The sequence below is a fragment of the Phaseolus vulgaris genome, chromosome 11, assembly GCF_000499845.2.
Source record: "Phaseolus vulgaris cultivar G19833 chromosome 11, P. vulgaris v2.0, whole genome shotgun sequence".
NCBI lineage: Eukaryota > Viridiplantae > Streptophyta > Magnoliopsida > Fabales > Fabaceae > Phaseolus > Phaseolus vulgaris.
Window position 1 is genome coordinate 14,715,889 of NC_023749.2, and position 144,179 is coordinate 14,860,067.

Consider the following 144,179-nt stretch of genomic DNA (forward strand, 5'->3'; position numbering starts at 1 on the left):
AGTTTTTGTTTATTTTTATTTATTTTACTTAATGTGAATTGTTGATTTTATGTTTTAAATGGTGGTTTACTTATGAGTTAGTCATTGCTTACTACATATAATTATTTTTGCTTTAAAATATATTTTAGTTTGACTTTGGCAAAAATATTTTAATGTCTTATGCCCTTCAAACAATGTTTTATGCTAACATTTTTATCACATATATATGAAATGTATGAGATCAATTAAAAATGATGTAAAATAAAAATTAAAGAATCAAGATTAAAAAATTATTAAGGAGCTATAAGTTAATTTAGTAAAAAGGTTATAACATTTTCATGAATGTTTATTATTTAAAAAAAAAATTAGTCATTATTAAAGATAAGATTCATAATTTAACAAGATTATAATTATCATATATATGTAATATACTGTCATACCACACATCCTTAGATACTTATCATTAATAGGTAACTTCTTGCTTTAATTATAGCTTATAAGAGTAATTATTTTTGCAAGAAATTCTTGGAAAAAGTTAAGAAGAAAATAGGTACATGAGAGTTCTAATCATAATGAGTTGAAAAGAAATAATACCTTTTATAGATGCATAGATGATTGATCCTTATAATCACTCACCCAAAGTTTCAATATTTTAACTATTCATTCAAAAGTTTAAGCTTTAAAGGATATCTTCAAATCTCTCATAGTTACATGTTTCAAGTTTATTGTTTAATAGTTATAACACTAAACTCTATTATAGAAAAAGTTTTAAAAGGGAAACATGAATTCAATTTCAAAACTAATGAGCAATAAATAGTTTCTTACATTCAATAACATTTAGCTTCTTACAAATATTTTACATAATGATTTTTTAGAGTGTTCCCATCTAATTTGAGTATAGTTTTCTAGACAAGCAATCCAATTTAAGGTGCACAATAAAATACAAAATAGAAACGAAGCTTGAAATGTTAAATTTGGTGAGTTTTGAATTGTGACAAACATGTAATGATTCTCTAGGTGATCATTAAGATGTATTTGGTCAAAATCCAAATGCAACTAAGTGAAAATATAAGAAAATGGATATTGGAGATTTGACTAAGAGCTGATGACATTAGTGAAAATATACAAAATAATGTTAGAATTTAACATGTAGTATCAATAAGTTAAAGTCATTTATCTTCTTTGAGAAATAATAGGAAGATACTTAACATAAACGAATAGGTGTACACAAAATGTTAACTTCTACACAATTAACATGAAATTATTCTAATCAATGGTTTCTATTATAAAGGCACTTGTATTATTATTTAGTGAAATTTCATCGAAAAGTTAGACATTTATTGATTTTAATTGTTGATTAAGCTATGATTCAATCTTAATTTGAAAAATTAGAATTCAATAATATATTTTGGAGTTATGATTAATATAACTATTTAAAACTATTTTTGTGTTATTTTCTGGAATTTAAGGAGAGATGAAGCAAAAGGGTAGATTATGAATAAAGATATCACTTAGCTCAAGCCCAACTAGGTTAAAAAGGGGCGTAAGGAAGAAAGAAAAGACCGAAAGGAAGCCGTCGTCAAGGAGAAACATTTTAGATCTTCTTCTCTTGATTCCCATCATCTTTTGGTACATGTAATGGCTACCATAGGTGATTAATTCCTTTCCTTTGGTATTGAATGTAATCGTTTCAACTCTTATGTATTAAGGTGATATTTATCTATAACATTATCTTCTTGTTTGATATTGTTATTTTTATTTTATGCTTAAAGCTTGAACTTTTATTCTTAATTTAGATCTTTGGAATTGACTGAGAAGTATTTATGATGATATTCCCTAAATAAAAATACTTGATGTGTTTTAATACTATGAATATATTATAATATATCATATGCTTTATAACATCTTCTCTTAATGATAAGAAGTTTTCTAAATAATTGAGGGATCAATGTTTAGGAGATAATCTTAATAATTTCATATTTGAGGAATCAATGTGGATGACTCTTTGTTTTGCATCAATATCAAATAAATAAAAATGTTGTATGATTTTATTTACTAAAATACAGACAAGTGAGAAAGATTAATTTCAATCCCAATTCTATCAATCAAGTTCTCATAATCATTTACTCTTTACTTTGTTTTATATTTAAACTACAAGCACATTTTATTCAAACAATGTTCATATCTCTTGAATGAATTCATTGCACATATTTCAATATCTAGTGAATTTTACACATTAAAATTTTAAGAAAATTGTTCCTCATTGGTTCGATATCTATCTTGTAAAATTACTTCTAACTCGATATACTTGCCGAATTAGGTCAACAAGATTTTGACGTCGTTGCTAAAGACAATTTTTATTTAAGATTTTAAAGTTTAACTCACCAAGTATTGAAGATTTTTGTTTTTCTTTTACTTTTAAAAAGTATTTATTTTTTCTTTATTTTAAATTTTGTTTTGTCTATTTTTGAAAAAATAGTTATTTTTTTCTTTATTTTAAATATTTTTTGTTTTCCATTTATTTTTTAAAAAAAATATTTTTTCTTTTCAAATTTGTTGTTTTTCTTTTATTTTTAAAAACTAATTAGTTTTTCTATATTTTAAATTATTATTTTTTGTGTTAATCCTTGGATGAGCTAGCCTATGAGATTTGATATTAAGAGTGTTTCTAAAGATCAACTACACTTGGATTTAGAAATTAAAAAGACAACTTAGATGAACAAGGTTAAGAAAAGAAAAGCGAGGAGAAGTTATTGAAGAATCTTCAACCACGTCTACTCGTCACATTGAACCAATTCAAGAAGAAAGCAACATGGCTGAGGAAAGACAACCACCACCTAGAAGAACACTTGGTGATTATGCTTGCAACTAGGACTATGATACTTTTCCAACATTACAATACCTCGTGTTACTAATGACATTAAAGATAAAACCAACATCCCTTAGTTTGATCAGTATTCATCAATTCACTGGCATGAACCATGAAGATCCATATACATATTTGTCTACGTTTTATGAGATGGTTGGAACAATGGGCTTCCAAGAAGATGATATTGAATCTATTTATTTGCGTTTATTTCTTTTTTCATTGGCAGGTAAATCAAAAGAATGGCTCAAGTCACATCCAAATTAGAGCTTTACTAGTTGAAAAGATGTAGAGGAGAAGTTATTACAAATAATTTTTCCACTATCCTGTTACATCAAAACAAAGTCTAACATCTCTATGTTTAGACAAAGACCAGATGAACCTTTTTGTGAAGCTTGGGAGAGATTTAAAGTAATGTTGAGAATATGCCTAAATCACAGATTTGAAGATATTTCTCAATTGAACATCTTCCACAATGGCCTCAAACCTAATACAAAGATGATTTTGGATGCAGTAACTGGGGTACAATGATGGCTAACAATGTTGAACAACCAACAAAAATTATTGAAGCATTAGTTTCAACGGATTATCAAGCTCAACATGATTGACATATTGTACATAAAAAAAAAAGGTGTTTGAGCTTAATATTTCAGATGCAATTCTAGCTCAAAATAAAATTTTAACTCAGAGGATTGAAGCATTGACCAAACAAGTGTCAAAATTGCCTCAACAAATACTAGTCATACAATCTTCTCAGAGCCAAAATCAATCCATGAGATGTGATTTATGTGGAGGCGATCATCCAAATGGTCATTGTTCGTATCAAAACAACCCATCTGAAGAGGAAGTCCACTACATGGGTAATCAGGGAACACAAGGTGGTTTCTCCAACAATAATAATTATCAAAATAATATGTCTCAAGGATGGAGAAGCAATCAAAATCAAGGTTTTGGGTGAAAGCAAGACGTTGGTCCATCGAACAGTCAAGCTCCTTTTCAACAACAACCACTTTATCCTTTAATTCAAGAGAGAACGAGCAAATTGGAGGATAACTTGGAGAAATTTATGCAAGCATTATTGTCCAATCAGAAGAAAATTGAAGCTTCGATAAAAAAATTTAGAAACATGGGTGGCACAAATTACTAAATTATTGGCAGATCAACAGAGTGATCCATTTCAGCAAACACTCAGACTAATCCCAATGAGCATTGCAATTTAATCACCACTAGAAGCGGTAAAGTTGTAGGAGAAGAGATTGATGAAGAAAGAAAAGAGGAAGAAGAAAAAAAGTAAGTTTAAGAGAAAAGAAGAAGAAGAAGAAAAAAAAAGGTAAGTGTGAGAGAGAAGAAAAGAAGAATAAAAAAGTTAAAGAAAAAAAAGAGAAAAAGAAAAGAATGGAAAATAAAGAGAGAAATGCTCCCATGGTGAATCTACCCTACCCTCATGCTCCTTCAAGAAAAAGATAAGGAAAGATAATTTGCTATATTTCAAGATATTTTTAAAAGGCTCAGATTATTATTCCATTTACAGAGGCTTCAGATCAAATGATGACATATGCAAAATTAATAAAGAAATTGCTGACAAAGAAAAGGAGATTCATAGAGTAAGAGACTATAGAGTTGGAGGTTGGTTGCAGTGCTATTATTCATAAATCATTGCCCTTAAAATCCAAGGATCCAGGAAGTTTTACTATCCTAGTAACCATAGGTGTTTTACCTGTGGACAAGGGTTTACTGGATTTGGGGCTAGCATCAACTTAATGCCTTTGTCCTTGATGAAAAGGATAGGTGAGTTGGGGGTTAAACCCACCAGGATGACAGTACATTTAGTTGATAGATCAATTAAGTATCTATATGATGTGGTTGAAGATGTCCTTGTTTAGACAAATTAATGTTTCCTGTGGATATTGTTATAATGGACATAGAAGAAGACAAGGAGGTTCCCTTGATACTTGACAAACCTTTCATGAAAAATGAAAGAGTTATTACTAATGTTGACGATGAAAAGCTTAAAGTGAGAGTTAAAGATGATGAGGTAACTTTCAATATTTTTGAGGTTTTGAAACCTTCTAGTAAAGGGAAAGATTGTTTAAAGATAGATGAATAAAATGAAACCTTTTTTTGTAGCCAAAAGAGAGTTGCACACTTAGAATATGTTAGAGAAAGCTCTAAATTGTTTTATTCCACAAGGACTTAAAAAAGAGAAAAAATTATGTGCCTGAATCTGTGGAAAAGAAACTCACTGCCAATAAGTTATATGCATCATGCTTGAAGGAGAAAGACCAGGGTAACTAGGACGCAATTATAATAAAAAACGAGTTTAAACCTGGTCAACCAATCATGTTTAATAGCTCTAAGATAAAACTCCTACCTAGAAGGTTAAAGACAAATTGGTCAAGTTTGTGAGTTTCAAGGAAATAAGGACTGATGGAAGTATTGAAATTGAAAGTCTATACTCCAGAAGAATTAAAGTTGTAACCAAGAAAATGTTGCAATAAAGGACTTATCCACCGTGATTGAAACATGCATTAAGTTATATGACGTTAAACAAGTAATTTTTGGGAGGCAACCCAATGTTTTTATATTTTTTATGTTATGTTTTGTTTTTTTTATGTTTTTTGTTTTGTTTCATTACATGATAAAATCATGTCTGAGATTGAACACAAAAAAACACTTCTTTTTTATGCACCTCCACCAAGGGCTTTATAATAGTATCCCTCAAGGGAAACAAAACCATGGATGACTACAAACAGTTTGGAGCATATGTTGCATGGATTGGGGACAAATATTCTTTTTCTAAGGGGCAGGTGCAACAGATGATGCTGATAATTATTTCCCTATTTAAGCAAATGGAGGTGGAGCAGGGCCATCCACAACTGGAGATGATGAATATGATACAAATCTGGATGAACTGTAAGAGGAGATTGATTCGAGCTTGAAAATAAATGGTTTTATCATTCTATTTTATTTTATTTTTCTAGTTTTTTTTTTCTTATTGTGTTAGTTTTCTATTTGCTCTATTTGTCTGGTTTTTAGGGTTAGTTTTCTAGTATTTGGCTTCTATTTTTGTTTTTTTTTATGTATTTGGTTTGGTAGTATTTTCAAAAAATGGAATAATAATTGTGGAATTTTGGTAAATTAGACATTGTATTTTAATTTTTAAAACAATTAAGTGATGTGGAAAATGGTTAAAAAGAAATTATGTTGAGTTTATACGTGAATTGAGCTGAGATTTTGGGTATGAAAATCAAGCAGGAGGATTAGTTGGAATAATGAATGACAAGAAAGTGAGGAATTAGACCAAATAATCAAAGTGAGTGTGTGAATTTTAAATAGTTTGATAGTTTCACCGATGAATTGACAATTGTGGTTGCCTAATTTTTTATATTTGTGTTGCATCATAAAAGAATATGGAAATGATTAAGGCATTTGAATGAAATGATTAAGGCATTTGAATAAATTAGAATTAGAAAACTTAGAGCCAAATAGCTAACCTTTGTTCAAATTGATAACATTTTATTGTGATGCCCCTTTAAGCCAAGAATTTTTATTTCTTCTGAATCCTAAATGTTATATTTTTCTACCTGTTAACATACTTAGGGGAGGAGAACATAGATGCAATCTATATATGAGAGTGGTTGGTTATGATAAATGAAAAGAAAAAAAATTAAGAGATTTCTTTTAGAAGATTTTTGTTTTTGTTCTTAATTATTTTATAATAGTCTATTTTTATTTTCGTATTAGTTAAAAAAAAACAAAAGGGTGAAGATGGGTGTATTATTAATTGGGGATTAGATAACATAAATTGTATTTAAATTGTAGGTATGTTCTTCATCTTTTAATTATGCATTTTGTTATCTGAAAAACTAATATTTTTTGGAAACCCAACCTCATTACAACCTTGCAAATGACCTTAACATTTATTTTTCTAATTTGATTGTGATATGAAGAAAAAATTAATGAAAACTACGATTTGTTAAGATTTAGAGAAAATTGAGAAAAAAAAACACTTACATGTGAGAATATGAGAAGAGATTCTTTACTAATTGTCATTTCATTGTTACAGTTATTTATCTTGGAAATTGATCGCATTTATATCTTACTACATTTGGAGTTGGAAGCATCATAGGTTTGTCATTTAATCTATTGTCCAGTGAATGAGGCTATTTTGATAATTGAACCATGGTCTGGTTTATTTAGATTTATTTACTTTGCTTGAGGACAAACTAGATTCTAGGTTGGGGGAGTTGATAAGTGTCATTATTTAGTGAAATTTCATGCAAAAAGTTAGACATTGTTGATTACGCTACGACTCAACCCTAATTTGAAAATAATTAGAACTCAATAATATATTTTGGAGTTATGAGATTAATGGAACTATTTAATCCCAATTTTGTGTTATTTTTAGAAATTCAAGGAGATGTGAAGAAAATAGATATTTTATGAATAGAGATTTCACTTAGCCCAAACCCAATTGGATTAAAAAGGGGCGTATGGCAGAGAGAAAGGGACTGGAAGGAAGCAGTCGTCAAGGAGAAACATTATGAGTTTTTTTTTTTTTTTTTTTTCCATCATATTTTGGTGCATGCAATGGCTACCATGAGTTTCTAATTCCTTTCCTTTGGGATTGAATGTAATCATTTCCAACTCTTATGTATTAATGTGATATTTTTCTATAACATTTTGTTCTTGTTTGATATTGTTATTTTCATGTTATGCTCAAAACTTGAATTTTATTTCTTGATTTAGATCTTTGGAATTGACTGAGAAGTATTTTTGATGATCTAACCTAAATGAAAATACTTAATGTGTTTTAATACTAGAAATATATATATTATAACATCTTCTCTTAAAGATAAGAAGTTTTCTAAATAATTGAGGGATGAATGACTCTTTGTGTTGCATCAATATCAAATAAATAAGAATGTTGTGTGTTTTTATTTACTACAATAGAGATGAATGAGAAAGATTAACTCAATCCCAATTCTATCAACCAAATTCTCATAATCATTTATTCTGCTTTTATTTAAATTACAAACACATTTTATTCAAACAAATTTCATATCTCTTAATCAATTCATTGCACATATTTCAAAGTCTTGTGAGTTTCACATATTAAAATTTTAAGAGAATTGTTCCTTGGGGTTCGATATTCGTCTTTTAAGAAAAATTATTACTTTTGACTCGGTACACTTACCGAATTAGGTCAACAACTTTAACCATTTTTTTTCATAATTATGGAGAAGATTATTGGAATTGAGTTGAATTCAAATGAGAATTTGACAATTTACATGATAATTATGAAGAAAATGCAAACTACTACCACAATGGTTATAAAATTGAATGTTTGAATAGTCAAAATAAAGATAAGTTAAGTGACAAGAAATATGAGAAAGGAAGTAAGACTAGAAGAGTCTACATTGCATGGAATGATATAATGATGAAACCTCTTCAAGTACTTTTCAAAAGAAGATGAGAAAGTTAACACATTCTTGATGATTGGTTATGATTCTTCAAGTAATATAAATACAAAAGACTTTAAAACTGAAACTAATTATAGTCAAGTTTTGATGTTTTTAGTAAGATACACGAAGAAACTAATAAATTGACATTTTTAACAATAGAATGATGGGAATGTAGATCACTTATATTCCACAATTGTAGTGAGGAGTTTGTTAGATCCAACTACAAGATAAATTGTTAAGTTTAATTTAATTTATTGAATGTGATGATAGTCTCTTATGAATGATACAACACACGTAAGAACTAATGTCTTAATACTTACTAGCTTGCATCCAAATGAAGACATATTCATCACAAGTTTGGTATCATGGTATTTTATATTTTGCATGTTAAATAAAATTATATTGTTAAATATTTGAATAGAATTTAATATCTTATGTGTATATTTTTTAATTATGTTATTATGATATCATTTTAATTTCATAGAAGGAAGTGAGTGGGATGTGTAAACATCAAGTGGATAATCTTCCCTTACTAGTAATTTTTTATGGAGTTTTACATATATGTTATAGTATTTCTATACTTACTAAATTGATTCGACATATATGCTGTGATATTTTTTAACTTAATAAACCGATTGAATATTATTTTGTTAGGAATATTTTCTTAGAATGAGTGGTGATTTATCACATATTTAACTAAATATAAGTTGATTGTCAAGAGATTATTAATTCAACCAAATTTAAAAGAAATTTAAACTCATAATTTGTATACTTTTACATTAGATGCATAAGAGTTGTTATCTTAAAATAACTACTTGTTATATCATACCATTAGACTATCAATTTCTTTAATATGATAAATTTATTACTACTACTATTATATATTTTAAAATAATTTTAGATAAAAATAAATAATTTAATTATTGATTATAAGACTATTGGAAAGTAATAATTAGTTTTGGAATTTAAAACATTTAATAGAAAAATTATTTAAGCAATTTTTAAAGATTTTAAACATTAAATAAGTGATAAAATAATAAAATATAATATATTTTGTGATGGTTTTTATATTTTTATGGTACAATTTATTGAAATTAACTTTTATAAAAATATTAATTTCATTTGTACTATTTTTAATATAATTTTATTTTATTTGAGTTTATATTTTAAATAATTTGATTTAAAATTTGCAAAAAGAATTACAAATATAAATAAAATCTGCAACTAATTTTCAAGTAAGCATCCAACAATTTAACAACATTCTTTAGACGGACGACTATACCTATGCTCGACCGTTGTAATCCTGTTTTAAATCGCAACTAAATCTGGTGAAAATATGTTTTTGAGTTTTTAAAATTACAAATAGATTTTTCAATTTTCAAATTAAAATATTTTTTCAAATTTAAAAATATAATTTTAATCTCTTAAATTTCATAAAAATTATTTGTAATTAATGTAATGAAAGTGAGAAAAAGTGGAATTTCATTACCAACATTTGACATGTGTCCACTCTTTAACATGACGTTCACATCTCCGTTAAATTTTGACTCTAAACATACATTTTTTGTTTTTTAAATTGAGAGAATAAAATAATTTGTTTTTCATTATTGACTATCAGAAATAGATTTACACCAAATTTTAAGAACTAATGACATAAATTAAGCCTGAATAAATTAGATGGTAAAAATTGATGAAACTAAGACACTAAATAAGATATAAATATATTTTTCAACATCAAGTCTATAGATAGTATTATTAATGTTAATCTTCGCATCGCATTCAAAATATTGTTAATTTTGGATTTCAAAGTCACCTCAAAAGATTAATAGATGAAATTGTATTTAAATTATATTTGACCTCAACTCTTAAATGATGTGAAATTTAGTTACATATGAATAAATTCCAGAGTATTAAGGAAACAAGAGTTTGTCTACATATTTATACTTTTATTTTCCCGTCTAGTACCCTTTTTGTTTTTATTTTTCTATCTAGCACCCTTTTGTTTTTATTTTCTTATCTAACACCCTTTTGTTTTTATTTCCATATCTAACAATGTTTCAAAAGTAAAAAAACAAATAATAAATTAAAAATAAATGAGAATTTTTATTTATTTATGTTTTTGTTTTTATATTTTATTGTTGCTGTTTTTTATTTTCTATATTTATTTATTTTTACATTTTTTTCTTCTCATTTTTAAGCATCAAGTGTAGTATTTGCATTAGTTTTTTTAGTGAATTTAAATATTTATAAAATTGAAATAGAAGAAAATTTGAAAATTGAAAATTAAAAATTAAAAAATAAAAATTAAAAATGAAATATATAAAAAATTATGAAGAAATAAAATATTTTATTGGTATTTTGATGTAAGTAAATATTATGGGTAAAATAAATGTAAAATTGTAACATTATTTTGTTTTTTTTTTGTATTTTTATAGTAAATTTTAATTTTGGAGAATAAATTATAATACATTTGTAAATATATTTTTATAATAAAATTTGGATGAAAAAATTATAATAAATTATAATATTGGTATTTTTTGTTTGTTAAAAATATATTAAAATAAGTAATAGTAAAAATTAAATAAAATTGTTTGGATATTTTATAAAAAAATATTAACTAAATAGTTTAAAAAATTATAAATTAAAATTAAGTTATTCATGATATGTGTGTAATAATAAAATAAATTAAGTAAATAAATTCATTATTAGGTTTAATAAAAAAATAAATGCATAAATTATAATTTTAAAATAAAAATTAAGAAAATAATTATATTTAAATTGAAATATTATGTAAATAATGAGTTATTTATAAATATATGTCATAATTTATAATAATAAATATTATATAATCATATTTAATTATAAATAAATATAAAAAGTTATAAAGAGAAATGAAATATGTGATTAACACTAAAATAAAATAATTTTTAAAATTAAATTAATAAATTAAAAATAATTGATAAATTTAAATTTTGGATGCATTAAAAAAAATAAATGTATTAGTTGTAAAAAAAAATATTTTCAATGTTTAAAATAGTTAGAAATATAATTATTGAAGAAAGAAAAGATTTTTTACAAAAAAAAAAAAGTAATAAGGATGTTCCCACTTCTTGTCATTAATTATGTTTTATTTTGGACAAATTATTTAATGTACCATTGAAGAAAATATTAAATGAATGACCATCTTTAATTTATTTTCCTTTTTATGTTCAAGATATACTACATCATTTCTATAATTAACAACAATTCACAACTAATAAACATGAAAACATTTAAAAACAATTCTCATTTATATTATTTAAATCTTATGTATTGTCTTTTTTTTCACCATTAACTAATATATAAATTGTATTTTAATTAATGTTCACGCATATTTCATTTCTTTTATAATTTTTTATATTTATTTATAATTAAATATGATTATATAATATTTATTATTATAATTTATGACATATATTTATATATAACTCATTATTTACATAATTTTCAATTTAAATATAATTTTTTCTTAATTTTTATTTTAAAATTATAATTTATACATTTATTTTTTATTAAACCTAATAATTAACTTATTCACTTATGTTTTTTATTATTATATACATATCATCAATAAATAACTTAATTTTTATTTATAATTTTTTTAACCATTTAGTTTATATTTTTTTATAAAATATCCAAACAATTTTATTTATTTTTTACCATTATTTATTTTAATATTTTTTTAACAAAAAAAATACCAACATTATAATTTATTATAATTTTCAAAACAAAATCATGACAAAATTTCAAACTCTAGAAGAGATAATAACTCGATAATTGACTATCTTAATGAAATAGATGTCGAAAAATTATATCAAATTTAGGGAAAAAAGAAATTCAAAGATTTTTATTAGTTTAAAGGTTATAATAAAATAGTTTTTCTAGTCATTAGAATGTTTCGGTAGAAAAATAGTCTTAAAGTAGATATGATACAATTAAAATGACACATGAATATTTTATTATTAAAAGGGAAAAACTATATAAATAGAAATTTAGTTATTCAGATTTCATTTTAAAAGAATCGCCACCTCTCTAGCAGTTTCTTTTTCCTTTCCGCTCCCTTCTCTCTAAGATTCTGACCTCCTCGCTTATCAGTTTGACGATCAAAGTCTGCCATTGGACTCCTGGAAGTGAACTCTACGCCCAATCAAAATCCCAGATAGAGTAAGTTCATTCTTGACTCATTTTCCTTTGAGTTAGTTTTGATCGGGTTAGGATTACCTTTTAGTTTAAGTTTGCATGTGAGGTTTTTATCTTCAGAATTAGTCTTTGTTAGATCAGGGTTCTAGTGATATAGTTAGATTTATGATCAGGACTTTGTGGTGTAGGTTAGGTTATCTTTAAGCTTTTGGTGGGTTGAAGCTCTTTGAGAGAAGATAGTTTTATTTTTAAAATAGAACCCTATGTTAGAATATCTGGATGTGGGGTGACGTGGTCACCCATTCCAAATTTTGCTTGTAGGATTGTCTCTTTTGAAAAGTAAAATAATATATTGACTGGAATGATTGATTTTGAATATTTTATATTGATTTTAAGGTGAATAATTTGTTGAAAGTGTTTTTGATTAGAAGTGAAAGTGTTTGAATGAGATATAATGAGTTGAACTATTTTTGAATATTTTGTTGAATTACTTAAATGAGATGTTTGATTTAGAGAGCATATGTTTGGAACTTAGTTATGTGTTTAAGTGAATTTTGAGATATATTTGGATTGTTTAGAAAGTTTAAAATATGATGTGATTGAATGATGCATGTTAAATTATGTATGTAATGAGGTGAAAGTGTGATCAAGACATAGTATTTTTAGAAAAGGAAATACTGTGTTGGGATTGTTATTAGGGTGTATTGATTTGTGAGTAATGAGACGATTCTGACTCTACTGATACAATTGAATCACATAGATGAAGTTATTCAGTGTGTGAGAGTCGAAGGAGGTTCATTTGGTTGAGTCTGAGGTTTGAAAGAATGGATAAGAGCATATCAAATGGATTTATCTTGTCATATGAGATGATGAGATATTGAGATTGATTATGCGCATGCATGACTCTGTGGATTCATAATGAGTAGTATGACAGGTGCATGTCTCTAAATGCTAATTTCAATACACGAGTATTCCGGAAGTAGAGTCAATTGTTTATATGTTGTGAGTCAATAGAAATCTGACATGAGAAAGATGAGTTGTGAATTTCTTGGATAGACACTTGATGATTATGTGAAATGTTTGAGAAATTGTATGAAAATTTATGAATTTTGTGTATCAATTTGAAATTTAAATTATTTAGAAAAATTTGTTATAGCTAACTTATCCTGTTATTTGTTTGTTTGTGTTTATTTCTTTATTTGTGATGATGGTATTGTATAGGGGAGTATATGAGATTGCAGGTAATTCCTAAGTGAGCAGCTCGAGGATGTGATAATTTTAATTTGAATGCTTTGTTTGTTTTTAAAACTTTTGATGTATATATTAAAATCCCTATGAAGAGGAGTGATATTTTTTTTAGATACAATTATGAGATAATTATATATATTCATATGTTAAGTAGATAGTGTTTATTTTATTTTTATTTTATTATATATAGATAAAAATTAGGAAGGTTAATAATTATGTTGGTTCTTAATCAAAGTGAAAAGATAAATTATTAGTTGGGTTAGAACACATTCACGGGAAAAATTGAACCACTTAAATTAAATTAATTAAATTTGTATAGTTTCGAAGTAAAAATTGTTAGATTGATTCATATCAATCCAATGAATCACAAAAATTAAAATATAATAAATAATTTTTTTATTTTTTATTTGTTTTGGTAAAATATAGTTTTTCATAGTTAAAATTTTAATTTTTAGGAAAATTAGGTTTTAATCGATTCTCTTAAACAGATAGTTAACTGCTATATTGTGTGTGGATAGTTAAACTGACGTGATAATTATTTATTTGACACGTTTTTTAAATACATAAAGTTTTGAGCATATTTTATTTTAGTAATAAAACTTGTTATGATTTTCGTTTTCCGTATATTATCTAACATTTAAATGGTTTTTATGTTTCGATTCTTCTATGATTGAATGCGTTCTGTCATCAAGTGATGATGTAATATTAAATTTAATAACATTTTATTATGTTTGTTGACAATTAATTGTTTAATGATTTTTATCTTTTAGAAGTTACTTGGTACAATTTTTTTTAATTAAAATTTAAAATAACTGTAACGATAAAAACCGCAAAAGGCATTAATTATTAAGAACATAATTAACTATTTATTTTTATTCTTGTTTTTAAAAATAATAGGAATGTGAAGCGAAGGCAAGCATTTCACGAGCTAGATTCAAATTCTTCTTTTTCTTTCTTTCTTTCTTTTTTACTATTTTTCAAATTCAAATTACTAAACCAATGAATTTTCTAATAGAAAAAAAATAATTTAATCATTAAAGTAACTACCTAAATTATCCCACAAATAATATATGTTAACCAATCTAAGAGTACTGTCAATTTTTTTTGTTGGTGAAACCTCCTTAACTCATTGTGCCATTGTGAATTTGATGTAATATTATGCTATCTTTTTTGGTATGAAAAACTAACCGATTGAATATCAAAATATATATTAATTTAGATACTATTTTATAAATTATATAATTATTAATATTTAAAGTAATTTTTATTATTAATAAAAAATAAAATTAATTTTTAAATTTATATATAATAATAGTTACCTACTCTATTTTAGATTTTAAATTAATTTTAAAAACTAAAATAATTATTAGCTAAAATCTCTAACTAATTAAAAATCTTTGATAGTTACTAACTAAAATATCTTCATGCTAATGTTAGATATTTAAAAATTAATTTATAAATTTTTATTAATAATAAAATTACTTTAAATACTAATAATTTTTAATTTATAAAATAACATATAATATAGTAGTTATATTAATTAATTATTTTTTATCTTTAAAATTATTTTTTATTTAATAATTAATTTTAATGAAAAAAATGTCATAAACTTCTTATACGACAAAGATACTTTACCCTCTCTGTTTTTTCTATCCCTCTATATGTATACATTATTTAAGGGAATGTCAAATAATAATATCAACCAGTAATTATAATTTAGAAGGTAAATCAATATAATTATCTATCACACCAATATTTGGTTAAAACTATATTTATCATCATCATCATATTCTTTCAAATAAAAATTAACAAAATTTTGTTATCTCAAATCAGCTAGTTCAATGGATTTATACCAACTTTTTTGCATTATTGAGTTTTAGGATTGAATAACATTGTTGATGATGGATTCCTAATTTAATTCATGGCAAGTTCGGTTCAATATTTCACAACAAATGTAGAAAAATTATATTTAAGAAATGCATGTAAGGTATTAATTATTATATATATTTGAATGATTTTCACCACATGTCCATGCAGTATATTTGAAAGAAATTATAAATGCAAGACTAAAGTATTTTAACCTAGATGGTATTGCATGAGAAGAAGAAAAAAAAAACTTTTTGAAAGTGGGTGAAGTAGGTGAAGAAATGCATGCACAAAACATAATCATTTGAAACATCAACCTAAGATTACATATGATGATTCAATTTGTGAAAGGGGAAGACAAGGTCATGGATTTTGGATCCTAATTTTTGGCCTTATATACTAGCTTGTGTGTGCATGGCCATTATATGAAGACACAATCACTCCCCACTAAAATGATTTCATGAGGAAGTGAAAATTTTGAAATGCTATGAAAAAATATCTTAGTGAGTATAGAACCCTAGGAAATTGATGGTGATGCATATTGTAGGACCAGCTATTTAGGGTGTCCTTTCGGCAGGAGGTAGTTGCCATAGGTCACGGCCCTTAGGTAGGTAACGACCATACGTGGCGTCTAACCACAGTAGTGGTCACATCATAGTATTTGATTTGAACTCCTTTTCTGCAATTTTTCTTAATCAATTTTTTATATTTTTAACGTTGTTGGGTTAAGAAAATAATTTGGGTTTACATAGGAATTTATAGTAAATTGAGTGCTAACGTGTTTTATTTATATATAAAAAAAAGAATTAACAGTGCCTAACGCCGTTGCTAGCAGTAAATGCATCGATCTGATAAAATGTTTGAGATGCAGAATTTTTCATTGGATTCCGTGTGAGGGTTAAAAAAGTATGAAGTGAATAATAATATACTAGATTGGTTAATGGTGTCGATCTTAACAGTTTTTGTTAGGAAAACGTTAAATGTTTTGTTGACGTGTTAAAGTAGCACCATTCAAAAATGTTTTCTTTTTATATTTTCAACCATAATCTCCGCATCATATTTACATCTACTCATTTCACACTATAAATATAACAATCATTTATTTAAATCCAGATATTTATATTATTTCAGAAATTTTATAGCCTAGAATCGTTATGTATCCATAGTTTATGTGAGATGTGCTTTACAATATTTGGTGCAAACAAAATAGTGTACACGAGAAAGAAAGCGAGTGAAAGTGAATCACAATGTGAGTTGTTTGCAACGTCACAAATATATGTAGGATTTTTTTGAAATGATAGTGTCGTATTTGTGTTACAGGATGAAAACAAATGAGGTTAAATGTTATATATTTTTTTTCTTTCTTTCTCATTGAAATAGTAGTAAACATTTATTTTTATTTATTTATTTATTTTATTAATATTTTCTCATCCAAATTCAGGTTTCATTTTAAAATAAATGTAAAAATATTTTTCTTTCTCCGTTACGTTTTTTTTAAAAAATTGACATCATCCTTCATCAGATTTAGACTCCTAACACTAAATAAAGTAAAATTGTTTGATCAAATCTTTTATTTGAATATGTTTAATTTTTTATTTATTTTTTGTTATGTCACATGTTGAAATCCGTAGATAAATTTCTCACTATCATAAATCTGTGGATCCGTTGATAATATTACCCATGGATACATCATATATACCTACAAACCAAATTCTATGGGTAAATTCGTAGACAAATCCTACAAACATCAAATATATAATTATTTTTATTCTTTTACACATGTACAATGAAACATTCAAACATAATCCAAATCCAGGATATGTAAATTAATTTTAAATAATTTATCACTAAATTTATTGCACCTATAATATTTAGTACAACAATAAAATATCATCCAATACAATACCTAATTATAAAATAAAACTTAAATTTAATTTTAAATTCAAACATAACATAATTCAAAAGTTAAGTCAAGCTGAAATATAATTCACAATCCAAACAAACTTGAAATAATTTCTATATTTAGGAAGTATAATTTACATTAACATTATTGACGAATATTATCAATCTTTGATATTGAAAAAATTCACCCTCAAATAAAACATTGATTCCTAGGTGTAAGATTAACTTAGATCCATAGTGGTATAAATGAATCCTTAGAAAATATTCAATAATATTACATTTATTAGTGCGACCAACCTAAACTCAACTTTCAACAAGGTTCTAATAGCCTTTTTTCTTGGAATTGAATCAATGTCAACCAACCAAGTCAATTGAAATGGTTAGTTAATAGGGGAATAACCGTGTAGATGGTACTTTTCCTCTAACCAAAGTTTATGGGAATATTTACCAAATATTGTTATCAATACACCCTAAACCCTTGGTCAGGTTTTTATGAAAGACTACTTCTAATTCTATCCATTGCTTCACCTACAATATTACTAATAAGATACAACAAAAAGCTATCAGTTAACATTGAACTATGAGTTTCCAACTCATTGTAAAATGTTTGAATGAATGCTAAGAAGGAAAATTCAAAGGAGAGGTGATTTAGAGAGAACAACCACTAGAAGGTCTAACGTCAAGTCCATAAGAAGTTTATTCACTCTTTCAAAAGAGCTAATATATTTGATCCATCAACCCTCTTAAATTGTTTATTTTTAAAAGATAAATGGAAAGTTTGACAATCCTTTCTTTTAAAGGGAAAATACATTTTCAAATAACTATTCCAAGCCAATATAACACTTACATATTCAAGCCTTTCATTGATACACACACCCTTTCTAATCCAAGATTCTTTCTATAGCCAGAAAATTTTACATTGCACCTCTTACATATTTTTAAAGTTTACTGGTATATAAGGAGAAACACTAATTTGGAAAAAATAGTGACAATGCTGCTAGCCACTTTGCAAATATAAGTAATACTTTAATTGCAAAGAAATATACAAAACAATACCACTAAATACTTATAATCATATAATCAATGGACACTTCATATCAAAAGTCAGTGGTCTCAAAGAGTTTAGAGTGCAATAAGATAGGGGCATTTTAGGGTTCTTTGACTACTGCTGGAGAGCACACAAATCACTGTGGTACTCGAGAAAAAGAGTAAGCCGCTTAGAGGAGAGGTTGTTAATGTCCCCACCTTCACCCGCTTTTAGAAGTGGATTCGAACCACTAGACTTTATTTTTTGAGGATACATTGATTATGTTCAACTGTTACCATTCTATATATGCCTTTTTCGCCTTAAACCCCTTATCCCAGATAAGAAATGTATGCAAACGATGTAGGAATCGAAGTTGAGTGATTCAGTAAGCTAGAAGAGCAATTGAGACAGATAGGGAGCATGCCATTCAAGGGCTGGTTTTCCTATTTATTTGAAATATTATCCCGTCGTCACCTTGTAAAAAGCTAATGCGACACCAAATTATTATTTCTATTAATAAATTTAGGACCAACCGGCACACAAAGGGGTGAACCCACCTTGTGGAAACTCCTGCACTGAATATTCTTTGTGTGTCTTGAATGTGTGTGAAATTCGAATACTTTCTAAATTTGTATAAATTTGAATGTTGATGCTTTTAATCCACTTAACTCAAATATTTGTTCAAATCTATATTGTTGCACCTTATTCTTATTAGTAGACTCTCTATAAGGTATCTTCTCCTTTGATGATATCTTGCATCTCTTGAGCATTTATATGATATTGTCCCTCTTCAAAATACTTCTATATTTTTATGATATTGGACTTTGAAGCTTGAAACTTCTCCACTTGATCTTTCCATAAATATTGTATTGTTCTTTCATCTTTTTCTCTGTTAGACGCTTTAAGAGGAAACTTTTTTTTATTTGAAGGTTTCAATGTATCTTAATCATTTGTTGAACCTTGAAGTCTTTCTATATTTGTATATTTTTAATCATTTAAGCTTGATTTTTCTTTTCTCAGTGTTTGCACAAATCTCATTTTGTAACACCTTTGTTTTCCCATTAAGTGCTCTATATATAAACTTTCAATTTGATATAACTTTGTATCTTCATGCTGTAAATAATTTTTTGAAATAATTTAAACATTATAATCAATAATAATTTAATCAAATGAGTATCACTGAATCATATACTTTTAATTCCAAAATATAATTTATAAAAAATTTCTATTCAAAAACCTTATAAGTCTGTATAAGTTTTAAATGTGGAAGGAAAACTAAGATTTATTTCTCAAAAACTTAATTTCAAAATCAAATATGTAATAAATCATATCTCTGTTTTTTTGAAAATATTCTAGTTTAACACTGTATTTTTGAAAAATTTTCAATCCTTGTTTCATTTTGATCATTGAGGCGTATCAATACATAGTATAGTTTATAATCATCATATAATATATATATATATATATATATATTATTCAATAATCATTAAAAAAATTAAGATATATATTTTTCGAATTGTTTTGTTTCACGTTCCCATAAATAATTTATCATTCATTTGAATAAAAAATTTGATTTGTATAAGTTAATATTATCAAACGAGGTTAGAAAATAATCTAGAAATGTTAGAAAACATTTTTATAACACAAATATTAAGTTTAAACACTCCTTGATACGTTAGACTGTTTAACATGTAGAAAATGAAGAGAGTGTTTAACATGTAGAAAATGAAGAGAGCGTTTAACATGTAGAAAATGAAGTGATTGTCTAACAAGTTCATTGTAACTGTTTCTTCTAACTCGTTGTTTCCTTTGGAACCGTATAGTATGTTGAGCATCTAGAGAATATCTAGTGAGACCGTCTAACACGTCTTTGTACTATGAAATAATCTATCAGGTCTTTGCACAGTGAGACTATCTAGCGTTTTATGTAGATTTTGACTTTACTTACTTGAACAAGAGACTGTCTAATGAGCTTAATTCTAAGAAACCGTTTAACAATTTTAATATTGTAGGACCATCTAACAAGTTTAATCTTGATAGACCATCTAATGTGTATTTGTCATACAATAACTTTTTTAAAAACCTTAACATATCTTATAGTGTTTATTATCATCAAAACTCATAGACTCTCTTATTATAAGACTATCTAATGGGTATTAGATTGTTTATCTGGTACTGGACCGTGTAACGTCTTAACAAGTGTCTAGCATTGTAGCTTAGGTTCTAGTACATTAACTAACTTCCGTGGTCAACTATTTCATTCAGAACCAAATCCAACCTAGATGAAAGTAGAAACTTGATTATTGATTTGGTTACCTTTAACATCTTAAGCTAAATCTTTGTTATTTCACGACCATTCATGTAGATTATAGAATTCCCATTACTCACATCCATCTCAGGCTTCCCTCTAATACTAAGCTTCAAACTTATTATCTCATTAGGCTTCTCTCCCTCCTGATATCAATCTGCTACATCCAAATTCAACAAAACAATAAACCAATATAATAAAAGTAGTCTTCATATAAAACCAAAGACAAACACTAATACAAACATAAAACACTAGATATTGGGGCATTAAATGGCCATGGGGATCGAGACTAACGTGTTGTGATAAACCACTAATTCACTTCCTCATTCAATGCTCTTGATTATAGATTTCAATTTCATATTTGGGAACGAGGGTTTGGTTTCATATTGGGCATGGATGCAACTTGGAAATAAACTTTTCGGTTACATTTGGGAACAAGGTTTCAATTTCGAATTTGGGATTCAGTTTCATTTTCAATTTCAATTTTAGGACTGAATCAATGAAGATGTTGGAGATTTGGAACCAACATGCATTGTTGGGAATTTGGGAACCAATCGTACGTTTTGGATGTTGGACAATTGAGTACCAAAATATGATGTGAGTTCTTGGGGATTGGAATGCAATTTTTTAATTGTATTTAATTTTACCCATGGATTTCAAAATATTACCCATGCTAATTGTTTTTCCACCATAAAACATTTGTAGGTAAATGGTTGATGATTAACACACTTTTCCATATTTTCTTATTTTGGTCAATAATGATATTACATACAGATAGATGAGTGGTTACAATAAAATTTTCCACTATAATAAATTAATGGGTAATTTATCTGTGGGAAATTGATATTTTGAATGAAACTAATGTTTGAAGTAAATTGAGTATGATTTGATTTATTTGCTGTGAAAGTTTGTGTTGAATTGAATCAATCTAGAAAACTAAGATTTTTGTTGATTAAAATGTAATTTGCTCTGATCTTTGGTTAAAGATATCTTTTCTTTTTGAACTATTTAAAACGAGTTTAAGTTTACTTGAGTACTTTTAGAACTCTGAATAAGATTAAGATAATTGACTCTTGGAATTGATAGTTTTCAAAACTAATAAGAAAGGGTATGAAGAACCCAACTTGATGTAGTTCAACTAGTTTTAGAATTCTACAAATAATGCAAACTCGTTTGGTGTCCCATATACTCGTTGGAAAATTTTGAAATTAGAAAACCTAAGAGCATTGGTTATTGGAAAGCCACTTTTGTTGGGTGAATTTGGTCTTGGTGGTTTGCTCGATGGACAAGTAATGTTTTTCCATAGGAGAAATTTAGGAAATTAAAAACAGAGAGCATTGATTGTTGGGAGAAATGATTTATTCGTTGTGTGAGCAATGTTCTCGTTGGGTGAAATTGGTCCTAGGGCTCGGTTGCTAAGCAATTTAGTGACTCGCTAGGCAAGGATGTATGTTGTGCATAGGTGAATCATGATTGTGAGATGTTCTAGTATTTTTAAAAGTTAAATTTCTGTATGATTATATGATTTATTGGGATGTTGAATGAATTATTAATCATGCAGAAGTATGATTGAGACATAGTATTTTTGGGAAAGGAAATACTGTGTTGAGATTATTTATGATATGCATTGAATTAGAGATTCATCTAGAATCATATAGATAAAATTATTAGGTGGTGAGACTCGATGGAGGTTCATATAAATGAATGTGGTTTGAAAGATAGTTGGTCTAACTGGTCATATTGATTATTGATTTACTCTGTCATATGAGAGAATTTAGTTCCTATATTCATGAAGTTCTATGGAGAGATAGTACAAGGAAGGTAATATAACATGTACATATCTCCGAGTCAAATTCAACGCATGTGTTTTCCAGAAGAAGAGTTGAACATCTGTGTATGTATGTTAGTAGATTTCCGACCTGAGTGACAAAATATGAATTATTTTGTAAAAACTTAATTGTTTAGTATAATGTAAGGGATGAAGTTTGAAAGTTTGAGATGTTTGTAACTTGTTTGAATTGAATTTTAAATTCATGTTAATATCTTTTAAAAATCTTTAGCTTACCTTTTTTTGTTGTATTTATTTAAAATTTGATGATCGTGTGTTATGCAAGAACATGAGATAAAACTTTATAATCAGCAGATGAGATTTTTTTTTTCTTTTGATGTTCTGTTTTAACATATATGTATATTTAAAAATCCAAGAGATATCATTTTGTAAATATTTAATAATAATGTAAATGATATACATTTTCGCACATCCACATATATATATATTCACGTGTATCATATAATTTTGTAGATAATGAAACTAAGAATGTTATGTTAAAAGTCAAGTTAATTTTTTAAATTTACTAGAAAATTAATAGTAATAAATTACTATTTTGATGAAAAATTAACTAGGCACAAGACAATTGGATCACCTAGTAATTTTGAAGACACTAGTCCCACATTTTGTGAGGGAATAATAGTGATGGGTAAAATTGATGAATTGTCCTAAAAAAAGATTGTTAAAAGGAAAAGATGAAAGGGTTTGTGGTTAGTTGGGAAGGACCATGGGAGAAGAGTTACACGTGGATATGTGCTAGAAAGTGGCACACCAAGGTGTGTGAAGCTTATGTTATGAAGGTGGAGAATCCTAGGTGTTTATAAAAATCCACACTGGTTCCATTTTATACCAAGTACTAAAAATTTAACTGGATCGCCACCACCGCCGGTGTCCAATGGAATCTCTCATGTGATGTTGCAAAAGTACTCCTCATAGAGCCACTCTCATACACAGTCCAAGTACTGTGTGATCATTAAAGTGGGAAAGTCTACCATCATTATAATCAGTACTTTGTCGTTGAAATACACACCACACATAATAACAATAATAATAGTTTTGGATTCTCATAACTTGTAAAAGTCATCTAGTAGATTATCTACTTCACTCACACTGCACTTGTTGGAATAGTAGTTGGCTTTGTGGACTCAACTGTTTCAAACCAAAAGAGCAACATTTTCGTGCCTTCACAAATACCCTCGCCACGATTGCATGCCACAGTGAAATATACCTATTTTACCTTTTCTTTCCCAATATGGTCATTTTACATGTCCTGATAAAAAAAATGTGTCACTGTAAAAAATATACCTTTTGCATTTTCTTTCCTAATATGGGCTATTCCACATCCCATGATAAAAGATGAGACCATGGAATCAATACATATCTTGTGCACTTTGGTAAATTCATGATGGTATTATAGCAGCTTCCGCCACCACCAACACAAGTTTATCTGAGGGCCCCAATCAACTGACTAAGTTGTGTAATTGAGACTAAAAATCAAGATGCACAAGTTCCTTTCCAAGATAAAGATGTCCCTTTGTAATCTCAACTTGATCAATCACTTTATGGATGGGGACACTAATTAACATAGTAAAAATTGTGGAGATTTTCCTCCACACAAGCCAAAAAAACTTCACAAAAACAGTCTTTAAAGTAAAGACTTTGTTAAAGTATTATGTTAGATGAATCACGAAACTAATAGTTCTAATTAATCTACAATATAACATCCCAGTAATTGTGGCGACCTATGTGGGACTTTTAAGACTTTAACTCAGACAGTGCAAAATGTGATGATCTTACTGAAGTTGGAAGTACATACATATAAAGATACAGTAGGAGGAGCAAAAATCTTTTGTGGTTGAGTTGAGGCAAGACATGAAGAGTGAAATAATAACTGCTGGACCAGACATAGATTTCTTAATCAACGGCTTCTCTAATTGCTAAATATTCTCCAGAATCAAATCTATTGAATGTCACACTTTGCCTGCACTTTTAGTTGCAGAACAGACATGTATTGGATTAGCTAGTAGAGTGATAGGAGACCGGATCAGCCACCTAGTATTTGCAATTTGTCTGCCTATGTTGCTCCGTCCAAGTTGTGGTGGGGTTGTTGCTTCTCTTAAACGGCCAATATTAGGATGTCATGTATGACTATTAATTGGTTTTTTGGTACTTCAGGCATCATGATGTACATTGGCTTTGTGTGCATTTGAGCAAATTAAAAATGGTAACATGCTTAAGTCTATAAAAATGCAACCAAGAGTTTAGAACCACATGTGTAAGTTAACAGATTTTAAATCACAGTTTTGTTGCTGTCTTTGATGATACTGGAAATGATAGACAAATATAGTTTATACTACCTCAAATGTAATAGTATTATTGTGTCATGGAAACTCAAAATCTTGATGTTGTGGCTAAAATGACAGACATTTTTTAAAACCTTTCTAACTACTAAAATCTAAGTAATAATAGAACAAAAGCTTGTTATTGGACTCCTACAAGAGTTTAGGTACACGAAGGCTGCCACACCATAAGAAATGGCAATTAGAAACAAATTCAGAGCTTTAAAAGCATTAGTCCTGACAGTTTACAGCAACTAAGCTGTGTGTGTATTTTATATATATAAAATTTTGTATTGTAGTGAATAATAATCAACAAAATATTATTGTTTTTTTTTTCTGGGGGAGATTTTTCATGTCGTACCTGATTAAGGGAAAGGTATATTCCTTTGATAAACTATCACGCCATTTTGATCGAGTCCCGGTAAAGAGATGAGAACTTTATTCAGTGTGTCTGTATCAAGTTCTCTAATAAAGACTTTACCAATTTTGTTGAATGAGTTTTTGACACATTAACTGTGGTGTTGGGATTCAGAAAGTCTTCTGCCATATATGGAGACAGATAAAGAATCAATTCTCCTCTCATCACCTTATGTTGTTACAAGTCTTAACGTATATACCATATATCACCACCGTGGTGGTTGCGGCTGGAGTAACGTCTGATGTAATTGTAGTAATCAAAACAAAATGGAAAAAAATTACAATATTGCTTTCGTGTTGAATGCATGAGTTAATGTAGTCACCGTCTTTGGTCGTCCCTTCAATTATTCATGGCCGTTGTATACATGATCACTAAGTAATGCTATTAATTATATAGAGTATGACAAAACAACACATGGAGGATTTAAATTCTGAATAAGGCATGTAATATAATGTTTTGGAACGTAAAATCTCCTTAGTCCAAGTAATAGTATCTGCAGTTTAACATTGGTTCTGTACTTCTGTGTTGCATTACCTTAAAAGTAAAAACTTTGAACCAAACCCTTTGGCTTGTTGTAGTTACCATTTGACAACCTACTAAAATTGACTCAGATCCATGATGTCGTAAAATGAATTGCAGCTTATGCAGAAGAGAATCCAATTCTCATTCCATGACGGCAAAACACCACTTTATTTTTTTTATCTCCCCTTTTTTTCAAAAAAAAGGCCTCTTTCTCTCTAAATTCGTTCCATTATTTATGCAAAATCATAATATTTAGAAACTATCCCCTAAAAATGGTTTCAGTTAAAGTAAAAAATAAAATAAAAAACAAAAACACAGACTATCACACGAATATCAAAAACCTAGTCTGGTTTCATGAGATGATTTCCCTATAAACTTTTGTTTTCTCTCTCTATATCTCTCTTTATATATCAATATCCTCCCTCATCTCATGACATATCATATCATGCATAGCAAGTAGCACCCTAAGCCTTTTAACCCCTTCACCTCACTCACAACATTTGTTTGGCTACGCCAGCTCATTCATTTATTCATTCAACCCCATCACCAACCCCTCAGTATCTCTCTCTTTTCTTCTCTCTCTCTCTCTCTCTCTCTCTCTCTCTCTTCTCAAACATTTCAACGTTTCTGTGTCAGATCTCAAGGCTTAACGTTGTGTTGGGTCGTCTTCGGCATCGCGTTGCCCTTGGTATTCGATTTTACACCCACATCGTTTTCTGGTAAAAAACAGAGTCTTTTGAAGGGAAAATGGCGAACGGGTTAGAGAGAGAAAGTGGGTCGACGATATTCAGTGAGGAGGAGCTGAGAGAGGTGAGTGGGGTGAAGCGTGTCGGGGACTATGTCGAAGTCACGTGCGGGTGCACGAGCCATAGATATGGTGACGCTGTTGGAAGACTTAGGGTTTTCGTTAATGGGTACCTTGAAATCACTTGTGAATGCACCCCTGGTTGTCAAGAAGGTCTCTTTCTCTCTCCAAAGATGAGGGTTTTTGTTTTTGTTTCGTTTTGTTTCGTTTTGTTTTGTGTGAGTGTTTTTGTGTTGTGCATGTCTTTGGTTTGTGTTGAGATGAGTTTTTTTGACGTTGATGGGTGTCATTATGGGGTTGTTTTGATCTGCTTCGGGTTTTGAGTTTGTGATGGTGCGTTCATACAGTTGAACTGTATGTTGATTTGTCTCACTGAACTTATTGGTTTGGTATACTACACGATCGGGCTTGGAGGGTGTTTGTTTTTGTTGTGTGCAATTGTGGAAGATTTTCAAACAACACCTGTCCTTTTTTCTGTTTAAACGTGTCTTTCTTCTTTATGAAGGAGACCTTTTTGTTGTTTGTATATAATAACGTGGCGTAACCATTATGTTATATCGTTACTCCATGTTTGTTGAAAGTGATCGAAGTCTGTTTGGCAGAGTAGACTGTTTGTGTGATCCTATGGTATTATTATTAGTTTATAATATGTAATGAGTTTTGCTCATGAGTTTGGTTCTTGTCCCTGATGGCATATTCTCTTATGTTAGGAATGAATGTGATTGATTGCTGTTTGTATTTGTCATGAACCATCCGTTCCACTTGAGTAGTTTTTAATTGTTGGGTACTGAGTTGAACGAGTACCTTCGGCAGAGACTGAAAATAGAATCTAATTCTTTCAATCACTATGCATATGCTTTGTCTAGTTGTATTTGTTCCACTTATTAGATGTCTGCGTTATTTTTGATTCCACAAGAATGTATAGAAGGATTAATACCTTGATGCATGCGAATTAAAGAAAAACAAAAATTAATGACTATTACTTAGCAAATCTTGTTCGCCTCGCAGCATGTGATATTTTTAAGTAATCGTTTCTACAAAATATACATGAAATACCGACTTAAGAAAATGATTTCATAGAGTAATGTAAAACCATGCCAATATGATTTGAACTTGAAAGCTCATACAGATCAACAATTAAGGAAGAGATCACATGATCAAGTGTGGATAAGAATCCTGAAAATTCACTCATAAATAAATAAAAGAAAGGATTTCATGGGCCCTCTGGTGAAGTTGAGAGGGGAAAGTAAGCTCTAATAGCCTAGTTCTTGAAAAAGAAAAACCTTTTTTCTGATATTTGATTCTAGACTTTGTTTGCTATGCATTGTTGCACCTTTTTCTTTTGTGATAGTGTTTTTCTTCCAAATGACCCTTTTTATTTGCATGAACGTTGCTTTATTGATAGCCAAGTTGACTCCTTCTGCATTTGAGAAACACTCTGGAAGAGAGACTGCTAGGAAATGGAAGAATAATGTCTGGGTAATTGTTAATGGTGAGAAGGTTCCACTGTGTAAAACAGTACTGCTCAAATACTATAATCAGGTGTCAAAAGCTGCAAATGGCTCCCATAGATCCCAAAATGGCCGTGCTTGTCACCGTGATGAGTTTGTTCGCTGCTCTAGGTGCAATAAAGAGCGTAGGTTTCGTCTGAGAACTAAAGAGGAATGCCGCATTCACCATGATGCTTTGGCAGATGCAAATTGGAAATGTTCTGATCTTCCATATGACAAGTATGTTTTTTTCGCTTATATATGGTACACTTTTACTGAGAATTAAAATATAAATGAGCAACTCATATTTTAATTGTCGGTGGCTTGTTTTGTTATAAAGTCCATCTATTAGATTGATGTTAATAAATTCACCATGCTTTGAACGCTTTCATTGATGCCAATAGCACTGTCTATTTAAAATGTTATATTGTTGGAAGTGATATGGCCACTTTCCAAGTTGAACCAATAGCTTTTGTCTTTTCTTAATCTTGAGTAAGATTTGAAGCTGTAGTAGCCAATACTTGCAAATTTGCAGAGTGCTATGCAAGCTATAGCATACAGTCTTTGTGATAGTATCATGAAGTCTCAAGCTGGGAGTGTTTAAGCACGCCTGGTTGTAAGGAATGTTTGGTAGCATCTTTAGTGATAAAATTAGATATTTTTTAAGCAATTTTTTCAGATTTTTATGTGTTTGGTTGTATCTGTTCATGAGTTAGTTGAATTATTATTATACAGACTTAAAGTGTGTCATCTGTTGTTGTTACAAGTACATAAGTACCAGTATTTCAATTTGGCCAGAAGCTGTGCATTCTAGATTTAATGATTTATACAGGAATTCAAAAATGGAAGAGGGGCAAAAATATGCTGAAGCTAGCATTTTACAAGGTCTTATCAAGGAAATGATGAGTGCAATTGCAGTGTACGACAGAAGATATTGAAATAGACTGACTACTGATTATTTCAAATTTTCGAAATTGTGAAGTGATGTGTTTGCAGTAGATTGAATATCTTTTTTCAGCAAAAAATCACAATTGGCAATTATTTAAAGACCATCTCCTGAGACAATATGGGCATAATTCAGTTACAGGAATGTAGTTGAAAAACAGTATGGGTCTTACTGTTCCCATGATTTTATTTTCTCCTGAATTTAAAATGGAAACTATTCGTAACCGTAGGAGCTTATGGTTTGAGATAATATTTTTTTATTTACATTTTTAAGTACAAAAATAATGCCTTGTTTCTACATTGTTTTCTGTTTTAAGATGTTTCTACAAGAAACAGTGATAAAAAAAAAGTTTCATTATTTCCCATTTGAATTTCTGAAAACAGAAGACAAAGTACAAAGGAGGTGACACTTTTGTAATTAAAAGTAAAAACAGAAAAGGAAAACAAAAATTGTTTTCTAGATAGCCCAAAATTTATAAAATAGTTTTTTTATAAGTGTTTTGGCAACATGTTCATCTTCCATCCACTACTGGCAAATGCTTCTTACTGCTTAGACTGTTATTGCTATAGCTCCACTGTCTGCTGTTTATGCTATTATTATATTCGAACTAGATAGCTTCTAGAACTTCATTATTGTTGACTTTAAATGTATACCATCACTTTGATCAGCTATTACCCGTTATTTCCAGTTATCTGTGCACTATGTCCATTTTCTCCTTTCAGTGACTGATCACCACCCTTTTATTTTAATAATAAAATACTCTTTGCTTGAGATTTGCAACCAATGACAATGGATAGATTGTTACCCCCACTTTGGAGGCGAAGGACAAGCTGCTGATGGGTATCTTGTATTCTTATCCATTACAAAGAGTTATCTAAAAGCATTTTGGTAGAAGTACTCAAGTAGATACATGGTTTTATTTTATATCCAGCATACATCAAATTGGTCTATTTAGACAGTATTGGCTTGTTTATGTTATTGCACATTTGTCATTACTGAAAGTATCTCGTTATATACATTTTTGGAGCAATTAATAATGGTAATTATGTTTCAGAATTACATGTGAAGATGAAGAGGAAAGGGCAAGTCGTAGAGTTTACAGGGGATGCACTCGTTCACCAACATGCAAAGGTTGCACTTCTTGTGTCTGCTTTGGCTGTGATATCTGCCGCTTTTCAGATTGCAGCTGCCAGACTTGTGCTGACTTTACAAACAATGCCAAAGCTTGACTGCTTCATATTCAGCTATTTTCTCACTCGTTAATGTGACCTATTTATGCCTCCCTATAAGAAGAATATGTTTAATTTAATTTCCTAATTTCTCATTACCAGTCTGACTGAGTTCACCATTCCTTGTTCTCACTGTGACTGGATCATAAATTTCAATCTCAGCAATTTATTTTCACTCTTTCTAATCCCTCTCTCTCTCTATCTATCTATCTCCTTTTATGTTTGTTCATATATTATTATCATGAAGGAAAAATTGTTAAAAAAAGGGGTGGCAGGGTGGTGATTTGATATGCAATGGATGGTGACATAGCCATAATAATGCAGTAGCCGACCAGCTCCGTGTTTTGGACAATTATTGCCTCCTCGTCGATGCTTTGTTATTCAGTCCTCAATATTGGCTTTGGAGATGAGTGTGCTTTCTTTATATATGAGCCACATGTTATTTGTTCAAGTATAAATGATTCCAAAGGAAACTGAGTGGTTGCTTATTATGTTCTCTTTTTTAAAAATATACTTTTTCATCTTTTTTTAGCTCAGACAACCAAGGCCACGTTTATGTCTTTTTGCCTCTGAATGGTATGCAAACATTAAACATTTCTGTTCGATTTCATCTGAAAATGGTTTACTTGGTCTATTAATAGGTATTCAAGTTTAAAATTAGTTCTTAATTATTAAATTTTAAAAAATGAAAATAGCTTTTATCATAAAAAATGTTATCATCTATATGGATTATATTGTGATAACATAGTTAGATTTATTTTACTGATAATATATTATATTTGAAAAAAAAAAGATAAAATGTGAGGAGGTAAAAGCTCATTTCAAAAATATCATTTTAAATTTTTAAATTAAAGACTTCAAATTATCAAACAAACAAACTTTTATGCCTTTTGATTTCGTAGGTGCATAACTCAAACTCATTCCAGCTCCCTCTGAGGTATGTAAAATGGTTTAGGCCTGAAAAAGCTTCAAGGTTTGTTTGTAAAAGGAGGAAGATGACATTTTAGATTACAATGACAAAAAATTTGCCCTGAGCTTAGAAGAGTAGGTTTCAGAAATTGTTAGAAAAAAATTTAATATAAATATTTCCAATTATTCTTCTGATCATTGGCTCATTTTTCTTATTATCTAAATTTTTTTGCATAAAAAGATTCTTAGCAATATATATTAACTTGATTGTTTCTAAATACACATTCTACTTAGTTTAAGAAATCATAAAATCAAAAGAAAGTCGTTAGGGACTCTAATTACAGAGTTTAAAGAAGTACATTAGGGATGCTAAAAGTCATTTCTCTTGAGACATACAGGAATTGTTTGTAATTATTACGATAGATCCTTAAAAAGGGAGCTTCTAACAGTGGGAGGAATAAATTGGGCTTTCTAGGATGAGGTTACATGAACATACATTGGCATGATTCAGGCATTGGAAGTAAACAAACAAAACAATCAGCACCCATCTATTCAAATCCATATAACTTTCAACCACAAATGATGCCTTTAATTTGATATTAGAAACTTAACTACTTCAAAAACTTGCCTAATTCGTTTCAAAATTCAATAGGCTTACAAGAAATTTACATTTGTAATACATTCCTTGCAAAATGGCCGAACTCGAGAAATCAGTTCAGTGTGCAATAGACCACAATGAACTTCACTTGGCTGGTCGCCACCCTTTCCTTCCTGCACCATGAAATGTTTTTCTACCACGATTACCAGATGGACGTGGATGAAACTGAGGGGGGGCACCAGAATTGGATGGAAATCCCTGTTGTGCAGGTGGCTGAATCTGTTGGAAGGGTGATCCCATCCCAAATGCCATTTGGTTTTGACCAACAAGCCCTGTTGCATATATGGATTGAGCAAACATATTGGGCTGCATCCCAGGTAGCATAGTTGTGGAAAGAGATCCCTGATTGCCATGTAATTGCTGTTGAAATGGAATTCCTGGCATTGGCAGCTGGGGAGGAATTTGAGTGTTTTGTGGGAACCATGATAGGCCATTTGCAGGAAAACCATTAGGAAACATGGCATTCTGTGGGTGCTGTGGAAATGCTCCGTTTGTCCAAACTCCATTTGTAGCAAAGTTGGGGGGCGCTGCGTTTAAGTGGGGAAATGATGGAACTGTGGCAGTTCCCCCCAAAAGAGTTTGTCCAATACTTGGAAAAGGAGGACAATTTCCGTGAGTAAGCAAAGGTGCAGCAGGTGCGTCAGGGATGGTTGGTGCCACATGCTCTTTAGGTGAAAATTTCTTTCTGTTGTTTTTTTTCTTGGCATGATTTTGATCATTTACACCTCTTTTTGTCGTTCTATGCATTCTCTTGTGTTCAGCCTCTTTTTCATCATCTGAAAACTCCATTTCGTCAGATAACTCTTCATCATTCGCACCAGATGCATCGTACCCTTTCCTATAAAGATCCTGGTTATTAAGCACATGATCAGCAAATTCTGGAACAAACGAGATCAAGGTTCCCTCATTGATCCCTGTAGGAACTTCACTTTCAGAATTGTATCTCACAACATAATAAGGGTTCTTGACTGGTCCAAAGATTTCATCAATTAAACCTAGTGGTTTTCGGCTTTCAGTCAACCAAAGAATAGAACCCTCATTAAGAGGGTCATGCTTCTCCACTCCTTCCACAACGACTTGAGCACCAAGAGTCTGAAAAATGAGAAACTTCATTATGATGATCCCAACACTATTCAACACCCTTTCTATTCTATTCCTATTGCCATTTTAACATACACGCACACTTAATTAAGCAACTAAAGAAGCTAAATTTGAAATCAATGATGGAATGCCTATTTTCATTAGAGACAGGGATACTGTAGACTTACAGAAGTAATGATTCCCACTGGCAACATTTGATGGTGTGGTTCTAAAGCAGCATTGACAGGAGGAACAGCGGGCAGATTCTGCATAAGTTGACAACACCATTCAAAAGAATACACAAAAACACAATAAAATTGCATATAGCAATGATCCGAGTCATCATCAAGTTACTCAGACTACTTCCACTAATTGACTTTCTTCACCTGTGTGTGTATTGTCTTAAACATCACGAGATTTTCAAATTTCTTGTATTCTAATTCAAAATTCCTAATAAAACTCCAATGTAAAGGGTCAAACTTTGTCGTATTTGGTTTGAAAAATGTTTTCACTTAGTTTCTTAGTTTTAGAAGTTCATACAGAAGGAAATAGAGAAAAACAACTTTTTCTTATTTCCCATTTTCAATATTTACTGTGTAAACACCCGGAAAACAGGAAACATTGCAAAAATAGAAAAAATAAATCCCAAACAAAACTATCTTTGAGACAAAAACTGGAACAAAAATATTCTCGCAGAAAAACCAAACTAAAATATACATCTTAGGAATGAAATGAAAGGATCCAAACCCATCACACCTATCTCAATTACCATAAACAACAGCATAACACAAAACACTTTACACCCTCACAGTAGACAACATGTTCTTTAAATGTTAATTCCAATGAAGAATGAAATTAGCAATATGACTAAAATAAATAAAACAACACCTGAAGCTCGTTCTTTGACCTGATGGGTCCAACTCCAGCATCACCATCTTCCTCATCATGATCACCATCAGCATCAACCATGCTCCAACTAGCCATCTTTTCTTCATCGGAGCTACTTATCTCGCCTTCTTCAACTTCTACCTCTTTGTCATCATCACTCTCCTCTTCGCTATCACTACTGCTACTGCTGCTACTACTACTGCTGCTACTGCTGCTGCTACTACTACTTTCACTACCAGAATCAGGACTTTCAGACCCAGAATTTTCACTTCCGCTTTCACTATCACTATCACTTCCTGTATCATCCTTATCACCGTTCTCCTCAATAGAAAGAGAAGAACCCAACAAATTGATCTTCTCCACAGCTTCCTCAATAGGAGCAACACAACCCAAAGTCGCCAACTTTTCCGTCTCCGCTTCCTGGGTCTCCACCCCAATTGGATTCGGGTCAATATCCAACCGATTCTCGTGTTGAGAAGCCGTTGTTGTATCTACCCCAATAAGAATCGGGTCGACATTGAACCCGTCTTCGTGTTGGGAAGCCATTATAACCTACTTTCAGCACGAAATCGAAACCAAAAGCGGGTATTTTCGAATTCAAAGGGAGGAATTTGGGTAGTTTAGTGTCGTCGCTTAAACCCTAGGCGCTAGGGGTTTTTGTATTGTATGCAACCTTTATATGGGAAGAAAAACGATATGTTATATATAGAATTTAATTTCCCAAATAAACCTTTTTTCAAAAAAATTACACAAATATTTTTATAAACCCTTTTTTTAATTACACAAAGAAATGAGAAACACTATGAAAATAACAGGTTTTTATGTTAAGAGAAAAATAATAGAAAAAAAATGGAAGAGGGAAGTAGGTTAATTTAAATAGATAAAAACAGATGGGAAATAACGAGTGGTTTAAATTTCTTTCTTTCTTTCTTTTTTTTCTTTTATTTTATTTTCTTCATCAAACACACTCATTTTGTTTTCTTCTTTTCACAATTTTCTTTTCTATTCTAACACGTAAAAGATAAATGATATTTTACAATCAAAAGAAGTCATTTTGTTATCATCAGGTAAGTATGTGTTTGAATAGGGTTGATAAAATTGTTTACGAATAAAATTATTTTTTATTAAATTAGTTTCGAAATGGTGTGATTTTTGTTTGAATCTTCTTATTGTAAAAGTAAGTTAACTGTAAAATTGAGTATACTTTTTTTAACGTGAAAATTACTTAAAGTTGCCTCAACTCAATTAAATATAGATCAAAATACATTCTTAAAATAAATGAAATATTTGTAAATTTTCAAAAATTATATTTATTAAATTTGCAATGTGATTTACCATAATCTAAGATGAAATTTGAACACAGTAAAAATCCTACCAGCAATAATTCTAAATATATAATGTAATTGAATATGTGATCTATGAATTAGAGACTATTTGAGATAATTTACTTGTATATTCCCTTAATCTACAGTTTTTTAATGTGTTTCATATTTTAAAATGTACATAGTAAATAGTAAAAAAATTATTTTCTTTGCAACTTAAAAAATATTTGAAAAGATAATTATCCATAATAAGTGTACAGTCGAGTGATGCGATAGGATTTGGATCGTAATAAAATAAAATTGTTTTTTTGTTCATATTGGATTTTTTTTACCCTTTTTTAAGCAGTTTCTTCCTGTACTCCTACATTTTTCTTTCTGCACCCCCACAATGTTATATGTAAAGACTAAACTGTCCTTATTATTTTTTAAAAACCCTAAAATGCACTTGAATTGTATTTATTTTTTTTTGCATTCTGGATTATGAAATCTGAAAAAATTTTGGATTGACACTTTTGGTAAAATTTCGGATCCACCAATTTGTAATTCAAAATATGCATTTCACATTCAAAAATCCATCATTCAAAAAAAACATTCTGAATCCACTAATCCGTAACAGAAATATGTATTCCGGATTCAGAAATCCATAATTAAAAAAAAAAACATTCTGGATCCACCAATCCGTAACAGAATTAGGCTTCCGAATTCAGCAATTCAAAAATCAATAATTTATGCAAAATTTGTTTCCATAACACCCCCTTATCTAGAAAAAAAAATGATTTAGTTTCGGATTGATGAATCCGTAGCACACTCCTAGATCCCAATTTTCGGTAACTACGGTGTCCTTTTTCAAATAAAAGGTCAAGATCAGTTTTGGGATTTAGAAAATTGTGAGGGTGCAGGAAGAAGAAGCCCCTTTTTTATTTTAGTTTTTTGGGCTAGTTTGCTTTAGGCTCATTACCTTTTTTGTTTTCAGCTTGATATATTTTTATATTTTTTTCTCTGTAAGATATATAATATAGATTGTTTCTTCCTATTCTTGCATTTCCTATATTCTTTTCTCACCTCCATAAATTTTCGTATTTCCAAAAATATCTCTCTGTAATATTTCAGATTATATAATCCGAAAGTCTTTTTTCAAATTCGTAATTAGCTTCCGGATTACATAATCCGAAAGCCTTTTTTTAGATGCATAATTAGTTTTCGGATTACATAATCTAGAAGCTAAAAAAGGCTTCCAAATTATGTAATCCGAAAGTCTTTTTCAAATGTGTGTCCGAATTACATAATTCAGAAGCTACTCTATGGGGTGACACAAGAAGGATAAAAAGGTATTTTTATGTTTTGTATGGGGGTGGCAGAACAACATATGAAGGTGCAGGAAGAAACAATCTATAATATATTTAGAAGTTTATTTTGTGCATCTCTTTGCCCCTTTTCTTCTAGTTTCTTTTAGGATTTTCTTCCTTCGCTTCTTACTTTTCTCTGCGAGTGTTTTTATTCATTTTTGGTTTTGTAGTGGTCTTACGCTTCTTGGATGGATTGAACATCTTTCGTATTATGATATCAGATCTCTTCATTTAAAGAGTTCTGATGTGCACAATGGTGTGTTTTTCTTTTTTGAGTTCTTTGTTTCTTGTTTCCAAATCAAATCTTTCTTCTCTTTTTTTAGATATAGTTGAAGAACGATCGGCTAAATTGGATTAGTCGATCTAATCGACAAACAATTATATTTATTACATCCTAATGAAAACCCCACTGCTTTGATGGTTTCGTTGGTGTTTGATTATGCAAACTATCATTCTTGGAGCATATCGATAATTATCATGTTGAGTGTGCAAGACCTAGAAAATAAATTTAGAGTAGAAAAGGTATATTTTAAATGATACATGAATATTTTATTACTAAAGTGAAAAAGTATATAAATAGAAAAACAGATATTCAAGTTTCATTTTAAAAGAACTACCATCTCTCTAAACTTTTCCTTTTTCTTTCTCCTGCCTTCTCTCTAACTTCTTGAACATCTCTATCATTAGAATGACGATTGAAGTCTGTCATGGATTCCTGGTAGTGAATACTACAAGACTGTCCGATCAATGTTTTAGACCAAGTAAGTTTCTTTTTGCACATTCTTCCTTTGAGTAAGTTTTGAACCTGTTAGATTTTCTTTGGTATAGACTTTGCATGTGATGTTTAAAGCTTCATGATTAGTTCATTTTAGTTAAGAGTCCAAGTGATATGTTTTGATCATTGATCAAGACTCAGTGGTGTAGGTTAAGCTACCTTTGGGTTGTGTAGCATTAGAGCTCTTTGCGAGCAACTGCTCAAAGTCAGGTAAGGGAAGCTAATTTTATTTTCAAATAGAACCCTAGGATGGAAGATATGGATGTGGGGTTGGCGCGATTACCAGTCTCAAATTTTCTTGCAAGGATGTTTGTTTCTGAGAAAATTAGAATGTTCATTGAGATTGAATTGTTTATAATTTATGTTGATTGTGATGTGAATGAGTTAGTAAGTATGTTTTGTTTAAGATTGAAAGTGTTGAATGGTATTATAAAGTGTAAGAGTTGTATGTATTTGTTTTATAAATCTAGATAATTGGATTTGGTTTAGAAATAATGAATATATATGTTGACAAAGTAGCTCATTGAGAGTACCTCTACCTTTTGAATAAATAAATGAAAATTTTAATGTTGTAGGTTTATGAAAAATACAATTTTAAATGTAATTTTTTGTGAAAATATTAATGAGATCAGTTTTGAGAAACTTTTTTCTTCATCTTGTTCAGACGAGAAAATTTTTGCTTAAGTGAGAAGGAATTTTGTTCAAGCGAGGTTCATTTTTCCTCAAGCGAGATTATTTTTGCTCGATCTAAAAAATAAAAAATTAATTAATTAATTAATTAAATTAAAACTTAAATTTTAAGATTTCCTTATGTGTTTTTGTTTTATATTTCTTTATTGTTTTTAACTATCATTTATGAGAATTTTAATAATAATATATTTGAAAATTCTTTACTTTTTATGTGTTTATGTAATTTTTGGTTTGTTTGCTTTCTAAGTTTTGGTATTGATTAAATGGTGTGACTTTGTATAATGTGAGATGTGAATTATGAAATTGAAATCGAGACATAGTATTTTCAAGAAAGGAAATATCGTGTTGAGATTGTTAAAAGATACATTGACTAGTGATGTGTCTAAAATAAGGTATCCTGACTCTACTAATATAATGGAATCATATAGATAGAGTTATTTGGGTGGTGAGAGTGGAAAGAGGTTCATATGATTTTGTCTAGGGTGTGAAAAAGAACATTGTATTCCAAATTCATATGTATTAACCTTGTCATATGAGGTGATTTGAGATATTGAGATTTTTATGCACATAGTTGTGTAGATTCACAGTGAGGTAGTATGACATGTGAAAATCTCTGCCTCTAAGCATGCACGAGTCTTCCAGTAGTAGAGTCAAGTGTCTGAGTATGTGGGTCAGTAGAAATCTGGAATGAGAGATAATGATTATGAAATTTTATAGACACTTGATTTCTTTGTGTATATTGTACTGGCCAAACCTCGGACCTCGGCGGAATAAGAGGTCGACATCGGACCTTGGTGATCCTACAGTAATAATGGGCCACGTAAGCTAGGCCCCACAAATAGTATAAGTTAACATGAGTTAACACCTAGATATGAGAAAGACCTAAATCACGAGAGGATCATGCATGGGGTGTGTATAGTACATTCGGGTACAGAACAAACAAGTGTTTCCTGGAGGCGCTACGGCCCGTAGGGGTTAGGGTTTCCAGGGAAAGATTGCGTGCATGACACGTGAATAATTAGGGCACCCACAAAGCAGATGACGTCGCAGCGCTGGTACATGAGTTGGTACCTTGGCGGTCATACTGTTAGAGATATTGCACTCCAGAAGAGACAAGTCTTGTGCCGCGGCTACGCTAAGCTTGTGCAACGCGTCACAAGATGTCTCACCAGTAACCCTAATTCCACTTAAGGAAAGATCCTTGTGGGACAGAGAAGTTGACCTAATCACAACCTATATAAAGGGTGGTAAAAACCCTAGAAAGGTACGCCGTTTCTAAGACTGAAACTGCTTTACATACTTATAGTTTCTAGCCCAGTACTGACTTGATCGTCGGACTGCAATCAACAGGTAGGGCCCATCTGTTTCAATGGAGCCACTCTCAGCTACCCAAAGAGAGAGCGAAACCACTAGGAGATAGGAGAAGTCACCGTCTGCCTTTGAAGTCAACGACGACTGAGATAACCGACGATAACATATATCTATGAGCATTGATGAACTTATGAGTGTTAATTGAAGTTCTATTTATATTAGAAGTTGTAAAAATAACTAGCTTACCCTTTTGTTTGCATTGTTTATGTTTTATTTATCTATAATAATCGTGCATCTACATGGGAGCAGATGATTTTACAGGTGATAGAGTTCCACTCTGTGTTGTTAGAGAAAATTGTTTTTTTAATAATTGTTTTAAGTCATTGTAAATATTTAAATCCTTAATAAAAGAAATATATTTTGAAATGTTGTATAAATGGGATGTATATATTTGTAAATACTTAATTAGATATTAGATGTGTATTATATAGTATTCATAGGTGGTAAATAGGGATGTTACAGAATGCGAAAAGTAAATGGAGTTCATTCTGGGTTCACATCCTTGTCCAGCCAAAATGGTTGTCTCATGGTTAGTTCATTTCATTATGTTTCCATTCCTATTAGGAAGAGCATTATATGGATGGATATGGCCAGAGATATTTGGAATGGTTTAAAAATAGGGTATTCTCAGGGAGATTTGTCTAGAATTTTTTATTTGCAAATGGAAGTTGCTTCTTTGAATCAAGGAGATTTATCTGTCACTGAATATTTTACCGAGCTTAGAATAATTTATGACGAGTTAGAAAACTTTATTTCCTAACCATGTATGCATTTGCAAAACAAAATGCTCTTGTTCTATTGCATCTATCAATCAAAGAAAGTGTGAAGATCAGGCTATGCAGTTCCTTTGTGGATTAAATGATCAATATAAACAACATAAGGTCACATGTGCTTCTTATGGAACCCATATCACCTATAACTAAAATCTTCTCTATTGTGGCACAACAAGAACGCCAATTGGCTAATAATTTTTTAGTCACAAAATGTTAATAGTGTCAATTCTAATCACAATTATGCTTCGTCGATTTGTACCTTTTGTGGGAAAATGGGCATACTGAGAATGTTTGTTTTAGAAAAATTGGGTTTCCTAGTCCAAAAATAAGACTTATAAAACCAACAGTAATAGAAAATTATGCACTTATTGTGGTAGAAATGGTCACACCATACATACTTGTTACAAGAAACATTAGTACCCATCAGGTTACAAGTTTTATAATGGTAATTTCAATCAGGTTAATAATGTTGTTATTTTTTATGATGTTTTTTTTATAAGAAATGTCAAAAGAGACAGGAAAATGGAGATATTCATCTTTCAGCACAACAATATCAAGTCTTATCTGATTTGTTTAGGCAAAGTACCAACAACAATTCTACCAATCAAGTTCAAGTGAACCAGATGGGATCTTTCACTGCTAATTCTTATCACAAAGTGTCAGAATAGTCTCCAACTGGTAATATCTTTCATTTAAACAATTTAAAGGATGCTAGAAATTACTGGATATTAGACTCAAGAGCAACTTATCTGAATTTGCTTCATATAAAAACATTAAACCTATTCTTATAACTTTACCAAATGGTCATCATGTGTTTGCTAACTATTTTGAAACAATTGTTTTTAATCATAAATTGTATCTCACTGATGTCTTATATGTTCCCCAATTTTCCTTTAATCTTATTTCCACCTCAAAACTTTCTTTTGTATGATCGTCCTTTAGATGACTTACATACCAAGTTTAGCATTGCTTCACAGTCATTATGTTTCCATTCTAAATGAACGATGGGTGAATTAAGTAAATCGGCCTCTGGGAGACTTGGTAATTGATCATTCATTGGGAGATTAGGGGATTGATCGACCATTGAGAGACTCAGTGATTGATCAACCCCTGGAAGACCCAGTGATTGGTGTGAATCGATCTTGGGAGACCTCACTCAATCTTAGGTATATTCAAAGAATAACAACTCATTAATACCAAGATTCACAAATTGTACTGTTTGTGATTCTAACCATCAATTATTAGACTTGATTTGAGTCGTAAATAATCATTTCATGAGTAATTTATTTGTTAAACAGTTGAATCAACCTCTAGACAATCACATGATTGACTCTTGGATGACTAGGTCGTTAGGTAAGAATCGACCTTTAGGAAACATCTCTCAATCTCGACTATATTTGTAACGTAATGACTTACTTTCAGGATCCTAGAAAAAACCCGCAACTAACCTTCATAATATAACCATTCATTTTTATTATTATGTGCCACATTTTATTGAAAGTCTAGAACATCTATAAAACAACAATATTGAGAGAAAAAAATGGAAATTTTTTCTAAAATCACATACTCTTATTGATATGGAAAGAGACAATTCCTCCAATGACTCTCTACCATTTCTACGCAAAACAAATGGAAACAATCATATTTCAATTGATTCACATTATTATTAATGGTTTTTATGTTTTAGTGCTCTCAACACTTTTTTTTTCAACATTTTTTTTAATTTCTATCTTTATGATTGATAAAAGTAAAAAAAAAATCTCAATTCCTATATGCTATGGTGTCAATGACATTTTTCTAACATATGAAATATTATAATTGGATACATATATATTCTAGACCAAAATTTAAGAAATATAACATATATAATGATATTTTTGTATTTTATATAGAATTGAAATACTTAAACAATGATGATCTTTTGAGTAAAATTTTGTTTGAAAAAAAAATTATTATAAAAAAAGGTTTTTATTTTTATTTTTTTATCAGCAAAGAATAAATAAAATAAAATGAGACACTTTAGGAGTGTCCTAACCCTTATACAAAACACCCAAAACAAGTTTCCTAACATCCTACCAAATAAGGATCCAACAAACATTACACTACAAACCAAAAATAATAAACCAGTTCAAGATATAGGAACCCAACAAATATAATTATATCAACCCACCAAGAGATCACACTCTCAATATAGGACATGCATCCAACAACTAAACAGGATATTTGCCAGCAGGCAGAGGTGCCATAACCAAGTTCCAAACTCGACAAACCGATCCTACAAGAAGGAAATGTAAACCAAAAATAGTCCACCAAAGAGATCACACCCTTAGTATAGGACACAACATCCAACAACTAAACAAAATCTTTGCAGCAGGCTGAAGTACGCCAAATACCCAAGTGCCAACACCAACAAACCCATACATAAACCAGAGATATCCTGTAAAAAGCACACAACAACTTCCCAAGTTGGACAGATCAGTAACCAAAAGCACCACATATCAATCTCCCAAGACTCAAACAACATAAGATTCCAACACCAGACCGATAAAAATACATCAAAAACACTTCCTTTACCGCAGTCCAGGACTAAAATCAATAACCCGACCCTGCCAATTAGAAAAGACCAAAAAAAAAAAACCTGCACCAACACACTATACCTTCCAAACATGCAAGAAGAAATCATAAGCCAGATAGACCTGCACACAACACAAACACCTTCCAAGCGCAACCCAAGGGCACACACCTCAATCCAACCTTGCCAGGTAGGAGGATCCGATGAAACCTGCACAAAACACACCACTACTACCAAGTCTGGGCAAAAGCGTTAGTTAAATAACCCAAAAAATCAGTCTTTCAAATACCTCATACAACAATGAGGTTCCAAACACCAGTCTAAGTAGGAGAAAGCAGCCAATTTTTTTTTTATTGTGACCCAAGACCAAGTCTTCCTTTGTACCATAGTAAAAACCTCCACTAGATCTACCCGCCCATTCTCAAACAAAACCATATTCATGTGATTCCAAATTTCACTTACAATACCTACCCAAAGGCCCCCTCAGCACCTGATAATAGCATGTTTCAAGCCTATAGGTTTAAACATCCTAAAATGCATTTGTGCATCACGATGTAGAACCGAAGAATACCCCAACCACTCGAGACACATACACCAAATTCTCCAAGAGATCCTACATTCAAAAAATAAATGTCTTACCGACTCTTCTTCCACACCACATAGGGGGCACCGATCACTCATCAAAGGTATACCACGTCTCGAAAGATTGTCCTTAGTGGGAATGACATTACATAGCACCCTTCAAGCCGTAAATTGTGCCGAAGGTAAAGTCTTTAGAGTCCAGAATTTCACGAATAGTTCCTCAACCACTACAGACTCCTCCCCCATGAGAATATTATAGGCTTCCTTCACAGAGAAGTCCGTAGAATCCACATCCCTCCAGAGCCATTTATCGGGCTTAAATCCACCCTCTCTTGTTAACCTTTTGTTATCCAACATCTGCATCAAAAGATCAGCCAAACTGGATTCCCACACAAAAAGATTCCTTCTCCACCTCAGCTTCCATGACCAATTATTATTATTCCAAACCCCAACTTGTGAGAGAGTACGATTAGTATCTAAGGAAATCGAAAAAAGCCTAGGGAATTTATGCAGTAAAGGATCGTTGTCCAACAATTTATCCTCCCATAACCTGATTTCTTTCCTGTCCCCTACTTCCCACCGACCTCTGTCTTCAAAATCATTACCCCACTCCTCTAAATTCCACACCTTCCTAAGGTCCCTCCACCACAACGACTCCTTACAAATCTGACCTTGAGATCTTAATCCCCTCCACCCACCATACTTAGAATCTAGAATATCCTTCCATAAACTTCTCTTTTCAGACTTAAGTCTCCAAATCCATTTCCCTAGAAGAGCCAAGTTAAACTTTCCTATGTCAATGACCCCTAATCCGCCTTTATCTTTCAAATGACAAATCTTATCCCACGCCACCCAAGAAATTTTCATGTTCTCTGACCCCCAATCCCACAAAAAGTTTTTTTGTATCCTTTCATTTCCCTCACCATAGTTGTCGGCATACAAAATATGGAAACATAGAAGAGCGGTAAGGACGTAAGCACCGATTTGATAAGACATAATCTGCCTGCCAAAGAGAGGGATTTCCCTTTCCACGCGCTCAACCTACTCCGTAACTTAATGAGCATACCTTCCCAAAAGACACATATCTTATGATTCCCGCCTACCATCACCCCCAAGTAACTAAAAGGTGCCTTCATAATGTCACAATTAAGAATAGAGGCGAAAATCATCGTCTGATTCATATTCACACCCACTCCACCAACCTTACTCTTGGAATAATTAACCTTAAGACCAAGGGCAAGTTCAAAGCACTTCATAATAGCCTTTAAAGTAAAAACACTTTGGATTAAGGCTTTATAGAAAAATAGAGTGTCGTTTGCATATTGCACCATACTCACCTTTACTCGCTTTTCTCCGACCTCTATACTTTCTACTAACATCTTTTCTTCCGCCTGTCTAACTACCCCTACAAGTCCTTCAGCTGCAATTAGGAAAAGGAAATGTGCTAAAGGATCCCATTGTCTTAGGCCCTTCAAAGGTTTAAACTCGGTTGTTGAACTTCCATTTACCAACACAGATATTGAAGATGATTCTAAGCAGTTTTTTATCCATTCAATCCACTTTCCACAAAAACCTAATCTTCCTAGCAAGTAGTAAATAAACTCCCAGCTTACTGAATCATATACCTTTTCATAATCCACCTTAAACACCACACATTCTTTCTTTTTCCTTTTTACCTTCTCAATGGTCTCATTAGCCACTAACACGCTATCCAACAAACCCCTTCCTTCCAAGAAAGCAGACTGCCTGGGGTCAATAACTTTGTTTAGCACCCTTTTCAACCTTGAATTGAGGATTTTAGAAATAATTTTATACACACAACCAACCAAAGAAATCGGTCTTAAATCATTTAGTTGTTGTGGATTTGCAACCTTTGGGACAAGGGTAATAAAGGAAGCATTAGTACCTTTCGGCCAACTTCCACCCTCTGCAAACCTTTGTACCACACTCACAACATCTCCTTTTAAAATGTCCCAACAAAATTTTATAAAGCCAAAATTAAATCCGTCTGGTCCAGGACTATTGGAGCTGTCACAATTCCAAACTGCCCCCTTAACTTCATCTTCAGATATAATTCCAAGCAACATTTCATTATCCTCCCTAGATATGCCCTTACATCGAACATTATCCAATCTAACAAGTTGACTTCCCCCCACTGAATCTGCCCTCAAAAAATTCCCTCACTCTAGCTTTTACTTTAGTTGGATCTTCACACCACTGATCTTCGACCTTGAGACCATTAATCCCATTTTGCATCCTCCTCCACTTAATACTTGAATGGTAAAACTTTGTATTCAAATCACCCTGACTTTTCCAACTCAACCTTGATTTTTGCAGTAAGATCGCCTCTTGTTTATCTCTGACTTGCCCCAAATCAGCTAACAATTGTCTCCTTTCCTCTTTGTCTTCCACACTCAACACCGCCTCATCATCTTTTCCATCTAGATCTTGGACTCTCTTTTTCCAATTCCACTCTTTGTTTATTAACATCTCCAAAGACATATTTGTTCCAATTCCTTATGTCGAACTTTAACCTTTTCAATTTCTCCTTTAAAACGTACAAACCGTTTCCCCTAATATCATAGCTTTCCCACTTATTCTTTACGAGCTCCTTAAACCGGGCATCTTTTTGCCATACATCGATACATCTAAACGGTTTTGGACCCCAGTCGATGTTTATCTCCTTTAAAATTAAAGCACAGTGGTCCGAAATCGATTTCCCTTCTACATAAAGTTTGCTTCCCGGCCACTTCTCTAACCATTCAAGGGAGACTAAAATTCTATTTATTATGCTCTTCACTATCCCATTAGGTTTATACCAAGTAAACTTTCTAGCCACCAATGGAATATCAACCAGACTAGAATCTTCAATAAACTTATTAAAACTTCGTATTTCACTACTATAATTGACATTATAATTTTGACCTTTTCTCTCCCCAACACTTCTAATAGAATTAAAATCTCCAGCTACACACCACAGTTTTATTGGGTGACTTTTCCTTATCTCACTTATCTCATCCCAAATAATTCTCTTTTCTCTTAAAGTACCGCCACAGTAAACATTAGCTATTGTTATTTCTATTGGCATTCCTACCTTCCATACTCCTTCAATAATTGAAAAGTTGTTCTCATTTCTCTACCTTTTCTTTTCAAAGCAATCTTTCTTCCACATCGTGATTATCCCTCCACCATTATTAACTGCTCCAATCTCAATCCATTCGATTTCATTTGACCCCCAAATTTGATAACACCTTTCCTTACTAATATGTTCACATTTTGTTTCTTGCAGACAGATAAATCCAATTTGTTGTTTTTTTAATGAGATCACTAATATACTTCCTTTTTATCCTTCCTCCCAAACCCCTAATATTCATACTAATCAGTTTCATCATTAACAACATTTTTCCCACCCCTACCTAATCCTTCCTTCCCATAGTCCCTTTCTTCCAGACTTTTTAACCTGTTTAATATATCATCCTCGTTTCCAAAACGAGACTATCCTACTTCCTTTCCTGAATTCCATATCCTGTCTACTTCCAAATTCTCATTATTTAACCAGACCAAACAGTTTTTAGTACCGTTATTAGTAAAAGTAGTAGAACTAGAATACTAACCTTACATTCATTTTGTGAGATAGTTCTTTGAGTTTGTCAATACGTGTAAACCCCACCTCTTGTGACTTGCTATTGCTACACTCCCCAACTTCCATCAACGTCTGTCCAACACCGGGTATCGCTGCAACTTAACGGTGAATATGCATGTTCCCCACAGGGCTCACAGATAGGCCCCAAGAAATTGTTGCAACAATGCACAACAGCCAACGGACCACCAAAGAATACGTAGGGTTGCTTCCAGATTCCGAGGAGGTTTCCGCCACCACCAAGTCGCCATCTCCGACAAGCGAAGCAGGTGCGACTAGGTAGGACGGAGAAGTCATCAACGCAGCTTCGCGTGCGACAATCGTTCGAGCATCACACCTGGTGCCATAGGCGGAAGGTGGTGACGCAGCAGCACATACGACAGAGATACCGTCCATTTCAGCATCGCGACTAGGCTCGCATGCGGAGAACGACGACGCAGCGTCGTGGGCGGCGGAGGTGACCTCTGTTCGTGCAATTGTGCCTCTCAACGCAGTCACCATCACCGCAGAGGTGACCTCCATTCGTGCAAACATGCCTCTCCGCACAAACGTCGCCGCCGCAAAAGCCCCCTCGTCACCGGCGAACGCTAACAGCAGTGTATGACCTAGGGCCACGTTAGCCCTACTTCCAACTCCAGAGAATTCAATTTCACTGAGAATTGGACCCAATCACACTCAAGAGGCCCAATATCAACAAATAAGCTTTTTATCTCTGTTAGGGTTTGCCTCTGACACCTACCTCATTAAGTGCAACCTTATATTCTTTAGTCAGCCCCTCTAATTCGTCAATTGTCTCATTAATGCACCCTTCTTGGCCAACTAAATCATCAATTGCCTCATTAAGACGCCTAGCGTTTTGTATCCCACTAATTTGCTGACCTTCCACGTCATCACTCTTGTCTTCTATAATCGCATATGGCTTCCGTGCCTCCCTGCGGAGAAGCCCTTCTGCCTCCTCCACCGTCGTGTCCTCCCCAACACCTCCATGAAAATTTAAATTACTTCCAAACTCTTACTCTTCTGATGCACCACACTCCCTCCCTACGAAACTCCCGAGTTCACCGTCATCAGAATTGCTTTCCCATTCACCAAAATGACATCTTTTAACTTTATTGATAGGTTCTTCTTCAATAGCTATTTGACACATAGTCACATTAACCTTCATACAATTTGTCCAACGAACCTTCCTTGCTACAGTCAATTTAATTAAGACTCTTGCATATTCTAGTTCTTCCATCTCCAAAGTATCCTTGTCAATTTCTACACGTGTTCCGACCATAGACACGATACTTTCCAAACTATGTCTACTCCACAGATTCAGGGGCAACCCTCTAATGCAAGTCCAAACAATTTTTTTTCGACACCATAAAATCTTTCTCCCAAGGGTTAATCGATTCAAAGATTGATTCAAACCACTCTTTATTTTCTTCTATGGTCTTTTTAATCAAACTCACATCTTCTCATAAACTCTTAAATTTCGTAAAAAACTCATAACTTTATAAAATCAATTAAAACCTTTATAGAGTTATGATTTTTTTACGAAATTTATATGTAAATTTGTGAGTTTTATTTTTTAAATTAATTATTGATTATTAGAATGTTTTTAATTACTATTTATTTTTTTCCTCTACACATCCTAAGAAAAAAGTACTAAGTACCGTTTAAATTAAAAAAAAAGACAGTCAAATTTACGATGTGAGAGGAAATTTTGAAAAATAATATTCAAATAAATAAATAAAATAAAATATATGCAGATGAAATAAAAACAAATGGATGGAAAAAAATTTATGGAAAATTATAGATAAACAAAGAAAAAAAAATCTTACAATGTTACTTCAAAAGTTATTAAACTTCCTTGTAGTGATCATGATGATTTTATGGTATCTAAAGAATTAAAATTCATTCTCATGTGAGGAATGTTTAATAATAATAATCATTAGACAATAAATGTAAACAAACACTAATATAGACATAATAAATATTCTCAAAGCTTATTTGTCGGATGCAATAAATGTCTTCATCATTTGTTCGTTAAGATGATACGTGTCAAAGACAAGTCTATATTCCAATTCTTTTTATAATTGAGTTAAAGTTGCATTGTATACGAAGTACAATATGCATAAAGTTGTATTAAGTGTTTTTCTACAATTGAGCTCATGAGATGATATAAGAAAGATGTCAAAATGAGTTAAAGCTACTCAATGTCCATAAAGCAAATTGCAACAACTACTTTCTTCAAGACCTAGAAGTTGTTTATTGATTTAATTGCATGTAAGGGTTTAATTGGGCTTTTGTTTATATTTGTAGGCCCAAATCAAGAGGACAACTCTAGGTTGAAGAAATGTGCAACTATATTCAAGAAGACCTCCAATTCATCAAGCATAAACAACTACTAGAAGAGGCCCAAGTCCAAGCCCAAATACAAGTTCAAGCTTCAACTCAAGCCCAACACATAGAAGATCCGGGCCAACTACAAGAGCTATGGCTAGAAGAATTCAAGAGGATTGGAACACTGCTACTGAGGGCAGAGAAATGTTCCTTTATATGTTCAAAATGCCATAAGCTTAGTGTAGAGTAGAATTTATTTTCTGTCAAAATTAGAATAGGAAATTACTGTAAATTTTCTTAGAATTTAATTTTGGCACATAAAATCAACCTAAGTTAATTTATAGTTTCTAAAACCTCTAAATTCACCTATGTCGATTTAAGCAAGGTAAAAGAGTACACAATTAACACATGCTCCATGTGTTAAATGTGTTGCATGGCTACCTCCACATGATCCATATGAAACATGTGCTAAAGAGTTTTTCAACACATTTTAAATATGTTTCATGTTCTCCATGTGCCAAGATGCATTAGGTGGACATTCCAAAGCTATTTCACTTGCATTTGAATTTCATTTTGACCGGTCCTCCATTGCTATAAAAGGAGGAGCCTACCTCATGTAAAACCAAGATTAATCATAGAGTGAAATTGTTGCCAAATTTTTGTGTCAATTTGTCACTCCTGTCTACTTCCTTTCTAGGATAGGCAAGTTTAGTCTTCAACCTTCATCTTTCAAGTGAGGTGGCTGAACCTCTCACCTCCATACTTGTCCTGCACCTCCAAGGCAACCGTGATCTGCATGAGAGAGCCTTGTCCATGAGCAATCCATGAACGCTTTTGCAACTCCACCAAAGTTAGTCAATCGGATGAAAGCATGCACCTATCAAGTGGTATCAGAGTCATGGTCTTCAAGAGATAAGTGTTTTCATCTTGTTTCTCTTTTTGATTATGTTCTTCATATTGTTTTGTGTTGTTCTCCCATTATTCTTGCTTGTCTTGCTGTATTGAACCTTGTTCTTGATTTTGAGTGTTGTTTGGATCAATCCAATCGGTGCTACACATGTTCAAATTGATCTTGAGCTTCTATGTTGCAATTTTATGTAGGATTCTTTTGTATTTTGGTATACTGTTTTGATTTTTTTAGGTTTTGAGTATTTCTTGATGATTCAATCGGTGCAATCTGTTTAGTTCTTGAGTATTTTGATTTTATGAATCTATAAGTGTTATGTCAAAGTCATGTGCTTCCAAGAATTGTATCAAATCCTAGTAGTACTTTTCTTGATTGATTTGGTTTCTTGATTTGATCTTGAGTCCAGTTTATAATCTGAATTGTTTGATCCTTTGGTGCATTTTTCTTTTAGATTTGAGTTCATATTTGTGTGATAGATCCACACAAATTCTTATACATCAATTCTATTGTATTTTTGAAGTTTCTTAAAACTGTTTTTAATTCTAGAATTAGGCTTCCTCTGTTTTTGTTGAATTTTGCTGACTGTTTTGATCAAAGAATTTGATTTTGATGTTCAAAAATTGTGAAATTCTGGATTTGGAAAGATTGATGTGTTAGGAAAAAAAGAAAAAAAGAAGTGACTCAAAATTCGTAGTAGAAAGAAAATGATAAATGAAATGCTATCACTGTTCAAAACTGATGCTGGAAAAACGGTGTTTTGGCAATAGATTCGTAAATTTTATTGCAATTAATTGGCACATGTTTTTAATATGATTTCAGTGCCAAAATTCAGTTAAGATCTTGAACTGACTGTGGTTGAAATTTCAAAGTTAGATTTGCATTCTACAGTTCAACATAATTGTTTTAAGTCATCTTTTGACACTTAAAAATTCTGTAGTCTAGTTTTGGTTTTTCTAATCCAATTCTAGTACCTTTCCCTAGGTTCACTTTGTGTGCTAGCTTTGTTGATTACCTTATTTTTCTTGATTGTCAATTTGTTCAATTACTCTTTCAAGTTGTCACATAATTACTCTCTTTGTTGTAGTCCAATTCCAAATTAAAATCTTTTGTTGCTTTGAAATTTGTTGACCTTTATCTTTGGTGGAAGTTTTCAAAAGTGGTGTTTGGTTAAGTTTGGAGCTAACGTTTGTGGTGAGTCCATTATTACTTAGTAGGTGTTGTTTTAAAAACTTAACTTGAATATACTTGAGAGGTTGAACAAGAGTGCAGCAGCAAGCGAGTTTACAAAATACACAAAGAATGGGTGCCAATAGAAAGAGTAACAACAAGAAGGAGTACCAACAAGCAAAAGGAGTGCATAGAATAGGATTTCTAAATTTTCTTTTGTAATCCAATTTCCATTGTATTTCTTTTGAGTTGTAAGTGGTTAAACATTCAATAATTAATGGAATTAATCACGCCAATTATACGGTGAGTGTGTCTTCAAGGTTCAAAGTGGCAAGAAGCCTAACCTTAGGAAACGCCTAGTTTACAAGCTTTTCTAGATAGCAATTTTCTAGTTAGTGTTTTATTGCTTTGCATTGTTTTTCTTGCATAAAAATTGTGTATTCATTCTTGATTGTGCTCTAAGTGAATTACTTAGAGAAAGGTTTGTGAAAGTCTTGAAGGATAGAATCTGGCTAGGAAAGGTTTGGTACTTAAGTGATCCAAGTGATTCACCTCCCTTTCCTGGGAATCTACCTACATTAGTACACTTATCTTTCTTGTGGTAAATTACTTTTAACACAAAACTTTAATCATGTCAGCTCATTCTTCTAATTTAGTGAAAGTGATAGAAAGTTAATTAAAGCTCTTTTAAAACAACTATCAAGAGACTTTTAATCACTCTCACATAGACAATTGGAACATGAGGCCCAACACAAAGAGAGGGATGCTCATTTTGCATTGATGGAAAAAAAGCTGAAAATGGTTAAAGAAAGGGATGAATAGTCTCATAAATCTAAAAAAAGTTCACATGCATCTAGTTCGAGGGGTAATGATTCTTTTTGGGAAGAAAGTCTTAGGATAAATGAATACTATCAACCACCCCCTAGGAAAACTAGAAGAGAAAGAAAAGAAAAAGAAAGTGTTAAAGAGGTTAGGGTAGATCTACCTTATTTCCATAGGAAAGAGAATGTAGAAGCTTATCTAGATTGGGAAATGAAGGTAGAACAATTGTTTGCTTGCCATAGGGTAAGTGAGGAAAGAAAGGTACCCTTAGCCACCCTAAGCTTTCAAGGAAATGCTATGTATTGGTGGACTACCTTAGAAAGAGATAAGCGCCTTCATAAGGACCCTCCCATGGAGTATTGGAATGATCTTAGGGGAACCTTAAGACGCCGTCATATTCTCTCTTATTATAATAGGGAGTTAATGGACAAGCTCCAAAGACTCCAAAGACTCCAACAAAAGACTATGAGCGTAGAGGAATATAGGCAGAAAATGGAATTATACATGATGAGAGCCTCAATTAGGAAGTCTGAGACCACTACCATAACAAGGTTTTAGAGTGGACTCAATCTTGAGATTAGAGATAGGGCTGAACTTTTACCCTATAGAGACTTGAATGATTTAATTCAACTTTGTATCAAAGTTGAACAACAAAATTTGAGAAAAACTTCAAGTCGTAGGGAAGGTTCATATTCTAAGTCTTATCCCAAAAGAGAGCATAAAAGGGAGGAAACCATACAGGAAAAACCAAAAGAAACTCCCACAAATATAGTTAAATATGTGATAACCCCACAACCCCGTAGGAGAGACACCAAATGTTTTAAATGCTTTGGAAGAGGTCATATAGCTTCGCAGTGCCCAAATAGGATAACCATATTCTTAAGAGGGAGGGATTAATATAGTAGCCTAAGTGAAGAAGTTAGTGGAGGAGAAGAAAAAGAAAATAGTGAGGGGGTATATCCATGTGAGGGCGAGTTAATGATGATTCGTAGAACCCTCAACAACCAACCTAATATGGACCAAGAGACACAAAGGGAGAACATTTTCCACACAAGATGTAAAGTTTTTGAAAATGTGTGTTATCTCATTGTGGATAATGGTTCTTGCTGCAATTGTTATAGCATTAGGATGGTTGACAAGCTGAATATACAATTAATACCTCATCCTAAACCTTATAAACTTTAGTGGATAAATGAAGATGGAGAATTAACTATAGATAGATAGGCAAGTGAAAGTCGAGCTCTCTGTGGGAAACTATAAAGATAAAGTTTTATGTGATGTAGTTCCCATGGAAGCTTGTCATATTTTGTTGGGTAGACCTTGGCAATTTGACAAGAAAACTATGCACAATGGTTTTACCAATGAGATTACTTTCATTCATAAAGAAACTCTATCCCTTACCACCCTCCCAAGTTGTAAAGGACCAAGAGCAAATGAGAAAAAAAAAAGGAAGAAAAATTAATAAAAATAGAAAACCAAGAAAAAGACCTTAAGGAAAAAGAGGCGTAGGAAAATAGTGTTCATTCCCACAAGATCATTCAGAAAGAAGAGAAATTTAAAAACAAAGTTAAAAGGATACTTCTTTCTGAACAACCCACAAGCCTTCTACCTAGTAAAGGAACACATAGAAAACTTTTTAAAAAGACTAATAACAAAAATTTAGAACAAGAGAGGAAAAACTTATAAAAGAAAATTATGTACTCCTCTCTAAAGAAATCTTGTGAAAAGTTGCCAAAAAACAAAAGATAAACAAAAGAAATGGCAACTTAATAAGACTAATTTTTATACAACTGTTGAAACTAACTCATTTGATTTGTTTGATGACTCCTATAAATGGACATTTGATCCTGGAGGATGAGCATAGTTGTCAAAGCAGGAATAAGGCTGCTTTTCGAGATCAACCTTGTAGATCTGAGGACATATCCTCTCAAGAAGGAGGGGATGATGGAAAATCTCCAGCCTCATACAACCATATAATAAGGAGGATTAAGACCTAGAGGTTTTTTATTGATTTAATTGCAAGTAGGGGTTTAATTGGGCTTTTGTTTATATTTGTAGGCCCAAATCAAGAGGACAACTCTAGGTTGAAGAAATGTGCAAACATATTCAAGAAGACCTCCAATTCATCAAATCATAAACAACTACTAGAAGAGGCCCAAGCCCAAGCCCAAATACAAGTGCAAGCTTCAGCTCAAGCCCAACACATAGAAGATCCGGGCCAACTACAAGAGCTATGGCCAGAAGAATTCAAGAGGATTGAAACACTGCTACTGAGGGCAAAGAAATGTTCCTCTATATGTTCAAAATGTCATAAGCTTAGTGTAGAGTAGAATTTATTTTCTGTCAAAATTAGAATAGGAAATTACTGTAAATTTTCTTAGAACTTAATTTTGGCACATAAAATCAACCTAGGTTAATTTAGAGTTTCTAAAACCTCTAAATTCACCTAGGCCGGTTTAAGCAAGGTAAAAGAGTACACAATTAACACATGTTTCATGTGTTAAATGTGTTACATGGTTACCTCCACATGATCCATATGAAACATGTAAAAAGCTTTCCAACACATGTTAAATATGTTTCATGTGCTCCATGTGCCAAGATGCATTAGGTGGACATTCCAAAGCTATTTCACTTGCATTTGAATTTCATTTTGATCGGTCCTCCATTGCTATAAAAGGAGGAGCCTACCTCATGTAAAACCAAGATTAATCATAGAGTGAAATTGCTGTCAAATTTTGGTGCCAATTTGTCACTCTTGTCTACTTCCTCTCTAGGATAGGCAAGTTTAGTCTTCAACCTTCATCTTCCAAGTGAGCTGGCCGAACCTCTCACCTCCATATGTCCTGCACCTCCAAGGAAACCGTGATCTCCATGTGAGAGCCTTGTCCGTGAGCAATCAATGAACGCTTCTGCAACTCCACCAAAGTTAGTCAATCGGATGAAAGCATGCACCTGTCACTTTGTAAGAACATTATTTGTTTCAACCTTTAGCAAACTAGTAGAAAGTGTTTAACCTTGTATACGTCTATCTCTCTAGTGGCAAAACATGTGATATGTTGATCACAAAGACAAATTTATCTTAGTCAAGAGTGATTGTTTGTTAAACAATATTTTTAGGAATTAGTAAAGAGTGATTATATTCTTGAAATAATACTCAAATTCTTAGTTAAGAGTGTCTATTGGGCGGGTTAGTCAGGAGTGACTAAATTTCAAAATAATAATTCATATGAATAAGTCAAGAATGACTACAACTTGAAATAATGACACTTTATACTTTTGTAAGAATAGTTTGCCTATGAAATTTAAGTAATTATTCAAGAACTTAATATACTATCTATTATCAAACAAACCAATAGAAAGATAGTAAATAATGTTTCTTTCTTTAATTTATTACATTATCTTATTTGTGCTAATTAAAGAAATAGAGCATTTGTGGAATTTTAAAAAAAAAATTATTGTAAGATCCTTTGTCGTACAAATTAACATTTGACTATTTAGGTTCACCCAATACTTTACGGAAAATTTTAATTTTTTTAAAACAAAGTTTAACCATCTTGCTTCTTATATTTCTCGTATTTTCTTCGAAGAGATATAATTCAAATAAATTTGTATATTAAATAAAATTAATCTACTTTGTAAGAATCAAAATCTTATAAGGATAAGACTTTGAATTTTAATGTATTTTTAAAATTTTATAAGTAGATTGTCCGTAAGTAAATAAAGTTTTGCATCATATTTTAGTTGTAATGATGGTCACATATTTAACTTTTATATGAAAAAGAAAAAAAAATGAGAATTTTTTTAAGTGGAAGATAGAAAGATAAGTTTGATTTGGCTTGATGAGTCGTCTTATTTAATTAGAAAGGATGGAGTAAAAAAAATCATATAATCTTATATTACAAGAAAAAAAAATAATGGATTAGAAACCAATTTTAAAAATCTAAAATAATTAGTTGCTATAGTGATTAAATGAGAGACCATTTTGGAGACTAAATTTTTTTTTTATTTTTAAATTAATTTCTATTATTTTAAATAGTTTCTAAACTAGTATCTAATTAGCTACTAAGGTTTTTCTACCAAATTTAGAATCTAATTAATTGGTTGTTAAAACCTTGGTAGCTAATTAGATACCAATTTAGAAACCATTTAACAATAATAGAAACTAATTTAGAAATCAAATTTTTTTTAGTCTCAAAAATGGTCTATAATTTGGTCACTAAAACAACTAATTATTTTTTGTCTCTAAAGTTAGTTTCTATTTAATGATTGTCTTGTAGTGAAGTAATAATAAAAGTAAAAATATGTAAAACAATTTTTTTTAAATAAATATAAAAGGACGATGTTTTAAAAACTATTTTTCAATGAAAGTATTTCTAGGAGTTATTGTTTAATGACAGCGTTTTAGAAATTTTTCTTAACATTTTACTTTTATCTTTTTTAAAAAAAAAATTGTTTCAAATTTTTTTGAAAATTTATCAATTATTAAAAACAATATTATATCATAAATAAAATATCTATAATAATACAAAAATATAATTTACATGTTTCTAATATTTTCTTGATACAAAATTTAAACATAATTTAATTTCTTTAAAACTGACGAATATTAATTGTATAAATTTATAATTCATTTTAATAAATATAAATACATATTAAAAGATACATAAATTTTTTGAATGCACCTAGTGATATATTGTGATCGAAACATAGTTAAATATTAGTTATTTATGATAAATTTACAAATGTCATGCAAAATTATAACATATATTTCTATATACATATGTTCTAAAGAAGAAAACAATAATTTGCAATGTCTTGATTTTGCTATAATAAACTCTTCTTTAAAAGAGACACCAAATAAAAATTGGTATTCAAAATGTCTTTTAGTTTTCATAACATTCAAAAGAAGAAATTTTTTTGCATATCTTCTTAAGCTTGTTTGGAATTTTGCTTATAGCAATAGGCCTTGGTATTTGCTCTTGAAAGTTAGGGTTCTTAAATCAAAATACGAGTTTCGAATGGTTTATAGATCTTCATCTCTTTGGCCTGAAATTAAGCAGTTTTATTCTACTATACTTGATCATAGTTCTTGGACTGTTGGTATAGGTACATGTTCTCTTATTAATTTTTGGAATGATAAATGGTGTGGTACTTCTTCTTTAGCATATATTGTAGGATTATCTGATGGTGCTAGCATTTCGGATACAGTCTCTCAATTTTGGGTAGGTAGTGATTGGATGGAATATTACATTGTCTTTACAACAAATGCCTCATCTTTTTAGTCATATCATGGTTAGGTCGAAACAGGATATTCCTAATCGGATTCTAAATGAGTCTGGTCGTTTTGCTCTTAAATCAGCTGGGACTTTTTTCTTGGATCCAAGAGTTCCATGTGGTTGGGAAAAATTTATTTGGTCTTCATATCTTACGCCTTCCAAAACTCTGGTCCTTTGGAAAGTTTTTCATAGACAACTTCCTACGGATCATCATACTAAAAATAAAGGTTTGCATCTTTGTTCTATGTGTACCCTTTGTGAAGAGCACGAGGAATCTATTCAACATTTATTTTTTGAATGTTCTGATGTTTTGCGTATTTGGAGTTGGGTTCGACAGATTTTTCCTACTTCTTATTTCTCTAATAAGGATGATCTTCTCTTTTTTATTAAGAGTGATGGTAGTCCTTTGATTAAATTGACTAAGCTTGTTGTGATAAATTTTTCTATTTGGATGATATGGCGTATGAGGAATTATTCTCGTTTTCAGGATAAGATTGAGGTTTCTACGACAATTTCAGTTATTAAAGATTTAACTCGTCTAGTGGGTAATTCGTCTAAAGCATCAATGAAGAATGATATGTTGGATTTCTATGTGATCAAGTTTTTTTTGTATTAATACTCGTACGGGTAAAGTTCTTCGTCCTCTTCCTGTTAGATGGGAGTTTCCTTCACCAGGCTGGGTTAAAATTAACATTGATGGAGCTGCTAGGGTATATCCTGGTCTTGCTACTTGTGGAGGTATTTTTCGTGGGAGTATAGGGAAATTTATTAGAGCTTTCTCTGCGTTTCTTGAAGTTCAAATTGCTCTAGTTGCTGAGTTTTATGGGGTTGTACATGTTATGGAGGAGGCTCAAAAGATGGGGCTTTCTAATGTCTGACTAAAGTGTGATTCTGCTTTGGTTTGTGTTGCGTTTACTACTAGGATAAATGTTCCTTGGATGCTTCGTAATCGATGGAATACTTGTCTTAATTACTGTGGGAAAATCAAGTTTAGGGTTACTCATATTTTTCGTGAAGGGAATGCGTGTGTTGATAAGTTGGCTAATTCGTAGAGAATCTTTTCATTGGTATAATAGGCTATCATCTAGCACATTCTTAGAATTCTTTATGAATAGATATAGTCTACTTATGTATTGTTTTTGTTAATATATGGGTTTAGGTCTAGTCCCCCAATAATTTTGTATTTTACTTTTCTTTTTCTTTTTTAATAATACTTTTTTCATGCGATGACAAATGATTGTTGTTACTTGAGATGTCAGCATAGCTAAGATGTCAAGTTGCATAGTGATACTTAACATGAAAGCTTTTATTTAAAAAAGTTTTTGTTAATGAATATAGTTATTATTAAATTATAAAAATAATTGAGTAAATGTATATTAAAGTAGTCTTTGTGCATAAATCACATCATCCATAAATGTTATAAAGATAATTGCTAGAGAGATTAAAGAGGGTGACTCGGTTATAATGGATGTCATTGTGCTCAACGGTGGTAGTGGTGCAAATAAATAGAGATTGTCACCACTTTCTTTAAATGTAGACATTGCAATGCTTCTGTTTTTCATAATAAGTTCAATATTTGACTGGTTGATTGAGCTTGACACGTCTAAACCCTAAATCCTAAACCGTAAACCTTAATATTTACATATCTTTTAATTTAGTAACTTAAATTTATGCTTTTAAAGACAAAATTGACAAAGGTATAATTTAGCTAAAATATGTTCAAAATGTGTTGCCATTTATTTAAAGTTATAAAATAACAGTAAATAAAAAATTTAATAAAAATTATTTAAATAAATATGTATTTATTATAATTTTAACTCTTTTATATTTTATTTATTTAATAAATAAATGCAGAAGAAAATAAAATATGTTGGAAATATTTATTCCAGAATTATTTTGTTGTTGAATAATTTTCTAAATATTTGAATTGAATTGAAAACCATGAAAGAAAGTGATAAATTGATTAACTTTCAAATTAAAAATATTAAATATCGTACATATTTGATTTGAAAATATGTATTTTAATTAGAGAAAATATTTAAATAAATATTTATTTGAATGATTTAGATTCAAGAAAAGAAAACAAACTTGAAAAATTAGGGATGGAAAAAATTAAAAGTACCGTTGTTCACTAAGAAGTTGTAAAATATTAACAAAAATTATTTATTTATTATTATTATTATTTAATAAATAAAAGATCACCACATTTAGGTACTAATTGAAATATCTAATGAAAATAAAAAAGAAAAAAAAGGAGGAGCACAAACATTTCGAATTTAAAATAAACTTGCAACATTAATTGATTAGAACAACAAACTAATTATCACTATTCTTCTATATAAGCCACTTTCGACATTTTTGAGGTCGTTTCATTCGCTTCCTTGTCAGATAAGGTCATAAACCATCTTCGAGATTCATACATACACGTGCAACATAACGAAGCAAACATAAACTACTTTGATAACAATTTATTACATGAAAAACACATTAGCTTTGGCATCGACGAAAGTATAGGGAAGAAAGAAACATGGGAACGAAATGAGGTGGAATTTATTTGTCGCCAACAAAAACCACCGGATTGATGGCGACCACTTTCTCGAACCTCCGCTGTCTGGATAAGCTTTGGACATGCACGTTGTTGCAATGAGACAAGAGGGAGGAAAACAAAAGGTGGATAGGTTTATAATTGTAGTGTCTTATGGAAAAAAAAATTGAGAACTTACTCGCTTGAGAGTGGAGGAAACATTGCGAGGAGAATTGGAGATGAGACTGCGTTGGATAAAGAGTCATTCATCCTAATTCATCTAAGATATCAAACTTCATGCGTTTGATGACGACAACTATTTTCCTCTAGATTAATCAATACAATTATGATTTTATATCGAACTATTAATAAAGAAATAAATTAATTGAAGATTGGTAAAAAAAGAAAAGAAAAGAATAGAATGAAGTGTTTTGCAATACATTTTTTGCTTTTACTCTATAATTTTAGGTTTCATTTTTTTTCTTACTCTACAATTTTAGGTTTCTGAATACACAGTTACTGTATACATTCATACACACTTATTGGATACGAATTTATGCACCACTGCAAGTATTTTATATGATCTTGCAATGCGATGAGTTTTGAATTCTGCTCTTGTTGTCATAGTCGTGAGTCAATTTTAATATTGTAACTGATAAGTTAAAAAGAACCACAATTAAAAAAGAGAGAAGTGAAAAGTTTTGATAGAGGAGAAAATGAAAAGTTTTTACGAAGTTACTTTGATTTTCAAATAATATTAAAAATAAAAATAAATACAAAAAAAATGACAGAAATATAAAAATAAAATAACAAAAAATCTCTCATTATATTTTTAAATTAATAAAATAAAATATTAATATAAAAATAAAATAAAAATAAATAAATACATACACTAAAATAACGATAAAAAATATAGGTGTTGATAATCAAACCACTAAATATTTTAACTAGTTGTAAAACAAGACAAACATGTTTTTATTCTACGTCTTTATTCTACAAAGTAAGAGTATAGTAATTTTAATCTATGTAAAATATTTTCTTTTTAGTATTTCTAAAATTAAAAATTAGTTTCTTTAAATATCTAATTTATGTAACACTTATCGATTACTTATAATCTTTTTAAACAGTGTTTATTAGCACCGCAATATAATATCATTATGTACTATGATAAAACTGAAAAAAAATATTTATCAAAGATTAAAATAAAAAAAACATCCATTTTACAAAGACTAAAAATAATTATTTCAAATTTTACAAAATAAAAAAATTATAGATAACATAATTAAAAATGTTCACTTTATAGAAAATAAAAAAAATTAAATCCATAAAATAATTATTAATTATTCATTGAAAGTATTGAAAAAACAGAATCCAACACAAACATGAACCATTTCCATAAAAACACAGTTGGTTTTACGAAAAGCTATTCAAAACATCTTATTTTAATTTAGTATTAATTTTAGCTTCTGATTATTTGGATGGGTTAAAAGAATCGAATAAAAAACTAAATGGCAATCTGTTAACTTGATTAAATTATTTTTGGTTAGTTTGATCGGGGTAGTGAAGCGAAGAAAAGAAGAAAGAGAGAGGAATAGATGGAGTATTTTGTTAATAAAAATGTAAGAAATGGTGAAATAAAAAACATGTAAAGTAAAGGTGCTTATCTCAAACAATGTTTTCTATATATGCACAACTAAGCTTCTTCTATCTTAATGATCTGGTTTGAATCAAACCTAGCCCAAAGCCTAGAAAAACAAATCCAGTAATAAACAAAGCGCAAAAAGTGTGTAATGATCTGGTAACTTATGAAATAATTTTTTCTGCAAACCATGGGGAAAACATTTGTGCAAGTGCCATGTTATAGAGCTGCCATCATTGTCCCTCTCGCAGCATCACGCTTCAAAACTGCAGCCTTGCCACTGCCGCGGAAGTACATGTATACTTGCTGCAGTGCAAATATCAAATCAAATAGTCAACAAAAAGGCACAAGTAACTTTCAACACAGTACCAAGTTGGAGTAACTCATAATATGATCAAAACCTGTATAACCCAGATGCTCAGCACTGACTCAAGACAGAAAAATCCAAACCCAATAAAGTAGAATATCTGCAATTCACCACCACAAGTAAATATCACTTCCATGTAAATCTATCATTCTCGTGCGGAGACAAACTTCTTCATAAACACTTTTAGAATAGAAAAATAAGAAAATAAAAAATGAATTTCTCCACAAACTAAAATTAATTTATACATGAGTTAATTTGTAGAACCTCTCAATTTTTCTAAATTCTTATTTAAATTTATGCATAAACTAATTTTAGTTTATTAAGAAGTTCATTTCATCTTTTTCTTCTTTTTTCTTGTAGAAATATTTCTGAAAAAGTTTGTCTAAATAGACTCTAATTATATCCCAACTATTGCATTATCCAAGAAGCTAGGACATTATTATAGAAGCCACCAATATATACAAATGAAACGTACCCCAACCAGTGCATTATCGCCCAACACGTCAATCGCAGCCAAAATACCTCTGTCCACATCAGAAAATGTGACAATTAGTTTGAGTAGAAGTGGAATAAGAATAATAGATGTATTTGTCATGGAGAATATATTGATGATTAAGAGATAGTATATGGATGAAACACCAGACGAGAAATCAATAAGCTAAATAATGAGACGATTAAATCATCCTCAGTGATTTCCTTGCTCCGACGATCAAATCACTAAAAGACTAGTTACAAGAGAATATCAGATAGAAAATATAACCCGTAGATTAAAAATTAGGACACTAACGTCAGAGATTTTCCTTTGAAGATAATTGGTGGAGCAACTGCAGCGAAAATGCAGAAGGCAATGTGAATCTGTTTGAGGAAAAGGGAAAAAATGAGCACCTAACAAAATTAGTATACAACTAGTGACTAAAGAAGGAAAATACATAAAACTTACCACGTAAACCAAGAAAAACCAGCCAAATTTCAGAGCACTGTCAGTCCTGTAACAGAAGATGGCACACAATTATACAACAGCAACAATTTGGAACAAAAAAAATCAATAATTAACAAACAGAAATTAGAAATAGAGTGATTCCAATTCATAATATAAATACTGCTATAAAAGCATTTGCATATCCATAGACTCCACCCGCCTCCTCCATCCATCTCAGCATTTCCCCTCTTCTTTTGGGGTCCCCTCCCCCCGCCTTCCAAATAAGATAAGATGAATGTATTTCTGAAAGTAAACTTTGGGTGCATGGATACCAAAGGCCCGCATTCTTCCCACACATTATCCAGGTAAAAATTTAATGCTCGTAATTGACCTCTAGTTTAGCTCATATATAACTTCTGCATCTTTTTTCAGTTTAGCTAATAGGCTAAAAAATTTCTTGAACAAATATCCCTATTTTAAACAACAGAAATTGCATTAAATAAAATTGAACACTACCTCATAGCTCGATAGAGAGGGCGATACCACAACACATAGGATCCTGGAGCACCAGAAATAAAATAGATAATCGCAAGAAACCAGATGGTTGGACCTACATGGAGAGACAAGTCTGTAAATTAAGCATGACCAAACAAGATTGATGCATCAATATCCAGTTGCGGTACAAACCTTCTCCTTTGATCCAAGCAGTAGTAACCGCCACAATATTCCATACAAGACACAGAACCAAACCTGCAGATATTACAAAGTTCAAAAAACTAAACCTCGTGAAGTAAATAATACATATAGATAATTAAAAAAGCAGAAATATAATTGTAATGCAAAAATAATGGAAGGGAACCATAAAATTAATTACAATAGCAAATCTAGAAATTCAAATAACAATAAAATCAAATCAAAACACCACCAAGTTCAGTTCAAGAAATTAAATAATGACAACATATGGCTTAAAATAACAGTTGATATTAGGATTGCTGGAAAATAGGTATGAAAAGAAAAGAAGAAATAAAGAAAACGGAGAAGGTTGATGGCACTAAATAAAGAGGAAACAGAAGAAAGAAAAAACAGAAGACCTTGCAGCGGATGGCAGCAGTGTGACTGTAGCATGGGGTGTCATAAGGGTAGGTTATGTTTCTACTTTTTCATTTGGCAACCCAACCCTTTTCAAAGAAAAAAATACTACTGGGTGGACTAATGGATTGGGTCAGGTGTATAACCCAGAATAGAAACCAAAAGAGAAGAGAAAATCAGGGTTTACACACCCTGAGACGGGTCGTGCTGACCCGAGGCTCACGGAATTGCCATGGCCTCTCCAAACCCAACTTGGGGGCTAAGTGCCGTCTCACAGAAAACACAATTCACCACTGCCATGTTGTGACAGCCTATGAAAAGTCTGCCCCTGAAATCTGTCATTGGCCGTTTTTCAATAAAACTGATTATAATTATATAATAAACAAACTACGAAGCCTATGGAAAACCAATCCTGAGATTATCCAAAATACACTAAAATGTCATAATGATATACATTTCAAGTGAAATAGTGGAGGGACACTTTTGAGGTTTTGTAGGTTGAACAGGGGAAAATGGAAGAGTACTGCTCCTCACCCAAAGAAAAAGAAAGAAATGAAAAGTGCCACTGGACATAAAACCATATGTTGTACTTTATTTATATGTTATTGCAAAATTATTCATGAGTTTTCGGAAGGTCTTTAATTTTGTTGTGAATCACAGGAACAAATTAATAATAGAGTTTAGAAAACGACAAATTTAACAGAATGAAAAGAAACAAAATATACACACAAGACAATAGTATTTTGAGCGGCCAAAATCTTTGAAACTGAAACTCCTTTCAGCATGAAATATGTAGGAATTTTAAACCATACAGATCTCTTGAAATGTCCAGTCCATCAGTACGGCAGACAAGGAATGCTTAACAATTTCAATAATTTCTGTGATTGTTTAATGCAAATGATTGCATTAGATATATGGCTATGCCTATTTTACCTAAAAGTAAATTACATATCATCAAGTGAGTAGCTATATGACTTAACATATTCTAGAAGACAGTTCTGGAATTCAACATACCCAACCATGTGGAAAATGCAATGTATTGGATCCTTTGAAGATGTATTGGTATTTCTTTTCCAATGTCATGATGAATGATGGGGAAAAAAGGTGGCCAATTTTTTTCCTCTATGACTATTCCAGCTGCAAATGAAAAAAAAAAAGTTAAAACATCAAAATATAGACATCGTTCTAACTGATTTCTACAGGAATAGATGAACCAAAGTACCTCGTGATATGGCATCTTCCCTTCGTTTTAGTTCCTACAGAACATTACAACATAATCAATTTCCAGATTATAGCAAATAATATTATAGCAGAATAGCCAAGTCAAATTCATAGCAAGGTTAATTTATGTAGTGAACAAGATTCTCGACAGAAGGTTGACTGACTTACAAATACTAACATTAAAAATAAGAAAAAATGGCCACAGATAACATAATTGACATAAGTTGCCCTTGCTACATATTAAGTCCCTGATACTAATATAGATTCATCATAATTTTTTTGCATGAATATAATATAACTATAAATATTGAATCTGGCAAACCAAGTTTCTAACTCATAAAAGTAAGTTGTGTACTTGGTTCTAAAGATATCAGATGAGATAACAAAATGAATCACCTGCTCCCTTCTTTTCAAGTCAGCTTCTCTAGCTTGAAGTTCCTTCTCCTTTGCTTTGACGTCCTAAAGTTAAGAAGTGCAAATTAAATCTTTGGTCAAAAACATTGAGGCACATAAATTTGAGATATACACACATATGCACAAGGTTATCAGACTCGAGAGTCTACTCAGACTCGTGGGAGGGCCTGTAAAACCAACTCGTAGACTTGTAAGAGTCTACTTCACATTAAAAAATTAACAAAAAAAAAAATCATGATACCAATTCCATAATATTAAAATAAACAACTTCATACACCAACAAAATAACTAAAACTAGACAAATGTTATCAAGTTTAAAAGTCTCTTTCATCTAATCCTCTAAGGCAATCATCTCCAAGATCTTCATGATCATCTCTATCATCATCTCCAAGATCTTCATGATCATCTCTATCATCATCTCCCATCACCATCTTCATCCAAAAATCTTAAAAGAATCATTTAATCCCCAATCTGCCCAAAAATCCACAATCTATCCAAAAAATTTCAAACCCTAAAACCTAAAAATAACCCTAATTAAAAAATCTCTAACCCTAAATCCAATTTAAAATACCCTAAATCCAATTTAAAATAACCATAACCCCAATTTAAATAACCCTAAACCTAACCTAGAACACCACCAACCAACAAATACTTCCGCAAAGATTTGCGAGTGGCGCGTGGCGTATGCGACAATGACGATGCGCGACGCAGTGTGGTGACAAGGTTGTGTAGTGCGACAACGAGGCTGCGTGGTGCGACGACGAGGCAGCACGGTGCAACGACGACGGTCAGGAAGATGGCACCACAAACATGAGGTATGGGAACCAAAGAAACCCTAAAATCTAACCTAATTTTAATGAAGCACACTGTTTTTTAGCCTTTTTATCTAAACTCGCGAGTTCACAGAGTCCGACCGAGTCTGTTCTGAGTCCACTCAAAAACGGGTTTGGTACTGAGTTGACTCGTGAGGCCTCAGCAGACCCTTAACCCTACGGTTTGATAACCTTGCATATGCATACATACATATACATATATATTTCAATATTTTCATAATCCAACCTACCTTGGAGCTATCAAGGGGGATGTCAATAGTTGCGCCCCGATCATAAGGCTCTGGAGGAAGGGGTGAGAGCCTTGAGTTTGCAGAGGGAACATTTCCAGAATTCTGCAAATTCAGAAAAAGAATGTACTAGGTTAATATAAAGAATTTTTCTTCTTCCGTTTATATTTTATGTTTAAAAGGAAACACAGTTTGGAAATGAGGCCAAAGAGACACTGGGAATAAAAAGGACACCAAATAATGCTGTTGACAAATTATCAAAAAAGAACATCCTATAATAGTATTGCATCAATCTACATTGAGCGATCTCCCCCCAAATGGCAAAGGAAAAGAAGCACCAAAAGAGAAAACCATAATATAATAGAAGTGTACTGCCACAACCTGGTTTCCAAATTTCATGACAACAGAAAAAAAATAACATTATTAGTAAATCCGTCCAAAATTTAACTCTTGGACCATTTGGTTGTAGACTTACTTTGCAATCAAAAACAGGGAAAAGGCCTAGGCCAACCGAGGACACTTTAAGACAGCCTTCCAAGGAAACTAGGTAAGCTTTGCTTAGCCCCTAATGCAAACTTTATATGGAGCCAATTCTTTCCAATCTCCACCTCAACAAAGCCCTTCCTCAACTACTACATTAAGTAAGCAATAGGCTACAGACAGTCTTTTGACTTCTCTGCTACCCCATACTGGTGATCCTAAGGGAAGACAGTGTGCCATTACAGTTATTCACAAATTCTTGCTATTTCATAGTCATATAGGCTACAAAAAAGAATTAGTAAATCTCAATTTATATCAAAGAAATTCCATAGATATCACATCTGCCCTTCCAAGTCAGTAAACCCTGTCCTCACTTCTTACTTCGTTGCTGATCACTGAACCTGACTCCATAGCCTGACAGTCTTCAAATGCCCCCATCCCGTAGACTCTTCTACTTTCATAATATTGATACACCCATTCCACACAAAAAAGAAAACACATCCTTGCATTTAGAGCCTTCCTACACAAATCATCACTTTCATGGAAATAGGTGAATATATCTCCATGCCCTTTCACCGTGAAGTTTTATACAAAGATCTCAAATTTTAATATCCTAGTTTCTCCACTTGACAGACAGCTAACCAACTGAGGCTGAATATTGCTTTCCCTCTCCCACATGAAATTAGTTCCTATCATCATACCCCATAAAAACCTCCATAGTAACAGGGTTGCCATTAGTGTGTAACTTCACAACCTATTGCACAGAAGTGACCTCAAATTCCATTTTTTTTAGCCTTAATACATTCTTTTGAATGAGAAATCATAAACTCTAGAAAACATTGCACATTATGAAAGAGCATTATCACTGAATTCTTCTGCTGCCAAAATTCAATTTGACCCACTTTACCAAGTTTAAAAGGAAAGAGTCCATTCCAACTTTTTATTATTCTACAACATGTAATCATCTTCAGTAACTCAACAGTGCAAATCATTAATTGCCAACATATGCCAATACTATAATAAAACCTACAAACTCAGATCTTGTATTTAATCCAGAGTAACACAAGTGCACCAAACTACCAATTGGTCCCTCCTGACCCATCAGTATAAATAAATCTCTAGATTAATTACAATGGGGTAAATACTACAGATAACAAATCTCAGAGAACTCATACAAACCCATTCATCCAGAGTAACATCACAACACAAGTGTACCAAACTACCAATTGATCCCTCCCAACCCATCAAGTATATATAAATCTCTAGATTAATTATAAAGGGAAAATAATACAGAAATCAAAGCTTCAATATAAGAATTTCAAGATAGTAAGACCAGTAACAGTTATCGCACTTGCACTGTTGCACAATTAAAATACAAAGGATACATATCAAAAGTTAACAACCATTGATTGCTTTATTTGTTAAAATATTGTTTCATAAAATAGTGTTTTAATGCATGAGTCAGGTTTAGAGGAAAAGGCAAACTTACAGTTGTGTAAAATGCACCTCCACTATAACTTGACCCTTTTCCTTTAGCCTGTCCATCCTAATATTAATAATGAAAAGGCAAAATGTTTCAGTTCTAAAATTAATAATCAAATAAGCAAGACTACAAGAACTCGGCATATGTGAGGTGGCACTTCTGCAATTTCAATCAACAAAGGCAGCAATCATGGCATAGTTAGAAGAACATATTTCATCCAATAATCACTAAACAAATCATCAATAATATACAGAAAAATTATGAGAAGTCAGTTTCTTGTTAATTCATTGAGGAATTCCCTGCCCTCCAAAGGAAATGACTGATAAATAAAACTTGACGCTATTTCATACTCAATAACAGCATGTTTCCTCCCAAGAAGACAGAATCAGCCCAAAAACACAGCTTTTCTGGATATCAAGAGATTTACATATCCTTTATCTTGAACAAGGGATAGAGTTATTGGTAAAATGTTTTTTGTCTTAGTTAGACTCATGATTTTTCTCATTAAGTCGTGAAGGCAAGCCTTGACGCAGCAGTAAAGTTGCCCTTTGTGACTAGTCAATCACCTTTGAACCCGAAAATAGCCTCTTTTCCAATGCTAGGAAAAAACGGCGTACAATGACTCTTCCACATATCTTCCTACAGCGAAGAGTCTTCACGGCATCAGGGTACGTTAATTTTATCTTTTTTAGGAATAATCTTCCCTTTATACAAATCTAGCTGTTGTCCCGATATACTTGGTTTCTTCTGAACGCAAAGATATAAAATATCATATAAATACATTTCAAAACTGTTTTTATTTCGAATGATAACAGTAAAGTTCAATTAAAAAAACAATAGATGGATTTTTCAAAGGAGGAGACGCTACCAGGAAGGAAAACGATACAGTTTCTCATAAGCAAATATTTATAGATCAACTACATTACTTAGCCGGCCAAAAAATTTATCCAGACACCGCTGTTTTCGACGGTTCGATCTCTCAAAAATCCCCAAATCAAACCAATTTAAGACCGTTGCAGAAAGGAATCCACCGTCGTTAAAAAAAATCAAGTCGTTAAACCTGAGACAGGTCCATCAACCAGATCGAAAAATTGAAACGAAAACGGTTAAAATTAAAACAAATAAACTCACGATCCGAATGCTTTGTACGAAAAGAAGATCTTATCCATTTAATTATTGCCCTCTCACTAGATATGTCCGCGGTTCAGTTATTAGTAATTACGCATCGGAAAATTCACAAACAATATATAAGGCGTTCAACTGAGGAACGATCTGGAGCAAAGAAACGGATCTAGGTATAGCGAAGAGCGATTGCGAAGAATGAATTAGACAGAGGAAAAGCGAACGAAAGGAGATTAGGGAAAATGAATACTAACCGCGAAGGGATTAACCTCGACATCTTCTTCCTCGAAGGGATTGGGATCGTAGCGACTCATGAATCGGAGTGAAAGAGAGAAATGAATGCGATTGTTGATGCAATGTGTGTGTGAGAGAGTAAGAGAGTGACAGACAGAGAAGAAAGCCTTGGAATCTACGGCTTCCTCTCTTTCCGATGATTCTGTTTGCTTCTGACAAACTCCACAAACGAAAAATCTGCATGCCTTCTTATAACCATCTTCCTCATCACCCTTTTATCTTCTTTTTTTTTTTTGTAAGAAACTTTACTTTAATATTCTTTTAGTGAAATCCTTATATTTATTCTTTAAGACTTAGGATATGTAGATTTATTTATGTTCTTATATGTAAAGAAAACACCTTTGTCTTTTATTTCCTTTTAAAAAACACTAAGAAATTTTATTAAAAAAATAAGCTTTTATTAACACTTGTATTTTGTTGGATCATTATTGTAAGGTAAGCTAAGAATCAAATTTTCCATAAAAATGTAGTGTTTCTTAAATTTTACTTTGTTGTTCTTGAACTTTAATTTTTTTAATTAATTTCTATATTCTTAAAGTTGATAGTTTATACTTTAATTAACTTTTAAATTTATATTTTGTACAAATAAATAGACTTCTTATAATTTTATCTTAAATTAACATTTTTTTTTCACATACTGTTCTGTTTTTATTAATTGAAATTCCATTTCACCTGAAAGTTAACATAAAATACTAACAAAAAGAAAACTCAATTACTTATTCATCTTTAATGTTAATTATTTATTATCATTTTTCTTACATTTCATTCTTTCGTATAACTAATAAAATATTAATTTAAAAAATTATATGAAAATAAAAATAAATATTCTTTAATGTTAACTTGATTATGGTTCAATGTCTGGAAAAAGGACTTATAAAATTAACTAAAACCAATGAATGATTGAGAATTATATTTTTTTGGTAGTTTAATCTTAATCTATTATAGGATATTATTTATATAAAAAATAAATTTGAGGATTAATTGGATGGAATTAAAAGTTAGGTGTTCATATGTTAAATTTAAGAATTAATTAAATAAAACTATAATTTAATATTTATTCATAAAAGAGACAAGGTTTAAGAATTAATTGGATGAGCTAGAGGATTGAATATGTTCATCTCGAATTTATACTTGATATTATGAGAAACACTATTATATTCTAAGAATTTGTTTTAAACTTAATTCCTGTTTTATTCTAAAGAGAAAAAGGAAACATGTATATGAAATATAATATTGTTACTGCAAATAATATTGGACTATTTGGATTTACTGAACATAATTTCTCAATATGAAAAAAAAAATCATTACTGAAAAAAAATATATTGTATTTTAATATAATATAATGAATTATTTTTCTAACTAATATTTTTTTTTTAACTTCGAACTATTTCCTTGATAGAAAAATTTGGAAAAACAAATTATGTAATGTCTATTAGTTATTCTTAATTTTATTACAATTATTTCATATAATTCATTCTAACTTTATATATGTTCTAAATAACAATTCTCAACTTAAGAATGATGCACTAAAAAAACAGAAAACTAGTCAATTTGATCAAGAGGGGCACTCTTTAACTAATAATAATGACCCTTCACTACATATAAAGAAAAAATAATTCTTTAACTTCCTCTTGAAATTTGATAAAAAAAAAATCAAAGTTTGTAATTTCAGCATGTTTGATCAAGTTTGTTATAATTTTATTTTTAAATATTAGTCCTATAATTTTTATTCACGATCTTATAGTAAGTTCTTATAGTTTTCATTTAAAATTCCTTATTATTTTAGTTTGAATGACATACATTTTTCTAGATATTTATGCTCAAATTAGGTATGCTCATCACTATTAATAAGTATTCAACAAATCTACATATTTTATATCTAAATTTAATATTATTATTTAAGTTTGAATATATCACATCTTGTAATATTCTATAGTTTGATAGTTTTATCATTTTTTTTATTGACATGTTAGACTTGGTTTTTTACAAGATATTATTCCATATAAATTTTATTTAGTAGGGTCAAAATCCAAACCATGAAACATGTATAATTGGTCAAAAACTGAAATTTTCGGTGCAAAAATGTTATAAAGAAAGCATTGAAAATGAAATGCATATACTTCAGTTGAGATTTGTTTAACCAAGGTTAACTTTTTGGCTTATGTGGTGAAGAATTAGCCAAGTGATGAGTAGAAACAGTAATAAGATTTATCTTTCGGTGCATAAGGAGCTGTCAATTCAATCTAACACGAAACGTCACGTAGCGTACATTCTTTGTCTCAATGCTTAATCATCCAACACATTGCATCAACCATCAGCCAAATTTGCTTTGATAGTGAAATATAGAATAAACATAAAATCGATATGATCTCTTCCAAATATACTCACTTAAATATAACATCTAATAACTCTCTTTTGTTTTGTATATGCAAGACCCAAGACAGCAACAGACCTCCCCCTCACCTTCTTTCCTTTTTTTTTTCTTTCTGCCTTTCCTTTCTCTTTTCAATTTGTCTTACATAACTCATCTATTCTAAAATCCGATCACATCATGGTGTAGCTGAAGAGTCGGAGTACATTTTTATCTGATCAGATTTTCAAACAAAGTAAGTTCATTTTTATTTTAAAAATCACATATTCTTTGTTCTTCTCTATGATTTAGTCATCAATCTTTGTGGGATCAGTTGAAAAAAGTAATCCTCTCAACTTATTCTATTATATAGTGAATTTATGTTCTGTTTGGATAATTGCATTAGGCCCTTATATTTTAAAGTTTATCTAGACTGAGAGGCTAAAGACTAAAATTTTAGAGGTTGCTTGGAAAACAAATAATTAAGGTAAGGGAAGTTAACTTTAATTTTCAATAATACCTTAGGTTAGAAAATCTGGATTGGAGGGAACGTGGTTCCAATATTCAATTTATCTTGCAAGGATTTGTTTATATATTGTGTAAACTTGTAAAAATATTAAACTTTGATGGTTTAATATTTAAGTGTTAGTTTTTTATGTTAAATGATATTGTATGATGAAAATTGTATGGAATTGAATTCATACTTTTGGAATAATGTGGACTGATGTTTATTGTGTATTAAGTATTGATGTCAATGTGGTAACAGAGATCTTCGAGTTTCAGTGATGATCTAAGTCACATAGATTAAGATATCAGGTGGTGAGAAGCTGATGGAGGAGTTGTTGGTTATTAATTCAAATTTTATTACCCTTAAATTATTTACCGTTAGTATTGCATTAATTGTCAGTTTATAGGGTTGTTAGTATTCCTATTTTATAGTTTCCAGTATTTGTAATTTTATTATATATATTATTGAATTCAGTTCAGCAGTTTTGCAATTTCGTGCAATTAGGTTCAATTAGTTTCTACAACTTTTTGCCTCATGTTATTTCCTTCAATTAGTTTCTACAACTGGTATCAAGATCCAATCTGTTATCATGAACTTTACCCAATTATTAGTCCCTATCCTTGAGGGAAAAAATTACAATCGGTGGTGTGTGCAAATGAGAGTTTTGCTTGATTATCATGAATTATGGGATGTCGTTGAGAGTGGAGTGTCTGCATTAGCTGATAATGCAATTGAGGCGCAATGAGTAGCACATCGTGACCAGAAGAAAAAGGACAATAAGACTTTGTATCTCATTCATCAATGGATGAATGATGAGACGTTTGAGAAGATAGAAGGAGAAACAACTGCAAGTGAGGCTTAGATAATTTTGTCAACCAATTATAAAGGTGATGACAAGATCAATAGGGTGTGTCTTCAAACCCTAAGACACCAATATGAACTACTGCAGATGGAAACCACAGAGACTGTTGATGTCTATATAAATAAAGTTCTTGCCTTGACAAATCAGATGAAGACCAATGGTGAAACACATTCAGAGCAGACAAAGGTGGATAAGATTTTGAGGTCTTTAACTCCCAGATTTGAACATGTTGTTGCCGCAATTGAAGAGGCCAATGACATTTCAACAATGACAGTAAGGTTATTATCTGGTTCCCTACGAGAGCATGAGCAATGAATGAATGACAATAAGATTGGAAAACCAATTGAACAGGCTTTACAAGCACAAGCCTCAATTGGTAGCTCCTATCATAAACACGGTAGTTCACGAGGCAAAGGACGGGGACGTGGTGGTAGCTATTCCAGCAAAGGTCATGGTGGCCAGAATCATAGAGGCGTTGAGAAAAACAACATTGGTTCCAATCACAATCCAACTTCAAATAACTCTTGACGCGGAGGACGTGGTTGCGGAGGACGAGGAGGCATGTATAATAAAACAAATGTGGAGTGTTATAACTGCCATAAATGCGACCATTATGCAAATGAGTGCATATCAAAAGGTGATAATCATGTTGCCAATTGTGCTCAAGAAGATAGTAATCACAAACAAGATGAAGAGGATCATGCAATACTAATGGCAGCCACATCAAATGAAACCCCAAACAATCAGACTTGGTATTTGGATACAGGTTGCACAAATCATACGTGTGGTCAAAATGAGCTATTTGCAGATTTGGATGACTCATTTCGCACAAAAGTGAAATTCGGTGATGGCAGGTTCGTTCCGATGACTGGAAAAGGGCGAATTCTTATCACATTGAAGAACGGTGATCACAGGTACATCTATGATGTTTTCTATGTACTTGATATGAAAAGTAATCTATTGAGTATGGGACAACTGGCCAAAAAGGGTTACATGATCCACATAGTTGAAAATCAATTCTCAATTTTTGATAAAAAAAAGGTGGTTTGATTCTTAAAACCTTTTATTAAAAAAACCGCATGTTTCCAGTAGATTTTCATATGGGTGATTTCAAGTGTTTGAATGGAATAATGAATAATGAATCGTGGTTGTGACATTTACGCTTTGGGCACTTAAATTTTCAGAGTTTGGAAAATCTCTCCAAACGAAATTTAGTGAATGGTTTACCCTATATTCATCACCCTGATCAATTGTGTGAGGTTTGCATTTTTTGAAAGAATCACAGGATACCATTTGTTAAGGAGCCTTGGCGTGCGAAATTTCTTTTGGAGCTTGTTCATACATATGTTTGTGGCCCGATGAACATATCATCAATTGGAGGTAATAAATATTTCTTAACCTTTATTGGTGATTTCTCAAGGAAAACCTGGATTTATCTATTGAAAAGCAAGGATGAGGTATTCCACTGCTTTAAAATATTTAAAGCTTTGTTGAAAGACAGAGTGACAGACTAATTAAGATGATGCGTAGTGATGGAGGGGGTGAGTACAAGTCTAATGAGTTCAAGAGACATATTTGTACACAAAGGAGGAAAATTATCTTTATCTAGTGTTATAGATGTTTTCGAGACAAAAATAAAGACTTGGAACTCAAATGTTGAACTCATGACCTTGTATATAATCCCACATATCTTAAAAATAAAATTCAAAGATCTTGAAAACAATTATTTTGGTCCTAAAATTAATAAATTATCATTTTGTGTTCTATCTAAACACAATGATAGTTTACATTACATGCTGCAAATGCAATTGTAATCCAAAATATAGATCCAACAGGCACAACACAAGTAAACCAGAGATATCATTTTCAAGTGTACAAAGAATAGTAAATATCCAGTTACAATGTTTGTCTGCGATTTGGTCACAAAAAGCCCAACATCACTAGAGTGATCTCGCTTGGGCGAGATCCTCTAGAAGCATCTAGCTTAGGCGAGTTTGGGCGAGCTTTGGTGAGTGTTGGTGCGTTCCAGCTTTCTTTTTAGCTTTGTATATTCTCATTTTGCCCAATCATCTCCATTCTTCCCTAGAATCCTGAAATTAACACAAATTTTGGAATAAATCGTTCTTCTTCAAATTAAAATCACAAAAAATGTATAAATTCATAAATTAAGGATTATTTTATGATTATTTTATCAATTAATATTCATAAGCACATGTATTTTAATATGAAATATTACTTAAATCTGACACTTATCACTAGATTTCTTGCTTCCCACGAATAAGCTGGGTTGTGTAGAGCAAGGGGAAAAACCAACATTGTCTTGACAAAACAAATGAGTGTTTGCATTTGTACAAAAGTTGCATTGTACAACAGTCTGTCATGCAATTCATGTTTTTTAATGAAGTATGAAAAAACAAGATTGAAAAGAAAAAGGATGTATATACAAAAAAAAAATTTATGTTATGCATACAGTTCGTTATTGGGATGAGGTCATATGAGAAGGAAAAATGCGTGTGAGTAAAGAGCAAAGGGACGTGAATTAGTGTGAGAGAAATAATATATACATGTTAATATAGGTGATTATCATTATCCATTTTAATTCAACTTGTCGTTAGTCAGTCAAAAAATGATTGTCGCCTGCTGTGGCTAGATGGACTAAAAATCATGGTAAGTTGATGGGTAAACCTACAATTTTTTTTTTTAATATTTTTATTTTAATATATATGAACATTTTTTAAGTTTTTAATATCTCTAATTGGATAAATTAAAATTATTATTATTTATATGTTAAATCAATCCATTATAATTAATATTTGAAACTTAATTTATAAATATCAATAATATTTTATTATTTAAATAATAGAATACAAAATATTGATTTCTTAAACTACCTTTTTATTTAATTTTTAACTTTAAAAAAATGGATCAATGAGTTGACCTGTCTCATCCCCATCTATATCCATCAATTTAGGACTGTTTCTTCCTGCACCTCCGTGACTTCTTCTGGCACCTCATAAACTTTTAAAATTTCAAAATTATCATTCAGTAAAAAAAGATAAAAATAGAAGTTTTGTTTTACATTTTGTCGCTGAGAGGAAAAGAAGGTGTTTGGTGCTTGTTGTTGTTGTGGTGGTGATGTGACACTTTGAGGTGGTGCGTTGTGGTGGTAGTTGCGGTAGTGGTGGTGGTAACGATCGTGTTGGTACTGATAGTGTTGTTGTAGTGGTCACGATTGGCTCGTCATTCTCATTCTCCGGTAAGTTCTTGTGCCTTAAATACTCATTTCCAGATTAGTTAATCCATTGGATCAACGGATCACACAATCTGGTGCTTTACGTAGAAAACTAAAATGTTTCGAATTAGGTAATCCGTGTGTATACCAGATCCAAAATAAACCAAACTCAGACTTCCGGATTGTGTAATCCAGTACTAAATGAACTATGGATTACGCAAATCTGGAAAAGTCATTTTAGAACTTCAAATATACCTTACGGATTACATAATCCAGAATTTATTTTACTGTTAAAATTTGACTTATGAATTCCAGAAGTCATTTTAGAACTTCAAATATGACTTACGGATTGCATAATCCAAAATTCATTTTACGGTTAAAATTTGACTTATGAATTACACAATCCGGAAGTCATTTTTAAGTTGTTAAATGCTTTACGAATTACCCAATTTGGAAGAGATTTTTGTAGTTACTAAATGAGTTATGGATTACACAATCCGGAAGGAAAACTGAATGTTGTTTTTATTTTGCATACTTGTGTGAATTTATGAAAATTAGAATAAAATGAAAGTTTATGTTTTATGAATGAAGGTGTAAGTATGGACATGGAGGTTGGATTGATTACAAAAAAATCCGATGAAATAAAAATGATATGTAGTATGGAATAATTAATGAATTTAGTGCATCAACATGAATTAGTTGAAAGGGACTATGGTACCATTTTACAAGAGATGAGGTGAATAAAATTTCATTTCATTCATGTTTATTGTATTATAATTTGAAGAAGTGATTTTGTAATATTGTTATAATAACTTTGTGTAGATGCTTCCTTTGCGAGAAGACTTACTTGAATGGGTTTGTAGGGTTGGTTATGGACTTGGTTTTGTTATTGTCTTTATTAGGTATGGCATAGCAAATGGAAAGCAAGGGAAAAAGACATGTCTTGTTAGACTGTGAAGAGGGGTAATTACAAAAAGTATAAGAATGATTTGGAGGTTAGTGTAACAGGTACTCGAAAATGTCAATGTCCCTTTAAATTACGAGGTAAACCTGTCGAAAAGGGTAATTTGGAACCCTAACTAAACAACTGGCAATATCGAATTACGTAATCTAGAACTTATTGCAACGCTAAACCCTATTGGATTACATAATTCAGAATTTCTTGAAATCCTAAACCCCACTGAATTATGTAATCGGAACTAACTAGACACTCACCAGATTACATAATCCGATACCTATTTATGCGAAGAAATTACCAAACTACACTATGTCCTTTCAAATACTTCCATCAAATTACAAAATAAAAATGAAAACCAGTAAAATTACTAACCTGTGGATGAAGAAGGCAATGGTGAATGATGGAGAAAGAGAGGTTTAGAAAGGATGAAAGCTTTGAGAGAATGAGAACTTTAGAAGCAGAAAGCTTTGAAGGAGGTGGGAGAAGGGTGGGAGCTACGCCGCTTAAAGAGTGAAAGGCAACGTAGAGAAAATAGAAGTAGGTTAAAGTTAAATTAAGTTATATTTAATTTTTTAAAATATTTTTTACTAAAAGGTATAATGATAAAATCGCTTTTAGTATCGGGTGACAGAAGAAGTCATGGAGATGCAAGAAGAAACAATCTCAATTTAGTAGGTTACCATTGACTAACGGGTTAAAGGCGACCCATGAACTCATACTCCCTTTATCATATCAATACTAAATGAGAGAATGAAGTCAGTGGACTATAAGTAAGAGGGAAATAAGATATCTACCTGAATGCATGAGAGACTATTTCTTCTTGGACCTCCATACCTTCTTCTCTCACCTCCATAAATTTTCAAATTTCCAAAAATGTTCCTCTATAATATTTTGGATTACGTAATCCAGAAGTCATTTTTCAAATTTGTAATTAGCTTCTAGATTACATAATCTGGAAGCCTTTTTTCAGATGCATGATTACTTTCCGGATTACATAATCCAGAAGTCTTATTTAGCTTCCGGATTATGTATTCCAGAAGTCTTTTTTCAAATGAGTTTCCAGATTACATAATCCAGAAACTAATCTATGAGGATGACACAAAAAAGATAAAAATGTATTTTCATGTTGTGTATAGAGGTGACAGAAAAATATATGAAAGTGCAGGAAGAAATAGTCCGCATGAGAAAGTGGGTTGAAGGAACTAACAAAGAGTTGAAAAAAAAAACTAAATACGATTAAGAAAGATTTCTTTAGTTTTATCTTTTTTTTCTAGACCATATCTATATAAAAAAATGTTATAAATATTTTTTTTTATCTTATTTGTAGGTACTAATTTATTTGTGTTTTCTAAAGAAAATAAAATAATTTTCTAAAATATATTTTTTTCAACCAAATATACTTTTCTATTTCTTTAACTTACGCTTCTCTTTTATTATATTAGTATTTTGAATTTTCTTTTTTATTTTTCAAGTTAATTGTTATTTTTTTTATTGTTTGTTTCAATTGTTAATTTTAACTACTAAAACAAAATTGGGGTTGACAATTTGCACTATTTTCCCTCGAGACTTTCATTCCCTCAAGAACACCCTCAAAATCATAATCTTTTACGAATTCATATTACTTTATTGATTTAATTCAGATATTTCACAGTAAAGATGCAAATGGAAATATACAATTATCCAAAAGTACAACATTAAATATCTTGTCTAGAGACTATAACCAATCCCTTTATCCTAAAAAAATATTTTTCAAGAACCTTTAGCCTCCAAACCTATTCCTATTAGCATTACATATATACTTGGCCTCACCTATTCTATCCAAGTCCAGCAAAACACACTTAATAATCCTTAATAATCCATATCCTATCCAATTGAAGCGTAATTAATTAATGATAAAAAAAAAATGATAGGAGCAAGTAATGAATGAATTGCAAGAGGTTAGGATAAAATTGGAAAAATAATTGTGTACACAAAGGAGGAAAATTATCTTTATAGTGTTATAGATGTTTTCAAGACAGAAATAAAGACTTAGAACTCAAATGTTGAACTCATGACCTTGTATATAATCCCACATATCTTAAAAATAAAATTCAAAGATCTTGAAAACAATTATTTTGGACCTACAATTAATAAATTATCATTGTGTTCTATCTAAACACAATTATAGTTTACATTACATGCTGCAAATGCAATTGCAATCCAAAATATAGATCCAACAGGCACAGCACAAGTAAACCAGAGATATCATTTTGAAGTGTACAAAGAACAGTAAATATCCAGTTACAATGTTTGTCAGCGATTTGGTACAAATGATCAACAAACTTTTATTGTGAAGGATGAACCTAAGCCACAAGGATATCATCACGAAATTACATCACTATCAAGAATTTGGAAACAATTATCAAATAAATGGGTTAGTTAGCACACCTCTACACTACCAACATGACAATGGTTTAATCAACTACGAAATTATGAGATATGATACGGCTACAGATACAAGTGTGGATCACAACAATTCAGTTTTCTTATATTGATAGGACAAAAACTCCGGTAGAACTTGGCATTGGATGTTGAATAGGTTAGTAGGAAATAATGAAGCATGGAGACAACTAATCGGGCTACCCTGAGATGATATCTCTACTAGTTGAAATTCAGCAAGTGATTCTCTGCACATCATGATTAATTCACAAACAAATGCCATTACCATTCTCATTTTTCATTTGATTCACTTTGCTGAGACTCCCTCCTTATCATATTTAGTAAGTATAGGACAACCTCGGACATTGCTGGCCTAAATTCTGGCTCTGACTGCATTACATACATTCAAGGCAAAAAATTAATTCCATAGAATAAGGTAATAATAACTGGAACTTAAAGTTCACGTAGATAAAAATCACCTGAAGGCATCTAGAGATAATGTCTGCAAAATTTGACAGTGATTTTGCTGGGTAATTTCCATTCAAAGAAGGATCGACCATGCTCGATAAGGCATCAATATCATGAAGTTGGGGAATTGCCCATCTGGCCAGAAATTGCTCCCCGCGTTGACGTGTCCTGTTGAGGATGTTGCAAATAATAACTGATGAAAAGTGTGAAACATATGACTGAAATACTCTAATTATGACTTTATCCATTCTGACCTGTCGTGGGACTGACGGCCAGTCAAAAGTTCTAACATGATCACTCCAAAGCTGTACACGTCACTTTGGTATGTGTATATTCCAGACTCAAATTCAGGAGCTCCATAGCCATAAGCAGTTAACAGGTTCCCCGAGAGCTAACAATGCACACAATATTAACAAACTTATCATGCAAACTGCATTGATATGCTTATTTAATGACAAGCTATTTAATAATAAATCTCTCCTACAATAGCATGAAGTACATCATCAACCCAGTAAATTTTTTATCATGTCCCTCGTTATGTTGAAAAAACTTTTACAATATCAAATGCTATTTTACCTGACTGACTGATCCTGAAGCTATCAATGTAGCTAAACCACAATCAGAGACCCGGATGGATAGATCATCATCAAGCAGAATATTGGCAGACTTCAAATTTCTGTGTACTACAGGTGGCTGACATTGCTCATGCAGATATCTTGTTGAAGGACAAGAATATTACATTCAGAACATCATAATTTGTATCTTAAAACATATTAAAGAAAAAAAAAAATGTTCCCAGCACAAAACATCCAAATACGTTTTTGTATAAATTATACCAAATCCTACAGCTCTCTAAATAGACTGAATATGACATTTCTTGGTTTGATAAACCATGATTTGGTCCGCTCCAATATCTAATGATTTTGGCTTCAATTGGTTCTAAAATTTGAGTTTGGCGATATATAAATTACTTTCTCTTTCATACGAAGAACAAAGCATAGCATAATGTATTTTGAGTAATTGTAAGATCCACATCGAGAAGATTTGATGGTAAGCATGAGTTTTACCGATTTACACTTTAGAAAGTTCTAGTAAGGTTTGAACATACTGTTAGTAGGATATTAAATCTACTACTAGAAGCTATTTGTTAGTAGGACATTAACTGTACCTACCAGAAGCTTCTTGTTAGTAGGATATCAATGTACTACTAGAAGTTTTTAGAAGCTGCAAAAGATTCTAGAGATTTCTTTGTAATAATTACTTTAGGATTAGAGGCTGATGTACTGTTTCAATTAACTTAATTGAATAAAAATCCTCCTTCATTTGGATTACTCCTTTCAAGTTGATATCAGAGTTCCCAATCTTGGGAGCCCTGTTTCGATATTTATTCTCTACTGTCTTAACTAGAGTTCTTTCTAGTGTTGTCTGAAGTGCACCCAACTGGGGGTTCTATCACCACCAGTCATTGTCGTCGCCACCGCCACCGCCATCACCACTACCATCACCGCCGTCACCAGAGCTTTATGTCTTACAGTTCCATTTTACTTAGGAGGGTCACCAAAGTTGTCACCGTCATCGGAGCTTTCTGTCTTACTGATTTGTTTTACTTAAGGAGACTAAAGAATCCTACTATTTATCTTAGCGCGACAACTCCATAAAACAATGTTGATCTTCCTTCATCCTTTTCAATTGAAGATGAAATGCCTGCATTACGTGCTAAAATTGAACATCTAAAAAATCTCTCGTGGAGTCTATTAGTAAGCCACCTTTTGGTACCTACTCTCTTATGCAAGAACCCACTTTTAATGTTTCTAAAAATTTATGCAAGGACTCTTGGGTTCTTGACTTGGGTGCGACTGACCATATGACTCCACACTCATCTCTTTTAACATCATATGTTTCTCTTCATGGTAATTACATTACTATTGTCAATGGGACTAGTATCTCAATAGTTGGACATGGTAATATTTCTCTTATGCCATTTCTCAATCTTAGAGATGTCCTTTATGTTCCACAACTTTCTAATAACCTTATTTCTGTTCAAAAACTTACACATGATATTGTTCTATAACCTTCTTTCCCACTCATTGTATTTTTTAATGCCACAGGGAAGATGTTTGGAACTAGTAAGGACGAGGGAGGATTGTATCGCCTTAACAACTTAAGAACTAAGAATAGTAACAATAGACAAAATACCTCATGTCTCCACCCCAATCTTGCACCAGTTGTAGATCCTGTCAAATTTGACTTCTCCACCATAGTCTAGGGGATCCATCCATTTTTGTTCTAAAGTCTATGTTCCCTTTCTTATTTTCCAAAGAATCTTTTGAGTCATTTAAATTTGATGTATGTCAACTTGCAAAGCACCATCGTGCCACATATCCTCCTAATAATACTAAGAGTGCTTATCCTTTTGATGATTCATTCTAATGTCCAGGGGCTTGCATTAAACCCTAGTATATCAAGAGCTAAATGGTTTGTCACTTTTATTGATGATTGTCCATGTTACATGGATTTTCCTCATGAAAGAAAATTTGAAGTTTTTACCTTATTTGTCAAATTATTTCATGAGATAAAAACACAATTTTGAAAGTCAATTAAACGTTTGTGTTTTGATAATGGAAGGGAATATGTAAATCATGATATGTCTAAATTCCTTTCCAAAAATGTTGTTAATGAATTCACATGTGTGGATACACCACAACAAAATGGCATTGTTGAAAGAAAAAATAAGCATATTTTGGTGGTAACACAGGGCACTCTTTTTCCTTGTGAATATCCCAAATTTTTATTGGTGAAAGGCTACCCTCATTGCTACCTATCTCATTAACCCATTACCCTCTTGGGTTCTAGATGGTCAAAGTCCCATTGAGTCCATGTCTTCCTTCTTTCCATGTGTTCCTTTCCTCTCTAGTCTTCATAGTCAAATGTTTGGATGTGTTGTATTTGTCCAAGTTCATAGTCAATCTCATGGAAAGTGAGATCTTAGAGCTATTAAATGTATATCCATTGGTTATGCATCTAATGAAAAGGGATATCGTTGTTACTATCTTCTGAGTCGAAAGTTTATTACCTTACTTCTATTAAGAAGTGGACTTTAAGCCTATATTTATGGGTGGTCCGATGGCAGGTGACCTGATTAGCCTAACAAACTCTTGTTAGGATAAGTTGTAAATGGTTCTGATACCATATTAAGAAGTGAATTTTAAGCCTAACTACCACCATAGATGTCAATTTCGATGAAACTAAATCATTTTACATGTGTCCTCAACTTCATGGGAGTATTCGTCTTTTGAATCTCGTCATATTTTGTCCCTTTCATACATGAACCATCTCATACTAACATTAGTCTTAGTACTCCTAATACTTTTCCTGACACATCTTGTATGCATGTCTCTACTCTTAGTACTCCTAATACTTCTCCTTACACATCTCGTATGCATGTCTCTGACGTAGCTCCTAACAAGGGCATCTTTGGTCTCAGGCCAGGATCATCTAGAGAGTTTCTTCCATATAAAATCAGAGTGTTATCGATATCATAACAGAAAATACCAGGGATCCCAACAATCCTTTATGAAGTTATAACGAAAACCATAACAGGTTATGGCGGAAACATTACAGTAAAGAAAAATACAATATATACGTATAGATAATTTAAAAAATAATAATGGAAGAAAGATAAGAAATATGCAATTGTGAATTATTAGGACCGCAATAGTTATAATATTTGAAATGGGCCAAGTAAGGCCCAAATAAAGCTTGTTCTAAGTAGGTTTAGCAACTTAAATTAGAATTTCAATTAATGCAGCAACTCACTTCCCTTCATGCGTCGTAGACTCGTAATACACATCTCATCCCATCTTACTGTAGTAAATTTGAATAATTAGAGCTACAATAATTAAAATAATTGAAATGGGCCAAGTAAGGCCCAAACTTATTTTAAATATTGTAACCCTAATTATTCAAATTCTCTACAAGATGGGATGAGATGTGTTCTGCAGTGCATGAAGGGAAGTGAGTTGCTGCATTAATTGAAATGCTAATTTAAGTTGTAAAACCTATTTAAAACAAGCTTTATTTGGGCCTTACTTGACCCATTTCAAATATTATAATTGTTGCAGCCCTAAAAATTCAAATTCACAACTGCAGATTTCTTATCTTTCCTTCATTATTTTTGTAATTTTTTTAATTATCTATACGTATATATTGTATTTATTTTTACCGCAATGTTTCCACCATAACCTGTTATGGTTTCTGTTATAACTTCATAAAGGATTTTTGGGGTCCCCAATATTTTTCATTATCCAATATCAATAACACTGCTCACACCAGACCTGACATAACCTATGATATGAGTGTAGTTAATCAGTTTAACCTATGATATGAGGGTAGTTAGTTAGTTCATGCATGATCCAAGGGATAGACATTTACAAATTGTGAACAAAATCCTTCAATATTTGAAGACAAGTCCAGGAAGGGAATTATTGTTTAAGTGGAATGAAAAATTAAGAATGGAAGTGTACACTGATGCAGATTATGCAGGGTCTGCCATAGATAGGAAATCCACCTCAAGATATTGCATGTTCTTGGGTGGAAATTTGGTGACTTAGACAAGTTAGAGGGAGAGTGTTGTTTGTAGCATATTAAATGTACTATTAGAAGCTTCTTGTTAGTAAGATATTAATGTACTACTAGAAGTTGTTAGAAACTGTAGAAGATCTAGAATAATTACTTTTAAGGTTAGAGTTCTCTATATATAGAGGTTAATGTACTGTTTCAATTAATTCAATTGAATAAAAACCTTCTTCATTCAAATTATTCTTTTCAAGTCATACTTAGCTCTTTAATAATAAAGAGTTTGCAAAAATACTTTTAGTTTTAAATGAATTCATTGAGGACAATTGAAATAATTAGGCAGGAGAAACAAGAATCTGAAAACAAAAAACTTTGAACCCATTGTAAGCTAAAATAACAAGCTTGAGCAAATTTTTTTCTTCATCATAATAATAGCTACTTGACTTACTCTAAAGCTCTGGCTGCCCCAAGAGCTATTCGAATTCGAGCATTCCATGATAGTCTTGTTTTGAAGTCATCATCTGAGTGGAGTGCATCATACAGTGACCCATTACTGCAGTACTCATATATAAGAAGCCTTTGACCATGCTCGGAACAGTATCCAACAAGCTCGACAACATTTGCATGCCTTATTCTATCAATACTATTAATCAATTCAAGAAATTCATCATCCTTCTGGTTATCAGAAGCTCTCTTGTCCAGTTTCTTTACAGCAAGTAACTAACAGTTTATAAAGAAAGTCAAGTGTCAGATATGAATCCCATCAAGTGATGACACTAAGATATTTTAGTAAGAAAAGGGAAACAGAGACTAGAATGAAAATGTGATCCACAGATATCAGTAGTTAAAACTTTGATAGATCAATATATGCATTTAGCCATTTACCGTGTCCTCCAAGAAATAACTTCACAAAATATTGAATAAACGATCTTATATAGTTTAATAATGTTGTTCAAGAATCGTGGATGTAGCAGAGACAAGCAATTGTGTTAGCAAAAAGAAGAGAAGGAGCCATCAATGCATATTGCAATTGCATCACCGGGAAGACTAGTTCTTGTATAAGATTTTTAAATAAGAAAGTTCAAATGTGTAAAATTCACATTATCATGCAAAAATAGCCATCAGAAAATAAACCAGAAACAACATTAATATAAAAATTGCATACTACACTATATTTTGACATCAGGATACAAAATTTGAAATAAGAACAAACAAGAAGACAATGTCTATTAAACTACAAAAACATTCAAGACTACTAATGAAAGGACAAAGTATCAACAAGATAAATGTAGCCATTATTGGCAATTTAAGGGTGATAAAAGTCAAGGAAGACATAACATATTCAATGTAATTAATAAACAATGCTACCCACCTTGCCATTAGGAAGTTCGGCTCTATACACATTACCCAACATGCCTCCTCCTATAAGATTTTCTTGAGAAAAGCTATTTGTATACTGTTGAAGGGATGCAATAGCAAAAAATTTTGCAAAAGTAGGAGGAACTGAACTTCTCATGAGTGGAGTGACATTAGTTGCTCTGCGGGATGTGCCTGGCTCAACAGTCACCTTTTCAGTAGTAGAAGGGGGAGGGGGAGGGGGTGGTGGGGGAGGTGGGGGAGGGGGAGGAGGCATTGAATATACTTGTAGTGCACTAATATCTATCTCATGCTCTCCTGGCTTTGGTATTGTAGCCATTCTCTGCACATCCTTCTCTTGCTCACTCTGTGGATTTGGATTAGCCCTGACTGTCCTGGTCTCTGCCTGATGACCCTCTTTTGGCCTTGGATTAGCCCAGACTGTCCTAGTCTCTGCCTGACGACCCTCTTTTGGTCTTGGAGCATCCCCTACTGGTACTGATATAATAAATTATCATTGTTTAAATATTAAAGGTTTGAATTTGATAATCATTCCAATGAGTAACTAAAAGTTAGTTAAAAAAATGAAGGACTGGGTATATTTATACCTTTTTCCGTTTGACTAGGTGGTTGGACTGAATTTCCGTTATCCCTGGCAATTTCCCTTTCAGCCCCATATGCACCAATTTGGCGTTGCTTGGACCTTCTACCATCTCGTTCTCTTCTGCTGCATCTTGGAATAAAGAGAATGAATCCTAGTAACAAAATAATGAATCCCAACACACTACCAATAGATATCCAAACCACCCTTTTTGTGGATTGTTTGGATTTCCCAGAGTGTGATTCATTTGCTACAGCTGGTCCATCAGCCTGCTTAGTAGGTACACGGCCAGAAGATGGTGGTGCCCCAGAGGTGGGAGTTCCAGGTGGTGCACCAGAAATAGGAGTTCCAGGTGGTGCTATTGCTGGGGAGCGAGGTGAAGAAGCAGGAGTTGTTGTGCCACTAACATTAAATGGGTTTCCAGCTTGCCTAAATAACAAATATCATCTTTAAAAACTAAAGCTACAAAATAACTATATATACTTCAAATTCCAAATTCTGATGAGACCAAAATCAAATAAATAATAGAATAAATTTCAAACAAGAAACAAACACTTATCAATAGTCAAAGAAAAAATGGCAAGCTACAAGATAGCCAGATATGATAAGTCATAGCCACATAAAATAACCCAAAACTTCCCCTTAAGACTTGCCAGTGCTAACTGCCAAATATTACTTTCAATACAACTTAAACTACTCAAGTCTTATGTCATTTAACTGGCCCAGAATCACAACCAGTATACCCCACACAAGTTAATACCCTCATAACCAATCTGAGAGCAAAACAAGTGCATCTTATCTAATGCACAGTAAATATTACAAATTGGAAATAGTGTGTAATCTTGACTCTTGAGACTAATCATAATAATGTGTTTACTTTTGCTGACCACTTAACTAGAGAAAAGATAGTCCAAACCACCTACTTCCATGTTCATCTTCTCTTTTACTAATTGAAGGTATAATCCCATTTAAGCATAAAGAATCAAAATACATAAAGTACTTGATTTTTTAAGACTATCACCTGAAGGCTGGGATGCTTAGCAACTTTGGAGGTATTGGGCCAGAAAACTGGTTGTTCTCAATATTCCTGCTCAAAGAGGGCAGAAAATCATAAATTTCAGAGAATCAAGTAGTACTATAATTAGAAAGATAGCATCTAACCCTATACACATTTTAAAAGGTATCAAATCCAAAAATAAACAATTTATAAACTACTATAGCAAGAGACATGGTTAAGAGAAGTACAAATCTTTCAGAGGAAGGTCTTGTAAGACATCAAGTGTCCCGGACAATTGATTGTTTTGTAGGCGTCTGCCAACAGGGAAATAGTGAGCTTGCTTGGCACAAAAAATAAGGTCATAATTTGATCTTGATAAAACAAAATACTAACAGGGTGGTCAGAGACGACAAGTTATCCATGGAAGAAGGCAATTCCCCACTCAAATTATTATGAGATAAATCACTGCAGAAAAGTTAATGCCTCCATCAGATATTTTAATGAATAAGGAAGCAAAGAATCTTCATCCAAATGAAAATTAAATGGGGGTCATACAGATTGATCAACTGCGTAAGTGACTGAAAAGCATCTGGTATTGCTCCAGTTAAGAAATTGTAGTTAAGAGACCTGAAAGGAGATAATTAATATAATTTGGATGAACTTGCATAAAATTTAATATAAGGCAGGAGAAGCAACAAACTCACATATCTGTCAGTCCAGCCAAAGTGGACAAAGAGGTTGGAATACTTCCAGTAAACTGGTTGTCTGAAAGAAAACTGAAAATACAATCCATCATGTCTTTTTGCACAAATTGTTGGGAATAGCTAGTATCAGAGTTGGGTTATTACGTACAAGTTTTTCATGGTAACTGGCAAATTAGATGGAATATTTCCTCCAATGTTGTTGTTGCTTAGATCACTACCTCCAAAATACATAGCAAACAGTAAAGAGGACGCGGAAGAAATTTATAAGTACTATAAGAAGAATGACCACAGAAATTCATGAGCTGGGAAAAAGCAATACATGCACAAGCATGTGCATGTTCATGCATATGCATGTACACACAGATAAATGAAGAACGACAGAGAGAGAGAGAGAGAGAGAGAGAGAGAGAGAGTTATGTTTACATCACTGAGATTGAAACAAAAGTTGACAGTTTATCTCCCAGTTCTCCTCCCAAATTTGCACCATTCAGAACTCTGTCATAAATAAGATGATAAGAAAACTTGTGATTATCTATTTTGTTCAGATGCTAATCAACAAATCAACATGAAGAGTCGGAGCCAAAGGGATAACAATATAACATACATTTTTTGTATGAATGACCCATTACACAGAATGCCTTGCCACCCTTCTCCACATGGATCTCCTCCACTACCAACCCACCCAGGCAGAACAGGGGATCCCAGTGCAATATAGAAGCTATTAATTGCAGCAACTGATACAATCAGAAAACTTTAGAACTCCTAAAGACTTCAGATGCATGACATGACAAATCAAGAATATGTTGAAGCAGTAATTCATAAATATTCTGGTAGGCTACATGAATCACTCTTCACCATTCAGCTCATTTAAAGATCAACAGACCAATTATTAAACATTAAATAGTACAATCATCGTGTTAACTATTAAACATAATGCTAATTATTAAACACTAAATCAGGGACATTCAAACATAGCAATTAACTATAGAATGAATAGCCACGGGAACAGAAAGTGTAATAATTTCAGTTTTAAAGGGGAAGAAGGATATCAACCCAAAGCATCATCTAAGAACACATGAAATTCAATTTGATTACCAGCAGATTGCAGAGAAGAAGATAGACTTCAACCACCATTGAGAAACACACATAATATTGAAAACAAAAGAAGTCCCAGAAGACTGCACTATCGGCGGTCCACTACACCAGTGTGACCACAGAATCTACAGTCATTCACTAGGAGACCACGCAAAATGCCAAAGCTCAAGATGCCAAAAGAGTAAGAATCCTTACCATCAGTGGGATCGGTGACAGCACTTGAAGTGTGAATTGTGCAGATCAACAAAAATCCCAACAGAACTTGTCTGCAGATCTTTACTCTCTGGCACTCCAAAGCAGATCTCTTCCAATCCATTGATCTCCACCACACCCTTAATCTTCAGCACACTCCTCTTAGTGAACCCAATCACAGAAGCATCCTCTTAACTGAAGAAGAACCCGGTCAACTCCCTTGAAGCTATTATCACAAGTTCGACAAATCCAAAAATCAAAACCTACCAAAAGGTCACACCCCCTCCATTCACGCCATAAATAAGCAAAGCACACCCCAAGATCAAAACGAAAAATTAATGCATACTTTGATACCAAGCATTAAACATGGAACAAAAATAAAACCTGAGAAATAAATAAAATAAAATAATGAATGAGGCGAACTCACTAGTAAACAGAATAAATGAAGAGCAAAACAAAGTTGGCAAATGCAGAGAATTTGTTTTGAGATTGTGCTAAGAAGTAGTTACAATTGTTAAAGGAGTGGTGAATAGAAACAAACTTGGCGTGTAAGACAGATGAAAAGGAAGGGAACGTAAGCACACACACAGCATTGCATCAAAAAGGGGAATTTGGCGTATAACAATAAACTGATAATTATTGTTAAGTAGTTGAAACTTGCGTAAAACCCTAACCTTTGTAAAAGAAGGAGCTGGGAACAAGAAAAAAGGCAAAGGCAAAGGCAAATTTGGAAAGGTACAATGACGAAGCTAAGAGGTTGTCTGAAACACACACTCTCTCTCTCTTCTCTGTCTCACTGTTCTGTTTTTCTCTCTTCCAATAAACAAAGCAAAAAGGCTGTGCTAGAAATGAAGTCAAGTCATATATATCTACTCTGTAAAGATTTTCAGAATGCCAGAGTTATCTTTCCACACACCATGGTAGGCGCGTGCACTTTCTCTGCTTTCTGTTCATTTTCTGCAAAATTAAAATTTAAGATTACTGTAATGTCAATCTTCATTTCTTGCAAAACAATGGAATCTATCAATTCTTTTCAAGAAAAGGTAATTTTATTCCAACCTTTTTATCTGCTTTGAAAGACCAGAGTCAGATGCTTGTTCAAATTAGCATTTATTCACAGAATAAATAAAATAAAATAAATTATTTTCACAATTGCACTTATCTTTTAATTATTGTTGTTCCTTTACCAGATAAATATTTTTATATTTATAAATTTAAAATTATTATAATTTGTGTGTAGTTAAGTTCTTATGAGATTTTGACATGTCTCTTAAATAATGTGTCACACATGTATCGGATTCATAAAACACTTATAGGACACATATCGGTAAAGTATCAAATTCAAAAAATATTTATTAGATTTCTGACAATTATAACACGGTTCTAACACAATTTTAAAGATGAAAAATACATAATTTTCTAAAAATTCAAATTTATTGTATAAATTTTTATTATGATTATAGAAATAAAAAATAAATCATTTTGAATTAACCATCAAAAACATCTTTCTCCTAAAAAAAACTGAAACATAATTGTACACATAAAATTTTATTGTCAATAAATAAATATATATATATATATATTCATATCTTATTCAGTTCTTAAAATCATAGCTAAGTTTCTTAAAATATCTTATTCAGTTTTTGAAAACAATTTATTTATTTCAATGATATATTTAGGTTTAAATTTAAATACAGTTGATTAAATTCAAAATTCACGTAATATGTTCAAATGAATAAATTATATTTTATATGTGATTTACTTATGATGAATGTATCCAACATTATTTTAAAAAGTATAAAATGGAAAAACAAAATTCTGTTTCACCTGTTGCAGCTGCGCGTGATGTTAGAATTTATCAAGGTTATTTAGACATAATTTGCCAACTGTAATTACTTTTTACTTATTTTTTATGAAAAGGTTTACTTTAATTAATAAAATAATAAAAATGATAAATTTTTATCATAAATAAGTTAAAAACTTCTTTAAGAAATATTTAATATTACTTTAAAACTATGGTTAAATGAGAATATTATGTTTCAAACGTCCATAATTAATATTAGTTACACTTAAATGTACTTCTATAACAGTTTTCTTTGCTTTTGTTCTAACATTTTATAGTTTGATACTTGTTCTACAAAAATTACATGCTTTATCTTATGTTAATATGTAAACATACACAAACTATTAAAGTCTTTTAAGGAAGTTAAATTATAGTTCAATTACAGATCTTACATATTAAAAAATTTAAACTGTAAAATTTAACTATAATAATATATATCTATGTAATATATATAAAGTGTGGTTTCAAAATTTAAAAGTTAAAACCAGATTTCTTGAAAGAAAGTACATATAGAAATAAATACAATAATAACAACCAATGAATGTTTAATAATTCATTATCTTTATTGAATGTGTGTAAGAGCCACTGGTTTCAAAAAGACGACCTCACACGTGCTTTTATATTGAATATAATTGGTTGGATATCTGACTTTTATAATTGTTTACACCATTAAACAAGTTCTTTTCTACCTCTAAAATCGATGGATAATGAAACTAATATATTTAAAATTAGTTTCATATTTCTCATATCAATATTTAATAAATCTACTAATTTAGTTCTACCATAAACTTTCTAACTTTGAATTAACATATATAAGTATCCTAACAAAATATTTTACATATATATTAACTCGAGATATTATGAGAATTAGTATATATACACATATATATATATATATCACATATTGTTTATTCTTTGAATGAATTTGTATAAAATAATTAGTAATCGAGTAGAACAAACCGTATAAGCAACTGTGTTTTATCATTCAACTCAAAACTCAATAACCATCGATTTCCTGAAACAATGATTGGTTTTTAGAAAAGAAAGCAAAAGGTTATATAGAAAGAGACAGGTACGAAATTAATCAACAAAGTGCATGATTTTAAATTATGAGAACGTTATAAAAAAATTATTAAGCATGATCTTACGCGAGTATAAATAATCAAATACAAAATGTATGGACTATATAGTGATTTTGCGTGTATTTAATGCAAAACAATGAGCTAAACTTGTTCTTAATTAACCTAGTAATGTCGTTGTTTTGCAAAAAATGACGTTGTACATTGTTGTCGTTTTCTTGTTTGTATATTGGAATAAGAGTGTGCATGGCTTGAAAGAGTTGAAGCATGGGTAGAAGGATAAGTACTAAGAGAATTTCCACGTCATGATCACATGGGAAGAATAATTTCCACGTTGGAAATGAATAAAAAACAAAAAAGGAGAGAGAAAAAAAAGAAGGAAGAAGAGAAAGTCAATTCCATTGGCATCAAAGAATCGGAAGTGACCGTTATGTGATGAAAAAGAAGTGGAAAAAAAAAAGCTAAAAAGATTGGTCATCTTCATCTCTTTATGAGAAGCAAGATGTCACTAATCACTACAAAAAATAGAAAATTGGATTCTATGTGATGGACACTCACTCTTTCAATACTCTCATGGCTTAATTACTTTGGTGTCCACTTTATCAAAACAAATAAAATCAAATTTTAGGGCTAACTAATATATAGTTTGGGGTGTAATGCATTGAATTTAATTATAAAAATGATTATATAATTATTTAAGTAAATTATTTCATATTTTAAGTAAATTGAACGAATTGTTTTTAATAGTTTAGATTTTAATTGTCTAAACTATTATTAATCCACATCTTAAAACATTTTTTTAATTTTATGAGGTATAATTTAATTTAGTTTAAACAGATATATTTAAGAGTAATTTTATTTTAAAAATTAAATTAAAATAAATAATTCAATCTAGTTTTTTAAATAATTTAATATGTGTACTTTTTTTTTTGGATATATCATAGGAGGATTAACCTTGTATAAATTTGTCAATATTTGTTGCCTTTATCATAATATTTATTAGGTGTTTATTGGTCTAAAATTTTTATATATCTGCACTTTCTTTGTCTATTACTTTTTGAACAATTTGATAACATACACCTATGTGTTTTGTCCTCAAATGAAAAGTATGATTCTTTGTAACGTGCAAGACATGTTTGATTATTACAATACACAAGATTTGTTTGTTGATTATGACCAAGTTCTTCTATTAACCTTTGAATTATATAAATTTCTTGCATGTTTATGTAACTATTGTGTACTAAATTTATGTTATAGATGAAGTCAAATCGTTATGTTACTTAGATAACAAATTTCGTACTTCTCTTGCTAGTGTAAGAATATGGTTAATAGTTCATCATATTTTATCAAGATTACTCGTAAAATATAAATCAACATAGCCTTTGATAACTAATTATGATATTTCAAAACATAATGAAACACCTCATTTTCCTTTTAAATGTTTAAGAATCCTCTTAATATCATTTCAAAGCTTCCAATCAAGATTTTTCATGAATCCTCTAACTTTTAACAATATATATTCTTTAATGTCTTATGGTTGGAGCATATATATATATATATCCTCTTTTTATAGGAAGAAAAGAAAATTTTATATTTACTTGCTTAAGATGAAAATCAAATGGAATAGTCATGGTCATAAAAACTTAGAAAGTGGTCAATGTCTAGTGAGTATACCTCATTGGAATAGATATCTTCTTTCATAATATGTCCTTTTTGTTAGAATGGATGACTTTAAACTAGAGGGGGAGGGGGGGGTGAATTGTTTAAAGAGGGTTTTCGCAAACTTTCAAGAATGAAATTATCTCAAGAAACAATTGATAAGGAATCCAGTTTGCCAAATCAATAAGCAAAAACAACAGCACCAGAAAAATAATCGGTTGTTTATACCAGTAAACAAATATCAAAACTGAATTTAAAGAGATTAAGGATAGAGAGATTGCACACAGATGTTTATATTGGTTCACTCTAAACCCAGAGCTACATCCAGTCTTCTCAGAAACCACTGAGGAATTCCACTAAGCAATCACACCTAGATCACTTACACCACAACCAAGAAAGTACCTTGATCCCCTCAAGACACACACTTCTCTTGGCCAACACACCAACACTAAGAATGTTGATCTTGATCCCCTCAAGAACACACAACAATCCTCAGCAAACACACAAAAGCAAATGTTTTACAGAATTCAAGAATTACACTTGTTACAAAAGTAAATCTGAAATCAATACAAGCAGAATCCCTATCTCACACACTATGATCAAATTCAATCTCTAAGCAATCTCAACTCTTTGAAAAACTAAAAAACTTGTGTTCAAAATCTTATTTCTCAAATCTGTTTTTCTGAATATATTCAAAGATGTTTGTTATCAAATCTTAACAAACTTATTAATTGCATTTAAAGATTTGGTCAAAACATTTAAAACTGGAGCGTAATCAGTTAAAACATTTAATGCTCAGTCAAAGCACAAAACAGTTTTTCTGTTATGGTACCAAAACAAACAATCGGTTGTTTCCTCGAATCAATCGGTTTGTTTTGGTTTCAATAGCTCAACCATTTGAAAAACAGTTTTCAATCTTTTCTAAAAACATCTAAGTATAAAACAATCGGTTGTTTCGACAAAACAATCGGTTGTTTCGACAAAACAATCGGTTGTTTCGACAAAACAATCGGTTGTTTCGACAAAACAATCGGTTGTTTTTCACTTAGTTTGAAAAACACTTTTCTTTTAAAAAGATTGAGAATGCCTATGTTTTGGATTCAATCACATAGTGGATTACAAAACTCAAACTACCCCAGATCCTAACTAAGACACCTCAGCAACAGCAAGCACAGCCAAGCCTTCAACATCCTTCAAAGGGTTTGGATTCTTCAAAGCTTGAACACCACTTGGTTCAACAATCTCCCCCTATTTGATGAAGACAAATCCCTGATGCTTGTGTTGTACCTGATTGAATCTGAAGCGGTTCCTGCAAGATACAGTTTTAAGCAAAGCATAGAACTTCTGATATTTGGTTAGCACAGAAACAAATACAGAAATTCAGAGCATAATATCAGAGTAATCAACAAACAAATATAGGAGCAAAAACCTATAAGGTTTCACTCATCCAAACTGTTTTGCAGAGATAAAAACTGAAATTTAAACACACAAACAACATAAATCTCCCCCTATTTGTCTTCACAAATAGACAAAAAGAAGAGATGAAAAAAAAATAATTGTTTTCAATACATCAGAATTAAACAGCAACAACAGAAAGAAAGAAAAAATAGAAAACTGATACAACCACCAAAAAAACAATCGGTTGTTTCGATACATCAACCGGTTGTTTTTCTTCATTCATCATCATCAGCATATTAAAGATCAAAGATTTGGTTCTGTATGGCTTCGATCTATTCATCTAGAGTCATGAAGCGTGCATCCATGCTGTCAAACCTGTTATCAATCCTCTGGAAATTGCTGACACAGAGATCATGGAGATTCCTTTGATTCTCCACAAAGCTATCAAGCCTATTAACCATGAGTCTCTCAAAAGAAGACATGGTTTGCATCCTTTCTTCTTGATTCACAGCACCATCACTAGGTCCAGCATCTTGATATGCTTCAGGTAGATCTTCATGTTGAAAATCCATACCAGCAGGTTCATCTTGTTCATGATCAGCAGCAACACTAGATGAGGCTCCAAAGTCACCATCTTTGCTAACCCATTTGCCACCTACTTTGGTAAAACCCATTTTGGTGAGTGATCCATTGTTCAACTCTTGAGTTGACTTGACCAACTCAGATGTTTCATCCTCTAGGTTCACTTCAAAATAGAGTTGAAATTTAGATACCAAAACAACATATGGATAATGATAGTCACTTAACCTCATTGCCTTTTGCATGTGCTCGTTGATGATGTGGATCCAATTGATTTTGATCTTCTTCATGATGCAGAAGATGTACACCAGATCCTCCTCAGTAAGCACTGAATGATTGCTCCCCCTTAGAGTTAGAATCCAAGTCACAATGAGGGCTAGCAACCTTTCATCAAGCTTTAGACCTCCAACCGAGCAAGTCCCAACTTGAGCATTTTGGTTCTTCAAGCAACTCTTGTAGTATTGGATTTTGTTGAAATCCTCCACTACTCCAAGATTTCCCTTGTTAATTCTGAGACCAGAGTACTTAAGACCAGCAACAGCAACCCATACCTCATGGGTTATCTTCATATCTACACCTTTTACATGAGAAACTAGGTTGTTTCCCTCAAACTTGAGATTAGTGTAGAACACCCTTATTAAATCTGGGTAGATGTTTCCCTTCATCTCCAGGAACTTTCTGAGAGATTGATCTTTGAGCAACCTCCTTACATTGTCCAGTTTTTTACTTTTCAACCAATCAAAGCACACAACCTTGGGGTTGTTTATCTTTTTTATGCTTGTTTCAAACCTATATCTCTCAATAAGATCATTGTCTCCAGAAAACCATTCTTCTAGCCTTCCTCCAGACCTTACAGCTCTGGTTTTGACCCTCTTTGAGGTGGGAGGAGTTGAGTCCATGATGGCAGAGAAGAAAACAGAGAAAAGCTCACTCACAGATTTTGCAAGAGATGTTGCAATTGGTTGTTCTTGTGGAAGAGATCAGCTGCAACATATTTTATAGCAGTAAAAGAATTAAAAAGCATTCAATGACATGGGTGGGTATCAGATTTTCAGAGAGAGAGGACTTGACCCTGTCCTGCACAGAAAATGTTAGAAAAAGCTGAAAATCACATGGTCTTCATATGTGATCTTTGACTAGTCATTAAGGCTCTTGAATTTCCAAGATTTTGGAATATATTCCTTTATGACTGTTGTAACTTCCTCTGAACATGATCAGCTTTCAACACAAGTTCATTGACCAAGGATTCTCTCTTTAAATTGATCTGCAACAGATAGAAATTCAAAATAGAAATTAAATTGATTTCTTTATAATGCTGTCAGACTCAAAACAATCGGTTGTTTCGAAGAAACAATTGGTTGTTTTTCTGCAACAGTTAAAACTGATTTTGAATTTTTTAACCATGAGCATAAAGAGTTCAAAGAAAATGAAGTTAAGCATTTTAAAGAAGATATTTAACCATGAGAAAGAACTTTAAAACAGAAATTAAGAACTGAGAAAGGAAGGTCTTATCCTTTATATTGTTCTTTCAACGAGCCATGTGCATTATGATCAAGAAGCCTCTTTTAACTGTTGAGGACCTTTGGACAGATGCAGAGCATTGATTCAGCTTCAATGTTGGTCTTTTTCTTCCATAAACTTGATCACATGACTTAGTCCCTCACACTTCTTTAGAATTCCTGCACAAAAAGAATTCAAGCAGCAAGATTTGGTTCCCTCACAAATTTGGGTCCATTTGGCTTTTCTTTGCTGTTAGAAACTTCACATCCCTTAGGAATCCACTTCATAAAGCCTCTTGGAACTGAATATTTCCTAATTTTGCAGAATCTAACAGAATGACCTTTCTTCATGCAGTAAAAGCATGTAACAACCGGTTGTTTCGTCTTAACAATCGGTTGTTTTTCTGACTTTCTTGAAAAACTTTTTGAAAACTTATCTTGTTGGTTCTGTCGATTGAAACCTAAACCAACCTTTCCAAAAACACAGCTTTGAGATGCCAAGACATTCTCAAAGTTAGATTTCCCTTTTGAAAGCTTGTCCACAGTGTCAACAAGATAATGAACCTTTTTCTCAAGATTTTCACAATTTTCGCAAATGACAGTGTCACACTTGCAAGAAGAGTTTTTGAAATGTGTTTCTAATTTTTCAAAATCACTTTTTGCTTTTTCCAAATCTTCTTCAAGTGATTTAACTCTCTTTTCAAGCCAACTATTAAGATCTTTCAATCGGTTGTTTGAAAGAACCAATCTATTAGCTTCATCATGTGTTTCTTGAAAAGCTTCAAGCAATTCACTATAATTTTGTTCATTTAAAGAGGCACAAGAACTTACCTCACTTGAGCTGCAAGATTCATCATCATTTTCAGCAACCAAACAGATGTTTGCTTTCTCATCTTCACTTGATGAAGAACTTGATGATGATACCTCATTTTCATCCCATGCTATGTAGGCTCTTTTTGTCTTGCCTTTCTTTTCCTTGTAGCTAGGCTTTTTCTCCTTGCTCTTGTTTGGACAATCTGCCTTTATATGACCTTGCTCACCACAGCCAAAACAAGTATAGTTATTGGAATTAAAATCATTTGATTTCTTTTTTCCATACCTATCTTTGTTGAGGTCTTGTCAAGGCTCATGAGATGATTAATGATGTGCGTAAATCTTTTTTGCACTTCAGCAATTGTTTCACCTTTTAGCATTCTAAACATCTCATACTCTTGGATTAGAGTATGCTTCCTAGCTCTCTTCACCTCATTTGTACCTTCATGAGTTACCTCCAAGGTGTCCCACATTTCCTTTGATGATTTGCATTGAGAGACCCTGAAAAACTCATCAGAATTTAAAGCAGAGGTTATTATATTTTTGGCAATGCAATCGAATTTGGCCTTCTTGCTTTCTGAATCAGTCCATTGAGACCAAGGCTTTTCAATGACAGATCCATCTTTTTCAAACTTTGGGACAAAAGGACCATTTTCAATTGCATCCCAAATTCCTTTGTCAAGTGATTCCATAAAGATTTTCATTCTTACTTTCCAAAATTGGTAGTTCAAACCACAAAACAGAGGTGGTCAGTTGATTGAAGCGCCTTCCCCAAAAGGTAGTCTATCAGCCATTTTAAAAACAGTTTTAGGATCAACTTGAATAACTTTCAAGAACCAAGCTCTTGATGCCAATTGTTAGAATGGATGGCTTTAAACTAGAGGGGGGTGAATTGTTTAAAGAGGGTTTTCACAAACTTTTAAGTCAAGAATGAAATTATCTCAAGAAACAATTGATAAGGAATCCAGTTTGCCAAATCAATAAGCAAAAACAGCAGCACCAGAAAAATAATCGGTTGTTTCACATAAACAATCGGTTGTTTATACCAGTAAACAAATATCAAAACTGAATTTAAAGAGATTAAGGATAGAGAGATTGCACATAGATGTTTATACTGGTTCACTCTAAACCCAGAGCTACATCCAATCTTCTCAGAAACCACTGAGGAATTCCACTAAGCAATCACACCTAGATCACTTACACCACAACCAAGAAAGTGACCTTGATCCCTTCTAGACACACACTTCTCTCGGCCAACACACCAACACTAAGAATGTTGATCTTGATCCCCTCAAGAACACACAGCAATCATCAGCAAACACACAGAAGCAGATGTTTTACAGAATTCAAGAATTACACTTGTTACATAAGTAAATCTGAAATCAATACAAGCAGAATCCATATCTCACACACTATGATCAAATTCAATCTCTAAGCAATCTCAACTCTTTGAAAAACTAAAAAACTTGTGTTCAAAATCTTATTTCTCAAATCTGTTTTTCTGAATGTATTCAAAGATGTTTGTTATCAAATCTTAACAAACTTATTAATTGCATTTAAAGATTTGGTCAAAACATTTAAAACTGGAGCGTAATCAGTTAAAACATTTAATGCTCAGTCAAAGCACAAAACAATTTTTCTGTTATGGTACCAAAACAAACAATCGGTTGTTTCCTCGAATCAATCGGTTGTTTTGGTTTCAACAGCTCAACCATTTGAAAAACAGTTTTCAATCTTTTCTATAAACATCTAAGTATAAAACAATCGGTTGTTTCGACAAAACAATCGGTTGTTTTTCACTTAGTTTGAAAAACACTTTTCTTTTAAAAAGATTGAGAATGTCTATGCTTTGGATTCAATCACAGAGTGGATTACAAAACTCAAACTACCCCAGATCCTAACTAAGACACCTCAGCAACAGCAAGCACAACCAAGCCTTCAACATCCTTCAAAGGGTTTGGATTCTTCAAAGCTTGAACACCACTTGGTTCAACACTTTTACCATCAATCTACCATGATATTGTTCCATTTGATCATTGTCATCTCACTTGATCTGATAGACATAAAAAATCAATAGTATTTTGAACTTATGAAAGGTTTTCATATCTTGTTTTTACTAAGAACCACTAGTGCAAAATGTAGAAACAACTACTGTTTATTAAGTGCGACTTTACGATCAGACGCAACCTTTAAAAACGTGGTGACATTTTTTAAATTAAGTAATTTACAAATGCGGCTTTACCTATAGCCGCACTGGTAAATCAAAACGTTTGATTTATGAATGCGGCTATTACAAATAGCTGTATTTGTAAATCATTTTTTACCCTAATTTCTGAAGCGCGCTACTTACGGTTTCTTATTTTCTTTCTCCTCTTTGTGTTTCACGTTTGCACTATTCCTTCTCGCATTTGCGCTTTGTGTTCATCTCTTCTTCTGCAGCTTCATTCATTTTGTATTTGTGCCTTTGTAAGTTTGTTCGAGCTCTCTTTCTTCTTCACCAATGATATATAAATCTTTTTCGTTTTTCTTACTTTGTTTGGTTTCTTGCATTGCTCGAAGTACTGTTTCATTGCCTTCGCCGATTCTTTTGTTGTTTTTGGTTTGCTCCGTTGCTGCTTCCGCGTCCGCTGCCGCCGTTGTTGGCGCTCCCGTGCCACTCTTCACCAACGTTGCCTTCACACATAAGGTTGGTGGTGTTTTAAATTTTTTGATTTTTTTTAATGTTATGATTTTTTTTTTTTATGTATTATAATTTTTTTTTAAAATTTATATTATTTAGTATTTATTATAATTTGTATTTATATTATGTTAGTTGTTAGTTTATAATAGAATTATCGTGTTTGTATTGAGTCTGAGGGTGTTCGACCCTCGACAATTGATACGTGTTGGTGTTGAGTTCGGGGGTGTTCGACCCTCGGCAAACGCGTGAGATAGAACACTTATTAGAAAACACCTGAATGACTATTTCAGAATATAATGGATAGAAATTGGATTAATTCTCTTCGCATAGGTGATGAGTACGAAAGAGAAGTAGAAAAATTTATACAATTTGCGCAACATAACACGATTAATAGTGGTTATGGTGGACCAAAGATCAGGTGTTTGTGCGTTAACTATTTAAATGAAAGGATACTAGATGTTAAGATAATGAGGGAGCACCTTCTTTGTGATGGTTTTCTTCGATCTTATAAAAATTGGGCATGGCATGGTGAATTGTTAAATTTATCACGTGTTTTCGTAACTGAAGAATATGTGGGGTCCATTATGGATGATGCAGTACATGATGATATAGATGATGATCGATTGGAGGACATGATTCGTTATGTGGAAGCTCAGTCTTTTGCAGAAGCGCATGGATATGGAAGTATGTCAAGTGATGTAGAGACTCCATTGTATCCTGAATCAACTAACTTCACACGGTTTTCAGCAGTGTTAAGATTGATGAATTTGAAGGCAATAAATGGATGGACTGATAAAAGCTTCACATAATTGCTTCAGTTGTTGAAGGATATGCTTTCAAAGGGAAATACTCTACCTAATCGTAATTATGAGGCCAAAAAGATTTTTTGTCCAATCGGTATGGAGTATAAAAAGATACATGCATGTTCTAATGATTGTATATTATACCGAAAAGATTTTGAATTGTTGAAAAGTTGTCTGAGGTGTGGGTTATCACGTTATAAGTTGAAACAAAAAGATGATGATACTATTGAAGATATAGAAAAGCGTGGACCCCCAATGAAGGTTATGTGGTATCTTCCCATCATTCCAAGGATGAAGCGTTTGTTTTCAAACCCAAACGATGTTAAGAATCTTAGATGACATGCAGATGAGAGGAAATGTGATGGCATGTGATGTGATTCCAATAGCCACATAGAGAAAGGTTCTTGACCTTCTTAGGAATCAACTTGAGTTGGACAATAGTTAGGCACTTTTTCTTAGAATTGGATCATTGTTCTAAGTCAAGAACTCTCCAAAAACTAGCACCAATTCCAAACTCATATGGAAGTTCCAATTATAGTCAAATTGAACCGAACAAAATGGAACAAAAGATAAGCAAAATGAATTAGAAGTGCTGGAAATTAAAATGCACCGAACCAAAACAGAAAAGAATAAGAACAGCTGCTGGAAAATGAAAGATAACCAAACCAAAACTCAAGAACACAAGCTAAACATGAACAATTGAAAGAGTAGGAAGGAAGGAGAAGAGAAAAGCTTATGGAGATGGAAGAGAAGGTGAGTGATCACGCCACTAGAAGGTTGGTTGCTCCTAGATGAGTGTGCTGCTGCCACTTGAGGACACCATGGATCCTTCAAGATAAGACTAGAGAAGAAGGCTCAAAAGCTCTCCAATGCTCACTCAAAAATTGAGTATAGTTTCTTTACTCCAATTTCAATTCTGAATTGTACAAGCTAAGCACCTTTATTTATAGCCTAGAGGTGCTGAAAAATAGGTGGGAAATTTCAAATAAAACTCATTTGAAATTCCCACCAAAAACAAGTCACATGGGAGGTGTGACCTTTTTCTACTATGACACCTCCTAAAAACTACACCTACACCACTCTCCTAAGTCACATGGACAATGTGACTTTATTTTACATTTTCACACACCTTTATTTAATAACCACACCTCCTAAAACTATACAAGAGTATTTCAAAGCTTGGCCTTGCCCCTCATGGGATGGACTTGGGCTCTTTGGGCTTTGGCCTTCTTGGGCTTGGGCTTTGGGCTTGGGCCTCATCTTTATTTTATGTCTTCTTTTAATTTTGAGAAGACTAGAAGGAAGAACTTCAAATGTGAGGGTGGATGTCCTCTTCCTCCATTAATAAAAGCTTCCTTTATTTGATTCTCATCATACTCCTCGAGTTGGAGAGAATTCATCCACGAATTCTGAATCCCTGCATATAACAAAGTCAGTTTAGTTTTACAATTAAAAGTGGAAGAAAAATGTAAACATGACTTAGCATTTGTAAATAATGGGATTTCAGAAAAGGAGGTTCTATAAATCGACCAAGTTGGAAAAATTTGTTTGGGAATGATGTGATGTTTTGGAAAAAGACCTCTTAAATGGTGACAACCATTAGGAGGTATGAACAAATCATCCCTAACATTTTTTAACCAAGATGGTGGTGAAATAGGAACCTTGGGTAATGAAAAAGATAAGGAAGGAAAACACCTTGGAGGTGAAAGGATAAGACCCATGTCAACTTGGCCTTCTTTGTCTTTTTCTTGTTTACTTGTGGTAGATGGGTGAGTTAGGTCTTGTTTTACCTTGTTGATCTTTAAGATTTGCTTTTGTGGACAATGAAGAGCTATGTGCCCAAAACCTAAACATTTAAAACATTTGATATTTGAAGTTTTGGTAGGTGACTTAGGAGTAGAAAGATTTGTAGTAGAAACTTTGTTTGGAAACATGGTTTGTTTGGAAAAATTGGAAGGAGAAATTTTGTTTGCATCCTTCCTAGAAGAGTTGTAGAAATCATCATCATGAGTATTTTTGAAAGTTTTGTTCAAAAGATATGATTCTACCTTGATGGCTTTGCGAAACACGCTCTTTAAAGAAGAATATTCTTTTAATTCTACAAAATCTCTAATATCTCTTTTCAAACCACGTACAAACCATTTAATCTTTGACTCTTCATTAGCATGCATATTCATTTTAGTCAAAGTTGTTTCAAAATCTTTAAAGTATTCATCTACCATCCTATGTCCTTGAGGAAGCCTTTGGAACTTCAACAAGTGTTCCTTCCTAGAAGGAGGAACAAACCTCGCGCGCATACACTCTTTCAAAGCATTCCAAGAAACCACGGGAGGTTTCTTGCGATATATAATGTCCATTACAATTTTATGCCACCATTCTTTGGCATAGCCCAAAAAGGATAAAGAAACTAATCTAAGTTTTTGGTCATCTTGGACCTTATACACATGAAAATAATGGTCAACCTTAGTCTCCCATTCTAAATACACAATAAGATCACTATCACCATTAAAACTAGGGACTTGTCTACAAGAAATGTTGAACACTTGGTGATATCTTTGGTCACGGTTATAGCTCTCTTCATGAGAATGATGGGGATGCTTCCTTCTTCTATGGTCCTCTTCACGGCCTATGTCATTTGAAGAACCTCTTGTTGAAGGTTTATATGAATGATGTCCATCATGGATAGAGTGAGATGGCCTAGCTTTTTGCACCTCCATCTTTTGCAATTTCTCTTCCAAGCGTCTAATGGTTCTTTGTGCTTCATGTAATTCACCAAGGATTGAAGCTTTGGAAGGAGAATTCTGCTTGTATGATGCATCACTTGAAAATCCAGCCATTTGTAATTAAAAACAGCAAATACACAAAAACAGTAAACAAGTCAAGAACAAAAATTAGTAAAAACAGTGAGTGCTTCAAGTAAAAAGCCGAAGTGAAATGAGGCAGAAGACGAGGTCACTCTCAAAGAAATAATATCCTTGCACCAATCTGATCTTGAGGTCTTGGAATCCTCAAATGAAAGATGTCAAAGCAAGCACACCAACCTCAAAGGCAACCACCACAAAACCAATGAAACAATAAAGACAAACAAGAAAAGGTATAAGCAAAAAAAGATAATTGCAAAAGGAATACTGTATGTAAGACAAACTCAAAGATTAAAGAATGAAAGACAATCAAGAAAATAAAGAACTCAATGAGGAAAGAAGGCACACCAAAAGAGTCCTAGAGAAAAGTACTAGAGTAGATTTAAAAAACAAAAACAGAACTACAAGAAAACAATGTTGTATGCAAACTGTGCTATGTTTACAGATTTAACTGGAACGATTGAAAGCGAACTGGAATGTAAAAAATTAACCACAGAAACTTCAATGTCTCAACTCAATAATGGCACTGGAACGAACTAAAAACAGTAAGCCAATTGAGAGAAATAAATTTTTCAAAATTGCTGCCCAATTACCGTCTTTTGTTCGGCAGTAATGTACACTTTTCGTATTTTATTTATCATTTTTTGTGTACTTGGAATTTTTGAGTGCTTCTTTTTGCTATGGTTTTGTAACACTTTGAAGAATGTAAATCCAAATTTTCACAAATTTCCAGTGAGCCAATTAATTGCAGTAAATTGAAAACAGTAGCACGTTTGTAAGAAAACAGAGGAACCTATTTAGGAATGAAAAACAGTATGATGAACTAGCAAAGACATAATGGAAATTGTGTAAAGGAACTTGTATAGAACTAGAATACAAGCATGAACTCAAATCTAAAAAATGAAAATGCACAAAGGATCAAGCAATAAACTCAAAAACAGAAAGTAAACCAAAGCAAGAAACAATCAAAGCAATAAAAGTACTACAAGAAGTAATGACAATTATGGAATAACATGACTAAGACAAAACTTGACATGATTACAAAATTAAAAGACATATCACAAGATGTATCAACAAGTGAAAGGAAGCTTAAGGTCAGCTCTAGGAAGGTGAATGCCATTCCAAAAGAGCAGCCATACTCATATGAACAATGAGTGTCATAAACCTTTTCACAAACACTTGGTGTAACAAAAGAAAAACAGCAAGAAAAACTCAATTAAGCCTAAAACAGAAACTTAAATTGCAAGAAATTAAAAGAGCTCTTGAAATAAAGTGCTACACAACTCAACAATTAAACAAGAAGAACCTAAGACTCATGATACCACATGATGTGATTCCAATAGCAAGATATAGATGATTCTTTGACATTTTATGGAATCAACTTGAGTTGGAGAATGAATAGGCACTTTTAATAGAAATGGATCAATGTTCTATGTTTCAAGAACTCACCAAAACTTGCACCAAACACCAAACTCACATGGAAGACCCATTTCTTGCCAATTGAACCGATTAAATTGAACAAGAAAGTAAATGAACCGATTGAAACTCTAAAGAAAGCAATTGAACCGAACAAAACATGAAAAGGAGCTACTGAACTGAATTAAAACAGTAAGAAATTGAAAAGAACTGAACAAAAATGCAAGAAAAGGAAGATGAACCGAATAAAAGAAACTACACTTGTTTTAGAGTTCATATGGACATGGAAATGGAAGAACTAAATGGAGAAGAGAGGAAACTTATGTGGATGAAGAACTTGATTGATGAACACGCCACTTGAAGTGTGATTGCTCCAAGATAAGTGTGAATTGCCGCCACTTGAGGGAACCAAGGCTCTCAAGATGAGACTAGGAAGAGGAGAAATCAAATCTCACTCACTCAATCACCAAATTGGGAGAGTTTCTTTACTACAAATTCCAAATCTGAATTGTACAAGCTAAGCACCTTTATTTATAGCCTAGAGGTGCTGAAAAATAGGTGGGAAATTTCAAATAAAACTCATTTGAAATTCCCACCAAAAACAAGTCACATGGGAGGTGTGACATTTTTCTACTATGACACCTCCTAAAAACTACACCTACACCACTCTCCTAAGTCACATGGACAATGTGACTTTATTTTACATTTTCACACACCTTTATTTAATAACCACACCTCCTAAAACTATACAAGAGTATTTCAAAGCTTGGCCTTGCCCCTCATGGGATGGACTTGGGCTCTTTGGGCTTTGGCCTTCTTGGGCTTGGGCTTGGGCTTTGGGCTTGGGCCTCATCTTTATTTTATGTCTTCTTTTAATTTTGAGAAGACTAGAAGGAAGAACTTCAAATGTGAGGGTGGATGTCCTCTTCCTCCATTAATAAAAGCCTCCTTTATTTGATTCTCATCAGCATGTACCGACATCCAGTTAATTCTATTCAGTTGAAGAAATTTGATGATGAGTTTCCAGAGTTTGGTAAAGAATCAAGAAATATCCGACTTGGTTTAGCTACATACAAAATGAATTTGTTTGGTAATATGAGTACAAATCACAGTTCATGGCCTGTTTTACTAGTTATTTACTACTTACCTCCTGGATTGTGCATGAAGCAAAAATACATGATGTTGTCTATAATGATATCCGGTCCGAAACAACCAGGGAATGACATAGATGTTTATCTAAGTCCTCTAATTGAAGATTTGAAGTTAATGTGGGATCAGGGTGTTGAAGTATTTGACGAATTTGCTAATGAAACTTTCAAGTTGCATGCCATGTTATTTTGCACCATCAATGACTTTCCGACATATGGTAACTTATCAGGTTATAGTGTTAAGGGTTATAAAGCATGTCCAATATGTGAAGAAGACACTGCTTCTCAACAATTGAAACATGGAAGGAAGATAGTATATCTTCGGCATCAGAGGTTTCTTAGAAGTCATAATCCTTACCGAAGTTTGAAAAAAGTCTTTAATGGACATCAAGAGACTAATGGTCCACCAACTCCATTAACTGGTGTTGAGATTTACGAAAAGGTAAATAACATAGACCACACCTTCGATAAGTAAAAAAAAGTCATATATGACAAACATTTGGAAGAAAATATCAATCTTCTTTGATCTTCCGTATTGATCAAGGTTAGAAGTCAGACATTGTATAGATGTAATGCATGTTGGGAAGAATGTGTGTGATAGCTTAATTGGTACACTTCAAAATTCTGGTGTTACTCTCGAAGTCGAGTCAATGTAGTTTTCCACTTCGAAAGATACAAATCTTGTACTCGGATCAATGGCATACTATGGGTTTATAGAAAAGATATGAGAGGTTGATTATACTAAGTTTTTCGTTCCAGTTTTCAAGTGTAAATGAGTTGAAAATAAAAGTGGGGTTAAAATTGATGAATCAGGATTCACACTAGTGGACTTTCGAAAGATAGGGTATCGAGATGAGCCATTTATAATGGTTCAAAAAGCATCTCAGGTTTTCTACGTGAAAGATCCTACGTCAGAACATTGGTATGTCGTTTTACACGGGAAAAAACAAAAGGAGGCCATAGAATATTGAAAATGGTGACGCCCGTTCATTCACACTAATGATAATTAATAAAGATGACGATGTACTTGGTGATGTACATGCAACCGTAAAGACCACACAAAAGGATTTTAGATATGAACATTCAACCCACTATGGTAATAAATTTAGAAATATTTTTGATAATACGCATTTAGAATTTTATGTATTTGTTTTATATTATTTTAATTCGATGCAGATTAACTAATGTTTGTTACCTAATTTTTTTAACACAAATATGGATGACGATTAGACTCCAATCAGATCCCGATCCAGACGAGGCAAGACCTACTAGATTGAAGCGTCTCGCATTAAAACGTGTTACTGGTGAGACGACACGTGTTGAAATTGATGTCAACACTGGAGTGGCTTTTGGTCCTAATGCAGATGAGTTTAATAGTTATCTTGGAGTTGTTTCTCGTGAGAGGCTCTCCATTTTGATTAATTCATGGGATGACGTGTCAGAGGTCGATCGGAACATGCTCCGGAAGGATGTTCGGGTAAGTTTTACATTATTATTGTTATCATATAATGCTTTTTAATATTCATTGATGAATTTTAATTTGATGATGTTATTTTGTAAGCAAATTTTAAAATTCCTAATGTGGAACCGCTTCGATCAAAGATTATATCCAATATCGGACTTAAATTTCGTCACTTTAAGTCAATACTGGCAACAAAATATATTTTTGGCAAGCTTAAAGGCGAAAGTCCTTGTTTAAAGTATAAACATATTGATGAAGAGACATTGCGCCTTTTTAAAGAAAGCCGTGAAAATGAAGCTTGGATGGTAAGTGAAGTTACTTAACTATTTTTATTTATATAACATTTAATTCACTTTGTTTATTTCAATTATGACAAGATCGTCGGAAGAAAGCTCAAGAGATAGCTTTAAAGAATGTTACCACGCACGTACTGTCTCGTTCGGGGTATCGAAAGCTTGAACAATCACTGATGGTGGAAAAGGAGCAATCTAGACAGGGGACTACGTCTGAGAATATGGAAATAAGGGTCACTTCTAGAGGGTCTCATCCAATCTGTTTAGCAACTACAACTAAGGAAGTTATAGGATCGTCAATAGGAACCTCATACTTCCTTTTCGGAATTTCCGACGAGGTTTCTACAAAACAAAGAACATTAGTATTAAATTAGATGTAATATATAAATATGAATACTAATATAATGAAATGAAATTATTACCGGAGGTTCTGGCATAATTCGAATGAGGTGTCTGGGCCAGGTTACGAATGTCTGAAATGCATCGGCCACAGTGGATACCTCTTATGAAGGTAGTGGAACACGAGCATCAAGTACTCGTACTCTTTCAACTGTTACCTTCGCCACATCAAGGGAGAGAAGAACGTTATGTAAGGTGGTGACCTATTCATAGACTTTTCCAATGGCCACTGATGAGCATATATTTATTCACACTCACAAGCCTTATTCATAGATTATTGGACTATAATAATAAATAAATCCATTTTTTTAATTAATATTCTTATAATTGGGTTTATTTGGGCCTTAACTATTATTATTGTTAATTCTGTGTTTTTAGAGTAAATTATCCGGAGGAAGCATCTACCTTTGTGAACGGGCCAAATATGCAAAAGTCCAAGTTGCTTTTTGAACCAAAACAAGAAACAAATTCTGAGGAGAAGAAAGAGAAAATAAAATCTACAATATCTCAGAAACAGAATTGGAAGCAAATCTTCTGCAAAATACAAGAATTCTGGAAAGATGGAAACTTGGAAACGGTTAACAAAATATAAACTACAATATTTTCCCAAGATCCTTGGAGCAAAAAAGCCTATAAAAGGACACAAGCATCAAGGAGAAAAGGGGGAGCTTCATAGGGTTTTCTTAGTTTATTTTCTTCTTTGTAATTCTTTTGTTTTGCCTCCGCATGGAAGACTAAACCTTTTTGGTTGATTCCTTTGTGATTCCCCATTGAGTTTTGAGGTTTTGATCAATAAAAGTTTCTATTTTTAATTCTTTATAGCAGTTGTTTTTATTGTCTAATCTCCTGAAAAATTGGTTTTTGTGAGAGGTTGTACTTGAACGCATGATTGAGAGTCTTCCTTATCTTAAACTTTGGTTTCTTAGTTAGTTCGCATTGTTCTAATTAATTTCTTGGGCGCATGATTCAAGAGAGAGGAGATAAGCATTCTCATGGAGTATACGCATGGAACAAAGTGGGTATTGATTAAACTAGTAGACGCATGTTTTACTGGTGAGTTTCAGTTGAATCAGATCGGTGCATGTTCAATCTAATTTAGCTCTGTTGGAGGATTGAGAAAAGATTAATCTTTAGAGAAATGTGAAGAATTCAATGGTGGAAGAACTTGGGGATCAACCACTTTTTATTTTCTATTTCAATCTCTTCTATATTTTCTGCATAACTATGTTAACCCCCTTTTTATTATTATTGTTATTACTAACTTTTCATTGCTTGTAGATAGATTTTGAATTCGGTTAACTGAATCACTATTGGTCGTTGGGAGACGACTTGGGGTCATCTGACCACAATTACACTATCATCTCTCTAGTGTTAGACAAGTCTACACTAGAATCATATTAATTTGACAGCAAAACGACAGCTATCAGCCACCACCTGAGGAAGCATGTCGCCCTCTACCAGTAGCTCACATTGCTTCGTCTGGCCAATGATATCCTCCCCTGATGTTGTAGGAGCCGCACAACTCCCCTTTTTGCTCTTGGGAGCGGAACTAACAAGGGGTTGAATCGGCTAAGCACAAACTTGTTGCGATAGAAACTCTTGTCGCAACTCTAGCCGCATCCGATCAGTCTCCTTTCTCATCTCCTCCATTAATTCTTCACATATCTTACTCATCATTTATGCTTTGGTCTCTTAGGGGGAGGAGGATGAGTGCCCTTGTGAAACTTCAAAATATAGTTTAATTTCAACCCCTTGTCCAGCTGCACGAACTCGACCACAATGCTCAGGTCGTCCAATTTCTTCAACTAGAATATCGTGACGACCTTCAGGAACAAAATTACCTTGGGAGCTCAAGGAATCCTGCAAGAGACAAAAATCATATAAGTTTTTAATATATTTGATGCTTTAAAATAAATGAAAAAAAGCTAAAAATAACTTACAATTTTTCTATGATAACCCCTGATTGCTCAAACTTGGTGCACCCGACTTTTTAATTCGGGCCCTTTTCCCTTTTACATAGCGAAAAGGTGGTGATGGAGGATAAATGACCTCTGTTTCCATATTCTCAGACGCAATCCCTTGTATAGATTGCTCATTTTCCACCATCAGTGATTGTTCAAGCTTTTGATACCCCGAACGAGACAGTACATGTGGGGTAACATTCTTTAAAGCTATCTCTTGAGAAGCTGTAGAAAAAGTGGTCACGATATCCTGGTTGAAGCAATTGGACGACCTGAGCATAATTCCAGAAATCTTTAATAACCAAAATAGCCCTAGAAACCTCAATCTTATCCTGAAAACGAATATAATTCCTCATACGCCATATCATCCAAATCGAAAAAGTTATCCCAGCAAGCTTAATCAATTTAACCAAAGGACTACCATGACTCTTAATAAAAGAGAGAAGATCATCCTTATTGGAGAATTGAAAAGTAGGAAAAATCTGCCGAACCGAACTCCAAATACGCAAAACATTATAACATTCAAAAAATAAATGTTGAATAAATTCTTCGTGCTTTTCATAAAGCGTACACATAGAACAAATATGCAGACCTTTATTTTGAATATGTTTATCTGTAGTAAGCTGCCCATGAAAAACTTTCTAAAGGACAAAAGTTTTGGAAGGAGGAATATATAATGTCCTAGCCGATTTAAGAGTGAAACGACCATACTCATCTAGAATCCAATTAGGAATATCCTGTTTCGCCCTAACCATGATATGACTAAAAAGATGAGGCATCTGTTGTAAAGACAGTGGAATATTCCAATCACCACCTGTCTAAAACTGAGAGAATGTATCCAGAATGCTAGCACCATTAGATAATCCTGCAATATTTGTTAAAGAAGTAGTAACACATCATTTATCATTCCATAAATTAATAAAAGAACCTGTACCAACAGCCCAAGAAGTATAATCAAGTATAGTAGAATAAAACTGCTTAACTTCAGGCCAAAGAGATGAAGATCTATAAACCATTCGAAACTCGTATTTTGATTTAAGAACCCTGGCTTTCAAGAGCAAAGACCAAGGCATGTTACTATAAGCAAAGTTCCAAGCAAGCTTAAGAAGATATGCATTATTTTCATGGTCAAGGTTAATAATCTTCAAACCTCTATTCTCAAGGGGAGAACAAATTGTAGCCCAATTAACAGTAGTTATACCTTTTATCAGAATATCACTAGTCCAGATAAAATTTTGACACCACTGCTCAACTTGCTTAAGAAGAGAAATAGGCCACTTATACAAATTAAAACTACAAGTAAGAAGACTTGTAATCACCGTATTGACCAACTTAACCCGACCCATCATGCTAAGAGATTTACCTTTCCAAGAAGCTAGCTTCAATTTGACTTCATCAACCAAAGGTTGAAGAAAATGACCCCTTGAGCACCAACAAAGATAGGCACTCCTAAATAAGTGAAAGGCAAACACCTATGACTACAAGAAAGAATAAGCTGAATTGTGGTGACAAATCTTGCAGAATTATCCATGATGAAAAAACTATTCTTATAATCATTAACATATTGGCCCGAGAAATCACCATATGTTTTAAGAAAAAGACTCAAATTTCTAAGAGACTTATTATCTGCCCTACAAAAAACAAAAATGTAATTCGCATATAAAATATGAAAGGGAGTGAGAAAACCTTACGGACTAACATATGTAGTATCTTTTTATCATTCACAAGGTTTGAGAGACCTCTACTAAGAACTTCCTCTACAAGACAGAAAAGTAGAGGAGACAAAGGATCACCTTGTCTGACACCTCTACTACAAGGAAAAAACCCAACAAACTGCCATTTATTGTGATAGAAAGCATAGCTGAATGGAGAATAGTACTAATCCAACCGACAAGCGAGGGGTGAAAACCAAAGTGTGACAAAACTAATACTAAAAACTTCCAACTCAGAGTGTCAAAGGCTTTGTGAATATCAACTTTGTAAGCCACATTACCTCCGTGAAGCTTTTTAGAAAGCAATTTAATAACTTCAGAAGCAATACCAATACAATTCTGAATTTGTCTGCCCTGCGCAAACCCATACTGATTAGGAGAAATAATTCTGGCAGCCACAAGAACAAGCCAATTGGCCAAAATCTTGGAAATAATCTTAAATTTAAAATTAACAACAACAATTGGCCTGTAATCTTTAATGGATTTAGCACCCTGAATCTTAGGAATTAGAGATACCACATTATTGTTCATTCTAGGGAGAACCCAGTTTTGTTTAGAAAACTGTTGGACAACATTGCAAACATCTATCCCAATAATTGTCCAACAAGAATGATAGAAAACATCATCAAAACCATCACGACCAAGAGCATTATTACCATTAAGGTTAAAAACAACATTCTTAATTTCCAAAAAATCAGAACATTTAATCAACTTCATATTCTCCTTAAAGGAAACCAACTCAAGAATATAAGTACCAATAAAATCTTCCATATTCCATGTATCCTGAACATGAGAAATAAACTCAACATAAAGAGTTTTATAAAAGTCCAAAATATTTTCCTCAATGAGTTTAGGATCCTCAATGAGTTTAGGATCCTCAATAACCACATTATCAATCCGTAGACGATGAATCCCACTAGAATTATTTCTCCTCTTGACCACATCATGGAAAAAAACAGTATTTATATCCCCATCTTTAAACCAAAGCATCTTATCCCTTTCTTTCCAAAACAAATATTAACAGTGAAGAGCCTGATCTCCTCCTCAACGATATTTTCTTGACAAAGAAGCACGTCAATATTAGACATACTAGCAGTCTCTAAGGTTTGTTGAATACAAGGAGGAGACCCTGTTTAAGAAGAATTACATTGTGAACATTACCAAAAGAATTCTTATTCCAGTCACGAAGCTCAATTTTCAACACTTTTAACTTATGTTGCAAAATAAACATAGGACACCCAACAACCTTATTATCCCAATAATCATGAATAAACTTCAGACATGATTTGTCCTGAAGCCACATAGAAAAGAAACGAAAAAATTGCTAACCTTCCTCAAAGAATTACTAGCAACACTGTTGAAGATAGGCTCTGCTGTCTCCAAATCTATGAGGATTGCTTGACGTCTTGGGTGTTGCTTGTGTGTGTGTGTGTTCTGGGTAGTTTGAATTTGTAAATTTGTTATGATCCAAACTTGTTTTAATCAATATCTTTTGAAAAAAAGAGTGTTTTCTAAAGAAGTGGGAAAACAACCAGTTGTTTTATCGTTTCAATCGATTGTTTTACACTTCGTGATTTTTGAAAAGGATTTGAAAAGCTTAACTTTGTTTGAATTTGCTGTCAAACCAATTCAACCAGTTGTTTTGAGAAATCAACCCATTGATTTTTTTGAAAATCCTTAACATAATCTGTTAAGTTTGTTGAAATTGTCTTAAATTATTCAAAACTGATTTGGCTCTTGCATTAAATGTTTTTAACAACTTATTGTAGTATAAATAATATGTTATACACTTCTAGTTGTTATGAAATCAGATTGTACCTTTCAAATCAGTTTTTCTTCAAGATTGCTTCAAGCTTTGGATTCTCTTAAAAGAGTGGAATAGGATTGCTATGTATTTTTTTTTAATTCAATCTTTGATTGTATCAGGTGTGATCATTCCTTTTCTCTCTTTATCTCTGTAATTGTGTTAAGACTAGTGTGTGCAGATCTAGAAGGTGTTTTGATCTGTGGTGTGTTATTAGCCAAAGGAGGTGTGTGTTCTTGAGGGATTCAAGATCACCTCTTTGGTGTGTGTGGTTTGTAATCAACGTTTTGATTACTTAGTGGATTGCTTAGAGGTTTCTAGGAACTAGATGTAGCTCTTGGTTAAGAGTGAACCAGTATAAATTTGTTGTGTGATCTTTCTATCTGTTATCTACTTTGAATCTATTTTAGCTTGTTTTATTCACTACTGATAAAAACAATTGGTTGATTCGCATAAAATACCGGTTGATTTTTTGGGATCAACTTAAAACAGGTTTATTTGTTGCCTGATTTGGTTTCTTGTTCATTGATTCTTCATTGAACCTCACTCTGCCTTCAATATTTGCGAAAAAATGTTTATAAACTATTCACCCCCTCTTGTTTAAGGCCTACAATTCTAACAATTGGCATCAAGAGCTAGGTTCTTGAAAGTCATTCAAGTTTTGATCCAAAAATCTGTTTTCATGGCTGATAAACTACCTTTTGAGGAAGGTGCTTCTATTAATAGTCCACCTCTGTTTTGTGGTGTAAATTACCATTTTTGGAAGGTAAGAATGAAAATCTTTGTAGAATCAATTGATAAAGGAATTTGGGATGCAATTAAAAATTGTCCATTTGTTCTTATGCTTGAAAATGATAAAGTGATTTATGAAAAACCTTGGTCCCAATGGACTGAGCATGAAAGCAAAAAAGCTCAATATGATTGTATTGCAAAGAATATTATTACATCTACTTTAAGTTCTGATGAGTTTTTCAGGGTGTCTCAATGTGAATCGGCAAAGGAAACGTGGGATACTCTTGAAGTCACTCATGAAGGAACAAATGATGTGAAGATTGCTACGAAGCATGCTCTCATCCAAGAATATGAGATGTTTAGGATGCAGAAAGGGGAGACAATTGTTGAGGTACAAAAGAGGTTTACTCATATTGTCAGCCACATCAAAATCCTCAAGTGCCTAGACAGATTTTGGCAGCCCAAGCTCACTGCCATCTCTGAGTCTAAGGATTTAACCTCTATGACCACTGTCTCACTGTTTGGAAAGCTCAGAAAACATGAGTTAGAGATTATCAGGTTGAATGTTCAAGAAAGTTAGAGATGAACATGAGTTAGAGATGAACAGGTTGGATAAGCATGTGAGGAACATTGCCTTGAAGGCAGCTAGACACAAAAACTGTCAAGACTCAAGTGAAGGAGAAACTCTAAGCTTGTTGACCAGGAAATTCAGCAAATTTCTAAAGAAAAAATAGCAACAAGAATCAATCTGCCAACATGTATAATAACAAGAAACTTAATGATTTTAATTCTAACAAATATACCTGCTTTGGATGTGTTGAATAAAGACATATTAAAGTTGATTGCCCCAATAAAAAGAGCAAAGAGAAAAAGGCTCACAAGAAGTATGAGAAGAAAAGCAAATCAAGAAGAGCATATAGTGATGATTCATCCTTAAGATCATCATTAAAGGAAGATGAAAAAGCCAATCTGTGTTTTATGGCAAAGGATGAATCCTAATCAAGCAGTGTAAGTTCCAGCACTTCAATTAATTTTGAAAACTACAACCAACTTCTCAATGCTTTTAAAGAAAATCATCAAGAAGCTAACAAGCTGGCCCTTTCAAATAAACGATTGAAAGGTTTGAATAATTGGCTGGAAAATAGAGTCAAAGCATTGGAAGAAGAGTTAGGAAACTTGAAAAATGATTTTGAAAATCTGGAATTGATTTACAAAAACTCTTCTTGCAAATGTGACTCAAGGGTTTGTGAAAATTGTGAATCTTTTGAAAAGAAGGTTCACTATCTTGTGAAAATTGTGGATAAGCTTTCAAAAGGAAAATCAAACTTTGAGATTGTTCTGGCATATCAAAATTGTGTTTTTGGAAAATTTGGAAAGGGTTTTAATCCATAAAGCAATAAAAGTGGTGTTTCAAAGCCTTATTCAACCATCAGGTAAAAATAATCGATTGAAAAGTCGAAACAACCGGTTCTTTCATGCTTCTACTGTATGAAAAAGGGTCATTCTGTTAGATTCTGTAAAATTATAAAAAAAATTGTTCCTAATGGTGTTATGAAGTGGATTCCTAAGGATTCTAAGGCTTCTAATGATCCACTTAATGCGAGTGGACCCAAATTTGTTAGGGACCAAACCTTGCTACTTGATCTTCTCTCTTGCAGGGATCCTTGATGGAAAATTAGCACATGTGGTACCTGGATAGTGGTTGTTCGAAGCATATGTCAGGGGATAAAACCAAATTTGTAAATCTTCTCCTCAAGACTGAAGGTCATGTGACTTATGGTGACAACAAAGGGAAAATTCTTGGTGATAAGAACTCATTCTTGATTCATGATGTGTTGTTTGTGGAAGGACTTAAGCACAGTCTCATTAGCATAAGCCAGTTGTGTGATAAAGGTATCAAGTAACCTTTAAGCCCAACATGTGTGAGATACGGCTGCCCAAATCATAGGAAGTATTGTTGATTGGTAAAAGAATCAACAATGTTTATCTTTTTGATATCTCACATTCTGCATCTATTGGTTGCTTTCTCACCAAATATGAGAAATCATGGTTATGGCATAGAAGGATAGCACATATTCACATGCATCATCTAAACAAGTTGATCTCTAAGGATCTTGTGGTAGGTTTACCCAAACTCAAGTTTGAGAAAAACCATATATGTGAAGCATGTCAAAAGGGGAAGCAAATTACACATTCTTTCAATCTGAAAAATGTTGTTTCTAATTCAAAACCCCTTGACTACACATGGATTTATTTGGTCCTTCAAGAACCATGAGTCTTGGTGGTAACTACTATGCTCTTGTTATAGTTGATGATTTCTCTAGATTCACATGGACATTGTTCTTGGAATCCAGGAGTGATGCATTTTTTGCATTCAAAAAGCTTTCCAAGAGATTACAAAAAATAAACTACAGTAACATTTGTGTCATACGTAGTGATCATGGAGGGGAATTTCAAAATAAAAAATTCAGTTCCTTTTGTGAAAAATTTGGCATTTTCCATAACTTTTCTGCTCCTAGAACTCCCCAACAAAATGGGGTTGTGGAAAGAAAAAACATATCTCTTGAGGAACTTGCTAGAACCATGTTAAGTGAGTCCTTTTTACCAAAATATTTTTGGGCTGATGCTGTAAGCACAACTTGTTATGTGATGAATCGAGTCCTAATTAGACCAATTTTGAAGAAAACCCCTTATGAACTGTTTAATGGGAGAAAACCCAACATTGGTCATCTAAAAGAGTTTGGCTGCAAGTGTTACATCTTGAATAATGGTAAGGAAAAGCTTGGCAACTTTGATGAAAAAGTGGATAATGGTATATTTCTTGGTTATTCATTAACTAGCCAAGCATATAGGGTGTATAACAATAGGCTTATGATTGTTGAAGAGTCTGCTCACATTGTTTTTTATGAGTCTAATCATGTAGAACAGAAATCCAGTAAGAATTTTGCAGAGAAGGATGAACAAAACATCTCTATTGAAAAGTTGGAAGCCTGTTCAGAAAAACAACTGATTGAATCTGCGAATCAATTGATTGAATTTCTGAACAGGGTGATCTTCCAAAAGAATGGAGAATTCATAGAGATCTTTTTGTGGAAAATATTATTGGACAGATTTACAAGGGAGTTTCTACTAGAACATCTATCTCTAATTACTGCAAACATATGGCATTTGTGTCTCACATTGAACCCAAATCTGTAGGTGAAGCATTCAAGGATGAAATGGATTGTTGATATGCAGAAAGAGATGAATCAATTCATCACAAATGAAGTGTGGACTCTGGTTCCTAAAGCTGAAAAAGGCTTTGAATGGACTCAAACAAGCTCCAAGACTGCTATCATTTTAGTTCAAATTTATGTTTATGACATTATATTTGGTGCTACTAATGATAGTTTATGTGAAGAATTTGTGGCAACAATGCAAGGGGAGTTCGAAATGTCTATGATGGGAGAGTTATTCTTCTTAGGGTTGCAGGTCAAGCAATCAAAGGATGACTTCTTTCTTAGCCAAACCAAGTATTGTAAAGAGATTCTCAAAAAGTTTGAAATGGAAATCTGCAAAAAGGCATCCACACCAATGTCTACAAGTTGTTATATGAATGCTAACTTGGCTGGAACAACAGTAGATCAAACAAAATTTAGAGGATTGATTGGTTTGTTTTATCTCACTGCTAGCAGGCCAGATATGTTTGCAGTTTGTTTGTGTGCTAGATTTCAATCCAATCCAAAAGAATCTCACTTCAAAGCTGGAAAATGAATTCTAAAGTATCTCAAGGGCACAATCATTGTTGGTTTATGGTATCCCTCTCACTTTCCTATACACTTAGTTGGCTATTCTGATTATGATTTTGCATGGTGTAAGTTAGATAGAAAAGGCACAAATGGGACTTGTCGTCTTCTTGGTTCAAGTCTCATATCTTGACATAACAAGAAGCAAGTTTGTGTGGCTCTTTCCACTGCTGAAGCTTAATACATAGTTGTTGGAAGCTGTTATGCTCAAATTCTCTTGATCAAATAGCAACTAGAGGACTTTGGGTTGAAGATCAACAAGGTGCCTTTGCTTTGTGATAACACAAGTGCTATAAATCTTACTAGAAATCAGATTCAACATTCTAGGACAAAGCACATTGAGATTCGCCACTACTTTATAAGAGATCATGTGAGCAATGGGGATTGTGAAGTGCAGTTTATTGAAATTGGAAGACAACATATTGATATATTCACCTAGCCACTGCCTAAGGACAAGTTTTTCTTTATAAGAAATGAATTGGGTATTCTTGATTCTAAAAATCTTACTTAATTCTGCTTTTAATCCCTTATTTTATTCTATTTGTGAAGACAAATAGGGGGAGAATATTATCTGGTTTGTATGTGGTTTATATGTTGATATATATGGTTTAAATCTGTTTAGTATGCTACTACAGAAAACTCTGATTGTGCACCTCATTCACACTGGTTTTTAACACTGATTTTGCTGGTTTTCTTTATGAAAATCACATTGTGAAAATTGGTTCAGTGGTACAAGAGGAACCTGGATATGATTGCTCTCTAGTACAAGCATTCTGTCTGTTTTGCAGGTACTTTCAAATTCAAACAGATCAACACAAGCAAACCAAGGATTTGTTTTATCAAATAGGGGGAGATTGTTGAATATAGGTGATAGCTGTCGTTTTGCTGTCAAATTAATATGATTCTAGCGTAGACTTGTCTAACACTAGAGAGATGATAGTATAATTGTGGACAAATGTCCCCAAGTCGTCTCCCAACGAATCCAATAGTAAAATCAATTGACCAGGGTTTAAAATCTATCTGCAAGCAATAAAAAGTTAGCAATAACAATAAAGAGAAAAAGGGGGTTTGAGATAGTTGTGCATAAAATATAAAAGAGATTAAAATAGAAAATAAAAAGCGGTTGATCCCAAGTTCTTCCACCATTGAATTCTTCACAGGTTCTCTAAAGATTAATCTTTTCTCAATCCTCCAACAGAGCTAAACCAGATTGAACATGCGCCGATCTGATTCAACTGAAACTCACCAGTAAAGCATGCGTCTACTAGTTTAATCAATACCCACTTTGTTCCATGCGTATACTCCATGGGAATGCTTACCTCCTCTCCCTTGAATCATGCGCCCAAGAAATTAATTAGAACAATGCGAACTAACTGAGAAACCAAAGTTTAAGATAAGGAAGACTCTCAATCATGCGTTCAAGTACAACCTCTCACAAAAACCAGTTTTCCAGGAGATTAGACAATAAAAACAACTGCTATAGAGAATTAAAAATCGAAACTTTTATTGAACAAAACCTCAGAACTCAATGGGGAATTACAAAAGAATCAACCAAAAAGGTTTAGCCTTCCATGCGGAGGCAAAACAAAAGAATTACTAAGAAGAAAATAAACTAAGAAAATCCTATGAAGCTCTCCCCCTTTTATCCTTGATGCTTGTGTCCTTTTATAGGCTTTTCTGCTCCAAGGATCTTGGGAAAATATTGCAGTTTAGATTTTGTAAAAAATTTTACTTTCCATAATTCTTTTTATTTTGCAGAAGATTTGCTTCCAATTCTGTTTCTGGAATCTTGTAGCTTTTATTTTCTCTTTCTTCTCCTCAGAATATTTTTTCTGTTTTGGTTCAAGAAGCACTTGGACTTTTGCATATTTGGCCCATTCACAAAGGTAGATGCTTCCTCTGGATAATTTACTCTAAAAAGACAAAATTAACAATAATAATAGTTAAGGCCCAAATAAACCCAATTATAAGAATATTAATTAAAACAATGGATTTATTTATTATTAAAGTCCAATAATCTATGAATAAGGCTAGTGAGTGTGAATAAATATATGCTCATCAAATACCCCCACACTTATCCTTTTGCACTCCCGGGCAAAACATTCTAAGGTTTAAAAAGAAAAGAAAAAAAAATGCAAATAACAAATAGAAAATTCTAAGAATTCATAATGAAAGACATGATATAATTTCAAGAAATCAAGGAATCAAGAAAAATGTGAATGAAAATTCCTATATTTTAATATACAAACAGGTAATTAAAATCGAAGGTTGAATCAAAATTGACAGAACTTTACTGGACACTCTCCTACTCTCAAGTGTTTAGGGTTTGTATTTACACTCAGCACCCATGTAGACAAACACTACCATATGCTTAACAAGACTCTAATATTCATAACAATCGAAAAAAACATGCAATCAAAGATCAAGAGGTCTTCATAAGGGATGTAATGAGGCTAAGGTAAAGGTAGGTAAAAAGTGGGAAAATAGGCTTAAAAACCATAGAAAAGCAAAGGAGCAATAGAGCATAGGTCTAAAAAACAAGTGTAAGTATTATGACAATTCAACTCCTCTTTTTATTTCAAGATATCATTTTTTTTCATATAGTAGACAGTCAATCCAATGTATTAGAGGATCCAGTCTTATTTTCTTTATTTTGCTTTACTTTTCTTTTTCTTGTTGTATTCCTTTTTTTTCTACCCCTTTCTTTTTTTTTCCTTTAAAACTGAAGAGGTAAATTATGAAAATGAGATACACCCCCACACTTATTCAAAAACCTATTCCCAAATGATTTCAAAGCTCCTTTGTCTTCTAAGGTAGGGACAAACATGGTTTTTCTGTTTTGAGGCTTGTAATGAGGGTTAAAAATAAGAAAAAGGCCATAGGCTCAAGGGGCTAACAAATGGATTATCATAAAGGTAGGCTAATATGGCTAGTGGGTTAATTTAAACAAAGAATGCCTCAATCATATCAATTCATGCAAGTAAATCACAATTGTAAAACAAAGAATCAAGCTAAGTTCTAGAGTATAAGCAATCATGAGTGAAAACACACTAAAAAGAGTATTAAATGATATATCAATTAAGGCTCAAAACTCACTAGGGACATTCTATCAAAAGATTCAACCCAAAATTTCTCATAACCAACTCATTTATCAATTTTTAAGAAAATCCAAAAAATATCAAGAAACCAAGATTTTCAAGAATTATAAAACATGTCAGCCATTAGACAATCCTAAAAAGCTTATTTATTTTAACAGAAGCAAAAAAAAAAAAAAAAAAAAAAAAAAAGATAAATCCTAAACTATGATTCTCCTCCCCCACACTTAAATCATACATTGTCCTCAATGTAAAATCAACAAATAAATGTGTATAATAAAAGTGAGAGAAGAAGTACTCCCTCATTCAGCTTGAGGGAAGTGGCAGTCGCAGCTGTTTCAACCATCCCCTCTACAGTATAAGCCAAGACTCTTCATCCACAGTGGTGTAGAAACACTATTAGCTGGAGCATCTAACCAAAGCATGCAGTACCTTGGTAAACTATGTAACAAAAATATTATGATGAAGAAGCCTTGAAATAGTGGATGGAACTGGGGTAGGTCTGGAGGGCGTGTGAAATGGTACAGTTTCTTCCATGAATGGATGATGGTACTTTCTAGAGTATAGATGGAAGAGAAAAATTTATTCATCATAGACGATCTGATATGGTTAGCTGTTTGAGGATCGTCTAAGGGTGGTGGTCTAAGGCTAGACAGTCTAGCTAGGGTAGACGGTCTAGTTGGGGTGGGAGATGGAATGAAATGTAAGTTAGGAGGTGGTGGTGGCTGGTAAAGGCTGCTTTCAAACGTTCCAATTATGATAGAAGGTGTAGCCAGTGGAGATGATGGAATGAGTGATATGGGCTTCACCTTAAATAGTGGAGGTTGTACTCTTTGAAGCTTTAAGGATGGAAGAATAATATCATCTTCTCCACTAGCAGTGTCTACTTGAAGGATGGGTAACATTTTCTCTTCCTCTTCTTGTGTTACCTCCAAAATTATGTCAGAGCCATCTGCTAGTGCGCAATCTTTTTCAATAGATTCGACAAGTATAGCAGCATCAACAACTTCTCTATCAAGACTTGCATCACAAGTGTTAATGCATTCTATCTCAACATCTGTACATTTAATTGGATTGGAGAAGTTAAAATCTCCTAGAAACTCAAACACATTTTCATCCTCGGTGTTTATGTGACGCACTAAATGATCTCCACATGTCACAACTTTTAATTCCTCATGATTTAGCAATGATTTCTCCTCCATCAGTAGAGGTTGGACAGTAGCATTCAATGGTGTAGCAATCTTAGGTTCAGCTAGCTCAGCTTCATGCAAATCATTCGGATTAACTTTGAAGACAGTTGATATGCCCCACTTCTTTTCGAGAGTGTCTATGGCAGAGGTAGGTGCTTCAAGGTTAGACATTCCATCAGTGTCTGGATCAAGAGTTATATCTGGATCATGAGGTGATTTCATCTCTTGAACATAATCTGCAATCTCTCCAATCATTTGATCAGTTTTCTCTCTTCTTGCTATAACATCAGCCTCCTTTTGCATTAGAATTTTTTTAGCCTCCCATTCTTGATCATATTTCATGTTCATCTCCTCCATCCGCCTCACCAACTCCTCTAAAGTTGGTTCTTCCTTTTGAATTGCAATCTTGTTAGCTGCCCATTCTTGATCATATTTCATGCTGATCTCCTTCATTTGCCTTGGTTCTTCCTTTTGAATTGGGTATTTGTCAGCCGCCCATTCTTGAAATTTTGTGTTAATGTCCGTCATTTTCCTCATCAACTCCTCTAAAGTTGGTTCTTCAAGATTACGAGGAGTATTATCAGTTTGCACAAATGGTTGAAAAGATGGTTGCCTTTCATCAAAATAGTTTTGCTGATAATATGGTTTTTGTTGAGGTTGCTCATAAGACTGTTGACAATATGGATTATAAGGTTGAGGCTGCTGAAAGTGAGGTTCACATTGCTGCAGAGGTTGTTCATATTGCTGATAATATGAATTATAATGTTGAGGCGGTTGAAAGTAGGGTTCACATTGCTGCAAAGGTTGCTCACATTGTTGATAATATGAATTATAATTTTGAGGCTGTTGAAAGTAGGGTTCACATTGTTGTAAAAGCTGCTTATAAAATTGTGAAAATTGCTGCAAATATGGCTCACAATGATTATCATAATTGTAAATTTGTTCAGCTAATTTCCGTTCCATTTTAGAATTGAAAACAGGGGAGATATGTAATGGACACCAACACCTATTAGACGCCTCAGAGCAAACCTTTTTTTTTTTAATTGAAAAGAAAACCAAGTAAACTCCCAGGAAAGAGAGGTCAGTCACAAGCGGACAAACTTAAAAACCAAGTCTTTCCTAGCCAGAGTCTTCCCTGAATTGCTTTCAATTTAAAAACTTAAAGAGTAGCAACTGAAGTGTCTACCCTAAATGCAAAATCCTATAAAAATAAAAACTAATGCAAATGCTACACTTAATGCTTTAAAAAAAATAGTTAGAGAGAAAAAAAAGAAAAAAGAAAAAAGAAATATTATGTAAAAATAAATAAAATATAGAAAATAAAAACAGTAAACAAAAACAAAAATAGAAATAAATAAAGATGACAAAACAAAACAAAAGAAATAACTAAAAAAAGAAAATATATAAAATAAAGGCAAAATAAGATAAAGATAAAAGATATAAAGGAATAAAATAAAAACAAAAAAAATAAAATAAAGATAAAAGATATATGACATAAAATAAAATCAAAACAAAATAAAGATAAAAGATATAAAGAAAGAAAATAAAACAAATCAAAACAAAATAAAGATAAAAATATAAATAAAGAAAATAAAAACAAATCAAAATAAAATAAAATAACAGATATCCTAAATATTAGATTTTTTATTTTTTATTTTATTTTTCGTTTTTTATTGCTATAATAAATAAATAAAAACTAAAAGGAAGAAAATAAAGGTTAAATATGCAGGAAAAAAAAATTGGGAAAAAAAATTATGCAAATAAGAAAGAAAAACCTGATAACCAAAATCAAATTGAATTCCCCGGCAACGGCGCCAAATTTGATAGCTGTCGTTTTGCTGTCAAATTAATATGATTCTAGCGTAGACTTGTCTAACACTAGAGAGATGATAGTATAATTGTGGACAAATGTCCCCAAGTCGTCTCCCAACGAATCCAATAGTAAAATCAATTGACCAGGGTTTAAAATCTATCTGCAAGCAATAAAAAGTTAGCAATAACAATAAAGAGAAAAAGGGGGTTTGAGATAGTTGTGCATAAAATATAAAAGAGATTAAAATAGAAAATAAAAAGCGGTTGATCCCAAGTTCTTCCACCATTGAATTCTTCACAGGTTCTCTAATGATTAATCTTTTCTCAATCCTCCAACAGAGCTAAACCAGATTGAACATGCGCCGATCTGATTCAATTGAAACTCACCAGTAAAGCATGCGTCTACTAGTTTAATCAATACCCACTTTGTTCCATGCGTATACTCCATGGGAATGCTTACCTCCTCTCCCTTGAATCATGCGCCCAAGAAATTAATTAGAACAATGCGAACTAACTGAGAAACCAAAGTTTAAGATAAGGAAGACTCTCAATCATGCGTTCAAGTACAACCTCTCACAAAAACCAGTTTTCCAGGAGATTAGACAATAAAAACAACTGCTATAGAGAATTAAAAATCGAAACTTTTATTGAACAAAACCTCAGAACTCAATGGGGAATTACAAAAGAATCAACCAAAAAGGTTTAGCCTTCCATGCGGAGGCAAAACAAAAGAATTACTAAGAAGAAAATAAACTAAGAAAATCCTATGAAGCTCTCCCCCTTTTATCCTTGATGCTTGTGTCCTTTTATAGGCTTTTCTGCTCCAAGGATCTTGGGAAAATATTGCAGTTTAGATTTTGTAAAAAATTTTACTTTCCATAATTCTTTTTATTTTGCAGAAAATTTGCTTCCAATTCTGTTTCTGGAATCTTGTAGCTTTTATTTTCTCTTTCTTCTCCTCAGAATATTTTTTCTGTTTTGGTTCAAGAAGCACTTGGACTTTTGCATATTTGGCCCATTCACAAAGGTAGATGCTTCCTCTGGATAATTTACTCTAAAAAGACAAAATTAACAATAATAATAGTTAAGGCCCAAATAAACCCAATTATAAGAATATTAATTAAAACAATGGATTTATTTATTATTATAGTCCAATAATCTATGAATAAGGCTAGTGAGTGTGAATAAATATATGCTCATCAATAGGTTTTGATGTCTCCAAATCTATGAGGATTGCTTGAAGGCCTGGGTGTTGCTTGTGTGTGTGTGTTCTGGATAGTTTGAATTTGTAAATCCACTCTTTGTTATGATCCAAACTTTTTTTAATCAAGATCTTTTGAAAAAAGAGTGTTTTCTAAAGAAGTGGAAAAACAACTAATTCTTTTATTGTTTCAATCGGTTGTTTTACACTTAGTAGTTTTTTAAAAGCATTTGAAAAGCTTAACTTTGTTTGACTTTGCTGTCAAACAAATTCAACCGGTTGTTTCGAGAAATCAACCGATTGATTTTTTTTGAAAATCCTTAACAAAATCTGTTAAGCTTGTTGAAACTATCTTAAATGATTCAAAACTGATTTGACTCTTGCATTAAATGTTTTTAACAACTTATTGGAGTATAAATAATCTATTATACGCTCCTAGTTGTTATGAAATCAGATTGTACCTCTCAAATCATTTTTCAAGATTGCTTCAAGCTTTGGATTCTTTGAAAATAGTGGAATATGATTGCCGTGTTTTTTTTTAATTCAATCTTTTGATTGTATCAAGTGTGAACATTCCTTTTCTCTTTTGATCTCTGTAATTCTATAAAGACTGGTGTGTGCAGATCTAGAAGGTGGTCTGATCTGTGGTGTGTTGTTAGCCAAAGGAGGTGTGTGTTTTTGAGGGATTCAAGATCACCTCTTTGATGTGTGTGGTTTTGTAATCAAGGTTTTTGATTGCTTAGTGGATTGCTTAGAGGTTTCTGGGAACTTGATGTAGCTCTTGGTTAAGAGTGAACCAATATAAATTTGTTGTGTGATCTTTCTATCCCTTATCTACTTTGAATTTGTTTTAACTTGTTTTATTCACTGTTGATAAAAACAACTGGTTGATTCGCATAAACAACCGTTTGATTTTCTAGAATTAACTTAAAACAGGTTTATTTGTTGGTTGATCTGATTTCTTGATCATTGATTTTTCATTGAACTTCACTCTATCTTTTATATTTGAGAAAAACGTTTATAAACAATTCATCTCGCTCTTGTTAAAGGCCTACAATTCCAACAAAGACTAGCAAGTGTAGGGGAATGATCAGAACAACTTTTAACAAGAACCTGATAAGTACAAGAATCTCATTCATCCAGACACATTCCGTTACATAACGCCCTATCCAGACTTCTATGAATTATATGCAACCCTCTCCTTCCATTACATCAAGCATAACAAGTTTCAGTAAAAGGAATACAAGAAAGATCATTAGAATTAATCCAATCAAGAAATTTATTACAAGAAACCTAATTATGAGCCACCCCTTTACAGTCATCTGCCGAGAGCACAACATTAAAATCTCTCATAATACACCAAGGCCCTATGAAGGAACTAAGATCCCTCCACAAAAACCGTCTAGCCACGTATGTGTTAACTCCATAAACACCTGCAAAGCTAAAACATTTATCATGCAAATGGCAAGTCACAGAAATAAATTATTCATTTACCAAGAAATTTCAGACCAGATTAGGAATCGACAAACACCAAAGCTTAGAAGCTTTATTAGTAATAGGAGACGTAGCCGCCAAATGCATATTAACAGATTTGAAAAGGACTTCAAAAGCATCATTGTACACCACCATAGGTTGAGCAAGAAAAAACAAAAGGGGTTTATGTAGTTTAAGTAAACTAATCAACATCTCCACAGTTTTGTGGTTTCTCAGTCCTCTAACATTCCAGAAAAATGAAGAGACCTTCATTGCGACGTTGTGGAGAGAACTGTCTTAGCAGTTTTTTTGGATTTACCAGTCCCCTTAGGTGGTTTTCTTGGTTTTCTTTTAGTGCAAACTAAAAATTTTGAAACAACATTTGTAGTTTCCAAACCATCAAGAGAGGAAAAGTGATTTTGCAAGACCAACGATAGTGCTTTAACATCCCCAAGAGGTTTAGCCTTCTGAGGAGAGGTATGAGGCGATGAAGATGGTACAACCACAATAGCAGAGACCTCCACATGATGACCATCAATTAGATTCTTAGTTGGTACATTAGAACCTGCAGGTGATTTAGCCCTCTGAGAAAGGTAGGACACAACGGTACAACCACAGGAGAAGAGACCTCCACATGATGATCATCAATAGGAGTCGTAACAATATAAGGATCACCTCCCACATTTGTAGTTTCCAAATCCTCGAGAGAGGAAAAATGATTTTGCAGGACCAACGATGGGGATGGTACAGTCAAATTGCAGAGATCTCCACGTGATGACCATCAATTGGAGTATTAATTGGTGTTGTAGAATATGCAGGTGATTTAGTCCTCCGAGGAGAGGTGGGACGCTACGAAGATGGTACTGCCACAGGAGCCCAGACCTCCACATGATGATCCTCAATAGGCGCATGAGACTCTGAGCCCTTAGCTTGCATAACAGCAGGTAGCATCCCCTGTTCTGGGAAATCCGAAGTGTGAGGGGACAACCCCTGCCTGGATTCATGATCCAAGACATCCTCAAGAGGAGGCATATCAACAAAATCATCCTCCACTCCGCCTGGTTTATTAGAAGCAAGGTGGCCCAAGGAGGGCCCTGCATTTGCCTCACCAGGAACATCAATGTTCAATTTATCTATGGGGCCTACCCGAGCTTCGATTGTGGATCCTTCTTTCGATACTCTTTACATTGTTTAGGAGCCGTAATCCTCCCATGATCCCGTTCATCAGAAATTATCTTCTGAGAAGATTTATATTGAGGACCAGGAACACGATCCTCATTATGAATCACTCGACACTAAGCAATCTCATGCCTATCATCTTATAGTGAGAGCAAAAAGGAGGGAGTCATTCATATTCCACACCAACTACAAAAGTATAGTCTGGACGTTCAACCAAGAGGTGGTCGGGAAAAGGGGAAAACATATCAATATCCACCAGCACTCTAGCAAACATACATCTATTCTTTCTCATAGTATTCTCATCTAAAGACAAAGGAGTACCAAGACCTCTGATGATGGAAAAAATCGCCCTTGGTCTCCAATACTCCAAAGGCAAATTGTAGATTCTAACTTAGGTATGAGTTTTGGTACTCTTCATGGTAGCTGAAACAAAATCTTCTGTACAAGCAAACAATCTCAAGAAACCCGGAGATAACTTCAAGGAACCCATCCCGAGGGCCCATCGCATGTCTTCTAAAGAAGCGAACTCAAACACATAAAAACCCTTCCCAAGAGGAATTGCTTTACACGGTCCAAGAGCCTTCCACACCGGCTGCAACTTTTTAGTTAAATCCATACCCTTAGAAAGAATAATCCAACCATGAAGATGGGTCTTGCAATCTTCAAGGCCAGCTAAGTAATTTGCCTCATCGATCCAGAGCACAATCTTGTCTCCCTTAATACAAGAAGTAGGTAGCTGGGACAAAGGAATGTCACATGTGTTCCTAAAGCCTGAGCAAAAGTTTTCCTTTGACCAAGCTTAACATATACGTTCTTATAAAAAATACTTCACGATCCTTCAAACAAATCTATGGGATAAGGAAACCCTTAGAACCCTCCGCCATTCCCAACGGCTAACAAGTTGTTGCCCACAACAAACAATAGCCCCTGCAGCCACCACCATTCACCACGGAAGCCATCACCACACTCACCGTCACGCACCGCTCCCACTGCACCACTCAACGCCCGCGCTGCAGCACCACTATCGCACAACCGCACGCGCCACCCAAGCAGTCGCAACACCAACGTCGCGTGCCACCACGTAGTCTCGACGCTGCTCTAACGTCGTCGTCGCACTAGCGCACCAGAGCGTAACCCTAACGAGCCCGCGCCGCCGTCACACACAACGCCCATTGTCACCACTCCCGACGCTGCACAACTGCATCAGATCGCAACCCTACCTGCATCGTCACCGCACACACGAAATCCTAATCTGTCAATTTGTTTATTTCTAACTTATTTTTTAAATTCACAAGTATATTGTTTAAAAAATTATAATATGGCTCGTTTTATAGGTATGATGGGATCAAAAGAAACAAGACAAAAGAGAAAAAAAATATATTAACTTACTAAATTTGTTGCTTGTAAAAAAAACACCAACATATAACTCTACAAATTATACTTTTTTTTTTAGTAGGGGAGTAAAGATACTAATAATGCTAATAGTGACATCACCATGATCATAAGAAAACATAGATTTAAATCTAGGATTGCTTCTTGTAACGGTAATAAAGTCTGTCCACTCAAAAACAATTATTTAGAAGGTGTTATCTTTGGATTCTAATCATTCCATTATTTTTGAACAAGTGGCATTAGTTTACTACTCAAAAAGTTATTATCGATACTTTTATTTATGTTGTTATTATCGATAATTTTATTTATGTTAATTGTTGTACACATTCTTTTTTCTTGTTGTCAATTTTCTTTCCACCAATTTATCACAAAAGAAAACATTTTTTTTATATATGAGTCTTATTTAAACAAACCACACACTTTACCATAAAAGTGATTCGTAAAAGTCTCACACTTCATAAAAATATAATTATATATTTTATCACTTAACTATTATTAACGTATAAGTTTCACCACATAATTTGTTTACATATTTATATTATATGTTTTCATATTGACAATTTTCATAAAACAATGTTAAGAGTGACAAAAAAAAAACATGCAATTAATTATAAACAAAAATCGTAACTATAACTCTAGGTCATGTATGGATTGCCGTCAAATTAGGTATAAAGCATATGTGTTAAATGAGAGAAGGACCATAAAATTGATGGCATGGAACAATTGAATTCAATTGAAGAAGCATAGAAATGTTGATTAGGTTGGACTCCAAAATTGAATTTGAATTTGTCAAAGTAGATGACCACCTAATTGGTGACAACAATACTCACATGAATGAATTTTCAAATGTTTGATGGATTCACTTTAAGTTTAGCATTTTGTTGGGTTGTTTATTAATTCATTCTTATATATTAGGTTAAGTTTCTTTAATAAATTTATGCCAATAAATAACACGTGTAACATAATATTTTATCAATCGATTTTCTACATATTAAATATAAGATTCATGACTAAAGTTATTAAATAATATCAAATTAAAAATATTAAATAATATTAATATTGTTAAATAACTAAAGAAAATACATTTGTTTCCTTATATATATATATATATATATATATATATTCACATTCTATTAAAAAAATACATTAAAAAATACTTGTAAGAAAAAAAGAGTGAGAACTAAGTAGTTATTTTTAAGTGTACCAGTTATATAGAAATAGTATAGGTATATATTCTATTACATAATAAAATTATTTTAATTAAGAAAAAGTAAACTAGTCCTTTTTGCAGAAATGATACCAGAAAAGATTATAAAAAAATGTATCTCATTTATATAGATATAAATAATAATATAACAAGTATCTTACACTTTTTTTGAAATAGTAGATTATTTAATTATTTAAATATTAAAGTGTAATTTTCTAAAAAAACTATTCCAAAAAATCTAACTAAATTTTATTTTTAAATGACATTTTTTTTTCAAAATAAAATTAAAATCCTAGTCCAATTCAATCCTTGATTAGATTAAGTTAATTAATTTATATTTTTTAATTGGATTGACTAATAAACATATCCCAATTACAACATACATTATTACAGTAAATATATGATGAATGAAAATGATGCACATAGTAAGATTTGTAGTGATTGAGAGCAACCAAGTAGGCTTAGGTGGATGATAATGTTACATTACATGATTATATTATATAGAAGATATAGTAATAGTTTTTTAAGAGCCATCACAAAACAAAGATGAACAAAAAGGTTAGGTTTGTGGTTCAATAGAGGAAGCAAAGATGGAACCTAACAAAGACAAAATCTGCTGACAGAGAAGAATATTATATAATCTTATATAGTCCAAACAAAACTTTGACCTCGGGTCAATAGTACCAATGTCTTTCTTAGAGTTCTCACTTAGAGAATTATTCTAAATCATTCCACCACATTCACTAATTGCAAGATAAAAATTCCATTATTTCAATAATTGATTACGTGTACAATAAATTACAGTTATAATTGATTTTTATTTAAATAATTTGTTGAAAAAGGGATATGGAACTGTTCCTACAAGATCTGACCCTGCAGAACACTTCTTCTGATGATGTCGTGTCGTTCTTCTCGTCTTGTCGGCCTTCCGGTTGGTCCTCCGGTTGGTCTTCTTCCGACTGGATCTTCAGCTTGGACACGATGGGGGGAGTACCTGCGAAGACACTCCGACGATCAAGTCAGACCGAGAGCTAGGTACCAGAAGAGTGGGGAGTGAATAGTTACCTTGGGTGATGTGCCTCTTCTGCTATTTATACTGCTCTAGGTGGGCTATGGCCGCTGTGGGCCTGCTTTAGGGTCCAAACGAAGGCCCAATTGAGTCTTAACCGTGCTTACCATTTAAGTTGGGTTGTTTATGCTTAATTACGCGTTTAGCTTCGCCTGTTGTCGTCTAGTCGGTTTTGTCGTCTATCCGGTCTAGTCGGCCTTACGGCCATCTGGTAGTACATATGCCCCCCAGGCTCAAGTGAGTTGGCTAAAATGTAACGTAGAGTCGAATTGCCGTGAGCCTTCAGTTTGTTGAGGTTGAGTACATTGGCTTGTACTCGAGGCGCGTGCACGTGGTACTGTGGGATGTGACCGCTGGGTAGGATCTCACGCGTTCATTGCATGTGGATCCAACGGTGGGCATTCGTTGTGACGCTTCGCCTTCTCGTTTTTCTCACCTATAAATAGGAGTGGCAGTGGGCTCCGATTTCTTCACGTGATTCATGAACTAGCTCCGAGAGTCCGACAGCCGAGTGATATTCCTTCGTTCCTTGTGTATTGGTTGAAGAGTTTCCTGGAGGTAACAATGTCTCTTCTTTCGGCTGCTGCCTCATGTCCTTCTGTGTCTAGGGGGTCTGATAGGGAGAGGCCATTGGCTGATGATATCCCTGTCATAGATGCCGAGAATGCCGAAGGCTCTTCTCGGGCTGTCGGCCCTTTGAGTCGGGAAAGTGAACAACCCGCAGAGTCGTTGTCATTGAGTGGGTACGCAGGGGAGGAAACCCGAGAGGCCGAGTATAAATGGGTACATAGTAGCGTTCGTGAGTTCTTTTCTGTCTTTACCAAAGTTTCGTTGCTTCAGGATTTTGTAGATAGCGTAGATATTGTGTTAGATGGTGTGCCTAGTGGTGCTTTCGCTCTTCGTAGGTGTCGAGAGTTTGAGACTGTTTGTTTGGGAAGGGGGGAAGGGCGAAAGGACTTTTTTTATTTCTATTCTTGTTTGTTTTCGGATATGCATATCCGCTTTCCCCTTGATAGTTTTTCCATGGAGGTGCTGCGTGTTTTAAATGTAGCCCCCACGCAACTGCACCCGAATAGCTGGGCAGCACTCCAGGCCTTTCGGTTGCTTTGTGATGTGTTGAGTCTTAGGCCGACAGCTAGGTCTTTTCTGCATTTCTTTGGCACTAGGCCGGGTGACCGAATATGTTGGTTATCCCTTGTCGGCCAAACAAAAAATAGCCTTTTCGCTCCTTATACGACATCTTATAAGAACTTTAAAACAGGTTTCTTTAAGGTTGTCATTGAGGAGGGGGGACGGCAGTTTTTCTTTGATGGTGAGACACCTAAGTTTCCTTTTTATTGGACGAAGGATCCGGCACGTTTCAATTTATGGCCGAGGTCCCTGATGACCGATGACGACTTGGAAGTGTTATCGGTGTTGGACCAACTTCCTCGCAAGATTCCAACCCGGTCCCTCGTCCGTGCCTACTTGTCCCCTGATAGATGTGTTGATGTTGATGGTATGTGTTTTTACTCGTCTTTTTGTGCATTTTACTATGACTAACTTTGCTTTCGTCCTTCAGGTATAATGGCAAGTTTGGTGCCGCCAGGTGGAAAGAAAGATTATTTTCGAGAGCTTCGCCTGAAGCGGCAAGCTCAGATGGCCGCGAGGGGGGATACGCCGGGAGGATCGGGTACACCGAATGCCGAGGCTGCTATCCCCATTACTATAGTGCCAGCTGCCGAAGTCGACCGCCCGACCAACCCAAAGAAACGAAAAGAAGACCATGGCAAGGATCGTGGCAAGTCTTCTCGGCGCCATGGGGAGCGCTCTTCATCTGGAAGGTCTCCTAAGAGGGGCCGATTGCCTGGGAGACCGGGTTCAAGTGGGCCTGACTTTCTTGGACACGATCTTAATGTGGCCGAGAAGGTGAGCATCATGCTGAATCCTTACCAGCAAGATGCGTATCTGTCGGCATGCCCTGCTCAAGTTCATGACGCCTTCATGGAGTTGTGTTCTAGGACCTTGGTACTCGGCAAACGGATGGCGTCCGATTTGATGAAGAGGGACAAAAATGCAACCGAGGTGGAGGGACTCCGAACTAAGCTGAATGAGTCCTCGGCCAGTTTGAAAACAAAGTTGACCGAGAATGCTACACTTGTGGCTCAGAAGGAAGCTCTAGAGACTGAGGTGGCGATGTGGAAAGAGAAGTCCGAACTGGCCGAGAGGGCTGGTAGAGAGGTTGCCGAGAAGGCTGATAACGAAGTGAAGGGCTTAAAGGAAAGCCTCTTGGACATGGCCCATACCAACCATCGAGCCGAAGAGAAGATAGAGAAGCTGCTGAAGGAACTAGAGGTGGCCGAAGATAGCGTCATGGAGGAACATGAACTTGGCTTTAAGAAAGCCCTTCGGCAAGCAGCCTTTTTCTATAATGTTCCCTTGGATGAAGGGAAATTTGATGTTGACAAGGACTTCTACGAAGGCCAACTCATGCCGCTAGATCAAATCCCAAGCTCACCTCAAGTGCTAGCTCCCCCGACAGCTTCAGAGGTCGAACACCTAGAGCCCGATAGCTAGTTTGTTCCTCTATGCATGGGTCGCGTTTAATTGTTATTTTTTGTAAAGTCGTGACCCCGTCTTTTGTGTAATCGATACGGCGTAGCCGGTTTCTTTTGAATACCATGAATGAGAATTTCTTAATTTGAATGTCGTCTTTCACTCACTTCTCGTATACATTACTTGTTTGACTTTCTGAGACTCTCTTGGCCGAGAGGTTTTTATTGCACTCTCGGTCGGCAGGGATTCACTTGAGTGAATTCTTCCTTCGCCAAGAGGTTTTTCTTTTGAACTGTCTTGGCCGAGAGGTTTTCATTGCACTCTCGGTCGGCAGGGATTCACTTGGGTGAATTCTTCCTTGGTCGAGAGGTTTATCGTGAACCCTTTTGGTCGAGAGGTCTTTATTGTACTCTCGGTCGGCAGGGATTCACTTGGGTGAATTCTTCCTTGGCCGAGAGGTTTATCGTGAACCCTCTTGGTCGAGAGGTCTTTATTGTACTCTCGGTCGGCAGGGATTCACTTGGGTGAATTCTTCCTTGGCAGAGAGGTTTTTATTTTGAACTCTCTTAGCCGAGAGGTTTTCATTGCACTCTCGGTCGGCAGGGATTCACTTGAGTGAATTCTTCCTTCGCCAAGAGGTTTTTCTTTTGAACTGTCTTGGCCGAGAGGTTTTCATTGCACTCTCGGTCGGCCGGGATTCACTTGAGTGAATTCTTCCTTGGCCGAGAGGTTTTTATTTTGAACTCTCTTGGCCGAGAGGTTTTTATTGCACTCTCGGTCGGCAGGGATTCACTTGAGTGAATTCTTCCTTGGCCGAGAGGTTTTTATTTTGAACTCTCTTGGCCGAGAGGTTTTCATTGCACTCTCGGTCGGCAGGGATTCACTTGAGTGAATTCTTCCTTCGCCAAGAGGTTTTTCTTTTGAACTGTCTTGGCCGAGAGGTTTTCATTGCACTCTCGGTCGGCCGGGATTCACTTGAGTGAATTCTTCCTTGGCCGAGAGGTTTTTATTTTGAACTTTCTTGGCCGAGAGGTTTTTATTGCACTCTCGGTCGGCAGGGATTCACTTGAGTGAATTCTTCCTTGGCCGAGAGGTTTTTCTTGTACCCTCGGCAGGGATTCACTTGGGTGAATTCTTCCTTGGCCGAGAGGTTTTTATTGTACTCTCGGCAGGGATTCACTTGGGTGAATTCTTCCTTGGCCGAGAGGTTTTTCTTGTACTCTCGGCAGGGATTCACTTGGGTGAATTCTTCCTTGGCCGAGAGGTTTTTCTTGTACTCTCGGCAGGGATTCACTTGGGTGAATTCTTCCTTGGCCGAGAGGTTTTTCTTGTACTCTCGGCAGGGATTCACTTGGGTGAATTCTTCCTTGGCCGAGAGGTTTTTCTTGTACTCTCGGCAGGGATTCACTTGGGTGAATTCTTCCTTGGCCGAGAGGTTTTTCTTGTACTCTCGACAGGGATTCACTTGGGTGAATTCTTCCTTGGCCGAGAGGTTTTTCTTGTACTCTCGGCAGGGATTCACTTGGGTGAATTCTTCCTTGGCCGAGAGGTTTTTCTTGTACTCTCGGCAGGGATTCACTTGGGTGAATTCTTCCTTGGCCGAGAGGTTTTTCTTGTACTCTCGACAGGGATTCACTTGGGTGAATTCTTCCTTGGCCGAAAGGTTTTTATTGATTCTTGTATTAATGATTTGCCAGAGGATTTTGAGTGATAAACATGATTTCATTGATTGTGGTGCCTCGTTAAAACGTTCTTCAATCAAAAACCCTCGGGATAGCCCTCTGGGAAAAAAGATCGAAGGTAGGAAAGAGTACACCTATAATACATGTTAACTGAAATACATTTTCAAATGGCTCGCGTTCCACGTCCTGGGAACTTCCCTGCCATCCAATTGTTCTAGGCGATATGCGCCGTTCTGGAGATTTTCTCTGACCTTGAAGGGACCCTCCCAGTTTGCATTGAACTTCCCTTCTGCTGGGATCCTGCGAGCTTCCCCTTTCATTCTCCAGACCAGGTCTCCTTCTTGGAAGGCTCTTGGTTTTGTCTTTGAATTGTATCTTCTCGCAGCCATCTGCTTGCAAGCTTGTTCTCTTATCTTGGCCCTGTCGCGTGCTTCCTGGAGCAAATCCAACTCCGCTCTTAGACACTCTTCATTCATCTTCAAACTGTGGAGTTCTCTTCGGATTGTCGGCTCTCCGACCTCAACCGGCAGCATGGCGTCTGTGTCGTAGGTGAGATTGTACGGGGTTTCCCCAGTTGCCGAGTGGGGGGTACACCGGTATGCCCAGAGAACTTCTACGAGCTCCTCTACCCATTTACCTTTGGCACTGCCAAGTCTTTTCTTTAGTTCGTTCAGGATGACTTTGTTGGCAGATTCGGCTTGGCCATTGGTTTGCGGGTGCTCCACTGAACTTGTCTTGTGCTAGACGCCCAGGCTTTCATAGAATTCGGCCAACTTGCGATCAGTAAATTGTCTCCCATTGTCCGTGATGATGGTGTGCGGGATTCCGAACCTGCAGATGATGTCTTTCCATACAAAGTTCTGGACTTGCCTAGCTGTGCTGTTTGCAAGGGGTTCCGCCTCAATCCACTTTGTAAAGTAATCCACTGCGACCAGTAGAAACTTCCTTTGCCCGGTTGCCTGGGGGAAGGGACCTATTATGTCCATCCCCCACAGGGCAAAAGGCCAGGGAGAATTGATGCTTTGCAGGTTGTGAGGGTGTGGGTGGATTAGCGGACCATGCTCTTGACAACTTACACATTTTTTCACAAAGTTGGTGCAATCTGTTCTTAGCGTAGGCCAATAGTAACCGGCCCTCAGGACTCTCGTCGCCATTGTTCGGGCCCCAGAATGTAACCCGCACGCCCCTTGGTGTAATTCTTGCAGAATATATTCGGCTTCTACTTTCGACACACATTTGAGTAAAGGGGTTGAGAATCCTCGCTTGTACAAGTCTTCTCCTATTATAACAAATCGTGACGCTTTCCTGGATAGGTGTAAGTCATGGCCGTCCTTCCCTTCTTCACGGTCCTTGACAGCTTTCTTCATGTCGGACACACAGTCGTCTTCTCCTTTTTCGGTGACCATGCATTCCCCGATGGGGACCGACGGAGCCGATAAGATCTGCTGAATGACAGAGGCGTGTCGGCCTTTCGTCCTAGCGGTTGCCAATTTGGACAGGGTGTCGGCCCTCAGGTTTTCTTGTCGTTTCACATGATTTATCTTGACGTTTTGAAACTGACTGATGATGTTAACCACTATGTGGTAGTATTTCAGGAGCAGAGGATCTTTGATTTGGTAGTTCCCATTGACATGCTCGACCATGAGTTGTGAGTCCGTATGACATTCCACCTTCTGAGCTCCCACATCTTTTGCCAGCAACAGTCCGGCTATGAGCGCTTCATATTCTGCTTGATTGTTCGAAGTAGGGAAACCAAAACGCAAAGATTGCTCAATTTGTATATTTTTTGGCCCTTCCAGAACAATTCCAGCTCCCCCACCCTTCTTACTTGAGGAGCCATCGACATGCAAGACCCATATGGTTTCAGGTTCTTGGCATTGTTGTAACTCTGAAGTGAAGTCTGCCAAGCATTGGGACTTGATAGGTCCTTGTGGTTCGTATTTAATGCTGAATTCGGACAGCTCGACTGACCAGCCAATCATTCTTCTGGCCAACTCGGGTTTTTGCAAAATCTTATTGATGGGGAAGTCGGTTCGCACTATAACCTCGTGACTTTGGAAATATTGTCGTAGCCTTCTGGAGGCATGGACGAGGGCTAGAGCTACCTTCTCGATCATTTGATACCGGGTTTCCGCATCCTGTAATACTCGGCTAATGAAGTAGACTGGTTTTTGTTCTGTCGTGCCTTGTACTATGGCGGCACATACGGCTTCCGGCGACACGGCCAGGTAGACCAGTAGAGGGATCCCATGGACGGGTTTGCTTAGAATAGGCGGTTCGGCCAACGCCTTTTTTACCGTTTGAAAAGCTTCTTCGCAACCTTCGCTCCATGTGAACTTCTCTGCTTTCTTCGTGAGCCTCAAGATTGGTCTGATCTTATCCGCTAATCTAGGCATAAATCTGGACAAGGACGTCAGTCTTCCCACCAGCCGCTGAACTTCTTTCAGGTTTTCCGGGCTTCTCATGGTTTCCAAGGCCCGACACTTGTCCGGATTCGCCTCGATTCCTCGGCTTGTCAGCATAAAGCCTAGGAACTTGCCTCCTTCGACTCCAAATACGCATTTCTCTGGGTTAAGGCGCATGTTATACTTTCTTATCTGCTGGAAGACCTCGGCCAAGTCGTTGGCGTGTTGTTCCACGCTATCGGATTTTACAATTATGTCGTCAACATATACTTCCATGGTCCTTCCTATCTGATCTCGGAACATCTGGTCCATGAGCCTCTGATAGGTGGCTCCAGCATTCTTGAGGCCGAAAGGCATGACCTCATAGCAAAAATTGGCTTTGTCGGTAATGAAGGTTGTCTTCTCTCGGTCTGCCGGATTCATGCGTATTTGGTTGTATCCAGAGTATGCATAAAGAAAACTTAACACTTTCTGACCGGCTGCGCCATCTACCAGCCGGTCAATGCTTGGCAATGGATATGCATCTTTTGGACATGCCCTATTAAGATGGGTGTAATCAGTACACATTCGCCACTTTCCATTGTTCTTCTGCACCAGGACGATGTTTGCCAACCACGTGGTGTAATGCACTTCTCGGATAAACCTAGCATCCAGTAGTTTCCTGGTTTCCTCTTCGACTATCCGTCCTTTTTCTCCCACGAACTTTCTCTTCTTCTGGGCTACCGGCCTAGCCTCCTTACAGACTGATAGTTTGTGCGAGATTATGCGAGGATCTATTCCCGGCATGTCGGCTGCCGACCATGCGAACAAGTCTGTGTTTTTGTATAGGACAGCTGTGATAATGTTCTTTCCCTCTTCTCCTAAGGTTGATCCCAAACGAGTATTCTGACCTGCTCGGCTCACTCGGCATGGCACCACCTCTTCCTTGGGTTCCACTTGGGGTTCGTCATTAGGTCTTGGATCCAAGTCATCACTCAAGGATATATGATGAACCTCGGCCCTCCGGGTGGGTGTTCGCGGTGGCAGAATCTTCAAACTTGCCGCGTAACATTCTCTAGCAGTTTTTTGGTCGGCATGGAGAGTGACCACCTCTCGGCCCCTACTCGGGTTGTCGGCCGGGAACTTCATGGCCAGGTGAGGTGTCGAGACTATAGCTCCCAATTTGTTGAGAGAGGATCGCCCGATCAAAATATTGTAAGACGTTTCGGCGTCGACAAGCAGGTATCTGATTTTGATCGTCCGACAGTCTCGATTTCCTTCTCCAAATTTGGTGTCCAGGTCAATGTATCCTCTGGTGTTGACTCTCTGCCCCGCGAAGCCAATGATTTGTTCATCATACTGGACAATGTCGTCGTCAGATATGCCCATCTTTCGGAAGGTCTTCCAATACAAGATATCCACAGAGCTCCCTTGATCTATCAGAGTTTTCATGATGACAAAGTTGGCTACCTCGATGGTGACTACCATAGGGTCATCGTGCTTCGGGTTTATGTTTCTGAAGTCCGAATCCGTGAAAAGCATGGGAGGCAGGCTTCTCCTGTTGCTTCTGCTGATGGAGTACACCGAACTGACCGCCCGGAGGTGTCTTTTCCGGGAGGATGATGTAGTTCCTCCTCCCGCGAAACCTCCGGCGATTGTGTTTATGACTCCCCGTACCGGCATGGTTCTTCGATGATCTCTTGCTCCTCGTCCTTCTTGGCCGTCCCGGCCTCTTCGGCCTCTCTGCTCGTTTGCCTGCGTGTCCCTACGCCCTTCTCTCTTTTCCAGATCAACTTCGTTTTTCCTCTCCTCTCGGCTTGTCTGGACAAAGCGTCGCAGATGACCAGCTTGGATGAGCTCTTCAATTTTATCCTTCAGTGCCCAACAATCTTCTGTTGTGTGCCCAAAATTGCGGTGGTATCGACAATGCTTGGTTTGGTCGGCACTCAACGGAGTAGGAGTCCTGCTTGGTGCCTTCAGGAGATCTGCATTGAGAGCTTCCTCTAAGACCTTTGACCTTTCGGCAGTCAAGGGGGTGTAACGGTTGAAACGTGGTCCCCTGGGTAAGTCTCTGGGCTTCCCAAAATGTGTTGGCCTGCTTCTGTCTTTCCTCCTCTCAGGTTCGTCGGGCGCCTGAGCTCTACTCCGAAACTCTTTCAATTCCTCCAGCTGCATGTATTTGGTGGCTCTTTGGCGCAACTCATCCAATGTTGCGGCCGGTTGCATGCATAAACTGTCCGAGAATGGTCCCGGCTTCAGCGCAGTCACCATGTGGTGCATCGCCACTTCGGGACTTAGGTTTCGTATGTCTAACGCTGTTTTGCTGAATCTGTTCATGAAGGCCCTCAAGGTCTCCGACTTCTCTTGCCGAATATTCACTAAGGCGATCGAGGTGAGGTGGTGTGGTCGGCTGGTAGTGAACTGTGCTCCAAACTTAGCCGCAAGTGTGTCGAAGCAATCTATGGATTGAGCTGGCAGTCGAGTAAACCAGCTCAAGGCTGCCCCCTTAAGTGAGGTGGGGAATATTCGGCACCACAACGCGTCTTCCGCCGTATGCAAGCCGACCTGTGTCAGGTACGCATTTACATGCTCATCCGGATCCGTGGACCCATCATACTTGTCCAACGTGGGGTTGTTCCAGGTTCCCGGCAAGGGGACTTCAAGGATGGTTTCAGTGAAGGGACTTCTTCTAGGTGCCGTGTTTAGCACATTATTTGAGGTCGGCCTTACGTTTTCTTGATACGAGCTCCCGGCCTCATGTGTATCCGTGTTCGCATGATCTCTTGAGGGGATATTATCCATAGCTTCCGGTATTTCCGGCTTCTTAGCAAGCTTTTCTTTCATCTGAGCATTCTCCTTCCTCAAAGCTTCCATTTCCTGCTGCATCTTCAAGATTAACGTCATAGGGTCCGGACGGCTGGTTTCTTCTTGTGCATTCCTATCGTTACCCGTCATGTTCCTCGTAGTCACCATGCGGATAATTCGTGGGGTTAGTGTTCTCGGCCCCACGGTGGGCGCCAAAATGTTCCTACAAGATCTGACCCTGCAGAACACTTCTTCTGATGATGTCGTGTCGTTCTTCTCGTCTTGTCGGCCTTCCGGTTGGTCCTCCGGTTGGTCTTCTTCCGACTGGATCTTCAGCTTGGACACGATGGGGGGAGTACCTGCGAAGACACTCCGACGATCAAGTCAGACCGAGAGCTAGGTACCAGAAGAGTGGGGAGTGAATAGTTACCTTGGGTGATGTGCCTCTTCTGCTATTTATACTGCTCTAGGTGGGCTATGGCCGCTGTGGGCCTGCTTTAGGGTCCAAACGAGGGCCCAATTGAGTCTTAACCGTGCTTACCATTTAAGTTGGGTTGTTTATGCTTAATTACGCGTTTAGCTTCGCCTGTTGTCGTCTAGTCGGTTTTGTCGTCTATCCGGTCTAGTCGGCCTTACGGCCATCTGGTAGTACAGGAACCATAGCAAAATCATTAAAAATAAATATTTTTAAGAAATTTGAGATGATGTTTTTTAGAGAGATAAAAACTGTTAAAGAAAGTTTTTAGATGTATGAAAATAACTTATTTTTGAAGATTTT

At 33.6% G+C, this 144,179-nt stretch overlaps 6 protein-coding genes and 1 pseudogene across 15 annotated transcripts; 2 read left to right on the top strand and 5 right to left on the bottom strand.

Moving 5' to 3' along the window:
* Nucleotides 1-3,182: 3,182 nt before the first annotated feature.
* Nucleotides 3,183-3,288, bottom strand: LOC137811538 (small nucleolar RNA R71; annotated as a pseudogene).
* A 22,991-nt stretch (nt 3,289-26,279) lies between these two features.
* LOC137836276 (protein ULTRAPETALA 1-like) lies at nt 26,280-30,602 on the top strand. The gene is made up of 3 exons (XM_068645079.1): nt 26,280-26,905; nt 28,158-28,482; nt 30,243-30,602. The coding sequence occupies exons 1-3, from the start codon at nt 26,695-26,697 to the stop codon at nt 30,415-30,417; spliced, it is 711 nt and encodes a 236-aa protein (XP_068501180.1). The 5' UTR covers nt 26,280-26,694; the 3' UTR covers nt 30,418-30,602.
* Nucleotides 30,603-31,847: 1,245 nt separating this feature from the next.
* On the bottom strand, nt 31,848-34,629 carry LOC137836169 (H/ACA ribonucleoprotein complex non-core subunit NAF1-like). Its single transcript, XM_068645043.1, has 3 exons — nt 33,953-34,629; nt 33,253-33,330; nt 31,848-33,076 (listed from the first exon to the last, which is right to left on the bottom strand). The coding sequence occupies exons 1-3, from the start codon at nt 34,496-34,498 to the stop codon at nt 32,069-32,071; spliced, it is 1,632 nt and encodes a 543-aa protein (XP_068501144.1). The 5' UTR covers nt 34,499-34,629; the 3' UTR covers nt 31,848-32,068.
* Nucleotides 34,630-43,542: 8,913 nt separating this feature from the next.
* LOC137835046 (uncharacterized) lies at nt 43,543-46,471 on the bottom strand. The gene is made up of 4 exons (XM_068643369.1): nt 45,949-46,471; nt 44,721-45,544; nt 44,586-44,645; nt 43,543-44,424 (listed from the first exon to the last, which is right to left on the bottom strand). Exons 1-4 carry the CDS (start codon nt 46,469-46,471, stop codon nt 43,543-43,545), a joined length of 2,289 nt encoding a protein of 762 aa, XP_068499470.1.
* Nucleotides 46,472-61,639: 15,168 nt separating this feature from the next.
* On the bottom strand, nt 61,640-70,390 carry LOC137838984 (secretory carrier-associated membrane protein 1). 3 transcript variants are annotated; one of them, XM_068648139.1, is made up of 13 exons: nt 70,096-70,390; nt 68,726-68,782; nt 66,760-66,861; nt 65,679-65,741; nt 65,284-65,317; nt 65,076-65,198; nt 63,660-63,722; nt 63,489-63,582; nt 62,994-63,039; nt 62,841-62,908; nt 62,529-62,577; nt 62,088-62,153; nt 61,640-61,992 (listed from the first exon to the last, which is right to left on the bottom strand). In XM_068648139.1, exons 1-13 carry the CDS (start codon nt 70,153-70,155, stop codon nt 61,906-61,908), a joined length of 912 nt encoding a protein of 303 aa, XP_068504240.1. In that variant the 5' UTR covers nt 70,156-70,390; the 3' UTR covers nt 61,640-61,905. The 3 variants fall into 3 exon arrangements, with proteins under 3 accessions (XP_068504240.1, XP_068504283.1, XP_068504323.1); XM_068648182.1 differs by lacking the exon at nt 68,726-68,782 and having other exon boundaries at nt 70,096-70,361; XM_068648222.1 differs by lacking the exon at nt 66,760-66,861 and having other exon boundaries at nt 70,096-70,320.
* Nucleotides 70,391-80,274: 9,884 nt separating this feature from the next.
* On the bottom strand, nt 80,275-91,456 carry LOC137815196 (protein STRUBBELIG-RECEPTOR FAMILY 3-like). Of its 8 annotated transcripts, none has more exons than XM_068618393.1 (17): nt 90,879-91,456; nt 90,455-90,677; nt 89,769-89,898; nt 89,588-89,659; nt 89,313-89,378; nt 89,165-89,236; nt 89,016-89,087; nt 88,854-88,925; nt 88,709-88,774; nt 88,485-88,550; nt 87,471-87,892; nt 86,879-87,360; nt 85,955-86,226; nt 81,508-81,646; nt 81,186-81,322; nt 80,943-81,099; nt 80,275-80,853 (listed from the first exon to the last, which is right to left on the bottom strand). In XM_068618393.1, exons 2-17 carry the CDS (start codon nt 90,573-90,575, stop codon nt 80,755-80,757), a joined length of 2,445 nt encoding a protein of 814 aa, XP_068474494.1. In that variant the 5' UTR covers nt 90,576-90,677; nt 90,879-91,456; the 3' UTR covers nt 80,275-80,754. The 8 variants fall into 8 exon arrangements, with proteins under 8 accessions (XP_068474494.1, XP_068474415.1, XP_068474615.1 ...); XM_068618314.1 differs by having other exon boundaries at nt 91,126-91,446; XM_068618514.1 differs by having other exon boundaries at nt 90,455-90,646; nt 91,126-91,290.
* A 25,086-nt stretch (nt 91,457-116,542) lies between these two features.
* Nucleotides 116,543-117,172, top strand: LOC137835047 (uncharacterized). The gene has a single exon (XM_068643383.1). It carries the CDS (start codon nt 116,543-116,545, stop codon nt 117,170-117,172), a length of 630 nt encoding a protein of 209 aa, XP_068499484.1.
* Nucleotides 117,173-144,179: the final 27,007 nt, after the last annotated feature.

Excerpts from the sequence above, each read along its gene's own strand:
- LOC137836276 (XM_068645079.1), top strand. The coding sequence starts at position 26,695 with ATGGCGAACGGGTTAGAGAGAGAAAGTGGGTCGACGATATTCAGTGAG. Across the intron at positions 26,906-28,157 it reads CACCCCTGGTTGTCAAGAAG|CCAAGTTGACTCCTTCTGCA; the intron begins GTCTCTTTCTCT and ends CTTTATTGATAG. Across the intron at positions 28,483-30,242 it reads TCTGATCTTCCATATGACAA|AATTACATGTGAAGATGAAG; the intron begins GTATGTTTTTTT and ends ATTATGTTTCAG.
- LOC137836169 (XM_068645043.1), bottom strand. The coding sequence starts at position 34,498 with ATGGCTTCCCAACACGAAGACGGGTTCAATGTCGACCCGATTCTTATT. Across the intron at positions 33,331-33,952 it reads GGTCAAAGAACGAGCTTCAG|AATCTGCCCGCTGTTCCTCC; the intron begins GTGTTGTTTTAT and ends CAACTTATGCAG. Across the intron at positions 33,077-33,252 it reads CAGTGGGAATCATTACTTCT|ACTCTTGGTGCTCAAGTCGT; the intron begins GTAAGTCTACAG and ends CTCATTTTTCAG.
- LOC137835046 (XM_068643369.1), bottom strand. The coding sequence starts at position 46,471 with ATGCCAATAGAAATAACAATAGCTAATGTTTACTGTGGCGGTACTTTA. Across the intron at positions 45,545-45,948 it reads CTATGATATTAGGGGAAACG|ATTCAGTGGGGGGAAGTCAA; the intron begins GTTTGTACGTTT and ends TTTTGAGGGCAG. Across the intron at positions 44,425-44,585 it reads TTAATTATTCCAAGAGTAAG|GTTGAGCGCGTGGAAAGGGA; the intron begins GTTGGTGGAGTG and ends GTTACGGAGTAG.
- LOC137838984 (XM_068648139.1), bottom strand. The coding sequence starts at position 70,155 with ATGAGTCGCTACGATCCCAATCCCTTCGAGGAAGAAGATGTCGAGGTT. Across the intron at positions 65,199-65,283 it reads GGAAGATGCCATATCACGAG|CTGGAATAGTCATAGAGGAA; the intron begins GTACTTTGGTTC and ends TTTCATTTGCAG. Across the intron at positions 63,583-63,659 it reads TGCTTGGATCAAAGGAGAAG|GTCCAACCATCTGGTTTCTT; the intron begins GTTTGTACCGCA and ends CTCTCCATGTAG.
- LOC137815196 (XM_068618393.1), bottom strand. The coding sequence starts at position 90,575 with ATGGATTGGAAGAGATCTGCTTTGGAGTGCCAGAGAGTAAAGATCTGC. Across the intron at positions 89,899-90,454 it reads TGTCACCGATCCCACTGATG|TTGCTGCAATTAATAGCTTC; the intron begins GTAAGGATTCTT and ends TGATTGTATCAG. Across the intron at positions 81,647-85,954 it reads GGGGCAGCCAGAGCTTTAGA|ATATCTGCATGAGCAATGTC; the intron begins GTAAGTCAAGTA and ends TCCTTCAACAAG.
- LOC137835047 (XM_068643383.1), top strand. The coding sequence starts at position 116,543 with ATGGCTGATAAACTACCTTTTGAGGAAGGTGCTTCTATTAATAGTCCA.